We start from the raw sequence: 144,179 nt of genomic DNA on the forward strand, positions 1-144,179 counted from the left end.
AGACTGAGGACAGGTTGGCCTGAGACTGAGGACGGGTTTGATCTGGAGGAGGACGGGTTTGATCTGAGACTGAGGACGGGTTGGACCTGAAACTGAGGACGGGTTTGATCTAAGACTGAGGACGGGTTGGACCTGAGACTGAGGACGGGTTTGATCTGAGACTGAGGACGGGTTTGATCTGAGACTGAGGATGGGTTTGATCTGAGACTGAGGATGGGTTTGATCTGAGACTGAGGACGGATTTGATCTAAGACTGAGGACGGGTTGGACCTGAGACTGAGGACGGGTTTGATCTGAGACTGAGGACGGGTTTGATCTGAGGACGGGTTTGATCTGAGACTGAGGACAGGTTGGACCTGAGACTGAGGACGGGTTTGATCTAACTGAGGACGGGTTTGATCTGAGACTGAGGACGGGTTGGCCTTAGACTGAGGATGGGTTTGATCTGAGACTGAGGACGGGTTTGATCTGAGACTGAGGACGGGTTTGATCTGAGACTGAGGACGGGTTTGATCTGAGACTGAGGACGGGTTTGATCTGAGACTGAGGACGGGTTTGATCTGAGACTGAGGACGGGTTGGACCTGAAACTGAGGACGGGTTTGATCTAAGACTGAGGACGGGTTGGACCTGAGACTGAGGACGGGTTTGATCTGAGACTGAGGACGGGTTTGATCTGAGACTGAGGATTTGATCTGAGACTGAGGATGGGTTTGATCTGAGACTGAGGACGGATTTGATCTAAGACTGAGGACGGGTTGGACCTGAGACTGAGGACGGGTTTGATCTGAGACTGAGGACGGGTTTGATCTGAGGACGGGTTTGATCTGAGACTGAGGACAGGTTGGACCTGAGACTGAGGACGGGTTTGATCTAAGACTGAGGACGGGTTTGATCTGAGACTGAGGAGGGTTGGACCTGAGACTGAGGACGGGTTTGATCTGAGACTGAGGACGGGTTTGATCTGAGACTGAGGACGGGTTTGATCTGAGACTGAGGATGGGTTTGATCTGAGACTGAGGACGGGTTTGATCTGAGACTGAGGACGAGTTTGATCTGAGACTGAGGACGGGTTGATCTAAGACTGAGGATGGGTTGGACCTGAGACTGAGGACGGGTTTGATCTGAGACTGAGGACGGGTTGGACCAGAGACTGAGGACGGGTTTGATCTGAGACTGAGGACGGGTTTTGATCTGAGGGACGGGTTTGATCTGAGACTGAGGACGGGTTTGATCTGAGACTGAGGACGGGTTGGACCTGAGACTGAGGACGGGTTGATCTAAGACTGAGGACCGGGTTTGATCTGAGACTGAGGACGGGTTTGATCGAGACTGAGGAGGGTTGGACCTGAGACTGAGGACGGGTTGATCTGAGACTGAGGACGGGTTGATCTGAGGACGGGTTTGATCTGAGACTGAGGACGGGTTGATCTGAGACTGAGGACAGGTTGGACCTGAGACTGAGGACGGGTTTGATCTGAGATGAGGACGGGTTTGATCTGAGACTGAGGACGGGTTGGACCTGACAACTGAGGACGGGTTTGATCTAGACTGAGGACGGTTTGGACCTGAGACTGAGGACGGGTTTTGATCTGAGACTGAGGACGGGTTTGATCTGAGACTGAGGATGGGTTTGATCTGAGACTGAGGATGGGTTTGATCTGAGACTGAGGGGACGGATTTGATCTAAGATGAGGACGGGTTGGACCTGAGACTGAGGACGGGTTTGATCTGAGACTGAGGACGGGTTTGATCTGAGACTGAGGACGGGTTTGATCTAAGACTGAGGACGGGTTTGATCTAAGACTGAGGATGGATTTGATCTAAGACTGAGGACGGGTTTGATCTGAGACTGAGGACGGGTTGGCCTTAGACTGAGGACGGGTTGGACCTGAGACTGAGGACGGGTTTGATCTGAGACTGAGGACGGGTTTGATCTGAGGACGGGTTTGATCTGAGACTGAGGACAGGTTGGACCTGAGACTGAGGACGGGTTTGATCTGAGACTGAGGACGGGTTTGATCTGAGACTGACTTTCCACTGGGGACACAATGGACAACAGACACAGTTCAGCTGTTTTTACACAGGCACCAACATCCACTAATATGAACTACTACTAATTATACTACTACACATACTACTACTCCTAATACTCCTCCTCCTCCTCCTTCTCCTCTTCTTCCTTCTCCTCCTCCTCCTCCTTCTCCTCTTCTTCCTTCTCCTCTCCTCCTCGTCCTCCTTTCCTCTCCTCCTCCTCTTCCTCTTCCTCTCCTCCTCTCGTCCTCTTCCTCTTCCTCCTCTTCTTCTCTCCTCCTCCTCTCCTTCCTCCTCTTCTTCCTCCTCTTCCTCTCTTCCTCCTTCTCCTCTTCCTCCTCCTCCTCCTCCCTTCCTCTTCCTCCTTCTCCTCTTCCTCTCTCCCTCCTCCTCTTCCTCTTTCCTCCTCTCTCCTTCCTCCTCCTCCTCCTCTCTCCGCTCTCGCTTCTCCTCCTCTCCTCCCTCCTCCCTCTCTCTCTTCTCTCCTCTTCCTCCTCCTCCTCTCTCCTCCTCCTCCTCCTCTTCCTCTCCTCTTCCTCCTCCTTCTCCTCCTCTTCCTCCTCTCCTCCTCCTCTTCTTCCTCCTCCTCCTCCTCCTCTTCCTCCTCCTCTTCCTCCTCCTCCTTCTCTCCTCCTCCTCCTCCTCCACACGTCTTCTCACACATTCCATCACTTAGATTCTTTTATTTTTATTATTTTCCTTCAGTTGCAGATACAGTCATGTTTTAATGGACCTTTCATGTGTGTTTTTCTGCTCGTCCTGCTCATATTTGATCAGCTGTGTGTGTGTGTGTGTGTTTGTGTGTGGTGTGTGGTGTGTGTGTGTGTGTGTGTGTGTTGTGTGTGTGTGTGTGGTGTGTGTGTGTGTGTGTGACCTCCATCTGTTCACCTTCATGTCAGATCTATTAAACTGTTCATGGAACTGAAGTGAGTCTGAAGGTCTGGGTTGGTGGACTGGATAGGCTGTGGTCTGTGGGCCCACATGAGGGTCCGGTGGACTGGATCAGGCCGTGGTCTGTGGGCCCACATGAGGGTCGGTGGACTGGATCAGGCCGTGGTCTGTGGGCCCACATGAGGGTCGGTGGACTGGATCAGGCCGTGGTCTGTGGGCCCACATGAGGGTCGGTGGACTGGATCAGGCTGTGGTCTGTGGGCCCACATGAGGGTCGGTGGACTGGATAGGCTGTGGTCTGTGGGCCCACATGAGGGTCGGTGACTGGATCAGGCCCGTGGTCTGTGGGCCCACATGAGGGTCGGTGGACTGGATCAGGCCGTGGTCTGTGGGCCCACATGAGGGTTCGGTGGACTGGATCAGGCCGTGGTCTGTGGGCCCACATGAGGGTCGGTGGACTGGATCAGGCCGTGGTCTGTGGGCCCACATGAGGGTCGGTGGGACTGGATCAGGCCGTGGTCTGTGGGCCCACATGAGGGTCGGTGGACTGGATCAGGCCGTGGTCTGTGGGCCCCATGAGGCCTGTGTTTCTCATGTGTGTGAACATTCCTGCAGATACAAGGACACTGTGTCTAAAAAAAAAAAACACACCCTGGACTCAGCCAATGAGAAAACAGACCCATTTTAACCCTTTAACGCCCGTGTGTCCCAGATCTGGTTGGCAGGTGCATCCTGGGTAAATGACAGTGGGGATAACAGACACTGTCCTTATATGGACATCCTGGGCGTGTCTTTATTTGTCACATTTTCAATTTTACAAACTGCAGTTTTCATCTTCAACACTAAAAAATCAGGACTCAAACCCTTCAACCCAGTGTTCTTTTTACAGCTGGTGCACAGATGAACGGTCTGAAAACTCAGATCATAAAAGCACTTAACCCAGACTGAATCCAGGCAGTCGGTCACCATGGAACCACAGCCCCCAGGATGGGTTTATTGATCCGATATTAAAGTGAATATTTGGCCCTCGGGTCAACGTTGAATCTGTTTGTCCTCAAAGATAAAAGGATAAAAACAAACAAACCTAAACCACAGAACGGTGGAATGGAAAACAATCCTCCCGTTCAACAGTTCACATAAAAGCCTGTGTTAAAGGTCAGAGGTCACAGAGGTCACTGCATTCAGCAGCCAACAGGTCCAAATGATTATCAGGTCCAGTCCTTTAGAAGGAGACAGGGAACCAGAACCAGAACCAGAACCAGGACCAAGACCAGAACCAGAACCAAGACCAGAGCCAGAGCTAGTACCAGAACCAGGACTAGTACCAGAACCAGGACTAGAGCCAGGACTAGAACCAGAACTAGAACAAGAACCAGAACCAGGACCAGAACCAGGACCAGAACCTGACCTTTCTGTCGACTGTTTGATCTTTTCAGTTGTTTCTTCGTTTTGTTTCGTGTGTGATTTTTTTTTTTCTGATTGATTCAATGAGTCGTATTTTACACTTTTTCTTTTTTTTGCACCATGTTTAGTTGTTTTTGTTTTTTTTTTCGTTTTTGACTCATTTGTCTTTTCTGGTTTTTTTTTCTACATTTTGTGTCTTTCTCGATTGTTTTTTGCGTCTTTGAAATTTTGGGGTGTTTTTCGGTTTCTTTTTTTATTGTTCTTTTCTTGTTGCACTTTTTACATTGTTTTCCAGTTTTTTTGTGGTGGTTTTAATTTTGTTGCATTGTTTTTATTGTTTTTCTTTAGTTATTATTTTATTTTTGAGTATGTATTGCATCTTTTGTGTAACTTTCATTTTGTTGAATTGTTTTCCTCTTTGACCTCGTACACTTTTTTCGTCTTTCTCGTCGTTGTCGCGTCGTTGTGTGAAATCGTCTGATGTGTCGTCTTATTATTTCATCCACTTAACAATCTTTTCAAACTAATGGATCATTTCACTTCAGATACTTTCAGACTCCAAACACACAGAGGAAAAGAAAAAAAAAGTCCAGATCCTCAAGTTCTGGGTGTTTTTCAGTCTTTATTCCCGTTCTTCTTTCTTGTTCTCGTCCTCTGGTCTTTGATCTTTGATGAAGATGGATTTCCTGTTGTTTCATTTTCGCAGTCGCATAAATTAAGACGACGGGAGGTTAAAAGTTAGAGAAGACGAAGTGTGGTGGTTTCAGCTGCGACTCCCATCGGGAACTCATTCGTCTCTTTGTGTTTTTAGGGAAGACTTCAGCGTCCGTGTTTTGTCTGGAAATCCAATAAAAGCGTTGACGTTTGACGACTTCTGGCTCCTGTGCAGTTGGTTTGACCTATTTTCAGATGGAGAACCAGAGGAAAAGTGTCCACAACCTATTGATCACACAGCAGTCACTGTGTAATTAACAGATTTTTATCATAACATACGTTTATTCCAGCCTTTATGTCCATATTTTTGTCATGTTTGAATATAAATCAGGGGTGTCAAACTTTGCGTCCCGCCAAAGGATCCGGCCTGTGGGATGTTTTTGCAAAGTACAAAAATTCCACAGTCTTGAATTGAATTAAGCAAAAAAAAAAAAATTAGCTTGAATTAAGGAAAAATCTTGAATGAAGCAAAAAAAAAAAATCTTCACTTAAGTAAAAAAAAGCTTGAATTAAGCAAAATAATCTCAAATTTAGCAAAAAATCTTGATTTATGCTGCATTCCAGGCTGTTTTTTGAGCCCACAAGTCACAACTTCAAACCACGACTCACAACTTGTATCGTTCCAGGCAAGTCAGGCCAAACTGCCTGAGCGCAAGGAATTATGGGAGTTAAATGTAAACAAACCAGCATGGTGGAGCGTACGTTATGTTTGTTTATAGTCATTTCTATCCTAAAGGTGTTTGTTCTTTACTTATTTGAGGGAACAGAGGAGGAAAAACGGTGCTAAGGCCAGAGAAGCTGTTCTACCTTCGATGTTCTTTGTATGTTTGGATTCAGATTTGGTTTGAACCCTTTCATGCACAGTGGTCACTCCAGTGGTCACTCCAGTGGACAGTTGTTCTCCAGCTGTTCTCTTGTATATTCATGGGTTTGGTTGTTGTAGTTTCCAGATCAGCCAACACAGTGGACACTCATGCATCATCTACACTGACATTCAGACCATTCCTGTAACTCTGCTGTTCTGGATAAACCTGATCCGCACTAACAGGTTTGAGTGTACAGCAATTGCTCTTTTTTTTTTTAGACTAATTAACAACAAAAAAGGTTTGTTGTTGGGTTTTTTTTCTCTTTTTTTTTTTTGCATATTATCTCCATGAAGTGAGTAATGACTAGTATTAGAGTATGAGTATGCTAAAATGTGAGAAAACATCAGATTAGCAGCATAGTTTTCATACAGTAGATCAGTAATACACGTTTCTTTGCTTCAAAATTAAACCCATGGTGTCCAGCTGAGTGGACATTTATGCAACTCCATGAAAAATGGGTTCATAAAAATATTTTCAATTGCATTGTTATTTGAATGTCTAAAGAGGAATAAAAAAACTCGGGGAAAAAATGATGGATTGATTAAGGTTCTCATAATTCATGCATGAAAGAGTTAATTTATTCTTGTCCTCATTGGACTGAAAACTAGCGAACACTAGAGCAGCTGCTGATTATACAGAACATTTACAGAGAAATAATGTCAGAGCAATACCTTGTTTTAATAAACCGTCTGCATAAACACCACATCCCACGGGGAACGCCACTGCTACGTGACGTCAGAACTCAGAACTGGAGAGAACATGGATCTAGTCCAGGGGTCTCAAACATGCGTCCCAGGTTCCAAATGCGTCCCCCCCAAAGGTTCCAGTCCCACCCCTGGGATGAATTTCCAAAGTGTCCTAAACTCCACAGTCCAGGCTGTGGAACTCATGTTAGTGTGGGTTCCACATCCAGACCAATCTGATCTACAGTCCAATAAGAACAGCAGAAGAACCACACAGAAGAACCACTGCAGATTTACTACTGGGTTTGATGGGAAAAAAAAAAATTACATTATGTCTGTAAATAATGACAACTGCACATGTTTGTCTTTGTTTTAGTGCAAAAATCACATTAAACTATGAAACCCTTTCCATTTCCAAACTCTCCTGTACCAATAAAATGTGACTAACCTGAACAAATGTGTCCAACCTGAAATGTCTGTATTAAATTCAGTCCAGTTTGAACTCTTTTCTTCCTGTTCCTCAGTGTTTAGTGTCTTTGGAGATCTGATCCAGAATGCACATGGACTAATGAGAAGTGGAGAAAGAAGACTGAGAAAATTACACTGATTTTACTGAAGAAATGTCCGTTTTTTCAGGTTATTCACATCTTTTTGTTGGATAGTTTGTAAAAGTAAGTATTTTCATAATTTAATGTTTGTTTTTTTTCATTAAAACACGACACAATGTTAGTTGTCATTATTTCTGGGTTCTTCTGTTCTTATTTTACTGGTTGGGTCCACTGCAGATCAGATCTGACTGAATGTGGAACCTGAAAGAACAGGAGTTTGACAGACGTGGGCTAGTACGAGCTCACTGGTGGAAGTCCCAGGTTTGACTGAACATTCCAGTGCATTTTCACCAGTAGAAGGATGGAAAAACACCAGTTACAGGTGGACTGGAACGGCAGCATAAGTTCAGGTTTTGAATCATTTTCATTTTAAAAAAAATCTTTTTTGGGTCTGATTTTTTTTTTGTCATTATTTTTGTATTTTGCACCTTTCACGTCTTTTGATTTTGTTGAACTGTTTGTCTTTTTCCTCAGACACTGTTTTCAGTGTTCGTTTGCTTTCTTTCCTGGAAACCCGTCATGTGACCTAACGTTACCTGGACCTGGTCAAACGGTCAGCTCTCATGTTTTCGTGGCTGAGGTGTAAATGGGTCTGGGCGTCCACCAGTGGAAACATGAGCTTTCATTGTCTGTGTAAACACAGAGTGTCAGTGTGCGGACGTCCAGACGACAAGCGTTGTGTTGTCAGTGTGTGAACAGGCAGCGTGTGTCCAGTCCAGTCCAGTCAGCAGCCTTAAAGTCATTAGCCATCATTCACCCACATTCCACCGTCCTGACAAACACCAGGAGGAGGCGGAGTCAGGAGGGGCGGAGTCAGGGACGGCTCAGGTTCAGGTGTGTTTGATCTGTTCGTCTTCTTTCTGGAAGTTGTGAAAGCTCCGTATCTGCGCTCTGATTGGCCGACGCCGCTGCTGCGTTTATGTAAAAGAGTTGGAGTGAGTCCAGGGTGAGGTTTCAGTAAATGAACAGATTTCACCTCCAACAGTCGGAGGATTCAAGTTTGACGAGGGCAGGCGGAAATGTTCTTTTCACCGGTGACGAGTCAAACCAAACATCTGTGTTTGTAAAACCTTGACTTCGGTCACAACTGATAAGACGCTTCAGTCCAAACATGTTCCACGTCTGCCTCCGTTAGTTTTCATTTCCAACTCAAACCTTTTAAATACATGTATACGTGTGAAAAAAACACAGTGTCCTGTCGAGGAAGTTAAATAAAAGTAAGAGCTAATAAACTGAGGTTAACCTTGGTTTTACTGGATAAAATGAAATATAGAAAGCTAGCAGATCCAGTTTTTTCATCAAATCTGTTTTTTATCACACTATTCATTGAGCAGACAACAGCTACTGTTTATAGGAATATATAGGATTAGAACTATGACTAATTTATGTATTATTTGAACATTTACTCTAAACTCATTCAATTTCCCTAAGGTCTACAGTTATTAATATAATAATAATAATAATAATAATAATAATAAGTACACTCTAAAAAATGATTCATGGAGTTAGTAAGTTAAGCTTAAAATCAAGAGCTTTCTCTGCTCAAAAAATTAAGTTTTGTTACATGTACACATTTAAATCAGCTGATAAGTTATTTTATTAAGTTTGGTCTAAATGAAAAACAAGGAAAACAGTCTGAACTTAAGAACATGTTGATTTTGAACAGACATTTCTGCCTTAACCTTCACATATTAGTTTATTACGTTCAGTACAGCTTAAAGCTGCGTAAATGCCTAAAGCACTTTGTCTTACATGTAATATATATGAAAAATGCTATAGAGGGTCTGCATGTGACGTCAGCACTAGACGAAGTCACCGTGGCTCCGCCCACTTAGTGTCAGAAAGAGGGAGATGAGTGACAGCGTTGGCTTCAGTCCTGTCTAAACTGAAGAACAATACTGAATCCAAAATCGGACCAGTGGCCCTGTATCTTAGCGGCCAAATTCAAAGCTTAGGTAAATGTATCCTGATCCATTTCTTCTCCCCCAGTTCTGTGTATTCCTTCTATTACAGAAATAGTCCATGTTTGGCTCATCTCCCCATCAGGGCCTGGACTGGAAAAATTTACACTGGAGATCACTTTAGATTTACTGAGTTATTGCATCCATCCACTTTCCTATCGCTTATAATGGGGACATTTTTCAAAGTGGCACCAAATCCAGAATCAGATCCAGATCCAAATAATTTCACTAACTTTTGTTGACATCATCATAAAGAAGCTGTATACCAAGTCTGAAGTCAATCACAACGTGGAGTGTTGGGAGAAAAAGACGATTGGACAGTTTTGTAACGGACGACAGATGACAATAGTTTACGGCCTGTCGGCCGGTAAACTACCAGAGCTGCTGTTGTTGATTGTATTTCAGGTTCTTAAAGCAGTGGGAGCTATCGTTTTACAGACACCTAAAGACAAAGAAACAGAAGGAGATGGATCCACAATCCAAGAAACCAAACCTAGATCTGTGGATCCTGTTTGGTGTCAGCTCACATTCACTGATGCTGTATTTTTGGGTCCAATCAGACCTGAAATGACCTATTGTTTTTGGCTAACGGTCCTTCTTAGTGCAGCTCTTGGTTTCATGATCAGATCTTTCCTGGTTTTGTCTCATTTGTGATTGTGAACCTTGTGGCTCCTACATGATTAGTAAACTAACTGAAACTGAGGCCAACCTAGTTTTACAAATACGGAGGAAGCTGGAGAATAAAGATACGACGGAGTATTAGGACCACAGAAGAAAAGAAAAACACTGGGCACTACCAGAAGAAAGTCAGAAAAATATGGAGATAAACCTGGAATTTTATGAGAATAAAGTCAATACAAAAAGAATCACAATGTTCTGAGAATAAAGTCGTAGTTATAAAAAAAAACTCAAAAATGTCATTCGTTTATGAGATTAAAGTCGTCATATTCCGACACTAAAGCCCTAATATTACAAGAATAATGTTGTAATTAAAACCAGATGAGAAAAATATCCCTAATTTCCCAGAATGCAGTGGTGCCCTGCTGGTCCACAGCAGTAGTATCTGTGTTGGATAAGGACTGGATCTGAACTAGACTCAGTAAATCTGCTCAGTCCAAGTAGATCATGCCATAGATTCACTGGGGTCAGTCCACGGTCTACTGGAAATGACCTTTGGATCAGCTGGTTCTGGGCCCTAGTTTTAGACCCTTTGGATCAGCTGGTTCTGGTCCTAGTTTTAGACCCTTTGGATCAGCTGGTTATGGGCCCTAGTTTTGGAGCCTTTGGATCAGCTGGTTCTGGGCCCTAGTTTTGGACCCTCTGGATCAGCTGGTTCTGGGCCCTAGTTTTAGACCCTTTGGATCAGCTGGTTCTGGGCCCTAGTTTTGGAGCCTTTGGATCAGCTGGTTCTGGGCCCTAGTTTTGGACCCTCTGGATCAGCTGGTTCTGGGCCCTAGTTTTAGACCCTTTGGATCAGCTGGTTCTGGGCCCTAGTTTTAGACCCTTTGGATCAGCTGGTTCTGGGCCCTAGTTTTGGAGCCTTTGGATCAGCTGGTTCTGGGCCCTAGTTTTAGACCCTTTGGATCAGCTGGTTCTGGGCCCTAGTTTTAGACCCTTTGGATCAGCTGGTTCTGGGCCCTAGTTTTGGACCTCTGGATCAGCTGGTTTGGGCCCTAGTTTAGACCCTTTGGATCAGCTGGTTCTGGGCCCTAGTTTAGACCCTTTGGATCAGCTGGTTCTGGCCCTAGTTTTTGAGACCTTTGGATCAGCTGGTTCTGGGCCCTAGTTTTAGACCCTTTGGATCAGCTGGTTCTGGGCCCTAGTTTTAGACCCTTTGGATCAGCTGGTTCTGGGCCCTAGTTTTAGAGCCCTTTGGATCAGCTGGTTCTGGGCCCTAGTTTTGAGCCCCATTGGATCAGCTGTTCTGGGCCCTAGTTTTAGACCCTTTGGATCAGCTGGTTCTGGGCCCTAGTTTTAGAGCCTTTGGATCAGCTGGTTCTGGGCCCTAGTTTTAGGACCCTTTGGATCAGCTGGTTCTGGCCCTAGTTTTAGACCCTTTGGATCAGCTGGTTCTGGGCCCTAGTTTTAGACCCTTTGGATCACTGGTTTCGGGCCCTAGTTTTGGAGCCTTTGGATCAGCTGGTTCTGGCCCTAGTTTTAGACCCTTTGGATCAGCTGGTTCTGGGCCCTAGTTTTGGACCCTTTGGATCAGCTGGTTCTGGGCCCTAGTTTTGGACCCTTTGGATCAGCTGGTTCTGGGTCCTAGTTTTGGACCCTTTGGATCAGCTGGTTCTGGGCCCTAGTTTTGGAGCCTTTGGATCAGCTGGTTCTGGGTCCTAGTTTTAGACCCTTTGGATCAGCTGGTTCTGGGCCCTAGTTTTGGAGCCTTTGGATCAGCTGGTTCTGGGCCCTAGTTTTGGAGCCTTTGGATCAGCTGGTTCTGGTCCTAGTTTTAGCCTTTGGATCAGCTGGTTCTGGGCCCTAGTTTAGACCCTTTGGATCAGCTGGTTCTGGGCCCTATTTTTAGACCCTTTGGATCAGCTGGTCTTGGGTCCTAGTTTTAGACCCTTTGGATCAGCTGGTTCTGGGCCCTATTTTTAGACCATTTGGATCAGCTGGTTCTGGGTCCTAGTTTAGACCCTTTGGTCAGCTGGTTCTGGGCCCATATTTTAGACCCTTTGATCAGCTGGTTCCTGGTCCCAGTTCTGGACCACTTGTTCTTTGGTAGCTGGTACAGATCCATGTCCAGTCCAACTGTCCTTCATTTCATTTCAGATTTCCCATGCTCCTTTGCTCTGGCTGTGTTTACTGCTATACTCGTCATGTTGAGCAGGTGGTTTAAGACACTCAGTCTGACTGAGAGGGGCGTGGCCTAGGCTAAGAGGGGCGTGGCCTGGGGCAGTGGACGGATGTGCAGACCCTGTATACAAGTAAAGTTTGAATAATTGATGAACATTAGCTAGCAAGCAAAACATAAGTTAACATGGAAGACACTAGAACTGAAGACAACTGTGTTCTTCAGATTAAATGTGTTTGGTGACATGGTCCAGTTTCTCCAGTGATCCAAACACACCTGAACGTTATCCAGCCAGCTAATAGAAGCTAAAATTACTCAGTAAACTAGGAAGAGCTAACACAGTTCAGTGAGCTAACAACAGCTAATCTGATCCGGTTAGCTAAAAGTGGCTAACATTAACAAGGTAACTTCAACTAACATCAAAGATATTGAAAGTAAAGACAACTTTCTTTTTTTAATTTATAAGTTTAGCCAACATGGTCCAATGAGATAACAGCAACTAATATTAGCTAGCTACTTTTTAATTTCATTGTAACTGAGTACAATGACAATAAGTATATTCTGATTCTGATTAATGAGCCAACAGTGGCTAATATGATCCAGTTAGTAATGAGTAGCTCCACATAAGCTAGCACACGAACAGCATGTCCCATAATTCAGTGAGCTAATAACAGCTAACATTAGTTTTTGAGTTCAGTGTTTTTCCAGTTCTATTAGAATAAGACAAAATTGCAAAAAAAGTTGACATTCTTTGGAAATCTTACCAGATTTATAGCATTTTGATTAAAACATTTATAGTAAGTAATTAAGCAGAAAATAGGTGATCTTTTCCATTGTTAGCATCATGAATTACACACTTTACAAAACAAAAACATGTAATTATTTAATATGAAATCATATGAATTTCTATTTCACAAACAGCAAAACAAAATAAAAATAACTTCATCATCTATTTTACTTATTTATTTAGAAAGGCAGTGACAGGAAGTAGTGCTGGTTCTGTGTATTTGACCAGAACATTTGTCAAATAAAAAAATGTAAAACTCAGAATCACATAATCATTTAGATTATTCTGATTCCAATACTTATTTATGGGGTAGTTGTGTACGTTTGGATCAGTTGAGACTTAAAACGACTGAAGGGTCATGAGTAGAATAAAGCACTGATCTGCTGAATGAACAAATGGAACTGAATGCGTTTGGTCTCCATCAGACTCACATCTGGTGGATCCATGTGCTCATGTGAATACACTTCAGATGTGATTAATACTTTGGTTCATGTAAATACATGTTTAGTCCGATCCCTTTAGCTGCCGTTCATGTAAACAGACGAGCTGGAGGATGAGTTCAGTTCATTGAATACGTGTCATCTGTGTAAACAGAGCCAATGAACGCAAGAATCTACGGCGAGGATTTCACAGCCCGACTTACGCAACAGGTGTTTGTTCAAGAACAGGTTGGACGCGTCATTTGAAGTATGAGCATGTTTCCAGTGGATTACATCTACTCTGCAGACGCTTCACAAAGGACGACAGACGTTTAAAAAAAGACGACAGATGGTGAAATGTCACTCATCAATCTGTAAACTCTCCAAAAAAACCCCTAAGAACTGAAACCAAACCCAAACCACAGGTGTAGTAACGGTTTCAGACATGAATCTGTCCAAAGAGATGAAAAAAAAAAGGGCCTTTATGATAAAATTGTAAAGGCACAAAGCAGGTGGATAAGTCAACTAACTACAACTCCCAGGGGCATTTCACCTACTGCAGATACAAATCACAACACAGATAAAACTGAATGGTCAGTCTGAGATTAAACATCTGCCTGAGTTTGGGAGGAGTCTGTAACCATGGCGACGGCTTTGGTTCTGAGCTGCAACAATGTAAAAGTTCAGAACCACACTGTAAAAAAAAACAACAACTTGTAAACAAATGGTAATATTCTGGCAGCAGGGGCGCCGAAAAATACTGTAAAATAACAGAAAATAACCATCTCATAAAAATACAGTAATTTTCCATAATTCACATACAGTTTTTGCCCTAACTTTACATGAGATTTTGCTTTTTTTTTTTTTTTTTTTTTTTTTTTACATTTTAATGTTTAATAAAGAATATTTACATGTATAAAACAATCCAATTCCCTATAAATATATAAATAATTTTCAGTGAGACTCAGTTGTCCAATCCACTGATAAAAACTGTATTTGGACAGTTTATCAGTGCTTATACATGTTATACATTCACAAAAATACATTTATTCAATATTTGTGTTGTGAAACCTCCTGTAATTACACAAGATATTTGTCAATGAACAAACAAGTCTGGTTCAACTGACAGAACTAATACTTCTGTTACCGTTAATTGTCTGTAATTTTATCTGGTTTTATTTATTTATTTATTTTTTACAGTATTAAACTTTAAATTAACAGTTTAATCTCATGAATAGAAAATAAATATTTGTGAAATTATGATACATTTGCAAATGTATTTGAACTGTATTTTTCTGTGAAAAAAAAAAAAAAATTATTTTAAAAAATATAAATTTTCTGGTTCTTCACAGTTCCAGTTTTTTTCCTGTTCTTTTCCATTTGACATGTGAAATCACAGTCTGTTTTTGTCATTTCCATTGATATTTTCCTGTATCTGAAAAATACAGGAAAAATCTGTCAAATAAACAGTGAAAATTCTATTCAATTACAGATTTTTTTTACAGTGCAGTGCTGATTGGTTCTTCTGCCCGACAACAGCAGCTGATTGGCCGGAAACAAACCCAACAGAATGATTTTCTAGGAGTGTTTCTGAAGTTTTCCGTTAACTGTTTTCTTTAGTTTGATGTCATTCTGTGAAAGAGCAAATTGCACCAGGAACTATATTCTACGGCGGATTAATCCATGTGGTGCTAAATGAGCGCCGCCGCCCAACAGCTCAAACAAATAAATGAATCAGAGACAGAACGGACGTGAAGAAGCCGACCTGTTGAATCCGCAGTCGTCTTCCTGTGCTGACTCAGCTGACGGTGTTTGGACGAACTCGCTCTGCCACTTTTCTGGGTCGTCCTCTTTTTTTATCAGCCTGTCCTCGTTGCATCCACCCTGAAACCAGGAACCAAGAGGCCTTTTAGAACCACAAGTGACCAGATTTAGACCAAACAGGAGTTTATTGAAACAGTAAAGAAGTTAAAGTTCATCAGATGTTCATGTAAATTAACCACCACAGCTGTCAATCAAAGATTCCATTCACCACAAAATGAAAATAACACAAAGAATGAAACAACGCAAAAATAACACAAAGAATGAAATTACACAAAAATAACACAAAGAAGAGAACTACCACAATTAAAAAAACACAATTGAATGAAAACAACACAGATAAAGCAATCACACAAAAATAAAACATAAACACAAATGCACGAAAAAAAAAAACACCAAAAATTATTTATAAATTATATAAAGATTACACAATTACACAGCTCAGTGAAACACCACAAAGAAGGCACCTATACAAAAATAACACAAATATGTAATTACATGAGGATAACACAAAATACCTAACTGAACAAAGAAGAAATACACAAAGAATGCAACCAAATGAAAACAAAAAACACAATTAAATGGAAAAAAACAGAAAACACACAGCTGTGACACAAACAAATACAGAAAATAACACAAAATGCAACTGCACAAAAATAGCACAACTACATTGCATTAGTACAGTATAACAAAAAAGAAAACCATTTGAGAATGACTTAAAAATGAAAAAAAGAAACAAAAATTAAAGCCGCAGGCGGCATTGAAGGCCCTCACCACAGGCACGTCCAGTACAAGGATGTCCATCGTTCAGCAGGTGGCGCTCTAGCACCAAATTTCAATGTCTTCTGCTGCATGGGTGTAGGCCTGTGAGATGCACCGCTGAGTCAAAGTTGAGCCAAATCGGTGTTCGTTTGTCCAAACTGATGCAATTTTCATAAAGGTAAATCTGTAGGGGGCGCTATAGAGCAAAATGGCGATTTCTTTGATGAATGGGTGTAGGCCTGGGAGATAGACGTCTGATTCAAATTTGAGCCAAATTGGTGCTCGTATGTCCGAGATGAAGTAAGTTTTGTAATGGTACACGTCAGAAAAAACTTTGCAAAGTTTGCGACCTCATAGCACAAAAACGGTGACACCGATCCCAAAACTTTGGCTAAGTTTTAATGCCCCACTGTTCTAGATACTGTACACCAAGTTTGAGCTCATTTGGCCAAATGCCCAAGGAGGAGATAGTTAAAATACGACGACAGCGAAAACGCTGACTCAGCATGGCCATAATAATATTTTGTTTGTCTCCTCATGTTGAATCTGTGCACCGACTTTCATGGCTTTATGACAGACTTTACATTGGATGTGCTTCCATTGGCGTAATGTAGTTCCACTTTTCAAGGGGGCGCTGTTGCAGCATTTCTTTACTGACATCTACGAAACCTATATGTAAATTCAATTTTGCACATTTCTGAATTTTGGGCAAAATTTCTTGAGTTTTCGTAAATGTTCAGGGGGTCAAATTTGAGCTCAAAGAGCAGGAGAAGGAAACTAAGTAAATAAATAAAAATAAAAATAATAATAATCTGAGCAAGACCAATATAGCCGTTTCCGTGGCAAGCACGTATTTGGCCTTATTTGAAAGCTCTTCAGGGCCCCCACGTGTCTGTGGGGTCAGAGGTCACGTGTCGTGCACTTACACACACGTGACTGACCCCGAGTGGGCGTGGCCCATTGACTCCCATTCATTCAGAGCAGGTGTAAATATGTGGGCGTGTCCACGTCATGGACATGTTCGGAAAGGTCTGACTGATGTGAATGTGAATATGAGTGAGAGTGGAGACACACCCAACAGGCCCACCACAGACCCAACAGGCCCACTACAGACCCACCACAGACCCAACAGGCCCACTACAGACCCACTACAGACCCAACAGGCCCACCACAGACCCAACAGGCCCACTACAGACCCACTACAGACCCAACAGGCCTACCGCAGACCCAACAGGCCTACCGCAGACCCAACAGGCCCACCGCAGACCCAACAGGCCCACTACAGACCCACTACAGACCCAACAGGCCCACTGCAGACCCAACAGGCCCACTGCAGACCCAACAGGCCCACTGCAGACCCAACAGGCCCACTGCAGACCCAACAGGCCCACTGCAGACCCAACAGGCCCACTGCAGACCCAACAGGCCCACCGCAGACCCAACAGGCCCACTGCAGACCCACCGCAGACCCAACAGGCCCACCGCAGACCCAACAGGCCCACTGCAGACCCACCGCAGACCCAACAGGCCCACTGCAGACCCAACAGGCCCACTGCAGACCCAACAGGCCCACTGCAGACCCACCGCAGACCCAACAGGCCCAGTGCAGAACCAACAGGCCCACTACAGACCCAACAGGCCCACCACAGACCCAACAGGCCCACCGCAGACCCAACAGGCCCACTGCAGACCCACCGCAGACCCAACAGGCCCACTGCAGACCCAACAGGCCCAGTGCAGACCCAACAGGCCCACCACAGACCCAACAGGCCCACCGCAGACCCAACAGGCCCACTACAGACCCAACAGGCCCACCGCAGACCCAACAGGCCCACCACAGACCCAACAGGCCCACTGCAGACCCAACAGGCCCACTGCAGACCCAATAGTCCCACTGCAGACCCAACAGGCCCACTGCAGACCCAACAGGCCCACTGCAGACCCAATAGTCCCACTGCAGACCCAATAGGTCCACTGCAGACTCTACAGGCCCACTGCAGACCCAATAGGTCCACTGCAGACCCAATAGTCCCACTGCAGACCCACTAGGTCCACTGCAGACCCAACAGGCCCACTGCAGACCCAACAGGCCCACTGCAGACTCTACAGGTCCCACTGCAGACCCAACAGGCCCCTGCAGTACCCAAAGGCCACACTGCAGAACAACAGGCCCACTGCTGACACAATGTCCCACCGCAGACCCAATAGTCCCACTGCAGACTCTAAAGGCCCACTGCAGACCCACCAGGTCCCACTGCAGACCCAATAGTCCCACTGCAGACTATACAGGCCCACTGCAGACCCCAACAGGCCCATGCAGACCCCACAGGCCCACTGCAGACCCAATAGGTCCCACTGCAGACAACAGGTCCACTGCAGACCCAACAGGCCACTGCAGACCCCAGGCCCACCGCAGACCCAACAGGCCCACCACAGACCCAACAGGCCCACCGCAGACCCAACAGGCCCACTACAGACCCAACAGGCCCACCGCAGAACCAACAGGCCCACTACAGACCCAACAGGCCCACCGCAGACCCAACAGGCCCACCACAGACCCAACAGGCCCACCGCAGACCCAACAGGCCCACCGCAGACCCAACAGGCCCACTGCAGACCCACCGCAGACCCAACAGGCCCACCGCAGACCCAACAGGCCCACCACAGACCCAACAGGCCCACTGCAGACCCAACAGGCCCACTGCAGACCCACCGCAGACCCAACAGGCCCACTGCAGACCCAACAGGCCCACTGCAGACTCTACAGGCCCACTGCAGACCCACCGCAGACCCAACAGGCCCACTGCAGACCCAACAGGCCCACTGCAGACCCACCACAGACCCAACAGGCCCACCGCAGACCCAACAGGCCCACCGCAGACCCAACAGGCCCACCGCAGACCCAACAGGCCCACCGCAGACCCAACAGGCCCACTGCAGACCCACCGCAGACCCAACAGGCCCACCGCAGACCCAACAGGCCCACCGCAGACCCAACAGGCCCACTGCAGACCCAACAGGCCCACCGCAGACCCAACAGGCCCACCGCAGACCCAACAGGCCCACCGCAGACCCAACAGGCCCACTGCAGACCCAACAGGCCCACCGCAGACCCAACAGGCCACTACAGACCCAACAGGCCCACTGCAGACCCACCGCAGACCCAACAGGCCCACCGCAGACCCAACAGGCCCACTGCAGACCCACCGCAGACCCAACAGGCCCACCGCAGACCCAACAGGCCCACTGCAGACCCACCGCAGACCCAACAGGCCCACCGCAGACCCAACAGGCCCTGCGCTGTCTGTACTCGGCTCAGGCCTAATAATGCAAAAAACACAACTGAATGAAAACAACACACACAAAGAAACACAACTACATGGGACAAAAAGTTACAAAAAACACTAGTGGATGAAAACAACACACACAAATCAACAATATTAACACAAAAATGCTACTAAACAAAAATAACACAACCACATTATTACAGTCTAACAGAAAATAAAAGCATCTGAAAATGACTTCTCTGCATCTGCTCGACCTGATGGAAGTCGCTCAGCTGTTGAGTTTGAACCCTTTAGGACGACACAAGAGTGAAAGCAGAGAGGAAAGGAGGGAATAAAGGAGAGAGGAGGAAGGAAGGAGGAGAGCACAGGGAGGACGAGTGGGAGGATTCTGAGGGTCATTGAACTCACCACGGTTCTGAACGTCTGTCCACCTCCAGCCTCTGTCCACAACAGGAAGACCGGTCCAGATGTGACCCCCCAGAGGGTCTGACCAATGGGATGCTCTGATCCCATATGAGCCTTCAGCCAATCAGAGAGCAGCTGCAGACACAGTGGACAGGACACGGTTCTGGACAGGATCTGGACCGTCCCCCCAGTTCTAACAAGGCTTTTATTGTGAAACATGTGACAGGAAGGAGTCGGTTCCAGACTTGATCAGCTGGAGGTTGATTTAAGATGAGGAGGAGGAGGAGGAGGAGGAGGAGGAGGAGGAGGAGGAGGAGGAGTTTCAAACGTGACGAGGAACGATAACGAAACGCACCAAGACAACAATTTAAACCCAGAGTCCGAGGGAAAAACAGGAAGCAGAAGTAAATATTTAAGAGTTAAATGACATGAAGGAGGAAGGAGGAGGAGGAAAGAGGAGGAGAGAGGAGGAGAGAGGAGGAGGAAAGAGGAGGAGAGAGAGGAGGAGAGAGGAGGAAGAGAGAGGAGGAGGAGGAAGAGGATGAACAGGAGGAGGAGAGAGGAGGAGCAAGAGGAGGAGAGAGGAGGAGAGAGGAGGAGGAGGAGAGAGGAGGAGAGAGGAGGAAGAGCAGAGGAGGAGGGAGGAGGAGGAGAGGAGGAGGAGAGAGGAGAGAGGAGGAGAGAGGAGGAGGAGAGAGGAGGAAGAAAGAGGAGGAGAGAGGAGGAGAGAGGGGAGAGGAGGAGAGAGGAGGAGAGAGGGGAGAGGAGGAGAGAGGAGGAGAGAGAGGAGGAAGAAAGAGGAGGAGAGAGGAGGAGAGAGGAGGAGGAGAGAGGAAGAGGAGAGAGGAGGAAGAAAGAGGAGGAGAGAGGAGGAGGAGAAGAGAGGAGGAGAGAGGAGGATGAAGGTTCTTGGTTATTTTGACTGTTGCTTTGACTTCAACCAATGAGATTGTGTTCAAATCAGCTGTGGGTTTAGCTCCGCCCACAGACCTCTTTAACATTTCCACTGTAAAAAATGAACCCTGTTCATGTCGTGACTTTGACATTTTTCATGTTGTTCTGGATTCAACATTTTCAGACGGTTTTTGTCTGGTTTCATCGTTGGCTCTTTTTCTTCTTTTTCGTAGTTTAGTTGCGTCTTTTGCATCGTTTTTGTCGTGACCTGAAGTTTGTTACCTCCGCCAAGGAGGTTCTGTTTTGCCAGGGTCTGTCCGTCTGTCCGTTAGTGTGCAACATAACTCAAAAAGTTATGGACAGATTTGGATGAAATTTTCAGGGTTGTTGGAATGGGATAAGGAAGAAATGATTAACTTTTGGGGTGATCCTGAAGAAATCCTGGATTCTGGATCACTTTGAAATTTTCGTTAACATTGTGGTAAATGGGGCCAAAATTTTCGTTTTCCCAATATCTCGCTTAATTATTGGACCAAAACTCATGAAATTTAACTCAGGAATTGACAATGGGTCCTCTATCACATTTCACAGGCTGATCCGGAATCTGATCCAGAGGCGGATTTATCTCAATTATTATAAAAAGATGGGGGTGCCCTTACTTTTTGGCCTACTGTGCCTTTAATTTGATAAAAATTTCAGGAAAATGTTGATACTGGCACAAGGAACAAATTGATTAAATTTGGTGGTGATCGGGGGTGGGGGGGCCCACGGGGGGGGCCACGATCAGCTGGCGGAGGTCTGCGCTCGCTCGAGTGCTTCTAGTTGTTTGTTTTTTTCAATATTTTCAGACGTTTTTTTTCTGGTTTCATACTTTCGATGTTTTCATGTTTCGTTGTTCTAGTTGCGTTTCTTTGTTTTTTTCCTTATTTTTCGCTGTGTTTTTCTCAGATGATACTGCTTTAAAGGGTCATGTGACTCTACGTTACACCGGTCGGTTCAGTCTGGAGAACAGGCAGAACGTCAGCTGATCCGCAGCCATTGTCTGAACTCCTTTCGTGACGCGGTGGAGGCGTGGTCTGGTGAGCGCGGCCTAGGCGGCGTCCGGACCGGTGCGGTTTCATTCCATTTGCGGTGGAGCGGCCGAGGCTCCGTCAAACCCGTCCAGGAGGAAGTTCAGGCCAGGCCACGCCCCCCTCCTGTTCCCACACCTGAGCGTCTGGACTCCCGCCCACAGTTCACAGATTAACCCTTAAAGGGTTAAAGGGTGAACTTAAGTTCACCCTTTAACACCCAAACTTCTGCAAACATCTGAAAAACCAAAAGTCTGAAAAGTGAACACACTCAGAGCACCATTCACTCTGTGGGTTTACCGTCAACTCGTTTCACTTGGTGGAGTCGCTGTTTTACTTTCATTTGACTCATGAATATTTTCTATATTTGACATCTTTTTTTTTTTCATTAACTTTCTTTATTGGAAGCAATTCCACAGGCAACAACATGACAGTGTACACTGTAAAAAATCTAACTCTGACCAAGTGTATTTGTCTCATTTCTGTTCCAAATATCTGATCACATTTAAACTAGAAGCACTCGGAGAGCGGCAGACCTCCGCCAAGGCTGATCAGTGCCCCCCCCGTGGGCCCCCCCACGCAAGGAGATTATGTTTTGCCAGGGTTTGTTTGTTTGTTTGTTTGTCTGTCTGTCTGTTTGTCTGTCCGTTAGTGTGCAACATAACTCAAAAAGTTATGGACAGATTTTGATGAAATTTTCAGGGTTTGTTGGAAATGGGCCCCCCCGTGGGCCCCCCCACCCCACATCCCCACCAAAATTTTATCATTTCTTCCTTATTCCATTTCCACAAACCCTGAAAATTTCATCCAAATCTGTCCATAACTTTTTGAGTTAGTTGCACACTAACGGACAGACAAACAACAAACAACAAACAACAAACCCTGGCAAAAACATAACCTCCTTGGCGGAGTAATCAGACAGAATCCCCTACAGAGGAACTGTACACTCAGATAGAAGAAACAGATTTACAGACAACGATCTGCACAGTCTAGGTCAAATAATCTGACCAACAGCATTTTCACTTGTTCAACTGCAGATTTTTTTTCCTTAATTACCTCCGCCAAGGAGGTTCTGTTTTTGCCAGGGTTTGTTTGTTTGTTTGTTTGTCTGTCCGTTAGTTGTGCAACATACTCAAAAAGTTATGGACAGATTTGGATGAAATTTTCAGGGTTTGTTGGAAATGGGATAGAGGAAGAAATGATAAATTTTGGTGGTGATCGGGGGGGGGGGCCCACGGAGGGGGGGGCCACTGATCAGCCTTGGCGGAGGTCTGCGCTCCGAGTGCTTCTAGTTCAAGATGTTTTGCTTAAGTCAAGATTTTTTTTTCTTATATCAAGATTTTTTTTTTTTTTTTGCTTTATTCAACATTTTTTGCTTTATTCAAGATTTTTTTTTTTTTTTTTTTGCTTAGTTCAAGTCTTTTTTTCGCTTAATTGAAAATTTTTTTATTCAAGATTTTTTGTGTTATTCAAGAATTTTTTTAGCCTATTTCAAGATTTTTTTTTTGCTTAATTCAAGACTTTTTGCTTAAGTCAAGATTTTTGTTTTATTCAAGATTTTTTTGCTCAATTCAAGATATTTTGCTTAAGTCAGATTTTTTGCTTTATTCAAGATTTTTGGCTTAATTAAAAAAATTGCAAAAAAAAAAATCTGCCAGTGGAACAAGTGAAAGTGCTCTTGTTCAGATTAGTGGAACTCAGATTTTGCAGATCTGTTGTCTGTAAATCAGTTCTGTCTCAGTGTTCAGTTCCTCTGTAGGTGATTCTGTCGGATTTTCAGTGGATCAGATTTGAACTAGAAATGAGACAAATACACTTGGTCAGATTTCGATTTTTTACAGTGTAATGTAACAAAGAAGACTTCCATTCTTCATTTTTTCTTTTTGTTTCCTCCTACAATCCCACCATACCTGAAATAAGACAATTGCTGATGCAAATCCAGTATTAACATGGAACAGTACAGAGTACAAACAAACACATAATAATGAAAATATATAGATAAATAAGTAAATAAATAAACTGAATTTAAAATAAGAAATAAAAGAGAAGAAAAAAAAAAGGGGGAGGGGGGGCTCCAAGTTTTTTCGAATCACTTTAAGAGGCTGTTGAGGGAAAATCTGTTTATGGATTTATATATTTGATATTCGATCACAGTTTTGGATGTTACTCACTGAAATGTTCTGGAGGGTTTTTCATGTTCTCCTAAAATAAAATTTTTCAACACAAATAAATGTCTTTCACATCAGTTTATTCATTGAATGTTCAGCTGTGAAACCAGACATGACCGGTGGATTGAAACTTCATCCATTCACGTTTTCATTTGTCCTATTTTCATGTTGTTTCTTTTCTGTCATGTTTACGTCATTGTTTTCATTTCAGTTTTTCTTTTGTGTTGTTTTCATGTCATTGTGTTGGTTAATGATCGTCTGGTTTCTTCGGTTTTCACTCAGAACCAAAAATCAAGAAGTCATTTGAACGAAATTAACTTGATTATTTTTCCGCATGAGGAGGTTCGGACCACATGTTAAATAAAATGTGGTGAAAGTGTGAATGTGTTCTTGTTGTGTTTCAGTCTGCCAGGGGACCAGTAACCACCTGACGCTGCTGGGGACACGTGACCATCACTATGACAACATGATGCGGATGTATTCCAACTGTTCCGTGGTCCTGGAGAACCTGGAGGTCACCTACACCCAGGAGAACCACGACCTGTCCTTCCTCCGGGTCAGTCTAAACGCTGGGCGCGGATCTGTCTATTTACTGGACCTTATGCTTTTCTGGCCCCGAAATTTTCATTACATTTGATTTGAGAGCGATAATAATAATAATAATAATAAGAAGAAGGATTATAGTAATAATAATGACAATGATAATGATAACAATACTACTACTACTACTACTACTACTACTAATAATAATAGTAATAACAATGATGATGATGATGATGATAATAATAATAATACATTTTATTTATAGGCACCTTTCAGGAAACTAAAGGTCACCTTACAAGACTGTTAAAGAAAACATAATTAAAATAGGTGATGCCTCCTGGTGGTGAAACTCAGTATGTGTCCAGCCTCTGGTGAAACTGATTTGTGCAGTTTTACACCAAACACATGTATTATGTGGTTGTGGTCTTCAGTTCAAACCCCTTTGAGGCCGGTGTCAGGTCCTTAAACGCCTCATATGTGTTTGTGGTCTTCAGTTCAAACCCTTTGAGGCCGGTGTCAGGTCCTTAAACGCCTCATATGTGTTTGTGGTCTTCAGTTCAAACCCCTTTGAGGCCGGTGTCAGGTCCTTAAACGCCTCATATGTGTTTGTGGTCTTCAGTTCAAACCCCTTTGAGGCCGGTGTCAGGTCCTTAAACGCCTCATATGTGTTTGTACATGTTGGATCAGATGAAGCAGCTCCAGGCCGATGCAGTGAACAGATCAGGTTTTGACAAACGACAGCAGCGTTTAAGGTGGAATGTTTTCTTTGCTGTTACTCAACATGTGATTTCAACGTCAACGTGACAAATATGAGCCTTAAGTGTTTTCATTGGCTCCTACATGACGTGGACTTCAGGGATAATTGGACCTTAAAGCAGCTTCGTCTGCATCATGTGACCTGAGAATATTTAATTATACGACAAAGTGAGGAAGAAAAACATTAAACCATCCTTAAACAAGGAAAACATTTAAGGAAATGAACATTTTCTGAGGCAGGTTAAAGGTTTAGTCTGAGTGTTGAACATTCAGAGGTGGTAAGGTAAGATAAGATAAGATAAGCCTTTTTTCGTCCCATAAGGGGAAATTCCAGGTTTACAGCAGCAAAAGTACAAGAGCAAAAGAAGTGGAAAATCAACATCAACACAAATCAAGACAGTTCTACACTTGATTTCCAGCTGAGCACATGCTGATGATGTCACAGGCCGACGAAAGTCCACATCCACTTCCTTGGTCTTGCTGGCATTAATCAGGAGGTGGTTTCACTGGCACCAGTCCACAAAGTCCTGGATCAGTCCCCTGTGTGCTCTTCCATCTGTATGGGCTGGTTCCAAGGTTATTATCGTTAACGAAAAACTAACGAAATGACCAAAACTACAATTATAAAACATTTTCATTCACTGAAATAAATAAAACTAGAATTAAAAGAAAAAAACCATAACTAACTGAAACTGTATTGTGTGTTTACTAAACTAACTAAAACAGATACAAATTCTGGATCAAATTCCCTTGGTTTTGGTCTTTGTCAATGTCAGATTGATGTTCAATGGATTTCTTTGTCCTCTCAGTTTTCTGTGCTGTCTCCATACGACACTTTTTTGCTCCGTCACTTGTGTTCACTGTGGTTTCCAGTCGTCTTCTGGTCCCCACTCTACCTGGAAACATGGAATAAGGGGCCGTTTACACGGCGTAGGATTCAGTCGACTCTGGGAAGATTTCATGGCGGATTAGCCTTCTGTTACCATGGAAACGGTGCCTAGAGTGCCTGAATCCGGAAACTTTTGATACCAGGGTCCAGGGTGGAATGTTATCGATACGCTCCACATTCCAGCTCCGTGTTAACGCGAGTTGGAGCGTTCCGGGGTAAAATATGACGTCACCGCATGCGCGCGCAGAAAAGAACCGCCAGTTAACCCACTCCAGGCCAGTTGGTGGCGGTAATGCACCTCCAAGCTGGTTTGCCAGCCTCTATGACACAATAAAGCTGCAGAAAAAGAAGGAACAACCACAACAACAATGGCCGGTTTCAGAACAACATACGTGCTGCTAACTGTGCTCAGCTCGTCTGTCCAGACAGAAAGAGTCCTGCGTCTTTGTACGACCACTCGCCATTGTTGTTTGTAAATAGTGTTGTCCGCCTCTTCTTCTTCTCCTCATTTAGAGGCTGTCTAAACCGGAAATCGTTTGTGCGCAGGCGCGTGTTTTACCGCCACTGTTTCCCTACAGCTCTACATCTTCACCTACTGGTCTGGCATGGCCACTACAGCGTATTCAGCCGTCCTCGCGGACTCATGTTAACGCAGATCGTTAACATAGCGGCTTCGTCTTAACGCGGAATGATTTTATAACGCAAAGGAGAAATCTTTGCGGAGTGTTGCCGTGTAAACGTAGCCTAAAGCAGCAGAGTCCTGTCTGGGATTGATTGAATACGACCACAGAGAAGAAGAGAAAAGAGACCACTGAACTACAACTGAACTACAACTGAACTACTAAAACTGAACTACAACTGAACTAAAACTGAACTACAACTGAACTAAAACTGAACTACAACTGAACTACAACTGAACTACAACTGAACTACAACTGAACTAAAACTGAACTACAACTGAACTACAACTGAACTAAAACTGAACTACAACTGAACTAAAACTGAACTACAACTGAACTAAAACTGAACTACAACTGAACTAAAACTAAACTAAACTACAACTAAACTAAAACTAAACTACAACTAAAACTAAACTACAACCAAACTACAACTAAACTAAAACTAAACTACAACTAAAACTAAACTACAACTAAATCTAAACTACAACCAAACTACAACTAAACTAAAACTAAACTAAAACTAAACCAAACTAAAACTAAACTACAACTAAACTAAACTACAATTTAAACTAAACTACAACTAAACTATAACTAAACTACAACTAAAACTAAACTACAACTAAACTAAAACTAAACTACAACTAAACTAAACCACAACTAAAACTAAACTACAACTAAACTACACTACAACTAAACTACAATTTAAACTAAACTACAACTAAACTAAAACTAAACTACAACTAAAACTAAACTAAAACTAAACTACACTAAACTAAAACTAAACTACAACTAAACTAAACTAAAACTAAGCATTTAAAAAAAAAAAAAAAAGAAAACTAATTAAAACTCTCAAACCTGCTCTGAAAACAAATTAAAACAAACTGAATTAGAGAAAAAAAGTCCAAACTAAATAAAACTAAACTAGAATGAAAAATCCAAAACTATTAGAACCTTGGTCGTTCTGCTGGTTCTGCTCTTTGGTTCTGTTTATTTGTTTTATTCAAGCAAAAAATCTAAATTATTTTTAATTTGCACAACAAATTATTCACGGAAAAGCAAAAAGTATTTTTTACAATATTTCTGTTTCTTTCAGTAGAAGTTGTGACTGCACCGCTGTTATGATGGTGATGGGGTTTAAGGGGACTGGAGGTTTATGGTCCTCCAAGGGGGGCACAGAAAAAGACTGAGAACCAGTGCATTAGACCCCCAGTGTGCTGGTCCAGACCCGGGACCACATCCACATGACCCATTTGAACATCATTCTCTACATTAGTTCCATTAGAGGTGGACCTGACAGACCCTGGAGCCCACATTGGACCTCACAGACCCTGGAGACCACATTGGACCTGACAGACCCTGGAGACCACATTGGACCTGACAGACCCTGGAGACCACATTGGACCTGACAGACCCTGGAGACCACATTGGACCTCACAGACCCTGGAGACCACATTGGACCTGACAGACCCTGGAGACCACATTGGACCTGACAGACCCTGGAGACCACATTGGACCTGACAGACCCTGGAGACCACATTGGACCTGACAGACCCTGGAGACCACATTGGACCTCAGATTGTGGACTCTCTGTCCTCACTGGAACTGTTGATGTCACTGCCTTGCAATGTATGTAGAAATTACCAAAAATAGTCACTTGCCGATCAAGGGCTTAAAGGATGGACAGTGTGAGCGTGTTCGTGTGGGTTTCCTTCACCGCTGCTGCAGATGTGAGCGCAGGGCGTGTGTTGTGTTCAGGGACATTTGGACATGGGACATCTGTAGGTCAGAGGTCAGCAGCAGGAGTCCAACAGCTGTGAGATGGGAAATAAGACACACATACACACTTGTACACATGCACAAACAGTCGTCTAGAAAATGAGCAAAACCATTGGGAAATAAACAAAATACTCAGAAGACAAAAAATAAAATATTCAAGACATTGAGCAAATTAATGTAGAAAATGAGGAAAATTCAGAAAATCATCAAGAAAATGTACAACAGTTAAAACCAATCTGGTTTATACACTTTCCTGTTTTTATATTCATGTGTTCCACTACTTTTGTGAAGCTGAGACTCAAAAATGAACACATTAAAAATGAACAAAAAATGAACAATTATTATAAAAATGAACAAAAAAGGAACAAAATAATCCAGAAAACCAAACCCTTTCAGTTCAGTGTGTGCGGTTCTTTTAGGTTCAGGTTGATGACGTTCATGTGTCAGAACAGGAACAGACGTGAACCACAACAACAACCCAATATTTATTTAATATGGAGCCGAACAGAACAGACTGTCACAATGGGGGGGGGGGGACTCAAATGCTCGGTACTGAAGGGAAAAAAAAAGGTTTATTTAACAAAGTATGACAACTAGACAATGAAAAAAACCTAACACGAACTAAAGCAAAAAACAGAGTCCATAAAAAAAAATAAAAAACATACAAAACCTGAGTCAGAGTCCTTGGATAAGATGAGTGAATGTCCGGGTTATGGAATGGAAAGAGGAGAATGGACCAGCGCCGCATGGCTGCAAACCAAAGCCTTAAATAGGCTGAAGGTAATTGGCTGCAGCCATGCAGCGCCAGCAGGTGAGTCAGATGAACGTAATCAGGAGAAGGAGAAACTGAGGGTCATACAGACACAGGTCCATGACCAAAAGGGAGGAGCTGAAAATCACATAGGCACGATCCTGACAGGACCCCCCCCTCAAGGGACGGCATCCTGACGTCCCCAAAGATACGAAAAAGCCCCCATGGAGACCAGGGCATCCTGGATTGTGGAGGGGATCCTGGTGAAAGGGGCATGAAGAACCACAGGGGAGACCGGCTGAAGCACCTCCCAGTGGGACGGCGTGAAGAGCCTCCGGGCAGACTGGCTGAAGAACCTCAGGCCGAACAGGCTGACACACCCCCCGGTGAAACGGTGTGAAAAGCCTCCGGGCGAACAGGCTGAAGCGGCATGAAGAACCTCCGGAAGACGGCTGAAGCCCTCAGGACAGACCTCCGGACCAGGACGTGGAAAACCTCCAGACCAGGATGATGTAGCCCCTCCGGAACAGGACAGAAAAATCCCCTGGTTCGTGGACCTCCAGGGCTGTGGCAGACAGGACTCCAGCTGGACTTAGGACATTGACTGGAACTGAATATGGCTGGACTAGTGACTCTAACTGAGACAAGACAGACCGAACACTGACTGGACTACAGACATCGACTGGAATTGGACTATGGCTGGACCCATGACTGGCTGACTGAGACTGGACATACAGGACTACGGACTCTGAGACTGGACTGACAGGACTACGGACTCTGAGACTGGACAGACAGGGGAACGGAGAGGGAGACCGAGACGGGCAGACACAAAGAGCGAGGCCGAGACGGGAAACAGGAACGCTGCCGGATGGAACCGGACTTCAAGGAGGGGAAACTACCAGACGGTGTACTAGCCTCCAGGTAGTACTAAGGAAAGGGAACTGGGCCAAGCAGAGAGACACGGACAGACAGACACAGAGACACAGACAGGCAGAGGGACAACCTACAGAACTGAAGACAACGATAAAATGGAACTGAGAACATGAACTGCAAAGAAACAGAGCTAAAGGACAAACAGGGAAAGAACTGAACTAAGGAGAAACTGATGAAACTGCAGACAAACTGCAGACAGAATAAAGAGACTGAAGACAGACTGAAAAAAACACGGGGACCACATAACACACATGGACTGCAGTAACACACACTGACAAAAAAAAAAAAAAAAAAAAAACGCACCCACTGAGAAATACACACACAGAAACTAGGAAATTCACACATAGACTAAGAAACAGACTGAAAAATACACAGAAAGACAAATACACACAGAAATACACACAGAGAAATACACACAGAAATACACACACAGAAATACACACAGAAATACACACAGAGACAGAGAGAAACAGGGAGGAACGAATAAAACCGGCAGAACAGACAAACTAACATGATAGACAGATCAGAACTAATAAACTCACTGAAACCATTAGACACACGAAGGAAAAGACACAAGAGAAGAACCAGGTCCCCACATGGAACAGGACACCGGAAACACGAGGCAGGAAACAGAGGAGAGACAGAAACGCACCGGAAAACAACACGGGAGGAGAGCCCGGACTCAACATGGACCGGGGCCCCACATGACATGGAACGCCGGTAAAACAAGGCAGGAAACAGACAGGGGACAGATACACCGGGAGAACAAACCGGGGTGTGCACCCGACGGCTCCGGGACCTCCAGAACCAACCGGCACGGAGGAGACCGAACCGCCGGAGCTGAGGACAAGGGAAAGTGTCAGAAAAGCAGGATATGGGGCAGGGAGGCGCGGAGCGACGGGACAGAGAGAACTAAGGAAGACGAACGAAACCAGGAATGAAAACTAAAACACGGAGATACGAAAAAACGGGTCCCTTCAGTACCGGCTGAGTCAGGTGTGGCTGCTCCATTCTGTCACAACTGGGGAAAGAGAGGACTCAAATGCACGGAACTGAAGGGAAAAAAAAAAGGTTTATTTAACAAAGTATGACAACTAACAATGAAAAAAACCTAACACGAACTAAAGCAAAACAGAGTCCATAAAAAAAAAAAAAACATACAAAACCTGAGTCAGAGTCCTTGGATAAGATGAGTGAATGTCCGGGTTATGGAATGGAAGAGGAGAGTGGACCAGCGCCGCATGGCTGCAAACCAAAGCCTTAAATAGGCTGAAGGTAATTGGCTGCAGCCATGCAGCGCCAGCAGGTGAGTCATGATTTAATCAGGAGAAGGAGAAACTGAGGGTCATACAGACACAGGTCCATGACCAAAAGGGAGGAGCTGACAGTCACACAGGCACAGATCCTGACACAGACTGGAGCTCAGACACACACTGGTACAGCTGCTAACAGGAGGTCTGGTCTGAAGTTCTCCTCCACTGGACTTCTACTCTTATTTTACTGTTGGAAAATTTCATATTTTATCTTTACCTCTGCCAGGAGGTACTGGGATCAGTTTGCTTTGTGTGTTTGTTTGTGTGTTTGTTTGTGTGTTTGTTTGTTTGTGTGTTGTGTTGTTTGTGTGTGTTGTTTGTGTGTTGTGTTGTTTGTTGTGTGTTGTTTGTGTGTTGTTTGTTTGTTCTCATCTTTAGTGTAAAACTCTTCCACCCATCTTTCCCAGATCTTCCCCACAGATAGCCTAGGCCCTGGGACCAACCCAGTCCATTTTGGTCCCAGTAGGACAAAGTTCAAGGTCACAGCAAGGTCACAACACTTACAGTTTTCCATCTGTCATCATTGAAACATTTTCCAAATTCATCCAAAATTCCAAACAACTCCGATTCTCCTCCAGTTGGATCCACCTGTAGCTTAGAACAGTCCTCTTGTATGTGGAACTAAATTGTCCACATCCACTGTGGAATGATGGACTCTGTGGACATTTACACTGAACACTGAAAATCCCATTTCCCACACATTTAAAATTAGAACTCAATTAATATTGATGTGAATTGAATCTAATTGGACAGACACATGACTGGGACCAGATTTCAACTGTTTCTGCTGTATGGAACAACCTGGAAACTGTGGAATTACACAGAAACAGTGGATCCACCACATGCACAGCGTTCAGGGTGAAGGAGGAGCTGTGAGTTCTGAACACTGGTCTTCTATTTTTTTTCAGTTTTTGTAATTTTATATTTGCTTTATTCTTATTTTCTGGCGTATTGTTGCACTGAAACACACAGTGACAGAGATGATTTTATTTTATTCTAATTTGTGTGTCCTCCCTCAGTCCATTCAAGAAGTGGGCGGTTACGTCCTGATCGCCATGAATGATGCAGCGACCGTCCCATTGGTCAACCTGAGGCTGATCCGAGGCCACGCCCTCTACGAAGGCCAGTACGCTCTGCTGGTGATGTCCAACTACCACCGCAACAGCAGCTCAGCCAGCCTGGACTACAGCAGCGGACTGAGGAGCCTGCAGCTCAGCAACCTGACAGGTACACAACTACACACAAATACACAAACATACACACACACACACAAATACACCCTAACACACACACACACACACAGTGAACAGGAGTGGACTCACAGTTTTGCCGTTTTCTCAGAGTCTGTGGTTTCTCGTCTGTTTTTTAAAGTCTAAGGTTTCACGTCTTTTCCACATCCAACACCACCTCAGTGTGTTGACGTGTCACTAACGCTAACTCTGTGACCCAACACGAACACACAAAACCAGAACCAGAACCACAAACTGGACTGGTCCGACATGTGTGTGAAAATACCAGCGGTCATTTACAGCAGTTTGTGGATTCAAAGAAAATACAGTTAGCTAGTCGCATCGGTAGCATAGCATAGTTTCATAAGACTTTTGAATAAACATAGATAATACTATGTTGTAAGCTAACAGCAGATAATGTTAGTAAACTTAAAGGTACTAGCATTAACCTAGCAAGCTACCAACCACACCATATTAGCAGGCTAACAACAACTATCATTAGTGAGCTATCAACAGCTAATATTAGTCAATAACAACACATTAGTGAGCTAACAGCTAATATTAGTGAAATAACTACAACATTATCAAGCTAACAGCTGATATTAGTGAAATAACAACAACAGTGAATAACAACATTACTGAGCTAACAAGAGCTAATATTAGTGAAATAACAACAACATTATCAAGCTAACAAGAGCTAATATTAGTGAAATAACAACCATTAGTGAGCTAACAACAGCTAATATTAGGAAATAACAACAACATTATTGAGCTAACAAGAGCTAAGATTAGTGACATAACAACATTAGTGAGCTAACAAGAGCTAATATTAGTGAAATAACACAACATTACGTGAGCTAACAACAGCTAATGTAAATGAAATAACAACAACATTAGTGAGCTAACAACAGCTAAATTAAGTGAGCTAAGACAGCCAATATGAGTGAGTAAGCAGTTGCTAACATCACCCAGTATGCTAATATCACATATTGGTGAGCTAACAGCAGGTAAAAATGACTAGAAAACTAACAGTAGCTAACAGTGAGGTACAAACAGGTTACATTAGCGAATTAATAGCAGCTAACATCATGTAGTGAGGTAACAGTAGCTGTCATTTAGCAAAGCCTAGTAGCAGCTAACATCATTTAGTGAGGTAACAGTAGCTAACATTATCAAGTGGCATAACAGAAGCTAACTTTAGGTTTATCAGGTTTATGTTTAATTTCAGTCGTCATCCATAAAACTGAAAATACAAGCAATGAGGCTAATTTTTAGTCAAATGACTGTGAATCATTTTGAGACTGAATAGGTTTAGGTAGAAGCTAAAGGCTTATATATTCCTCGTCTACATTCAAATCAAAATCAGTTTTAGGCACCAGGTCAAAACAGCAAAAAGTCATCCCTGCTTGTGTCCCTCGAAAAATTTGCAAGTCAATAACAGCAGCTAACATCATGTAGCGAGCTAACAGTGGCTACCAATATCTTTGAGGTAACAGAAGCTAACATTAGCAAACGAAAACATCATCTGTCTGACTAGATATACTACAGATATACATGTAATACAGATGTAAATATAGATATGAGGTAATTATAGATATACATATAGATATAGGTGTAAATATAGATAGTGGACCACAGGTGTTTGTGTCAGACTGCAGGGGAAGCTCAGCTTCCCCTAAAATTATGAAAATTAAATGCTCAAATCTGTTCAGTTGTTTTCATTTCATTGACTCCAAATGTGTTGGAACACGTTCATCTCTCAGGCCAGTTGGTTCAGAATCAGTTTGATCCCAGATCAGTGGACTGGATGTTGTTCACTTCTCCTCCATTCCCGTGTCTGTGTTTGTTCATTCCATCTCTGCTCAGTGCATTTGTCCGTAGACAGCTCAGCGTCCATGCACTTCAATGGGACTGAGTGGAACTGGTTTAAACTGACTCTGAACTGGACGATCATTGGATAAATGACACCATGCTGTCCCGCCCCTCAGACGCTTAGTGTCTCCAGGGGCGAGCGGAGCTGTGGGCGGAGCTCGGCCAGGCTGGACGCTGAGATTCCACATTCTGATTGGAGGACGGGTCCAAAGGCTGAATCCCATTTGATTGACAGCTGTTTTCAGATCTGCTCCTTCACTGACACAGTTCAGTTAATACCGTCACACATTCTGCTGGGAAATCACAGAAACCAAATGAACTGTTCATTTACCTGACCTGAAAGAAAACACAACCACTGGACTAACTGGGTTCAATTAACAGAATTTCAATGTTTTCTTGTTTCAGTTCCATAACTGAATCAGTTCTTGTTTGAGTTGAATATCATTTTGTAGATAGTTAAATCAGTCATACCTTTGGTTAGGTCAGAGTTAAGGAGCTTCTGTAGTTTTAACGGCTCCAGTCCTACAGCCCTAAGGCCGTCTGAGCAGCCCAGCTCTGCTGGACACTCAGAGGACAACTGGTCCAGTCCTGGAAAGACGCCTACTGTGTACGATAAGGACACTGAGCATTTCTGAAAAAGGAACGGAGGGACCAATTTATGTTAAATAACTGGACAATTTTTTTGATGTTAGCGACAATGAGTGTCCCCTGTCTGAAAGACCACTGATATGGATGTAAATATAGATATAAATATAGATTATGGATGTAATTATAGATATAAGTATAGATATGGATATAAATATAATATATAGGTATATCAATCGATGAATTGACAAATGAAATGACCTGATCAGTTAAAGTCACAGTTAATTCATCAGTCCCTGTTTTTTGTGTTAGGGTTCGTTTTCCATTCCCTCCAGGTGTTCTTTACCAGGTGGATCCATGCTCTGGTTCCAGCTCATTCTGTACCAGGTGGATCCATGCTCTGTTTCCAGCTCATTCTGTACCAGGGTGGATCCATGCTCTGGTTCCAGCTCATTCTGTACCAGGTGGATCCATGCTTGTGGGTTCCAGCTCATTCTGTACCAGGTGGATCCATGCTCTGGTTCCAGCTCATTCTGTACCAGGTGGATCCATGATTGTGGTTCCAGCTCATTCTGTACCAGGTGGATCCATGCTCTGGGTTCCACCTCATTCTGTACAGGTGGATCCATGCTCTGGTTCCAGCTCATTCTGTACCAGGTGGATCCATGCTTGTGTTTCCAGCTCATTCTGTACCAGGTGGATCCATGCTCTGGTTCCACCTCATTCTGTACCAGGTGGATCCATGCTCTGGTTCCAGCTCATTCTGTACCAGGTGGATCCATGCTTGTGGTTCCAGCTCATTCTGTACCAGGTGGATCCATGCTCTGGTTCCAGCTCATTCTGTACAGGTGGATCCATGCTTGTGTTTCCAGCTCATTCTGTACCAGGTGGATCCATGCTCTGGTTCCAGCTCATTCTGTACCAGGTGGATCCATGCTTGTGGTTCCAGCTCATTCTGTACCAGGTGGATCCATGCTCTGGTTCCAGCTCATTCTGTACCAGGTGGATCCATGCTTGTGGTTCCAGCTCATTCTGTACCAGGTGGATCCATGCTCTGGTTCCAGCTCATTCTGTACCAGGTGGATCCATGCTCTGGTTCCAGCTCATTCTGTACCAGGTGGATCCATGCTCTGGTTCCAGCTCATTCTGTACCAGGTGGATCCATGCTTGTGTTTCCAGCTCATTCTGTACCAGGTGGATCCATGCTCTGGTTCCAGCTCATTCTGTACCAGGTGGATCCATGCTTGTGGTTCCAGCTCATTCTGTACCAGGTGGATCCATGCTCTGGTTCAGCTCATTCTGTACCAGGTGGATCCATGCTTGTGGTTCCAAGCTCATTCTGTACCAGGTGGATCCATGCTCTGGTTCCAGCTCATTCTGTACCAGGTGGATCCATGCTCTGGTTCCAGCTCATTCTGTACCAGGTGGATCATGCTCTGGTTCCAGCCTCATTCTGTACCAGGTGGATCCATGCTTGTGTTTCCAGCTCATTCTGTACCAGGTGGATCCATGCTCTGGTTTCCAGCTTATTCTGTACCAGGTGGATCCATGCTTTGTGTTTCCAGCTCATTCTGTACCGGGTGGATCCATGCTCTGGTTTCCAGCTCATTCTGTACCAGGTGGATCCATGCTCTGGTTCCAGCTCATTCTGTACCAGGTGGATCCATGCTTGTGTTTCCAGCTCATTCTGTACCAGGTGGATCCATGCTCTGGTTCCAGCTCATTCTGTACCAGGTGGATCCATGCTCTGGTTCCAGCTCATTCTGTACCAGGTGGATCCATGCTCTGGTTTCCAGCTCATTCTGTACCAGGTGGATCCATGCTCTGGTTCCAGCTCATTCTGTACCAGGTGGATCCATGCTTGTGGTTCCAGCTCATTCTGTACCAGGTGGATCCATGCTTGTGGTTCCAGCTCATTCTGTACCAGGTGGATCCATGCTCTGGTTCCAGCTCATTCTGTACCAGGTGGATCCATGCTCTGGTTCAGCTCATTCTGTACCAGGTGGATCCATGCTTGTGGTTCCAGCTCATTCTGTACCAGGTGGATCCATGCTCTGGTTCCAGCTCATTCTGTACCAGGTGGATCCATGCTTGTGGTTCCAGCTCATTCTGTACCAGGTGGATCCATGCTTGTGGTTCCAGCTCATTCTGTACCAGGTGGATCCATGCTTGTGGTTCCAGCTCATTCTGTACCAGGTGGATCCATGCTCTGGTCCAGATCATTCTGTACCAGGTGGATCCATGCTCTGGTTCCAGCTCATTCTGTACCAGGTGGATCCATGCTTGTGGTTCCAGCTCATTCTGTACCAGGTGGATCCATGCTTGTGGTTCCAGCTCATTCTGTACCAGTGGATCCATGCTTGTGGTTCCAGCTCATTCTGTACCAGGTGGATCCATGCTTGTGGTTCCAGCTCATTCTGTACCAGGTGGATCCATGCTTGTGGTTCCAGCTCATTCTGTACCAGGTGGATCCATGCTTGTGGTTCCAGCTCATTCTGTACCAGGTGGATCCATGCTCTGGTTCCAGCTCATTCTGTACCAGGTGGATCATGCTCTGGTTCCAGCTCATTCTGTACCAGGTGGATCCATGCTCTGGTTCCAGCTCATTCTGTACCAGGTGGATCCATGCTTGTGGTTCCAGCTCATTCTGTACCAGGTGGATCCATGCTTGTGGTTCCAGCTCATTCTGTACCAGGTGGATCCATGCTTGTGGTTCCAGCTCATTCTGTACCAGGTGGATCCATGCTCTGGTTCCAGCTCATTCTGTACCCGGTGGATCCATGCTCTGGTTCCAGCTCATTCTGTACCAGGTGGATCCATGCTTGTGGTTCCAGCTCATTCTGTACCAGGTGGATCCATGCTCTGGTTCCAGCTCATTCTGTACCAGGTGGATCCATGCTTGTGGTTCCAGCTCATTCTGTACCAGGTGGATCCATGCTCTGGTTCCAGCTCATTCTGTACCAAGGTGGATCCATGCTTGTGGTTCCAGCTCATTCTGTACCAGGTGGATCCATGCTTGTGGTTCCAGCTCATTCTGTACCAGGTGGATCCATGCTTGTGGTTCCAGCTCATTCTGTACCAGGTGATCCATGCTCTGGTTCCAGCTCATTCTGTACCAGGTGGATCCATGCTCTGGTTCCAGCTCATTCTGTACCAGGTGGATCCATGCTCTGGTTCCAGCTCATTCTGTACCAGGTGGATCCATGCTTGTGGTTCCAGCTCATTCTGTACCAGGTGGATCCATGCTTGTGGTTCCAGCTCATTCTGTACCAGGTGGATCCATGCTCTGGTTCCAGCTCATTCTGTACCAGGTGGATCCATGCTTGTGGTTCCAGCTCATTCTTTCTGCTCCACTGACTTCCCAGTCCGTCCATTAGTGCTGGGGTTTCCTCCTCCGCTGGCTGCCGTCCATCAGGGTGGAGTTGACACACTTTAACAGAACTCTGTCAACACTAGATCATCCTGGCACCAGGAAATAGACCGCACCATACGAGCCTTGGCCGCTGACGTACATGTCATTAACAGTCCACAGAACAGTTTGTGTGTCAGTTTGTGTTCCTGCTGCTATAAATGAGCCTGGAGTGGACTCTGTGCTGAAGCAGAGTCTACGTTTGGGGTTCATTCACTTCCTTTATTTTTGAGCTTTGTCTCTGGACTGTGATGAGAAACGTGTGTGTCAGATTGAGGACATGTTCACACAGGTTCATGAAATGATGACTGACATAAACAGAGATGACACAAACGTCCATTCATCATGTGTTCTGTGTTTGCAGAGATTCTGAAAGGGGGGGTAAAGGTGACCCACAATCCTTTGCTGTGCAACATCGAGACCATCCAGTGGTGGGACATCCTGGACAAAAACCACTGTTCCCAGCGTCGTCGTCAAACTGGAGAACTATCCACGCCAATGTACGAGTCAGTTCATTTACAACGCACATGTGCATTTGATTGGACTTTTATTTAGATGAAATGTGTGGTTTTATTTGGGTTTTTCTGTTAGTTTTTTCAGGCTTACTCTTGCTACTCCAGGGGTCATTATTAAGCCTCATTTATGTCACATTAGAGACATTTGGTGTGAAAATAGAATAACAGACAATATTTACCTTTTATTACCTGTTATTACTCTGAACTGTTATTATAATTCATGTGTTCCACTACTTTTGTCAAGCTGAGACTCAAAAATGAACACAATTATTGTAAAAATAACTAAAAAAATGAACAAAATAATCCAGAAAATGAACAAACGTGAACAAAATAACCAAGAAAACAATTGAAATCTTCTAGAAACTGAACCAAAAAGTTTGGGAAATAAACAATCACTGAAAAACAGAAACAAATAAAATATTCAAGACATTGAGCAAATTAATGTAGAAAATGAGGAAAAAAATAATAAATTATTAAGGAAAGTGAGCAAATATGAAGAACTCAGACATGTTTTTTACAAGTATCTATGATTATATTCATGTATTCCACTGCTTTTGTGAAACTCAGACTTTGTTAAACCTGGTTTAACCCCAAAACACTTCATCCACATGAGTGAAGTTTGTTTTCATAAAAGAGTCCAGCATTTTTACACATCTGACTCCAGACTCTCCATCATTTGGACTGAATTATCTCGTCTCTTCAGTGAACTTGGACACACATTTGAAACAGCTGAGGTTGTCCTGAATATTTGGGTTTTGTGTTATTTTCAAGTACTGTAAAAGGTGAATTTAAGAAAGTATGTATTAGTGGAAGAGAATACCCTTAGACCACTGAAGAAAAACACTCCCTCCACCGCAGGATTAAAAGTGCAGGTGATTGCGGTCCCTGCGCGGACCCTCGGAGCTCACACAGTTCATGAGGAAACGCTGGTTCAGGAACTGAAACCTGACTTTACAGAGCCACGCTTTGGTTCCAGGCTCATGTTGTGTGAATATGTTTGGTCGTGGCTGGATGGGAACCTTTACGTCGGAGTAAAGTGCATATTCTTTGTGTTTCCAGGTGAAAGCTGTGATCGTGGGTGTGTTAACGGCTCCTGTTGGGCTTCAGGACCAGATCACTGCCAAAAATGTAAGAGCTACGTACGTTAGCTTCACAGAGAACTCTGACACAATGGACAAAAGTATGTGGACACGTCAGGTCCAGGTGTTTGTGTTCTAACAGGGGTCTGGAGTACAAAAACTGTAAGGACTAATGTCAGAATAGAGTTTCTATTATGGGATAGATATCAATGCACTGATATGTATCCCATAATATAAAACTGTATTCTGGACATTAGTCCTTATAGTTTTGTTTGAACACAAACACCTGGATCTGAACGTGTCCACAGACTTTTGTCCATTTGTGGTCAGAGTTCTTCTGTGAAGACTAACGACATGTAGAAATCTATAATCAATACTTTAATGTAATCTAGTCCTGTGTAATGAGCTGCCTGAAATGGAGCTTAATGCTGTAAAACCCTGTTGTGTTGCAGTTACTAACTCCAGTGTGCAGATCAGTGCAGTCGAAGGTGTCGAGGGTCCCAAACCCATCGACTGCTGTAACGAACACTGTGCAGCCGGATGCACTGGACCAAGGCCACCGACTGCCTGGTCAGTGAACACAACATAAACTGGACAAACACCAACTGGACCAACACACACTGGACACACACACAACTGGACAAACACACACTGGACAAACACATACTGGACAAACACCAACTGGACCAACACACACTGGACAAACACACACTGGACAAACACACACTGGACACACACACACTGGACAAACACACACTGGACAAACACACACTGGACGAACACACACTGGACAAACACACACTGGACCAACACATACTAGACCAACACATACTGACCAACACACACTGGACCAACACATACTGGACCAACACAAACTGGACCAACACAAACTGGACCAACACATACTGTAGACCAACACAAACTGGACCAAACACACACTGGACCAACACAACTGGACCACACACACTGGACAACACATACTGGACAAACACACACTGGACAAACACATACTGGACACACACACACTGGACAAACACACACTGGACAAACACACACTGGAAACACACAAACTGGAAAAACACACACTGGACAAACACACACTGGACAAACACACACTGGACAAACACATACTGGACAAACACAAAACTGGACCAACACACACTGGACAAACACAAACTGGACCAACACACACTGGACGAACACCAAGTGGACAAACACACACTGGACAAACACACACTGGACACACACACACTGGACAAACACATACTGGACAAACACCAAGTGGACAAACACACACTGGACAAACACACACTGGACAAACACACACTGGACGAACACAAACTGGACAAACACAACTGGACCAACACAAACTGGACCAACACACACTGGACCAACACAAACTGGACCAACACAAACTGGACCACCACAAACTGGACCAACACAAACTGGCCAACACACACTGGACCAACACAACTGGACCAACACAAACTGGACCACCACAAACTGGACCAACACAAACTGGACCAACACACACTGGACCAACACAAACTGGACCAACACAAACTGGACCACCACAAACTGGACCAACACACACTGGACCAACACACACTGGACCAACACAAACTGGACCAACACAAACTGGACCAACACACACTGGACCAACACACACTGGACCAACACACCACTGGACCAACACAACCTGGACCAACACAAACTGGACCAACACAAACGGACCAACACAAACTGGACCAACACACAAACTGGACCAACACAAACTGGACCAACACAAACTGGAACCAACACACACTGACCAACACAAACTGGAGTTATGGGTGGATGTCATGAAACGTTCAGGATACTGGCACAAGGAAGAAATTTTAAATTTTGGTGATGATGGTGGGGGGGGGGCAGATCTGTCTTGGCAGAGATCTGCGCTCTCTGCTGTTCTTGTTCTTTTTCAGTTTATCGGCCGACAGGCCATAAGCTGTTGTCGTCATTGTGGCATCCAGGGTTACAAAAATTTCAAATCGTCTCTTTCCCAAACTACAATTCCAATTGCCTCACACTTGGTCTACAGCTGCTGTATGATGATGTCAACACAAGTAGTGAAATTATTTGGATCTGGATCTGATTTTGGATTTGGTGCCACTTGACAAATGTTCCCATTCTAACAGATAGGAAAGTGGATTGATCCAATAAATCAGTATCAATGATATCAAGTGTGAATTTGAATTTTTTACAGATCTGATTGAATATGACCAAAACAGGGGACTATTTCTGTAATAGAATAAATACACAGAACTGGGGGAGAAGAAATGGATCTGGATACATTTACCCAAAGCTTGAATTTGGACGCTAAGATACAGGACCATTAGTCCGATTTTTAAAATTCATTACGTTTTTTTTTGCTTATTTTTTATGGAATTACTGATTATTTTATACATTTTTTGTTAATTTTATTGTCTATTTAATATATATAATCATAAACCCAGTGTATCTGTCCACTGTCATTAATCCAACTCTATGGGTTTGTTATTTTTTTCTTCAATTTTCTTCAGTTTGTAGCTTATTTTGTTCTTGTTTCTCATTCTGTCAATTTTTTATTCATTTAGCTGTTTTTATTGATTACTTTGGCTGTTTATGCTCATTTTCTTTTTCATTTTATCTTTTTCATTTTATCTTTTTTCTTCATTTCAGTATTTTTTTTGCTTATTTCTTATGTTATTATTTATACATTTTAAAAAATTATTTACTATTTAATAACCAAGTGTATCCATCCACTGTCATTGATCCAACTCCATTGGTCTGTTATTTTTTCTTCAATTTTTTTCAGCTTGTGGCTGACTTTGTTCTTGTTGCTTATTATTTTTGTACATTTTTTTATTCATTTTGCTGTATATAATCATAACCCAGTGTGTCCATCCACTGTTATTGATCCAACTCCATGGGTTTTACAGGGGAATCAATGTTGTAGAAGATGACGGTGTTTCCATGGTAACTACGGAGCCTCTGAATGTCCAAATATGGTCATATCTGATAACCATGAAAAGATGAAGAACTGTATTTTACACCAACTATTGACATGGATTGATAGGATTAGTGGATCAGCAGGTCTTAGACAGTTCAGATCAGTAGATGGTTGTGGTGGGTCCCAGTTCAGATCAGTAGATGGCTGTGGTGGTCCCAGTTCAGATCAGTAGATGGTTGTGGTGGTCCCAGTTCAGATCATAGATGGCTGTGTTGGTCCCAGTTCAGAGTCAGTAGATGGCTGTGGTGGTCCCAGTTCAGATCAGTAGATGGTAGTGGTGGTCCCAGTTCAGATCAGTAGATGGCTGTGGTGGTCCCAGTTCAGATCAGTAGAAGGTTGTGGTGGTCCCAGTTCAGATCAGTAGATGGCTGTGTTGGTCCCAGTTCAGATCAGTAGATGGCTGTGGTGGTCCCAGTTCAGATCAGTAGAAGGTTGTGGTGGTCCCAGTTCAGATCAGTAGATGGCTGTGTTGGTCCCAAGTTCAGATCAGTAGATGGCTGTGGTGGTCCCAGTTCAGATTAGTAGATGGCTGTGGTGGTCCCAGTTCAGATCAGTAGATGGCTGTGGTGGTCCCAGTTCAGATCAGTAGATGGCTGTGGTGGTCCCAGTTCAGATCAGTAGAAGGTGTGGTGGTCCCGTTCAGATCAGTAGATGGCTGTGTTGGTCCCAGTTCAGATCAGTAGATGGCTGTGGTGGTCCCAGTTCAGATCAGTAGATGGCTGTGGTGGTCCCAGTTCAGATCAGTAGATGGCTGTGGTGGTCCCAGTTCAGATCAGTAGATGGCTGTGGTGGTCCCAGTTCAGATCAGTAGATGGCTGTGTTGGTCCCAGTTCAGATCAGTAGATGGCTGTGTTGGTCCCAGTTCAGATCAGTAGAAGGTTGTGGTGGTCCCAGTTCAGATCAGTAGATGGCTGTGTTGGTCCCAGTTCAGATCAGTAGATGGCTGTGGTGGTCCCAGTTCAGATCAGTAGATGGCTGTGGTGGTCCCAGTTCAGATCAGTAGATGGCTGTGGTGGTCCCAGTTCAGATCAGTAGAAGGTTGTGGTGGTCCCAGTTCAGATCAGTAGAAGGTTGTGGTGGTCCCAGTTCAGATCAGTAGATGGCTGTGGTGGTCCCAGTTCAGATCAGTAGATGGCTGTGGTGGTCCCAGTTCAGATCAGTAGATGGCTGTGGTGGTCCCAGTTCAGATCAGTAGATGGCTGTGGTGGTCCCAGTTCAGATCAGTAGAAGGTTGTGGTGGTCCCAGTTCAGATCAGTAGAAGGTTGTGGTGGTCCCAGTTCAGATCAGTAGATGGCTGTGGTGGTCCCAGTTCAGATCAGTAGAAGGTTGTGGTGGTCCCAGTTCAGATCAGTAGAAGGTTGTGGTGGTCCCAGTTCAGATCAGTAGATGGCTGTGTTGGTCCCAGTTCAGATCAGTAGATGGCTGTGGTGGTCCCCAGTTCAGATCAGTAGATGGCTGTGGTGGTCCCAGTTCAGATCAGTAGATGGCTGTGGTGGTCCCAGTTCAGATCAGTAGATGGCTGTGGTGGTCCCAGTTCAGATCAGTAGATGGCTGTGGTGGTCCCAGCCTGTTTGGGTCTTTAAGGGTTAAGTCCAGGCTCCGTTAACCTCCTGCCTCCATCTCCAGGCCTGCAGACTCTTTAACGATGATGGAACCTGTAAAGACGCTTGTCCTCCTCCGTTCCACTACGACGTCAACACCCACCAGGTCGTCTCCAACCCCAACGCCAAGTTCACCTTCGGGGCGACCTGCGTCAAAGCCTGCCCACGTACGTACTGAGGCCAACCGCCACGACCAGTGACCACACATGAACCCTTTACTGGAAACTCCACTGAAATACACTGTAAAAAAATCTGTAATTGAACTGAATTTTCACTGTTTATTTGACAGATTTTTCCTGTATTTTTCAGATACAGGAAAATATCAATGAAATGACAAAAACAGACTGTGAGTTTACATGTCAGATAGAAAAGAAACAGGAAAAAAACTGGAACTGAAAGAAACATAAAATTTCTATTTTTTAAAAGAATTTTTTTGTTTTTTCACAGAAAAATGCAGTTCAAATACATTGCAAATGTATTATAATTTCACAAATATTTCTTTTCTATTTATGAGATTAAACTGTTAATTTAAAGTTTAATACTCTAAAAAAAAAAAAAACAATAATAAAACCAGATAAAATCACTGACAGTTAACGGTAACAGAAGTATTAGTTCTGTCAGTTGAAACAGACTTGTTTGTTCATTGACAAATATCTTGTGTAATTACAGGAGGTTTTCCACAACAAAAATGTTGAATAAATGTATTTTTGTGAATGTATAACATGTATAAGCACTGATAAACTGTCCAAATACAGTTTTTTATCAGTGGATTGGACAACTGAGTCTCACTGAAAATTATTTCTGTGTATACATATATGGAACTGGATTGTTTTAATACATGTAAATATTTCTTTATTAAACATAAAAAAAGTAAAAAAAGAAAAAAAAAAAAAAAAAAAAAAAATATATATATATTATATATGCAAAATCTCGTGTAAAGTTAGGGCAAAAAACTGTATTTTAATTATGGAAAATTACCGTATTTTATGAGATGGTTATTTTCCGTTATTTAACTGTATTATTTTTGGCACGCCAGTTGCCAGAATAATACCATTTTTTTATGTTTTTTTTTTTTTTTTTTTTACGGTGTAAACTAAAACTAAGCATTTAGAAAAAATGAAAACTAAAAAAAACTATCAAACCTGCTCTAAAAACAAATTAAAACGAACTGAATTAGAGAAAAAAAGTCCAAACTAAATAAAACTAAACTAGAATGAAAAATCCTAAACTATTCGACCTTGCCTGTCGACCTGCTCAGATCAAAACTCCGACAAACCATGAGTTCATGGTGAAACTTCTTGTGTTGCGTTGGTTTTTCGTAGACAACCTACGTGGTGACTGACGCTCGTGTGCCGGACCTGCAGCATCGGGAAGTATGAGGTGATGGAAAACGGCGTCCAACGCTGCAAAGACTGTGACGGACCGTGTCCTAAAGGTAAAGGCCTGCAGATTCAGACCTGGACCTGGACCTGGACCAGACCTGGACCGTGCAGACCTTCAGGACCTAACCACTGTGTTTGTTCCTTCAGCCTGCGACGGCGTCGGCGTCGGCGCTCTGGTCAAAACCATCGCTGTCAACGCCTCCAACATCGAATCCTTCAGGAACTGCACCAAGATCAACGGGGACGTGTCCCTCATAGAGACCTCCTTCACAGGGTGAGGACCTGGACAAACCCATCTGGAGGCGGGTTTGGAGAACCAGCTCCAGACTCTGAGTTTATGGAAGTAAATCTGTGTCATCAGATTTTGAACTATAAAAGCCACGGAATTACTGGCACTGAATTTTTTTGCACTGAAATCAAGTGTCTGAATTTTTGCATCTGAATTTTTTTTAATTGTAAATTTATGAACAAAGTTGAATTCAGAGACAAATAATTCAGATACTTAATATCAGTGCAAAAAAAAAAATCAGTTACTTTAATTTAGTGCAAAAAAAATTCAGATACTTAATTTCAGTGGAAAAAAAAATCAGCGCTAGAAATTCAATGGCTTTTATAAGTAAAAATCTAATGACACAGATTTCCTTCCGTAAATCCTCATCAGGGATCTGGACTCGATCATTAAAGTCCAGAAAAAAAAACTCCGTAAATCTGTGGTTTATGTTTCAGAGACCGACACTACGGCATCCCGGCCATGGATCCGTCCAAGCTGGAGTACTTCAGGACCCTGAAGGAGATCACCGGTAGGTCTGATCCGGTTTGGGTTGAACCTTAACGGTCCATGGACACGCCCACAGGTCCAGCCCCTTTCACAGTCACTGTCTGGAACAGAGGTGGTTTTTCCTCAAACACACCGGAGGCCTTGACCACATGTTCATGGAAATACTTGTATAGAACTTCACTGACTCAGTTTGTAAAAATAAATAAATAAATAAAATTAAAGTTAGCGAATCATATGCTCATGCTAAGTTATAACATGGTTCAGTCAAGATGTTTTAGGTGAAAGTCAGTAAAGAATGGAAGTTTGTCCTCCTTGGATTTCATGTTTTTAGTGGGAATGTAGCTTCAGTGAAGTTAATCCAACATGTCGAATGAACAAAGTATCTGTGAAGTCCACAGATGAAGATGGGCCCACAACAAACAAACCAACAAACCAAACAAACAAACAAACAACACAAACAAACAAACAAACATGAAGTCAATGAGAAATATGAAGACAAAACCAAAAGGATTCAAACCACACTCCTGAGGACGGAAAAGGGTTTAGAGCAGGTTCTCCGCAGTTCTCTGTGGTTATCTGTGTTTCTCTGTGATTCTCTGAGGTTCTCTGCAGTTCTCTGCGGTTCTCTGTGGTTATCTGCGGTTCTCTGCGGTTCTCTGCAGTTCTCTGTGGTTCTCTGAGGTTCTCTGCAGTTCACTGAGGTTCTCTGTGGTTTCTCTATGGTTCTCTGAGGTTCTCTGTGGTTCTCTGTGGTTCACTGCGGTTCTCTGTGGTTCTCTGCAGTTCTTCTGCGGTTCTCTGTAGTTCACTGAGGTTCTCTGTGGTTCTCTATGGTTCTCTGTGGTTCTCTGCAGTTCTCTGTGGTTCTCTGCGGTTCTCCTGTGGTTCTTTGCGGTTCTCTGAGGTTCTCTGCAGTTCTCTGTGTTCTCTGAGGTTCTCTGAGGTTCTCTGTGTTTCTCTCCGGTTCTCTGTGGTTCTCTGAGGTCCTCTGCAGTTCTCTGCGGTTCTCTGCAGTTCTCTGAGGTTCTCTGCAGTTCTCTGTGGTTCTCTGCGGTTCTCTGCAGTTCTCTGCGGTTCTCTGCAGTTCACTGAGGTTCTCTGTGGTTCTCTGAGGTTCTCTGCAGTTCACTGAGGTTCTCTGTGGTTCTCTATGGTTCTCCTGAGGTTCTCTGTGGTTCTCTGTGGTTCACTGCGGTTCTCTGTGGTTCTCTGCAGTTCTCTGCGGTTCTCTGTAGTTCACTGAGGTTCTCTGTGGTTCTCTATGGTTCTCTGTGGTTCTCTGCAGTTCTCTGTGGTTCTCTGCGGTTCTCTGTGGTTCTTTGCGGTTCTCTGAGGTTCTCTGCAGTTCTCTGTGGTTCTCTGAGGTTCTCTGAGGTTCTCTGTGTTTCTCTCCGGTTCTCTGTGGTTCTCTGAGGTCTCTGCAGTTCTCTGCGGTTCTCTGCAGTTCTCTGAGGTTCTCTGCAGTTCTCTGTGGTTCTCTGCGGTTCTCTGCAGTTCTCTGCGGTTCTCTGCAGTTCACTGAGGTTCTCTGTGGTTCTCTGAGGTTCTCTGCAGTTCACTGAGGTTCTCTGTGGTTCTCTATGGTTCTCTGAGGTTCTCTGTGGTTCTCTGTGGTTCACTGCGGTTCTCTGTGGTTCTCTGCAGTTCTCTGCGGTTCTCTGTAGTTCACTGAGGTTCTCTGTGGTTCTCTATGGTTCTCTGTGGTTCTCTGCAGTTCTCTGTGGTTCTCTGCGGTTCTCTGTGGTTCTTTGCGGTTCTCTGAGGTTCTCTGCAGTTCTCTGTGGTTCTCTGAGGTTCTCTGAGGTTCTCTGTGTTTCTCTCCGGTTCTCTGTGTTCTCTGAGGTCCTCTGCAGTTTCCCTCTGCGTTCTCTGCAGTTCTCTGAGGTTCTCTGCAGTTCTCTTGGTTCTCTGCGGTTCTCTGCAGTTCTCTGCGGTTTCTCTGCAGTTCACTGAGGTTCTCTGTGGTTCTCTGAGGTCCTGTGCAGTTCTCTGCGGTTCTCTGAGGTTCTCTGCAGTTCACTGAGGTTCTCTGTGGTTCTCTGTGGTTCTCTGTTGTTCTCGAGGTTCTCTGAGGTTTTCTGGAGGTTCTCTGTTGTTCTCTGTGTTTCCTCTGAGGTTCTCTGAGGTTCTCTGTTGTTTTCTGAGGTTCTCTGAGATTCTCTGTTGTTCTCTGAGGTTCTCTGTGGTTCTCTGAGGTTCCTCTGTGGTTCTCTTGTTCTCTGAGGTTCTCTGTTGTTCGCTGAGGTTCTCCGTGGTTCTCTGAGGTTCTCTGTGGTTCTATGTTGTTCTCTGTGGTTCTCTGAAGTTCTCTGTTGTTCTCTGAGGTTCTCTGTGGTTCTCTGTGGTTCTCTGAGGTTCTCTGTGGTTCTCTGTTGTTCTCTGAGGTTCTCTGTGGTTCTCTGTTGTTCTCTGTTGTTCTCTGAGGTTCTCTGTGGTTCTATGTTGTTCTCTGAGGTTCTCTGAGGTTCTCTTGGTTTTATGTCCTCAGGTTTTCTGCTGATCCAGTATTGGCCGGAGAACATGACGTCGCTGTCGGTGTTCGAGAACCTGGAGATCATCAGAGGAAGAACAACTCGCAGGTCAGACTCAGTTTGGTTCAAACTCCACAAGATGTGAACAGGTTCATTATTGAACTGACCAGTGAAAACTGACCACCATGTTCAGAAGAAAAGGCCATTAAACGTCCAGATGTGTGTGTGTGTGTGTGTGTGTGTGTGTGTATGTGTGTGTCCAGGTGTGTATGACGTTGTATCCTGTTGTTCCAGTGGTCACAGTGTGTTGTTGTGTGTTGTTGTTCCAGCGGTCACAGTGTGTTGTTGTGTGTTGTTGTTCCAGCGGTCACCGTGTGTTGTTGTGTGTTGTTGTTCAGCGGTCACAGTGTGTTGTTGTGTGTTGTTGTTCCAGCGGTCACAGTGTGTTGTTGTGTGTTGTTGTTCCAGCGGTCACAGTGTGTTGTTGTGTGTGTTTTTGTGTTCCAGCGGTCACAGTGTGTTGTTTGTGTGTTTGTTGGTTCCAGCGGTCACAGTGTGTTGTTGTGTGTTTTTGTGTTCCAGCGGTCACAGTGTGTTGTTGTGTGTTTTTGTGTTCCAGCGGTCACAGTGTGTTGTTGTGTGTTTTTGTGTTCCAGTGGTCACAGTGTGTTGTTGTGTGTTTTTGTGTTCCAGTGGTCACAGTGTGTTGTTGTGTGTTGTTGTTCCAGCGGTCACAGTGTGTTGTTGTGTGTTGTGTGTTGTTTCCAGCGGTCACAGTGTGTGTTGTGTGTTGTGTGTTGTTGTGTGTTTTTGTGTTCCAGCGGTCACAGTGTGTTATGTGTTGTGTGTGTTGTTCCAGCGGTCACAGTGTGTTGTTGTGTGTTTTGTGTTCCAGCGGTCACAGTGTGTGTTTGTGTGTTGTTGTTCCAGCGGTCACAGTGTGTTGTTGTGTGTTGTCTGTGTTGTTCCAGCGGTCACAGTGTGTTGTTGTGTGTTTTTGTGTTCCAGCGGTCACAGTGTGTTGTTGTGTGTTTTTGTGTTCCAGCGGTCACAGTGTGTTGTTGTGTGTTGTTGTTCCAGCGGTCACAGTGTGTTGTTGTGTGTTGTTGTTCCAGCGGTCACAGTGTGTTGTTGTGTGTTGTTTGTTCCAGCGGTCACTGTGTGTTGTTGTGTTGTTGTTCCAGCGGTCACAGTGTGTTGTTGTGTGTTGTTTTTCCAGCGGTCACAGTGTGTTGTGTGTTGTTTGTTCCAGCGGTCACAGTGTGTTGTTGTGTGTTGTTGTTCCAGCGGTCACAGTGTGTTGTTGTGTGTTGTTGTTCCAGCGGTCACAGTGTGTTGTGTGTGTTGTTGTTCCAGCGGTCACAGTGTGTTGTTGTGTGTTTTTGTGTTCCAGCGGTCACAGTGTGTTGTTGTGTGTTGTTGTTCCAGCGGTCACAGTGTGTTGTTGTGTGTTTTTGTGTTCCAGCGGTCACAGTGTGTTGTTGTGTGTTGTTGTTCCAGCGGTCACAGTGTGTTGTTGTGTGTTGTTGTTCCAGCGGTCACAGTGTGTTGTTGTGTGTTGTTGTTCCAGCGGTCACAGTGTGTTGTTGTGTGTTGTTGTTCCAGCGGTCACAGTGTGTTTGTTGTGTGTTGTGTTCCAGCGGTCACAGTGTGTTGTTGTGTGTTGTTGTTCCAGCGGTCACAGTGTGTTGTTGTGTGTTGTTTGTTCCAGCGGTCACAGTGTGTTGTTGTGTGTTGTTGTTCCAGCGCACAGTGTGTTGTTGTGTGTTGTTGTTCCAGCGGTCACAGTGTGTTGTTGTGTGTTGTTGTTCCAGCGGTCACAGTGTGTTGTTGTGTGTTGTTGTTCCAGCGGTCACAGTGTTGTTGTGTGTTTTTGTGTTCCAGCGGTCACAGTGTGTTGTTGTGTGTTGTTGTTCCAGCGGTCACAGTGTGTTGTTGTGTGTTGTTGTTCCAGCGGTCACAGTGTGTTGTTGTGTGTTGTTGTTCCAGCGGTCACAGTGTGTTGTTGTGTGTTGTTGTTCCAGCGGTCACAGTGTGTTGTTGTGTGTTGTTGTTCCAGCGGTCACAGTGTGTTGTTGTGTGTTGTTGTTCCAGCGGTCACAGTGTGTTGTTGTGTGTTTTGTGTCCAGCGGTCACAGTGTGTTGTGTGTTGTGTGTTTTCCAGCGGTCACAGTGTGTTGTTGTGTGTTGTTGTTCCAGCGGTCACAGTGTGTTGTTGTGTGTTGTTGTTCCAGCGGTCACAGTGTGTTGTTGTGTGTTGTTGTTCCAGCGGTCACAGTGTGTTGTGTGTGTTGTTGTTCCAGCGGTCACAGTGTGTTTGTGTGTGTTGTTGTTCCAGCGGTCACAGTGTGTTGTTGTGTGTTGTTGTTCCAGCGGTCACAGTGTGTTGTTGTGTGTTTTTGTGTTCCAGCGGTCACAGTGTGTTGTTGTTTGTTTTGTTCCAGCGGTCACAGTGTGTTGTTGTGTGTTGTTGTTCCAGCGGTCACAGTGTGTTGTTGTGTGTTGTTTGTTCCAGCGGTCACAGTGTGTTTGTTGTGTGTTTTGTGTTCCAGCGGTCACAGTGTGTTGTGTGTGTTGTTTGTTCCAGCGGTCACAGTGTGTTGTTGTGTGTTTTGTGTTCCAGCGGTCACAGTGTGTTGTTGTGTGTTGTTGTTCCAGCGGTCACAGTGTGTTGTTGTGTGTTGTTGTTCCAGCGGTCACAGTGTGTTGTTGTGTGTTGTTGTTCCAGCGGTCACAGTGTGTTGTTGTGTGTGTTGTTGTTCCAGCGGTCACAGTGTGTTGTTGTGTGTTGTTGTTCCAGCGGTCACAGTGTGTTGTTGTGTGTTGTTGTTCCAGCGGTCACAGTGTGTTGTTGTGTGTTGTTGTTCCAGCGGTCACAGTGTGTTGTTGTGTGTTGTTTTGTGTCCAGCGGTCACAGTGTGTTGTTGTGTGTTGTTGTTCCAGCGGTCACAGTGTGTTGTTGTGTGTTGTTGTTCCAGCGGTCACAGTGTGTTGTTGTGTGTTTTTGTTTCCAGCGGTCACAGTGTGTTGTGTGTGTTGTTGTTCCAGCGTCACAGTGTGTTGTTGTTTGTTGTTCCAGCGCGTCACAGTGTGTTGTTGTGTGTTGTTGTTCCAGCGGTCACAGTGTGTTGTTGTGTGTTGTTGTTCCAGCGTCACAGTGTGTTGTTGTGTGTTGTTGTTCCAGCGGTCACAGTGTGTTGTTGTGTGTTGTTGTTCCAGCGGTCACAGTGTGTTGTGTTGTTTTTGTGTCCAGCGGGCACAGTGTGTTGTTGTGTGTTGTTGTTCCAGCGGTCACAGTGTGTTTTTGTGTGTTGTTGTTCCAGCGGTCACAGTGTGTTGTTGTGTGTTGTTGTTCCAGCGGTCACAGTGTGTTGTTGTGTGTTGTTGTTCCAGCGGTCACAGTGTGTTGTTGTGTTGTTGTTCCAGCGGTCACAGTGTGTTGTTGTGTGTTGTTGTTCCAGCGGTCACAGTGTGTTGTTGTGTGTTGTTGTTCCAGCGCGTCACAGTGTGTTGTTGTGTGTTTTGTGTTCCAGCGGTCACAGTGTGTTGTTGTGTGTTGTTGTTCCAGCGGTCACAGTGTTTGGGTGTGTGTTGTTGTTCCAGCGGTCACAGTGTGTTGTTGTGTGTTGTTGTTCCAGCGGTCACAGTGTGTTGTTGTGTGTTGTTGTTCCAGCGTCACAGTGTTTGTTGTGTGTTTGTTGTTCCAGCGGTCACAGTGTGTTGTTGTGTGTTGTTGTTCCAGCGGTCACAGTGTGTTGTTGTGTGTGTTGTTGTTCCAGCGGTCACAGTGTGTTGTTGTGTGTTGTTGTTCCAGCGGTCACAGTGTGTTGTTGTGTGTTGTTGTTCCAGCGGTCACAGTGTGTTGTTGTGTGTTGTTGTTCCAGCGGTCACAGTGTGTTGTTGTGTGTTTTTGTTCCAGCGGTCACAGTGTGTTGTTGTGTGTTGTTGTTCCAGCGGTCACAGTGTGTTGTTGTGTGTTGTTCCAGCGGTCACAGTGTGTTGTTGTGTGTTGTTGTTCCAGCGTCACAGTGTGTTGTTGTGTGTTGTTGTTCCAGCGGTCACAGTGTGTTGTTGTGTGTTGTTGTTCCAGCGGTCACAGTGTGTTGTTGTGTGTTTTTGTGTTCCAGCGGTCACAGTGTGTTGTTGTGTGTTGTTGTTCCAGCGGTCACAGTGTGTTGTTGTGTTGTTTGTTCCAGCGGTCACAGTGTGTTGTTGTGTTTTTTGTTCCAGCGGTCACAGTGTGTTTTGTGTGTTGTTGTTCCAGCGTCACAGTGTGTTGTGTGTGTTGTTGTTCCAGCGGTCACAGTGTGTTGTTGTGTGTTGTTGTTCCAGCGGTCACAGTGTGTTGTTGTGTGTTGTTGTTCCAGCGGTCACAGTGTGTTGTTGTGTGTTTGTTGTTCCAGCGGTCACAGTGTGTTGTTGTGTGTTGTTGTTCCAGCGGTCACAGTGTGTTGTTGTGTGTTGTTGTTCCAGCGGTCACAGTGTGTTGTTGTGTGTTTTTGTTCCAGCGGTCACAGTGTGTTGTTGTGTGTTGTTGTTCCAGCGGTCACAGTGTGTTGTTGTGTGTTTTTGTGTTCCAGCGGTCACAGTGTGTTGTTGTGTGTTGTTGTTCCAGCGGTCACAGTGTGTTGTTGTGTGTTTTGTGTCCAGCGGTCACAGTGTGTGTTGTGTGTTTTGTTGTTCCAGCGGTCACAGTGTGTTTGTGTGTTGTTGTTCCAGCGGTCACAGTGTGTTGTTGTGTGTTGTTGTTCCAGCGGTCACAGTGTGTTGTTGTGTGTTGTTGTTCCAGCGGTCACAGTGTGTTGGTTGGTGTTGTGTTCCAGCGGTCACAGTGTGTTGTTGTGTGTTGTTGTTCCAGCGGTCACAGTGTGTTGTTGTGTGTTGTTGTTCCAGCGGTCACAGTGTGTTGTTGTGTGTTGTTGTTCCAGCGGTCACAGTGTGTTGTTGTGTGTTGTTGTTCCAGCGGGTCACAGTGTGTTGTTGTGTGTTGTGTTCCAGCGGTCACAGTGTGTTGTTGTGTGTTGTTGTTCCAGCGGTCACAGTGTGTTGTTGTGTGTTGTTGTTCCAGCGGTCACAGTGTGTTGTTGTGTGTTGTTGTTCCAGCGGTCACAGTGTGTTGTTGTGTGTTGTTGTTCCAGCGGTCACAGTGTGTTGTTGTGTGTTGTTGTTCCAGCGGTCACAGTGTGGTTGTTGTGTGTTGTTGTTCCAGCGGTCACAGTGTGTTGTTGTGTGTTGTTGTTCCAGCGGTCACAGTGTGTTGTTGTGTGTTGTTGTTCCAGCGGTCACAGTGGTTGTTGTGTGTTGTTGTTCCAGCGGTCACAGTGTGTTGTTGTGTGTTGTTGTTCCAGCGGTCACAGTGTGTTGTTGTGTGTGTTGTTCCAGCGGTCACAGTGTGTTGTTGTGTTGTTGTTCCAGCGGTCACAGTGTGTTGTTGTGTGTTTTGTGTTCCAGCGGTCACAGTGTGTTGTTGTGTGTTGTTGTTCCAGCGGTCACAGTGTGTTGTTGTGTGTTGTTGTTCCAGCGGTCACAGTGTGTTGTTGTGTGTTGTTGTTCCAGCGGTCACAGTGTGTTGTTGTGTGTTGTTGTTCCAGCGGTCACAGTGTGTTGTTGTGTGTTGTTGTTCCAGCGGTCACAGTGTGTTGTTGTGTGTTGTTGTTCCAGCGGTCACAGTGTGTTGTTGTGTGTTGTTGTTCCAGCGGTCACAGTGTGTTGTTGTGTGTTTTTGTGTTCCAGCGGTCACAGTGTGTTGTTGTGTGTTGTTGTTCCAGCGGTCACAGTGTGTTGTTGTGTGTTGTTGTTCCAGCGGTCACAGTGTGTTGTTGTTGTTGTTGTTCCAGCGTCACAGTGTGTTGTTGTGTGTTGTTGTTCCAGCGGTCACAGTGTGTTGTTGTGTGTTTTTGTGTTCCAGCGGTCACAGTGTGTTGTTGTGTGTTTTTGTGTTCCAGCGGTCACAGTGTGTTGTTTGTGTTGTTGTTCCAGCGGTCACAGTGTGTTGTTGTGTTTTTGTGTTCCAGCGGTCACAGTGTGTTGTTGTGTGTTGTTGTTCCAGCGGTCACAGTGTGTTGTTGTGTGTTGTTGTTCCAGCGGTCACAGTGTGTTGTTGTGTGTTTTGTGTCCAGCGGTCACAGTGTTTGTTGTTCCAGCAGTCACAGTGTGTTGTTTGTGTGTTGTTCCAGCGGTCACAGTGTGTTGTTGTGTGTTGTTGTTCCAGCGGTCACAGTGTGTTGTTGTGTGTGTGTTGTTCCAGCGGTCACAGTGTGTTTGTGTGTTGTTCCAGCGGTCACAGTGTGTTGTTGTGTGTTGTTGTTCCCAGCGGTCACAGTGTGTTGTTGTGTGTTGTTGTTCCAGCGGTCACAGTGTGTTGTTGTGTGTTGTTGTTCCAGCGGTCACAGTGTGTTGTTGTGTGTTGTTGTTCCAGCGGTCACAGTGTGTTGTTGTGTGTTGTTGTTCCAGCGGTCACAGTGTGTTGTTGTGTGTTGTTGTTCCAGCGGTCACAGTGTGTTGTTGTGTGTTGTTGTTACAGCGGTCACAGTGTGTTGTTGTGTGTTGTTGTTCCAGCGGTCACAGTGTGTTGTTGTGTGTTGTTGTTCCAGCGGTCACAGTGTGGTGGTGGTGGGGGCGTCCCACCTGCGCTGGCTGGGTCTGCGTTCTCTGCAGGAGGTGAGTGCTGGGAAGGTTCTTCTGAAGAACAACGCCCAGCTGTGTTTCACCCAACCCGACAAATGGAGGCGCCTCTTCAAAACCAGCGCTCAGACCGTCTCCTTAAAAGACAACGCTCCGCCCGCACGCTGCCGTGAGTACCGCCCCCTTTGCTTGACCACGCCCACTTGGTTTATCGGAACAACGTCTACACAGTGAACCTTATGCGGGAATCCAAAACCGGACCGCCAAAGGGTCCGGTCGGCCCAGTGGGAGGAGTCTGTTCAATGAAAAATGTACACTAAAGCTGTCAAAGTCCTTTTCAGTCAGTTAGGTTTCATTTTCAGATGAGTCCAATAATAAGTCAAATATCAGCAGAATAAACTATACATTATTTTTTTGGTTTTAAAGTGGAAAAATAAACAAATAAATGTAAATAAAGAAATGTCTTTAGAAAAGTCAGTTTAACTGTACTAATATTCAGTCTGTTCTTAAATGTTCCGTGTGTTTGCAGATCCACTGTGATCTGTACGTTCTAATGCACATGTGGAAAGGATCAGCTGAGGCAGAACACTGTTCAAATGGCACTTTGACTTTTGGGGTTTTTGCACCAAAACAGAGCATTATGAAGTTATTATTTATAGGTTATTACGCAGATATTTGACTGGTCTGATCCACTTTAGATCAGATTAGATCATATACTGTATATCATATGGGCTTATATGTGTTTGGGGCGTACACATTATACCCTGGGTAGTTTAGTCTCTATTTGTTTCTGTTTATTTGTGGCTGAAGGGTGATACAATTAATATAAATGTGCTCTGACGAGTTATTCATTGTTATCTGTTTTAATGTGATAAGTAGCTGATGAAGGAAATTTATTTGGTTATTAATCTGACACTGAAAGTAAGGAAGGGGCGGGACTACATAAGCCTTTGGTTCTTTGTGTTCCTTCTCAAACTGTGTTTATGAGTTCATTCATGTGTGCATCTGTGTTAAATTTATTGTATTTTGTTATTTTTTCTGGGATTAATAACTACTGATGGGTGCAGATGTAACTGACTTCTTGATTTTATTGGGGGTTGTTAGTTTTTTTTTTGTTTCCTACTTCAAAGTTGGAGACAAATTAATTAATTTAAATAAATAAATAAATAAATAAATAAATAACTATTGGGCTGAATGTGGAGCCTGAACTAAAATAACTTTCCACATATTCTCATAGATTTGTGGGATTCACTAATGTTTTCTCACTGTCAAGATTCTCACCTTTTATCTGCTCTTATCCAGGTGTAATGAATGAATGAATGAATGAATGAAATCTTTATTTCAAACATGTAGACAGTGCAATCAAAACAAAAACCAACCAACAAAATATAAATACTGGTACAGAAATGATTGATGAGCAAACAAACAACAAAATTAAAAAAAAAAAAAAAATATAGTAAGTAAGTAAGTAAGTAAGTTAATTAATTAATTAATTAATTAATTAATTAAAATAATAATAATAATAAAACAAATGAAATGAAATTATATATGCTTGAAAAGGAGTAGGAAGAAGTAAAACTTCTGTACTCCTACCCCCAATTTCTATTCCTTATGATCACTATATAGAAATTATTATTTTGTCTGAATATCAATATACTACTACTACTACTACTACTACTAATAATAATAATAATAATAATAATAATAATAATAATAATAACAATAAAAACAATAATAATAATGATAGTATAACAATATCACACATCCTTTTTCCTATATACACTAATATGGTAATACACATTTACAACTTATCCTACTAGATTTTAATACCAGATATTTATTAAAACTAAAAAGAACAAAAAAAACCAAACAAAACAAAAAACAAATCAAAAAACAAACAAACAAAAACACATATACATATATGATATAAATACATGTAATATTCTATATTGTCCTTTATAGTAATAATATATTCATACTCTATCCATATTTAAACTAGATATTATCCGCACATGTGGCAAAACCCCACTATGAAAAATGTTAAATTTCAGTTGATTGTAAATGGGATGGGCGTGGCCAACTAGCATGTGACCACACCCACTAAACACCATGTAAGGGCAGTTGTTGTGTCATGAGCAAACAGTCAACTTTGGGTCAGAAATTTTACAGAATCACCAAAAAAGTGCAGAAAGAAAAACAACTTTATCAGCAGTGAAATGGACGACCAGTTCCAGAAATCAGAGGAAGTGGTTTGATATTTGTTTTCTCTTAATGGAAAAAAAAACTAAGATAAATTTAAGAGAATATTTGTGCATGAGGCCCTTTGTTTGTCCATATCTGCTCATATGGGGTGGTGTTGTTCAGTTTTACAGAACCAGACGTGTGACAGTGAATGCACCGCCGCCGGCTGCTGGGGTCCAGGTCCGTCCATGTGCGTTTCCTGTCGACACTTTGACCGTAGGGGGCGCTGTGTGCAGCTGTGTAACCTGCTGGAGGGGTGAGACTGATGCTGTGCTGTGTGACCTTTGACCTGTGGCTCTGCCCCCCCCCCCCCCCCCCCCCCCAGTGTCCAGGCTTTTGTCGGTCACATGCTGTGTTTGTGTTCAGTGAGCCCAGGGAGGTGGTGGTGAACAGCAGCTGTCAGGAGTGTCACCCTGAGTGTCGTCTGCAGAGTGGAGTGGAAACCTGCCACGGACCGGTCAGTCAGCTTAGTATTATTATAATTACTTACATACTTAGATTACTTACTTATTACAACTACTATTACTATTATTACAATAACTTTTATCATGTGATTATTATTTATTATTATTAGGACCTTATTATTTCCACTAATACTTTCTAATGTGAATGGATGGATGATTGGATGAATAAATGGATGGATGGATGGATGGACAGATGGGTGGAATGGGTGGGTGGATGGTTCAGAACGTTCAAAAGTGACGTTCTGTTTGCAGTCAGAACACCAGTGGGAGGCCTTTATTTGTTCATGTATTTGAGTTAAAGTCCGCTGACCCCCCCCCCCATGTGTCCTTGGTGTCCCTCAGGGTCCAGACCAGTGTTCCCAGTGCGCCCACTTTAAGGACGGCCCCCACTGCGTCCACAGCTGTCCTCAGGGTGTCCTGGGAGACGGAGACCAGCGGGTGTGGAAGTACGCTGACCGGACGGGCCGCTGTCGGTCCTGTCACCAGAACTGCACCCACGGGTGAGGAACCCGGTCCACAGAAGGCCCGGCTTTTATTCAGACCCGCTTTAGATGGTCTGTCCTAACCCTGTCCGTGGTTTGGTTGGTGTTCGGTAGATGGTCTGTCCTAACCCTGTCCGTGGTTTGGTTGGTGTTCGGTAGATGGTCTGTCCTAACCCTGTCCGTGGTTTGGTTGGTGTTCGGTAGATGGTCTGTCCTAACCCTGTCCGTGGTTTGGTTGGTGTTCGGTAGATGGTCTGTCCTAACCCTGTCCGTGGTTTGGTTGGTGTTCGGTAGATGGTCTGTCCTAACCCGGTCCTGTCTTGCGTCCTCAGGTGTTCTGGTCCTGGACCGTCCGGATGCAGGTAAAACTCATTCACGTCACCTTTTAAAGCTCAAACTGGACCCAGTCCAAACCTCCACCTGCTCTGCCTGTTCTCGCAGCTCTACCCATCAGTCCATGCTGGCGGCGGGCGTGGTCGGCGGGCTCCTGGTCGCCGTCATCGTATCGCTGGTGGTGTTTGTGTTGCTACGGCGACGGCGGATCACGAGGAGGAGGACGATGCGACGGCTGCTGCAGGAGAGAGAGGCGAGAGTGGATTCTGATCCATAAATAGGATGACTGAAGTCATTTCTGTTCATATGACTGATTATTTTATTCATGTCATCAGTTATTTTGTTCATTTATTGATTTATTTGTTCATTTTATTGTTTATTTTGTTCATTTGTATTCATTTAACTGATTATTTTGTAAATTTTTTCATTATTTTTTTATTTCATTGTTTTGTTCGTTTGTGTTCATTTAATTGATTATGTTCCATTTATTGATTATTTAGTTTATTTATTGTTTATTTTGTTCATTTTATTGAGTAGTTTGTTCATTTCTTTTCAATTAAATACTTACTTTGTCATTTCATCAATTATTTTGTCCATTTTATTGGTTTAGTTGTTCCTTTTATTGATTATTTTATTTATTTCACTCATTATAACTGATTATTTTGTTCAGTTTATTGAATATTTTATGGTTGATTTTGTTAATTTGATTGATTATTTTGTTCATTATATTATCAGTTTTCTTTATTTTATTGATAATTTTGTGTATATGTGTTCATTTAACTGATTATTTTGTTCCATTTATTGATTATTTTATTTATTCTCTGGTTTATTTTGTTCATTTGATTGATTATTTTGTTCATTTCTGTTCATTTAAGTGATTATTTTGTTCACTTCATTAATTATTTTGTCCATCCTATTGTTGTTTTCTAGTGGTGAATATACTAGAATAAACAGAATATTATGAGATTACGAAGATACAAATTTTAGAGAAATAATCAGTGGGGGTCAGAAGGGACATTCATGGCTTAATCCTAAATATTCGAGTATATAAATGTTTTCTCTTATTAGTCTTTGTTTGCTGTGGTAAGTGCTAGGCATTCTGGGATATCCTCATGTGTTTCCATGTCTGTGATGCAGCTGGTGGAGCCGCTGACCCCTAGTGGCCAGGCCCCGAACCAGGCCCTGCTCCGGATCCTGAAGGAGACCGAGATTAAGAAGATCCGGGTCCTGGGATCCGGGGCCTTCGGGACCGTCTTCAAGGTACAAACAGCAGACGCAAACGCCACGGGCCGTCTGTCAGTAAAATGCACCTGCACCCCGACAGAAACCCCTGCAGATCCACAGGTTGATCTGGTCCAAACCACGTCCAGCCACACATGAACCAGAGCCCAACCTGAAAGGACAAACATGTCATCATATAAATACACAACTGTCAAAAGACTGAAAAAACCTGACATTATGAAGTTTCACCAGAATTAAGTCACAGGAGGGGGAGCTTGGGTTGCACTTCTCAGGGCTCCATGCTCCGCACGGCTACGTGAAGGCAGGTTTATTAACTTCCATTACCAACCACACGTGTGTGATACAGCACATCCTCTAGTGCAGCAGCACAGAGCCTTCAGTCATGGTGTCAAACTCAAACGTTCCCTCCATCCAGTCAACTCAGCTGCCCTCCCCCCAGAGGCACAACATGAGTCACATGACTGCACAACGCATAACAGGAACCAGCTTTTAACGCATATTTCAACATGCAAAGTAGCACACCATCACATGACTCAGCAACACTGCAAACTACGCCAGTCACATGACTCAGCACAAACTGTCGGACAGTGCAGTCAGTGTGGCTCACTACAACACGAATAAAACAAGTGGAGACAGAAGTTTGGAGTCTAAGCTCATACACCAATAACCCTACTATATAATGCACCTTTTAGCCCCGCCCTGTGTCCGCTGTCCGTCCCATTGATGTCCGATCCATGTTGCAAACGCGGGACACGGGAGGGCGTTTGGGAACAATGCTGCTGTTGCACCACGGGAGGGCACTAGCGTACAAGGAACCACGGGTACAGTGCCACTAGTACAAACAGCACACTGTTAGAATCAGTGTTGTCCGCTGACTTTTAGTCTGCGTGCAGGGATGTTTTTTGAGCCCGTAAGTCACAACTTCAAACCACGACTCATGACTTTGTGACGTTCCAGGCTAGTCACACCAAACTGCCTGAGTGCAAGGAAGTGGTAGCTAGATGTAAACAAACCAACATGGTGGAGCGTACCTTATGTTCATTTATAGTCATTTCTATCACCAAAGGTGTTTGATCGTTGCTTATTTGAGGGAAACAGAGGAGGAAAAACGGCGCATAAGGACAGAGAAGCTGATCTACCTTCGATGTTCTTTGTGTATTTGGATTCAGATTTGGTTTTAATTTCTTCTGTCACTCATTGGACTGAAAACTAGCTAACACGAGTGCAGCTGCTGATTATACAGAACATTTACAGATAAATAATGTCAGAGAAATACCTTATTTTAATTAACTGTCTGCATAAACACCACATCCATGGGGGGGCGCCACTGCTGCGTGACGTCAGAACTCAGAACTGGGAGAACATGGATCTAGTACCAGTTCGGGTGGAAGTCCCAGGTTTGACTGAACATTCCAGTGCATTTACACCAGTAGAAGGACGGAAGAACACCAGTAGAAGGACGGAAAAACAGCAGTTACAGGTGGACTGGAACGCAGCATGACTACTCATTACAGTCCTTAAATATTTAAAAAACGATATTATATAAGTAGTCGTACACGTACACTACATGACGAGTTTGACCTCAAAGTCCAGTTCAAGCTCAGAAACAAAAATTCACAACTAGATGAGCTGAAAATGCTAACCAATGTTACCTAGCATCGCATCTGTTAGTAAATAAAGATAGTTAACTATTAGTTATAATTTAGTCCATCTTATGCCATTTAAGACCAGTTAAATCCTGTATTACTACATAAAGGAAACACCAGTAACATCGGCTGCAGGTCACAGTTTTCTTTTTTCTGTAACTTTGTAACTGTGAGCTAACTTAGCTAACTTTAGCTTGGCATGAGCTAGTTTTTATTAATCAAGCTGAGGCTACATTGTGAATATTGTACCTAAATACATTTTATAATCCTCTCTGTCTCTATTTACTTATAGCTTCCTTTTTCCAGATGTATTAGTCGGTTTTATCTTTAGTTGGTCCCTGTCATGTTTTAAATGCTAGCTAATGTTTTCTAACATCGGTTTGCTAAGCTAGCTAATGTTAGCTTTGCACAAAGTAGATTTATTGATCTGTTAAAGGCTATCTTATATTGTGATTAAGACTCCTAAATACATATTGTTGTCTTTTTTCTACTTTTCTTATGATATTTTGGAGCTATTTTCACAAAAATTTCATATTTCCTTTTTACACTCAATACCAGTTATCCATGGTTTTTCCCTTAACACTTATGCTCATTAGCTTAGCACATGGTTGTTAGTAAACAGACAGCGGGCTAATTACAGTGAGTTGATCAATTTTCTACCCTTTGAGATTTAGAAAATACTGAATCATTATATAAAAGAAACATGAGTAAAAGGTTAGAGTCATTTTCTCTGTTTGCTAACATCTGTATGCTAACTTAGCTAACATTAGCTCAGCATGAAGTTGTTTTCATGATCAAGTAAAGGCTATTTTGTGAATATTGTTCCAACAAATATATTATAATCCCCTCTGTCAATATTTTTCTGAAAGTTAATGTTTCCTTTTTCCAGATTCATTAGACAGTTTCTTCTTAAAATTGGTCCCTGTCATGTTTTAAATGCTGACTAATGTTTTCTAACATCTGTATGCTAAGCTAGCTAATGTTACTTTTGTACACGGCTGTATTGTAATTAAAGATCCTAAATACATATTGTCTTTTTCTTCTTACTTCTCATATGATCCTTTAGAGCTATTTTCACCAAAAAAAATTATATAATTTCCTTTTTACACTCAAAACCATTTGTTCATTGTTTTTCCCTGAACACTAATGCTTATTAGCTTAGCATGCAGTCGTTAGCAAACAAAGCCAGTTCAGCTGATCAATTTTCTACCCTCTTAAACTGAGACAATACTTCATTATTAAATAAAAGAAACATCAATAAAAGGTCAGAGTTATTTTCTGTTTGCTAACATCTTCATGCTAAGCTAGCTAACGTTAGCCAGGCATGTGGTAGTTTTTATTGATAAATGAAGAATATATTGTGAACGTAGCTCTGAAATATATAATGTAGACCTTTCTTTTTACATGTCTATGAACTTTTCCATCATTTTACTGGTGGCGCTGATTAAACAGAACCTGCAAATTTAGCAAAAACCTTCACGTCAACGAAAGGATGAAGTGGTGAAAGGTCAAAGTCCCTGATGTTCCAGATTTCAGATTATGAGGCGAGGGTAGTGGGTGTATTGGACGTACAGTATGTGATTTTTACACTGAAGGTCTGATCAGTGAACCTTTAGTTACTTTCATGTCTAAAACAGTAACGGTACGTGACCCTGGAGATTTTACACATTTGTCAACATGTTCATTCATGATGTTTTTCAGGGTCTGTGGGTTCCAGACGGAGAAAATGTGAAAATCCCAGTCGCCATAAAAGTTCTCAGAGAAGCAACGTCGCCCAAAGCGAACCAAGAAATCCTCGACGTAAGGCGTTCATTTTCTAAACTTTTAACTGTCAACTTATCATGTGATTCATAACGTGTAGAATAAAGACTGTAACCATAGTAACCGACCGAAACCGATATTCAACTTTAACTTCAGACAAATCATCATTACTCAATTAATCGTTGTTCATTTTATGGCTTACTTTGTTCATTTCTGTTAATTTAACAGATCATTTTGTTCATTTTATTGATTATTTTGTGCATTTTATGGTTTATTTTGTTTGTTCCTGTTCATTTTATGGTTTATTTTGTTCATTTCTATACATTTTATGGTTTATTTTGTTCATCTCTGTCCATTTAACTGATTATTTTCTTCATTTTATTGATTATTTTGTGCATTTTATGGTTTATTTTGTTTGTTCCTGTTCATTTTGTGGTTTATTTTGTTCATTTCTGTACATTTTATGGTTTATTTTGTTGGTTTCTATACATTTTATGGTTTATTTTGTTCATCTCTGTCCATTTAACAGATTATTTTGTGTTGTCTCTCGTGTAATCAGTTCAGTCTTTCTTCTTATTCTTTTTATTTCCAGCAGCAGGAGGAGAAAACACCAGCTGTTGTGAAATCCTTCTAAGGAGATGAAACACTGTCTTTTATATATTGTTGATGTGTGTTGTTTTTTGCAGTTAATTTACAGAGATTAATGACGTATTGATTATTTAATTCCTCAGAGCCACTTAGAGCCAACCAACATCACACAGATATTGATCCGTTCACATAAGAGACTGAAAAGCAGCACATTTCAATAATAATAATAATACTCATAATAATAATATATTTTATTTGTATAGCGCTTGTCACAGAACTCAAAGACACTTTACATGCAGCAGATCAAAACAGAAACCATATAAACCAAATAAAGTAACTGTAATAGTTTTTACAACATAATAACTGTGGCAGCTCTGCTTTTTTCAGTCGTTTCTTGTGCTTTTGTCTGTTGTTTTCTATTTTTATCCATCTGTTGTTTTCATGTTGCACCTTCTTATCTTTTTTATTGTATTATATACATTGATTTTTTGGTGAATCTTTTGTGTTTTGTATTTTATGTTTGAATTGTGTTGTGTCTTTTATGTTGTTTTTTGTATGTTTAATGTTGTTTTTGTTGTGTTGCCTCTTTTCTTCTGTTTATCGTTGTGTCTTTTATGTGGTTTTTCATTGTATCTTTTATGTTATTTACGTTGTTGTCATAGTTCTGTCGGTTGTCATCGTTCTTTCTGCTGTCATTGGTTTGTCTGTTGTTGTCATGGTTACGTCTACTGTTGTTGTTCCGTCTGTTGTTGTCGTGGTTACGTCTGTTGTTGTTGTCCTTTCTGTTGTGTTGTTCCGTCAGTTGTTGCCGTCGTACTTTCTGTTGCTGTCATGGTTACATCTGTTTTTGTTGTTCTTTCTGCTGTCATTGTTCCGTCTGTTGTTGTCATGGTTACATCAGTTGTGGTCATTCTTTCTACTCTCATCGTTCTGTTTGTTGTCATGGTTACATCTGTTATCATCGTTCTTTCTCCTGTCGTCGTTCCCGCTGTTGTCATGATTATGTCTGTTGTCATGGTTACATCTGTTGCCATTGTTCTTTCTGCTGTCGTCATTCTGTCTGTTGTCATGGTTACGTCTGTTTTCGTCGTTCCTTCTGCTGTCACAGTCTTTTGATGGCCAGCCTGGTTTTCCTGATGCCTTGTCTTGGGACTTCCTGTTTGTGCAGGAGGCCTACGTGATGGCGAGCGTGGACCACCCTCACGTCTGTCGTCTTCTGGGGATCTGCCTGACGTCGTCGGTGCAGCTGGTCACTCAGCTGATGCCGTTCGGTTGCCTCCTGGACTACGTTCGCCACCACCGCCAGCGCATGGGCGCCCAGTGGCTGCTCAACTGGTGCGTCCAGATCGCCAAGGTGAGAATCAAACGCCCCAGGCACGGCGCGGTCGGCGGCTCCGCCCTTAATCCCACCGACGCTTATTAGTGTGTGAAACGGCACCAGTTTAGTCTGAACTAATCTGCTGACATTCCCATCTGGGTTTGAAAGAGGTGGGAAAACCACAGCCGCCAAGGTCAAGCAGATCAGCGGAAAGTCCTCCTGTTGTTCTGCGGCTGTAAAGGAGGAAAACAAACGCCTCCGTCTTCATTTTCCCAAAACAAAAAGACACGTTTGACCCAAAGCTGAACACAAACTCTGGACTCATTAAACCCACAATGAACACCAGCGAAAAAGAATACAACTAAACGGAAATAAAATAACTAAACGGAAATAAAATCATTCATTCATTTTTCACCCAGAAAAGGGATTTTAGATTAGATTAGACATAGATTTAATGTTTTTATTGATGAATGCTTTCTTTTTTTGCACCATGTGGAGCAGTACCATGTACTTAGTATGTCTGTGCAATGATAATGAAAATATACTGAACAAAAATATAAATGCACGACTTTTGTTTTTGCTCCCATTTTTCATGAGCTGAACTCAAAGATCTAAAACTTTTTCTGTGTACACACAAGGTTTATTTCTCTCAAATATTGTTCACAAATCTGTCTACATTTGTGTTAGTGAACACTTCTTCTTTGCTGAGATAATCCATCCACCTCACAGCTGTGGCATATTAAGATGCTGATTAGACAGCAGGATTTTTGCACAGGTGTGACTTAGGCTGGCCACAATAAAAGGCCACTCCAAAATGTGCAGTTTTATCACACAGCACAATACCACAGATGTCACAAGTTTGGAGGGAATATGCACTGGTCATGCTGACTTCAGGAATCTCCAGCAGAGCTTTTGCCTGTGAATTGAATGTTCATTTCTCTACCATAAGCCATCTCCAAAGCTGTTTCAGAGAATTCATGAAGAAGACTGTGTGAGGAAAATGGTGGTCACACCAAATACTGACTGGTTTTCTGACCCCCCTGGACCACCCAATACAGTAAAAGTGCACATTTTAGAGTGGCCTTTTATTGTGGCCAGCCTAAATCACACCTGTGCAATAATCCTGCTGTCTAATCAGCATCTGGATCTGCCACACCTGTGAGGTGGATGGATTATCTCAGCAAAGGACAAAGGAGAAGTGCTCACTAACACAGATTTAGACAAATTTATGAACAATATTTGAGAGAAATAGGCCTTTTGTGTACAGAGAAAAAGTTTTAGATCTTTGCGTTTAGCTCATGAAAAATGGGAGCAAAAACAAAAGTCGTGCATTTATATTTTTGTTCAGTGTATATCTTATCTTAGATAGATCTTTATGGATCCCTCAGGACATAAAGGATCTAGTAGCAGCACAACACCAAATGTATAAGAAATATGACAACAAAAAGAGGAAAAAAATGTTAACAATGGCTCTAAAAATCGTAGTGGAGAAACAGGCAATTGCACATTTGAAAGTACTAATGGAAATAAGTAATAAAGTAGTAATAATAATAGCAAGTAATTATGTTCTATTACAATAGGCATAGTATGTGTTTATTATTATTATTATTATTATTATTATTATTATTAATAATAATAATAATAATAATGGATTGGATTTATATAGTGCCTTTCTAGACACCCAAAGCACTTTACATTATTGACCCATTATTCATTCGCACTCACATTCTCCCTCTGGTGGTGGTAAACTACATCTGTAGCCACAGCTGCCCTGATAATAATAATAATAATAATAATAATAATAATAATAATAATAATAATAATAATGATAATGATAATAATAATAGTGTGATGGAATGAGCTCATCTCCATCTGGTCAGTTCTTCTAAATAACGCTCAAACTCACTGTGGTCAATGTGTAGGGGATGAGTTACCTGGAAGAGCGCCACCTGGTGCATCGGGATCTGGCTGCGAGGAATGTCCTGGTGAAAACTCCACACCACGTGAAGATCACAGACTTCGGCCTGGCCAAGCTGCTGACGGCCAACGAGAGCGAGTACCACGCTGACGGAGGGAAGGTGAGACCCCGGTCAGACAGACGTAAGACCACACCGGAGCGTCCAGGGGTTGGACAGGTCTGAGCTCCTCTGGACGCTCCGGTGTCCAGGGGTTGGACAGGTCTGAGCTCCTCTGGACGCTCCGGTGTCCAGGGGTTGGACAGGTCTGAGCTCCTCTGGACGCTCCGGTGTCCAGGGGTTGGACAGGTCTGAAGCTCCTCTGGACGCTCCGGTGTCCAGGGGTTGGACAGGTCTGAGCTCCTCTGGACGCTCCGGTGGTCCAGGGGTTGGAACAGGTCTGAGCTCCTCTGGACGCTCCGGTGTCCAGGGGTTGGACAGGTCTGAGCTCCTCTGGACGCTCCGGTGTCCAGGGGTTGGACAGGTCTGAGCTCCCTCTGGACGCTTCGGTGTCCAGGGGTTGGACAGGTCTGAGCTCCTCTGGACCGCTCCGGTGTCCAGGGGTTGGACAGGTCTGAGCTCCTCTGGACGCTTCGGTTGTCCAGGGTTGGACAGGTCTGAGCTCCTCTGGACGCTCCGGTGTCCAGGGGTTGGACAGGTCTGAGCTCCTCTGGACGCTCCGGTGTCCAGGGGTTGGACAGGTCTGAGCTCCTCTGGACGCTCCGGTGTCCAGGGGTTGGACAGGTCTGAGCTCCTCTGGACGCTTCGGTGTCCAGGGGTTGGACAGGTCTGAGCTCCTCTGGTGTCTCCGCAGGTTCCCATCAAGTGGATGGCGTTGGAGTCCATCCTCCAGTGGACGTACACCCACCAGAGCGACGTCTGGAGCTATGGTCTGTCCTCCGTCCTGTGTCTTTTATGTTGTTTTTGTGTCTTTTATATTGTGTTTGTTGCATGTTTTATATTATTTTTGTGTCTTTTGCATTATTTTTTTTGTGTCTTTTACGTTGGTTTGGTTGCATCTTTTATGTCGTTTTTGTTTTGAGTCTTTTACATTCTTTTTTGTCTTTTATGTTGTTTTTGTGTCTTTTATGTTTTTGTCGTGTCTTTTTTCTTGTTTTTGTATTGTCTTTTGCATTGTTTTTGTGTCTTTTATGTTGTTTTTGTGTCTTTTATGTTTTTGTCGTGTCTTTTTTCTTGTTTTTGTTTTGTCTTTTGCATTGTTTTTGTGTCTTTTATGTTGTTTTTGTGTCTTTTATGTTTTTGTCGTGTCTTTTTTCTTGTTTTTGTTTTGTCTTTTGCATTGTTTTTGTGTCTTTTATGTTGTTTTTGTGTCTTTTATGTTTTTGTCGTGTCTTTTTTCTTGTTTTGTCTTTTGCATTGTTTTTGTGTCTTTTATGTTGTTTTTGTGTCTTTTATGTTTTTGTCGTGTCTTTTTTCTTGTTTTGTCTTTTGCATTGTTTTTGTGTCTTTTATGTTGTTTTTGTGTCTTTTACACTGTTTTTCTATCTTTTAGGTTGTTTTTGTGTCTTTTATATTGTTTTTGTGTCTTTTACATTTTTGTGTTGTGTTATGTTGTTTTTGTTACATCTTTTACACTGTTTTTCTATCTTTTAGGTTGTTTTTGTGTCTTTTATGTTTTTGTCGTGTCTTTTTTGTGGTTTTTGTTTTGTCTTTTGCATTGTTTTTGTCTTTTACATATTTGTTGTCTTATGTTGTTTTTGTTACATCTTTTACATTGTTTTTGTGTCTTTTATGTTGTTTTTGTGTCTTTTATGTTTTTGTCGTGTCTTTTTTCTTGTTTTTGTTTTGTCTTTTGCATTGTTTTTGTGTCTTTTATGTTGTTTTTGTGTCTTTTATGTTTTTGTCGTGTCTTTTTTCTTGTTTTGTCTTTCGCATTGTTTTTGTGTCTTTTATGTTGTTTTTGTGTCTTTTACACTGTTTTTCTATCTTTTAGGTTGTTTTTGTGTCTTTTATATTGTTTTTGTGTCTTTTACATTTTTGTGTTGTGTTATGTTGTTTTTGTTACATCTTTTACACTGTTTTTCTATCTTTTAGGTTGTTTTTGTGTCTTTTATGTTTTTGTCGTGTCTTTTTTGTGGTTTTTGTTTTGTCTTTTGCATTGTTTTTGTCTTTTACATATTTGTTGTCTTATGTTGTTTTTGTTACATCTTTTACATTGTTTTTGTGTCTTTTAGGTTGTTTGTGTGTCTTTTACACTGTTTTTCTATCTTTTAGGTTGTTTTTGTGTTTTTAATGTTTTTGTTGTGTCTTTTTTGTTGTTTTTGTTACATCTTTTACTTGTTTTTGTTGCATCTTTTTTTGTTTTGTTGTGTCTTTTGTTGTTCACGTTGTGTTGCGATTATTTGGTTTGTTTTATGGATGAATAATATAAAGAACGAAATCAATAAAATAAACAAAATAAGAAACAAACTAGAAAAGAAACAAATAATAATAAAATAACACATTGTAAACGAGTGTCAAATTGAGTCCAGTGATGATCGATCAGCGTCTCGTGTCTGATGTTTGAAATAACTTGAGAACAGTTCAGACTGTGAGCGGTGGCTTTTCCGGTTCATTTTCTGAGCATTGGATCTTATTCGTTTGTGTGTTTGTACTTTGCCTCGTCTTCGGCCGCAGGCGTCACCGTGTGGGAGCTGATGACGTTCGGGTCGAAGCCGTACGACGGCATCTCTGCCACCGACATCGCCTCGGTCCTGGAGCGAGGAGACCGCCTCCCTCAGCCTCCCATCTGCACCATCGACGTCTACATGATCATGGTCAAATGTAAGAGGGCGGAGTCAGGGCCGCATGCTAACGCCCACCAAGGGCCCACAGGAAGTACTGAGCCAGGTGTGTGTGTGTGTGTGTGTGCGTGCGTGCGTGCGTGCGTGTGTGTGTGTATGTGTGTGTCCATCCACAGGTTGGATGATCGACCCGTCCAGTCGGCCCAGGTTCAGAGAACTGGTCCGGGACTTCTCCAGGATGGCCAGCGACCCACAACGATACCTGGTCATACAGGTACGGAGGTGTTGCATCATGAGAAAGGAAAAAAAAAAAACACACCTTTAATTATGTCTATTGAAGAAATGCTGATTTTACCTTAAAAATACTGATGGAAAATAGAAGACGAAATAAAATCCAATGGAATTAGATTCAGTTAGCAACAAAACAGATGAACTGGAGACGGAACAAAACCAAAAATATGCAATTAGATGAAAAAAGACAAAAAAGACGCAAAAAATATACAATTAGACAGAAAAGACACAGTAAGACGAAAAATATGCAATTAGACAGAAAAGATGCAGTAAGAAAAAATATGCAAAGTTATGACAAAGACATAAAAGACGCAAAAAAAAAAAAAATATATATACAATTAGACAAAAAACACTGAAAATATGCGAAAAATAAAAAATACACAATTAGATGAAAAAGACAAAAAAGACGCAAAAAATATACAATTACGCAAAAAAGACAGAAAAGCCGCAGTAAGATGAAAATATGCAATTAGACAAAAAAGACAGAAAAGATGCAAAAATGAAAAATACACAGACGAAAAAGACAGAAAAGACGCAGTAAGACGAAAAATATGCAATTTTACAACAACGACATAAAAGACATAAAAAATAAAAAGTATACAATCGGATGAAAAAGATAAAAGATGCAGTTAGACGAAACAAACAGAAAAGATGCAAAAAATAAAAAATACACAACTAGACGAAAAAGACAAAATATGCAAAAAATAAAAAAAATACAATTAGACGAAAAAGACAGACAACATGCAAAGACACAGTCAGACAAGAAGGACACAGATAGCTGCATTAAAGTCAGTAAAAGTCCACATAAAACACGATAAAACAGATGCAATTAAAGAAAGACGAAAAGACAAAAATGTCAGAAAAGACAAAAGAAGACAGGAGAGACAAACAGCTGTTCAGTTCTGTCTGCTTCTGTCTGTGTCCCTCTGTGGACCCTGTGGACCCTGTGTCCCTCTGTGGACCCTGTGGACCCTGTGTCCCTCTGTGGACCCTGTGTCCCTCTGTGTCCCTCTGTGGACCCTGTGTCCCTCTGTGGACCCTGTGGACCCTGTGGACCCTGTGTCCCTCTGTGGACCCTGTGGACCCTGTGTCCCTCTGTGGACCCTGTGTCCCTCTGTGTCCCTCTGTGGACCCTGTGGACCCTGTGTCCCTCTGTGGACCCTGTGGACCCTGTGTCCCTCTGTGGACCCTGTGGACCGTGTGTCCCTCTGTGGACCCTGTGGACCGTGTGTCCCTCTGTGGACCCTGTGTCCCCCTGTGTCCCTCTGTGGACCCTGTGGACCGTGTGTCCCTCTGTGGACCCTGTGTCCCCCTGTGTCCCTCTGTGTCCCTCTGTGGACCCTGTGTCCCTCTGTGGACCCTGTGTCCCCCTGTGGACCCCGTGTCCCCCTGTGGACCCTGCTGGACCCTGTGTCCCCCTGTGGACCCTGTGTCCCCCTGTGGACCCTGCTGGACCCTGTGTCCCCCTGTGGACCCTGTGTCCCCCTGTGGACCCCGTGTCCCCCTGTGGACCCTGCTGGACCCTGTGTCCCCCTGTGGACCCTGCTGGACCCTGTGGACCCTGTGTCCCCCTGTGGACCCTGTGTCCCCCTGTGGACCCTGTGTCCCCCTGTGGACCCTGCTGGACCCCGTGTCCCCCTGCTGGACCCCGTGTCCCCCTGCTGTCTTCATGGATGTGTTTGTTTGTCTCGTTGCCAGGGCGACCTCCCCTCTCCCACCGACAGCAGGTTTTACTCCCGCCTCCTGAGCGCTGACGACATGGACGACGTGGTGGACGCCGAGGAGTACCTGCTGCCTTACAAAGGCGCCAGTAACCATGACGACCGGCCCTGCGGCGCTACGGTGAGCTCGCACACACAGCCCTGGTCCGTGTGTGTGTGTTTTCAGTGTGTGTTTTCCAAACAGGGGTGTATTCTTCTTCTGTGGTTTCAGAACGGACACGCCGTCAGAGGAAACAGCGTCGTCCTGCGTTACATCACAGACCCCACGCTCAACCCGCTGGACAAAGACGACGTCAGCGGACACGGTACGCTAACGCTTCATCTGCAGGTCCACATATAGACCAGCACGTCTGCACCTTTACCCATGATCCTCTAGGGCAGGGGTCTCAAACATGCGTCCCGGGGGACAAAGGTTCCAATCTGGCCTGTGGGATGAATTAGCAAAGTCAAAAATTCCACAGTCTTAAATTGAATTAAGCCAAAAAAATAAATTACCTTGAATTAAGGAAAAAATGTTGAATTAAGCAAAAAAAAAAAAAAAATCTTAAATTTAGCAAAAAATCTTGAATTAACTTCAAATTTTTGTCTTTGTTTTAGTGCAAAAAATAACATTTAATTATGAAAATATTAACATTTACAAACAAGAAAAGCCAGTATCAACATTTCCTGAAAATGTCATGAAAATCTCTCCACAACGTTTTGAGTTATCTTGCTAACACACACACGCACACACACACACACACACACACACACACAAAGCACAGTGATCACAGAAGCTCCTGGTGGAGGAAACTCTCCTGTACCAATAAAATGTGAAGAACCTGAAGAATTATGACCAACCTGAAATGTCTGTATTAAATTCAGTCCAGTTTGAACTCTTTTCTTCCTGGTCCTCAGTGTTTAGTGTCTTTGGAGATCTGATCCAGAATGCACATGGACTAATGAGAAGTGGAGGAAGAAGACTGAGAAAATTACACTGATTTTACTGAAGAAATGTCAGTTTTTTCAGGTTCTTCACATCATTTTGTTTGGATAGTTTATAAAAGTAAGTATTTTCATAATTTAGTAAGTTTTTTTTTTTTTTGCTGCACTAAAACATAGACAAAAATTTGGAGTTGTCATTATTGCTGTTTTTCTGTTCGTACTTGACTGGTCTGCTCCACTGCAGATCAGATCAGATGGGGCTGAATGTGGAACCTGAAAGAACAGGAGTTTAGAACCCTGGTGCAGGGTTTAGGACACTGCAGCTGGGACTCTAAACTTCACATCCTACAGTTCAAACCTTTTCATGTCTTTGAGCCATGTGTCACAGATCTGGGCTGCAGGTGCATTGTGGGTAAACTGCCATGGGAACCATTTACAGCTCCTTATATGGGCATCCTGGGGGGGGGGGGGGGGGGGGTGAGGTCACATGTTCACATTTTACAGAAGAAACCTGAGATATGATAGTTTTAAAAAGTGTTTTCACTGTTCCACTGTGTTTTATTAATATTTGAGTCATTTTCCACCAGAGAAAAGTGGTTCAATTAGATTAAATTAAATTAAATTAAACTAGATTAAATTAAATTAACTTAACTTAAATTAGATTAGATTAGATTCGATTCGATTCGATTCAGTTTGATAGAATGTATTGATCCTTTGGGCAGAACCATCAGGAAATCGAGGTTCCAATATGAACACAGTGAAAATACACATAAGAAAATAGCAAAACAATAAGTACAAAAAACAGTCATGAAAAATTACAATTGAATATTGGAAAGTACTGGTAGAAACAAGTGGTAAAGTAGTAAATAATAATAATAATAATAATAATAACATGTAATAAGCAATAGTAATAATGATTACTATGATATAAAACTAATAATATGGAAAAAGTACCTTTCTATTTGTAAAAGTGTGGGTTGTAGATGTGTTAGTTTGGATGCTGTGGAGAGCTGACTGTTAGAACCAGATGTGACTGTATCTTCTCTTCGTCCTGCTTGAACCCTTTCCAGCTGTAGAATGTAGTCCAGACCTGCGGCTCAGACTAATCCCTGGTGTTTTCCAGAGTACATGAACCAGAGTATGAGTGAGACCAGCCGCAGCAGCAGGATGTCAGACGTTCTGAACCCCAACTATGAGGACCTGAGTCAGGCCTGGGGGGCCACGTGCCTGCCCCCCCCTCTGGAGGACCTGAACACGTCCGGACCCGAATACCTGAACACGATGCAGAGCTCGCTGGCTCTGGCCCCGCCCCCTAGCGACAGTCTCGACAACCTGGACTACCAGGCCCACTTCCTGCCGCAGACCGGATCGGCTTTAACCCCCAACGGACAGTTCCTCCCGGCCGCAGAAAACCTGGAATACCTGGGTCTGGGGGCTGCGCATCATGCCCCCGCCCGCTAGGGGGCAGCAGCACCCAGACCCAGACCCAGAACCGGCACTGACCGGACCTGGCTTTAAGCTGCTGACTGTATTTAAGAGTTGATTTGACACGTTTCCAGTGGATGACGTGTTTTTGACCTTTGACCTGCTGCACTGAGGCCCTGAACCAATGAAGAATTCCCCTTACACCTCCAGAACACAATTACCCATGATTCTCTTGTGGCAGAAGTGAAACTCTTTTTATTTGTGTCAAACTTACCTTTGGAAATGAACGGGGGAAAGTCCTGACTATGTAAATAACAAGTGGAGTTTGAAAGTGAGAACTGACGACGACGCAGACACTGGAAACATGAACAGCCTTTTTATTTGGAATCACAGGTGAATTTGAGAAAAATGATTCAGTGTTGGAGCAAAATTCCCACCAAAACCTGTTTTACCAACAGGAAATTTTTTAAAACCTCATTCAAATACTAAACAGATGTGGGTCAGTGATGAGTAAGAGTTGGGACGTTTGGAAGCGATTTAATCTAAAAAGTGGATTATTTTCCTTGAGGTGTTAGTTGATCCAGTTCAGAGGAGGCAGGTTTTCTGCTGTTATGAGTTCTGAAAACAGACGATTCAAAACTAAAGGACGATTATCACCTAAAAGTGTCTGGTTCAAACCCCAGGCCCCGGCCACACCAAGACGGCTTCAGTCGTATCTGCAGAAGTTTTGTTTCGCAGTGTTTCTTCAACTTTTTGAACAAACGCCCCTTTCCGTCATCATGAGCGCATAAGCCCCCCCCCCCCCACAGAAAAATAAAAGTGCAATCGGGGTATACATTGCATAGATAAGGGGGGGAAACTACAGCCATTACCACCAAAGACTGGGGCGTGGTACCATGATGTACCTTATTGTGGAGGACCGGGGGGGGCATATGGAACACCCCCCATCCCCCTCTCAGCTTCAAAGCCCCCCGACGGCATCCCAACAATAGAAACACTGTTTTATCGGACAGGCCCTTCGTCCACATGAAACCACCGTTTTCAGTCACTGAAACCACAACTTTTTAAACCAGGTCCCAGACTGGATCCATCTGAAAACGCTGGTTTCACGTCTTCGTCTGTACGACCAAACCAGACCAAACCAAACCAAACCAAACCACAACTTTTCTAAAACCAGGATGTCAGAGAGCAGCAGCCAGGAGGAGCTATAGGATCAGACCGGTAGAACCATGCTAGCTTTGTGCACACGCTCCACGTCTTCTACTCTGTTTTTTGCAAGAGCGTTCCAACGCCACCTACAGGCCTAGCATTTGTACAACATCGTATTCAGCGGTTTCCAGTGGTTTCGTGCGGACGCAGATACTTCCTGGTGGAACCGGTGGTGTCGGACTCTGCGTTGTGTTTTTTTAAGGACGAGACCTGCACGGATAACTCTGAAGGCAGTCTCCGTTTATTGTTTTTCGGCTCCTGACAAAAGTGACAAAGATACAAAAACCTCTGGTCAGCGACCCCCTTAAAACATGCCCCTCTCCCATAGAGATCCGGAACAAAAGGCTAATCCTACTGTAATGGACGTTTCTGTGTCCAGTGCGTGTTTGTCCGATCGATGTCCTGATGTTCCATCACAGGACGGCGTTTGTTCGGCTTTTCCTCAGCCTTCACAGGCCCCATCACCGCCAAACTCACCAAATGAATACAAACACGACCTGACTATCGACCAGGCACAATTTGATGTCCGTATTCAAATGTTGTGAGGCATGCTGGGAGATTTGAGCCCCTCATGCTGTCGTACAATGACACCGCGGGTACATGAACCCTTTCATGCATACTGATCACCACAGTGGACACTTGTGCATCATCCCAGTCACTGACATTCAGACCATTACTACAGCTTTGCTGTTCTTGATAAACCTGATCTGCACTAACATGTTTGAAATAAATCAATAACTAGTTATTTTTAGACTGTAATTAACAGTTTTCTTAACCTAAAAGGGTTTTTTTTTTACATATTATCTCCATGATTTGAGTAATAACTAGTATTAGAGTATGTTCAAATGTGAGAAAACATCAGATTAGCTGCATTTTATTTCATCGCTTTCATACAGTTTATCACTTTCTGATGATGGGTTTTAAATACATGTTTCTTTGCTTCAAAAATTAAATGCATGGTGTCCAGCTGAGTGGACATTTTTGTAACACCACGACAAATAGGTTCATAAAAAAATTCCAATCGCATTGTTTTTGTCATGCCTGAAGAGGAATAAAAACACTCAGGAAAAAAATCTTGACTAAGGTTCTCATAATTCATGCATGAAAGGGTTAAATTATTCAAACTAAATACAGCATACCTGACAAAAGTGGCATAAAACACAAAAACCTCCGGTCAGCGACCCCCATAGAACAGACTCCTGCACAAATCAAATGATCCACAAATGTGTTTGAGCATCAGAAGCACCTGACACACTTTGAACTAAGCCGTTCATCTACAGATTCAATCACCAGAGGATGAACCACAAATGTTCTGTGACTGCACAGCTGCGTTCCTCTGCTTACCACAGAGAACTGGAACAAAAGAGAAGAGGTGAAGGCACCAAAACTCCAGTCATACTGGGCAGTGTCACACTGTAAGTGACTCACTGGGAAACAGAGTCTAATTCAAAGTTCCACCCACTGACTGAGGCCCATCATGTCAGGTACGAACCAAAAGAAATGAGAAGAAAACATTATAACCAACATTCCACAACATCATCTACAAACCCACACTGCTGCCAAATAATCGACCCTGTTACACCGGAACGACTCCGTCTACGAAAACGACAAAGAAAAAGATCGGACAGGAACAGATGCGGTTTGGTGTGGGCGTGGCCTAAATGTTGGACTTCCTGTTGAGTTGGTGGTTTGGTTCCAAAAGTCTGTGATCTGAACCAGGTCTTCAACCCAGTCCAAACACACGGAACGTCAGGATTCCATTTCCCCCAATCAGAAAAAATCTGACAAATGACAGTTGACGTCTGCAGTTTATTAGGTTTTAGTTTGAACTTCCATCAAACAGTTAAAGTTTTTTGGTTCTTAGTTAATACCTCGTTAGTTAAAACAGTTGTTAGTTGTTAGGAGAGGATTTTGCCGTCCCGTTTGTTAAATGTACATTTGTATTTATGTTGGTTTGGTGTCAACAGAAAGGACATTTGTACCATTTTAGCAGAAAAGTCGGATGGAATCCCCTGAAAACGTAGACTGTCACCGCTCATTGTGTCGTCGTCCTCTGACTTGAAAAAGCCTCTGTTCGTTTTAGACGTTTTTTCAGCGTCATGTCGTTCCACTGAGGCGTCCAAACACGAACAGACTGTTTTCACTGGACAGAAAATGAGCCAAACTGATTCCATGACTGTAGAAGGAAGAGCAGGTGACGGAACAGAGGAGAACACACGTGTGTTCTGTAGAAACAACAGGTGGACAAAAGTCTGGGGACACGTCCAATCCAGGTGTTTGTTTTCTAACAGGGCTCTGGAATACACAACTATCAGGACTAATGTCAGAGTAGAGTTTGATATTATGGGATAGATATCAGTGCACTGGTTGGTTTGGGTTCAGTTCTTCTCTTTGTTTCTAAAATGACTCAGATGGTTTGGACTGAATTTCTCTCAACCTTGATTTTGTTTTTTTGTTTTTTGTTTTTTTTTCTCCATGGCTCTGATTTTAAATGTTCTTCTTCTAAATGTCTCTGATATTTGTCCTGCTCTGACATTAAATAATAATTTCCATCTACTGTCATCACATCTGAGGAGGAAAAATCTACCATTAAACTAATCAAACAAACACAGATGTTTTTAGGTCAAATCCTCATGAACAGAACATCTGACATGTGCAACTACAATGTTAATGTTCATATGGAAATAATAATTAACTGGAATTCTGCATTTATATAAAAATTTATATCAATACCAAATTTCTTATTTTTCTCTTACATTTAATTTTTCACTTGTTTTTCTGTTTTTTTCTCTGCATTTCTCTGCCGAAATTTACCCACGATTATCTTACCTTATCGTACCTTAAATGATCTAATCTTATCTTATTTTACCTTATCTTAGCTTACTTTACCTTATCTTATCTTATCTTATTTTATCTTATCTTACTTTATCTTATCTTACCTTACCTTAAATGATCTTATCTTATCTTACCTTAGCTTAGCTAACTTTATCTTACCTTACCTTATCCTCCTGAGGCCCAGGAAAGTACAAGTTCTTATTTTTTTTTTTTTTTTTAATGAAATAATTGTTTATATTGGAAACATCAGGATGCAACAGTTTTTCAGATGCATTTTTTTTTTTTTCCATTTGTTTTGTTTTGGGCGGGGGGGTTGTATAAAGCTGTGAAACTCCTGTTTTAGGAGGTTAACTTGTATTATCTTAAATTACTTTATCTTATTTTAAATGATCTTATCTTAAACTATATGGACATAAATATTGGGACACATCTTGTCTACAGCTGTCAGCTGTCCTGTTCATGAGGATTTGACATAAAAACATAAATATTTCCTTATAGTTTAGTGGCACATTTTTTTTCCTTCAGTCAGATGTGATGAAAGTAGATGGGTTGATGAGGAAGAAAATTATTATTTCAGTCAGAGCAGGAAAAATATTAAAGACATTTAGAAGAAGAACGTTTAAAATCAGTCATGGAGGAAAAAAAAATAAATCAATGTTGAGAGAAATTCAGTCCGGAGGAGAAATAATAATTGAACCCAAACGAACCAATGCACTGATATGTATCCCATAATATCAAACTCTATTCTAACATTAGTCCTTATAGTTTTGGATCCCAGAGCCCTGTTAGAAAACAAACACCTGGATTCAAAGTGTCCACATACTTTTGTCCACATGCGGGTCTGGTGTAAATATTAATGAGGCGACACTGGAGTCGGTACCTGTTGAATGTGTCTTAAAGTGTTTGAAAGTGTTTTCATGTGTTTTCATGTGTAGCATTTGAACTTAAATGTTGTGAACTGTGAACGTCTGCTCTTGTTTACAGCTCATCTGCTCTGAACGCCACCACTGTCCTGTAAAAAAGTGAACGTTTTGACTTCTCTCTTTGACACTGGATGAATATTAACGCATGATCATGTGACTGTATTGTACGTTCTTAAAAACATGTTGGCTCTTGACCTGCTTTTTATTTTTACTTTTCAGGAAAAACAGACTGTAGCGACAAAACGAACAGCGCAAATTCAGGAAACAATGAAAAGTGACTTTGAATCTGGAAATAAAAGGTCAAATGTGTGAAACAATGAACTTGAAGGATTTATTCAGAAGGAGAAGTTTTCATTTCCCTCATTTTAGTTTTAACGCTGTTATTATTTAGAACTTAGACTTAGTCATGAATGTCTTTTTTTTTCCACAATATGTTTATTTGGAATTTTAAAAGTAATATATAATGATCAGACATACAAAGACAATCATAATGATGCTCTCATATTTAAATAGTGCTTTGTATAAAATGAAAATAAAATCTCAAAATTCCCTTAAATAAATAATTTTAACAAAACCACGCAGTAAAAAGAAAGAAAGAAAGAATCCCACGCATGGGCGGTACATGGTCCGCACACACCATTCACCTTCTGTAGATGTTCTGTTTAAATTTGGAACAGAAACAGTGAAAAGTGTCCAGATATTCTCAAACTCACACTTATTCTGTTTCATTTCAGCCTTTTTTAATCAGCGAAACATCAGAAACAGAACAGGCCTTTTTCATGAATTATTCATGAACACAGATTTAGTCATAAACCATACATTGGTACTTTTCTACAACTTTTACTTATTAATTTATTCATTTGAAACGTTTGCATTTATTAGATATTACAAAGTTTAACTGAAATGACAGAGAATTAGAGCAGAAGGCCTGCATATACATCTGTGAGTTGATAATAACGGTACATAAATGCACCGTTTGTATAAAACCCCCTCAGACCAGAGGAATTCAACAGTTCCATTTGGATTCATAGATAAAACACATGAGAGCAGCTACAGCGGAAACAGTCTGATGGTATTTATGTGTTTATGAGTCAGTGTTTATTGATCATGTACATATGGTTGAATTTACTGTGAAACTTCATTTTGATCAGTTCGCATTTGATGTTCATGAATGAATGTTTTGTTGGATATAGAAAACACAATAAAAGCACCAACAAAGCAAATGCCTAAAGGACATTATCAGCATAAGATGATAAAAAAAAGACATTTACACTATTATATCATAGTACCTTTTGTTTTATTTTTGTTTTAGTATTTATCTTCTTAACAAAGAAATGTTCATTATAAAAATAAAATAGTTCCTATTTCAAGTCTTTTAGTCCTTCATTACATTATCTGTTAATGAAAAGATTAAAATAAATACATTTATGTAATGAATAAATAAGTAGATGTTTTATTTCAGACATTTAAAAAAAACACACAACACAGCAAATTATCAACGTAAGACAATCAGAAAAAGTAATTTATACTATTATACAAAAGAAATACTAGTGATATTTACTCATGTGAAAGGAGTGTGAAGAATGAAGCATATGTTTAATCCCACAAGTTTGACCTGAATCATACATGACAATATTGAAATATTCTAATACACACTGTATTATTGTAATATTGTAATACCTGACATCACTCTACGATGCAAGTGCATAATTAATCACAGCTTCACCAAAACTATGACCATCCCACCACAGGAAGAACCCCCCCCCAATAATAATGAAATAAATAAAAAATTACCTAAAAATAAAATAACCATATAACCAATTTTGAGCAGTTTTACTTTTTTACTTTTTTAAACCGCAGCAAATCCACTGATACTCTAACATTTTGGTCCCATATCTTGACAAAATCTTCTCTTTACACATCTATTTCCAACGCATCATACATCTAAATCGAACTCTCTCTCTCTCTCATATATACACACACACACACACACACACACACACACACACACTACTGGTCTACAGTTTTAGACCAGCCCAGTTTGTTCCAGTTGTGTCTGTAAATTCCATCAGTTCCAGTTTAATGAACAGATGTGAACGGTCCAAATGTCAGAGTGAACTGACAGAGGAAAAAAACAAGGTAAGGTTAAAAAAAACTGAAAAATAATGTCCATTTCAGAATTCTACATAAAGACAAACAAGAAATGGGTTCAAACTGAAAGCAGATCTGCAGCCTTTGGATGCTGAAGGAAACTGGACTTCCTGACACCTGGACTTTCTTGGACATTTCTCTGGAGGACACACCTCCATTTTTCCCTCTTCTGATGCTCTGTCTCTCTTCTCTGGTTCATTCCTTTTCCTCTTTTCCATTTTTACAGTACCACACTCCTTTCTTCAGTCCAGTCCTGTTCCAGTCCTGCTCCATGGGTCTGGTACCACAGTGTGTTCCACACTCCTGTTCTGCAGACACAGGGGGTGGAAGGAATTCACAAACGTTGGGACACCTGCAGGAACTGAACCACCAACTTTCCAGACTGGATCCACCTCCACTGCTGCAGAACTGCTTTCAGTTTGAACCCATTTCTTGTTCTCCTTTTTGTAGAATTCTGAAATGGACATTATTTTTCAGTTTTCTTTAACCTTACCTTGTTTTTTTCCTCTGTCAGTTCACTCTGACCTTTGGACCATTTACAGCTGTTCATTAAACTGGAACTGATGGAATTTACAGACACAACTGGAACAAACTGGGTGTTTGAAAACTTTGGACTGGTATATAAATACATATATATATATATATATATATATATATATATATATATATATATATATATATATATATATATATATATATATATATATAATAAAATTGAGATTTCCTTCAATATTAATAAATATTTTTTGAATATTCTTTGGTAGTTGATTATTTTTGGCTTTAAACATAATTTGTGCTGTTTGTAAATTGATCTGATTATTGACTTTTAATATTTTTAACTGGGTGAATAATCAGCTGCTGTTGTCTGGAACTCAATTTGTATAATCTGCACTTTTCTATCAAGACTTCCTTAATCCCTACAAAATAAAAGCCCTCCAGGGTATCAGTGGGCACTGATCATTCAGTGCTTAACAGAGCTTTTGTTGTGTAAATATTTTTTCCCTTTTGCTCTTGTACGTTTGGCTGAGAACATGACGCACACACCTGCAGTGACCGTTCACTTCAGCTGAGTGACCTGGAACGAGAGTTGAAAATATGTGGATTATATTGTTGAATGTATTAAATCAGACATTAGAATTTTAGTCACATTCTTTTTTTAAAGAACCAAAGGAGAAAAAGAAGAAGAGTCGGACATTTTGACATTTGACATTAAAAGTTCTGAATGCCGTTTACTTATTAATAACCACTTACTGATCCCCATTTTGGCTGAGACTGACCAACACTGAGCCCGTTTACATGACCATAAAAAGCTGATAACTGTTACAGTCAGATAGTCGTCATCAGACCTGATGCATCTACATGCACTTCAGAAACACAGTCATCCATAAACCCTGGTGCAGATGTTCCAGTCCATTATGTGTGCGTAGTGATGATACAATCAAACTTCCTGTTATTGTCTTCAACTCCTGTTGGACTACACAACTTGTCTTTTCTACAGTTTCTTTCTGTTTTTTCTTTCCCCGTGCACAGATGTATGTGGTATCTGGGTAACTTTACTCTCCTAACACTGCTGATTTCTTTTTCATCATTGCTATGAATTAGAAAAAACGATATAAGTTAGGCAGTTATGCTGTGAGGCTAACAAAATGTGAGTTTTTCTTTTGTATTAGAGAATGCCTGTTGTTTTTTTCTGAATGAGGTTTGCACATTTTAACTGGTTCCTTCGGAGTCTGTAAATGCACGAGTCATGTGATGTAAAGGGGGAGGAGCTTCATTATTTTAGTCAAACACACAAAGGTTAATGTGTGACTTCTGTAAAAGTAGAAGGAAGAGGACGTTCTGTTGGAGTCAGTCAGGAAGAGTTCAGACATCTGGTTCATGGTGAGTACATTCAGAGGATTTCTTTCTTGTTTTAAATATCCTTATTGAGGACGATAATCTGCACAGAGAAAAATGAAACACATCGCAGTTTTGTTGAGTCAAATGTGCAGATGTGATGTAGACTCACTGTGTCCCTGAGGTCAAAGGTCATGACTGATGTTGATGAGGCTGAATTCTTTGTCATTAACCCGTAAAAACCCAGTGTTACTTTGGTGGCACTTCCAAAATATTTTTTCCTCTATATTTAACTTTTCTTAAGTGATGTATCACAATTTCTTATGACATAGTCCTGTGTATTTGTGTTTTTCCAGTGAACATCATGTACTTTCCTGTGTTTCATTCAATGATCATGTAGATGTTCATAAAAGCTCAGAGTAAAGTTGAGAGTTCTTCTATCAGAAACAGAGAAAACTGAAGAAAAAGGGACTTTTTCTGCAAAATCTGTCATTATCTGAACATAAACCCAGTGTGTCCATCCACTGTCACTGATCCAACTCCATGGGTTTTACAGGGGAATCAATGTTGGAGAAGATGACGGTGTTTCCATGGTAACTATGAGCCTCTGAATGTCCAAATATGGTCATATCTGATGACCATGATGATGAACTGTATTTGACTCCAGTTACTGACATGGACTGACAGGATTAAACAGTTTAGATCAGTAGATGGTTTTGTTCGTCTGCGGCTGTTCGGGTCTTTATGGGTTCAATATTTCTGTTCTATGATCAAATCTACAAATCATGTCAGTTTATCATCAGTGTCAATCAAAGTGTTAACACAGTGCAGAGGGGCGGGGCTGGTCTGCGCAGGTTACACAGGTGAATTCCATGGGTCAGGTGGTTCAGACTGTGTTCACTGTGGATGGAACAGACCATGTCTGGTTCAGGGGGAGTTCATTCAGCCTGTTTTGTGTTCAGAGTATCTGAGTATGGACTGAAATATGTGCCACCAGAAACTGAATTTGAAAAAACTGAATCTGGTGGCACATGTTTCAGCCCATTGAAATGTCATAATCTTACATTCAGTTTCAAGTTTATTGGATTTCAGTTCCGAAATAATAAATTCAGTTTCAAATTATTCTATTCAGATTCAGTTTTCATGATTCACATTCAGTTTCTGGTGGCACATATTCCAGCCCACAGTCTGAGTGTCTTCTGTTGTTTAGTTATTTGTTGTGACTGGAACAGAAAACTTGATGGATGGCCTTCAGCTGGAGTGTGGACCAGGTGTACTGGACTCTGAGTTCACTGTGTTTCTCCTGCTGTGAACACAGTGTTTCTGTGACGTAAACTCACAGTAGTTTTACTGGTTCTCCTTTCAGACCGACTGAAGTTCACAATATGGATGGAGAGGAGGACGGAGCAGAGTTAACCTGTGGTGGAAACAGGGGTTTGTCCACAGAGGATCCTCCAGGAGGCACTGATGAACCAGGACCTTCAGAGCCACAGTGAGTCCACTGAAACCCACTTTGACTGGTGGACTTGTAGAATATTTTGGACTTGATGTGGTGAAGGACAGTAGACAGATAACAGGAGGACTGGAACGGACGGGAGCGAATTCTATGTGGTTTGAGAAACAGTGTTGATGTTTATCATTTATTCATTTCTATTCAATATTCACAATTCAACCAACAGATACAAACAGAAAGACATTTGCATTAATGCAAACAAAAGCATAAAAAAAAGGAAGAACATCAGTCAATGAACCGACAGACTGCTCTGTGCACCTGGATTTGACCCCAGTACTCTGATTTATTTCATTCTTTTACATCTGCACAGGTGTAAAAAAAAAAAACAAAAAAACAAGAGAGAAAGAAATCCTAGACAATAGAAGTGACAAATGAGAGCCGAAGACCTGCCTGTCCGTCCATGGGAGTGGATCTGTCCTTCACTGTGGTTCTCCCCGAGGTTTCTCCCTTTTCCCACTGGGTTTTGAGTTTTTCCTTGCCGAGAAGGAGGGTCTAAGGACGGGGGATGCCCTGGACATGACTCATTTTCTTGCTGTTTATTTGACTGTTGTTTACTCCAACTGACTCTGTAAAGCCCTTTGAGATAACCTGGTTGTGATATTGGGCTGTACAAATAAAATTGAATTGAATTGAATTGAAATTGAAGACAATGACAGAAGTTTTATTCTACTGTCACATACATAGGTACATACTCCAAAAGGAATCTGACAAACCAAGGTTTTCTGATTGTCCCATTTCTGAAGAGCATGTAAATGCATCAGATTTCAGACAAGTATCAGATTACTCCCAGAAAACAATCTTTCAATGTCATATAAACAGATGCAGTGTAGTTGGATGTTTTTACTGCATTTTTTTCATCATTTCATATCATATATATATATATATATATAATATATATATATATATATATACATATATATATATATATACATATATATATATATATATATATATATATATATATATATATATATATGTATGTATGTGTGTGTGTGTGTGTGTGTGTGTCTGTGTGTGTGTGTTTTGAGTGAGGACAGGTTTAGTCCAGTGCGTTAACAAATCTTTGGAAAGATAAGATGGTTTTTGGCTTTTTTTTTTTTTTTTTTCATCCCAACAGCCTACTATAACTATGTCTTTTTTTATAGTTCACACTACACTGAGTCATTCTTTTTGGTAAAGGTTAAAAAACTGTAAGAATGCTGCAGTTTAATTAAGAGTTGTAAGATGGAAGTGGCCAATCTGCATGGAATCCTACTATATAATGCACATTCTGTGTCCGTCCAGTCGCTGTTCCACCACAGGAGGACGTTTGTACAGGTTTTCCTCAGCCTTCACAGGCCTGATCGCTGCCAAATGAATACAAACGTTATCTGACTATCTACTAGGCACAATTTTATGTCCGTATTCAAATGTTGTGAGGTATGCTGGGAGATCTGAGCCTCTCATGTGATCGAACAATGGCACCACGGGTACAATGTCGCTAGTGTATATAAATAGTTATTTTCACTAAGTAGTTGTTGTAGTGATGCAAATTACTTTACAGTTCTGTATTTTACATTTGAGAGTGATATTGGATAAGATTCATTGAGCAGGAATGTATGTATTTCTAAAGCATAATTAATACATTTCAGTGGAAATTTTGGGAAAAAATAATACATGTGCAGGAAAACTCAGTTAAATGACAGTCTCATAATGAGGTTTTTACAGAAAAACGATGTTGTTTGTTGTGAATTTTTCAGTTAAGTTGAATGGGATTTGATGTAAAATATACAGCTGAATGTTAATATTACTGAAAGGAATAGTTTAATAACAGTTTTATCATGCTAATTCAACAGAAAATGGCTGTAACTTTTACAGGTTTCAGATTTATTTTTTTGGAAATTACAACAGGTTTTGACTGTAGAATTTACAGTTTATCCAGTAAAGATGTTTACATTTCTACTGAGTTTTTAACACAATTCTACTGGCAACCACAGCTGCCAGAATAATTCTGAAAAACAGCAGGATTTTTTTTTTTTTTTTTTTTTTTTTACAGTGTATCTATTTTATCTTAACTTATCTTAATGCACATGAAACACAAACTGCTGAGTAAGAATCTGCTCAGAAGCAGAAAACATCAAACAAGTTTAGTTCTGTTCAACATCTGATGTGAAAGTGAATGTAAAGAGATTCAGAACGTGAACAGGACGAACCGTCGTTAAGTCACTGCTGATGTTGTTGTTAATTAAAGAATGTGTTAATGTCCACAAAGACTGGAAGACAAGTCCTGGTCCTGAAGTGGACCCAGTGTCCTGTTCTTTGTGCCAGAAGGTCCTGAGTGATCCAGTCTGGACCAGCTGTGGACACTGGTTCTGCAGACAGTGCATCAGGTCATACTGGGACCAGTCTGGTTCATCAGGAGACTCATCCTGTCCCCAGTGTGAATTCCAGATGTCAGATCAGGTCAGAAGTATTTGGACAGTGGAACACACTGAACATCTCAATGGATTTGAAATGGAATGTTCAACGTGTGCTTGGAGGGTCCTGGGTTGGAATCCACCAGCCAGTTTGCTTGGTCTCTGTGTGACCAAGTGGAATGAAGTTCATGCTGTTGTATATAAAGTGTTTGTATTTTGTGTTGTCAGATGAACATAAGCTCAGTCTGAGGAGCAGATGTGAATGTGTGACTGAAGGAACTGATGAAGCAGGAGGTAGAACCCGTCTAAACCGGATCTACACTGAGCTGTACATCACAGAGGGACAGAGTGAAGACGTTAATACCCAACATGAGGTAAGGACGCTGGAGACAGTTTACAAGAAGAAGAAGATCATCCATGACACACCCATCAGGTGTCAGGACATCTTCAAAGCCCTTCCAGACCAGCAGAACCCCATCAGAGTGGTTCTGACCAACGGCGTGGCTGGAGTTGGAAAAACCTTCTCGGTGCTGAAGTTCACTCTGGACTGGGCCGAGGGTTTAGAAAACCAGGACGTCAGTCTGGTGGTTCTGCTGTCCTTCAGAGAGCTGAACCTGGTCTCGATGAGCAGTACAGTCTGCTGACGCTGCTCCATGTTTTCCATCCAACATTACAGAAGGTCACAGCAGAGCAGATCAACGTCTGCAAACTTCTGTTCATCTTCGACGGACTGGATGAAAGCAGACTTTCACTGGATTTCAACAACTGTGAAGTGGTTTCAGACGTCACACAGAAGAAACCAGTCAACGTCCTGTTGACCAACCTCATCAAGGGGAACCTGCTTCCATCAGCTCTCATCTGGATAACTTCCAGACCTGCAGCAGCCAATCAGATCCCTCCTTCATGTGTGGACAGGATAACAGAAGTCCGAGGATTCACCACTGATGACCAGAAGGAGGAGTACTTCAGAAGGAGATCCAGTGATGAAGATCTGTCCAAGACAATCATCTCACACATCAAGAAATCCAGGAGTCTCCACATCATGTGTCAAACCCCAGTCTTCTGCTGGATCAGTTCTATGGTTCTGGAGCACATGTTGACTTCAGACCAGAGAGGAGATCTGCCCAAGACCCTGACCCACCTGTACTCACACTTCATCATGGTCCAGACAAAGAGGAAGAAGAAGAAGTATGAAAAAGGACATGAGACCAGTCCAGAAGAGCTGACAGAGGCTGACCGGGAAGTTCTTCTGAAGTTGGGTAGATTGGCATTTGAACAACTGGAGAAAGGAAACATCATGTTCTTTGAAGAAGACCTGGAGCAGTGTGGTCTGGATGTCACAGAGGCCTTGGTTCACTCTGGGGTTTGTACAGAGATCTTCAAAACAGAGAGAGTGATCTTGAAGAAAACAGTCTACACCTTTGTTCATCTGAGTGTTCAGGAGTTTCTGGCAGCAGTCTACATCTACCACTGTTACAACACCAACAACACAGAGGTACTGAGGAGTTTTCTGGGACAATGGGACCATAATTCAACCCTCAATGTCTTCCTGAGAGAAGTCATGAAAAAATCCCTCAAAAGTAAAAATGGTCACCTGGACCTTTTGGTTCGTTTCCTTCATGGTCTTTGTCTGGAGTCCAACCAGAGAGTTTTAGGAGATCTGCTGGGTCCAACAAAGATCAGTCCAGAAACAATACAGACAGTCATCAACATCCTGAAGAAAATAAACACATGGAGTATCTCTCCTGACAGAAGCATCAACATCTTCCACTGTTTGACGGAAATGAACGACCAAACGATCCATCAGGAGATCCAAGAGTTCCTGAAGTCAGAGAACAGATCAGAGAAGGAACTCTCTGAGATCCAGTGTTCAGCTCTGGCCTACATGCTGCAGATGTCTGAGGAGGTTCTGGATGAGTTGGACTTGTGGAAGTACAACACATCAGATGAAGGACGATGGAGACTGATTCCAGCTGTGAGGAACTGCCGAAAGGCTGAGTAAGAACTGACGTGGATGTTATTACTATTAATGCTACTAATACTGTTCAGCTGTGGTTGTGTCTTTTCTTACACATTAGAAATGTTCTACAACTGTTCTTCACTTTACATGGAATCTGTGTTTACAGACTTGCTGACTGTGCACTTTCAGAGCTTCACAGTGAAGTCGTTGCCTCAGCCCTGATGTCAAATCCTTCCCATTTAACAGCGCTGGACTTGAGCAGAAATGACCTGATGGATTCAGGAGTGAAGTTGCTGTCTTCTGGACTTCAGGGTCCACACTGCAGACTGGAGATTCTGAAGTCAGTTTACTCTATTGATATTTTAAGATTGTGTGTCTTTTTCTTTCACATTAACTCTTTTCTGTGTTTGCCTGAGCTCATGTTTGACATTATAAATAGTGAAAACTGGTCGTTTTTGTTATTATATCAGATTTCTCTACCCACTGTTAGCTAAGTGGTTTAAGTAGCAACCAATTTCGTTTACTTAGTTTGTAATAAATGACATCAGGAATGTCACTGAAGATGTACCAAAGTGTATTCTAGGATGTATCTTTGATCCATACATATGTACTGGCTATTCCAGATACCCCGGAAAAGACAGAACAAGTGACTGCTGAGAACGGACCGATTACAACTACAGACACATTCAACAGTTTGAAAACAGCAGCTAATGCAGGAAGAGGTAACAACTCATCCTGTATCTTCTGAGAGGAGCAACCCATGAAAGGGTCCAGCTCAGCCCACATCAATGTATTTCACCCAATAAGACCAAGACCTTTATCCTGAAGTAGCGTCTGGTTCTTTTTCAGATGTTATTGTTTGTGTTGAAGTGGCTGAATGGGCTTGGTCTAGCTCAGTGGTTCCCAACCTTTTTTGAACAAACACCCCCTTATGTCATCATGAGTCCCCAGCCACCCACCCTACCCAGGGCTGGACCGGTTTACAGAAAAACTACTGACACGCTTAGGACAACTACCCAGGGCTGGACCGGTTTACAGAAAAACTACTGACACGCTTAGGACAACTACCCAGGGCTGGACCGGTTTACAGAAAAACTACTGACACGCTTAGGACAACTACCCAGGGCTGGACCGGTTTACAGAAAAACTACTGACACGCTTAGGACAACTACCCAGGGCTGGACCGGTTTACAGAAAAACTACTGACACGCTTAGGACAACTACCCAGGGCTGGACCGGTTGCAGAAAAACTACTGACACGCTTAGGACAACTACCCAGGGCTGGACCGGTTTACAGAAAAACTACTGACACACTTAGGACAACTACCCAGGGCTGGACCGGTTTACAGAAAAACTACTGACACGCTTAGGACAACTACCCAGGGCTGGACCGGTTTACAGAAAAACTACTGACACGCTTAGGACAACTACCCAGGGCTGGACCGGTTTACAGAAAAACTACTGACACGCTTAGGACAACTACCCAGGGCTGGACCGGTTTACAGAAAACTACTGACACGCTTAGGACAACTACCCAGGGCTGGACCGGTTTACAGAAAAACTACTGACACGCTTAGGACAACTACCCAGGGCTGGACCGGTTACAGAAAAACTACTGACACGCTTAGGACAACTACCCAGGGCTGGAACCGGTTTACAGAAAAACTACTGACACGCTTAGGACAACTACCCAGGGCTGGACCGGTTTACAGAAAAACTACTGACACGCTTAGGACACTTACCCAGGGCTGGACCGTTTACAGAAAAACTACTGACACGCTTAGGACAACTACCAGGGCTGGACTGGTGTACAGAAAAACTACTGACCACTTAGGACAACTACCCAGGGCTGGACCGGTTTACAGAAAAAACTACTGACAGACGCTTAGGACAAACTACCCAGGGCTGGACCGGTTTACAGAAAAACTACTGACACGCTTAGGACAACTACCCAGGGCTGGACCGGTTTACAGAAAAACTACTGACACGCTTAGGACAACTACCCAGGGCTGGACCGGTTTCCATCCTACTGATAACACTATGGAGGTACGGAGCGGTGCGGACCGCCGCCAGTGGAAGTGCAAACCAAACCTGTCACTCATTTGTCTTTTCTCTTCCTGCTGAAGCTAAACTTTTAAACCTTACCAGAGAAAACACTAACATTAGTATCACAGTAGTGTTCCTCTGTCGTCTACAGGTTTGTTATTACTGACTTTCTTCTTCTTCTTCTTCATTAAACTTTCCTCTTCTTCGTGGTATTTGTCCAGTATGGTTAATTCAGAGCGGCGCCCCCTGGTGGATTAATTGCCAAACGCTCATTCCAACACATTAAATGTCAGTAGCAGCACTTTGTTCCAGTCAGACTAATGACAACGACAGTAAAGCACATTTACAAAAGGAACTAACAACTGGAATGGGATTATCACCTCCACCAGGAGGTACTGTGATGCTTTGTTTTATGTGCATGCATGCTTGTATGTTTGTTTGTTAGCAGGATAACTCAAAAAGTTATGGACAAATTTTCAGGAAATTTTCAGGAAATGTTGATACTGGCACAAGGAAGAAACGATAAAATTTTGGTGGTGATGGGGGGGGGGGGGGGGTCTGTTTTGGCAGAGGTCTGTGCTCTCCGAGTGCTTTTCTTGTTAAGGACTTGCACTCGTACACGGTCTGGGATAAAGTGGTACTGGTGCATCCCTACTAGTCTGTTCATTGACCAAAAATACATATGTATGACAAACTACAGCAGTCAGCTGTGTACAGTGTGATACCTGACACACACACACACACACACACACACACACACACAGAGTCCACTTCCCTTTTAATATATAGATTTGTGTTATTTCTTTGGTTCAGCTCATTTTACTACATTCAAACAGGTGAGGAGAAACTTTGCTAGATATGTTTGGAGATTTGATCGTTTTATTCTCCTGTGTTTATTCATGTGTGACCATTTGAACAACAAAACTTCAGTAACATCGGACACTAAAAACAAGTCACAATGACATTTTGTTTTTTTCAGTGGTTTTCAATCAGGTTCCAAACACAGAAAGAAAAATAGCGTTAAACATGAGTAATTGTGATATTTATGAGGTTGAATTTATGATGATCCATAATAACTCCATGTTGGAGTTAAATTCTGATATTTACTCTTTTATTCAGATTGAACTGGTGCAGTTTGTCATGGATCAGCTGTTCTTCTCTGGCCTCGGCTCTGGAGTCCAGTCCTTCCCATCTGATAGAACTTGACCTGAGCAAAAACTACCTGCAGGATTCAGGAGCGATGCATCTGTGTGGTTTTCTGCAGAATCTGTCGACTTAGAAGTCTGAGGTCAGTTTTCTGTCATAGAATTTACATCATCATTCATTAAAAGTCATTGGTAAAATATTTTTTAAATCTTATCTAAGGTTTTACTGAGACCTGTTGAATTTGATCAGCTCATGTCCCTTTTAAAACTTTTCAAGACCGCTTCACCTCAAGCCTGTAATGTAATATAGCGCACCTGAGGCTTTTGGATGCACATTTGCCTTCTGTAAAACCAACACTGAATATCTCCTTGACAAAGATAGATCTGGGTAGATTATCAAGGGACACTGACAACTTATAATTCCTGTTGTTATTTTACCTTGTACTTGTACTTTTGTATCTGAGAGGATCTTGGCATGTATTCTGTAAAATACACGGTTTTTAAGGTTAAAAGAGACAGTAAATAATGTAAATTTATTTGTATAAATGGCCGGCACCGCTCCTCTTAAATTCATGTGAATTATAAAACTGCTGCAGTCATTTCCACTCATACTGTTTCAGTTTATACCCTGTTAAATGGATGTATCTGTGTTTTGTGTTAATAGTTAATGTTTAAGCCTCTGATTTACATGGTTGCAGACTGTACTATAAAGAAGTCACATTCAAAACTAGAAGCACTCGGAGAGCGCAGACCTCCGCCAAGGCTGATCAGTGGCCCCCCCCCCATGGGCCCCCCCATGCCAAGGAGGTTATGTTTTTGCCAGGGTTTGTTTGTCTGTCTGTCTGTCCGTTAGTGTGCAACATAACTCAAAAAGTTATGGACAGATTTTGATGAAATTTTCTGGTCGGCGCCCCCCCTGTGGCCCCCCCCACCCCTGATCACCGCCAAAATTTTATCATTTCTTCCTTATCCCATTTCCAACAAACCCTGAAAATTTCATCAAAATCTGTCCATAACTTTTTGAGTTATGTTGCACACTAACGGACAGACAAACAGACAGACAAACAAACAAACCCTGGCAAAAACAGAACCTCCTTGGCGGAGGTAAATATCAAATGTCATAAGACTGACTACAAACACACAAAAGGTTATCGTTACAGATCAGTGGCATGGTACATAATAACGTGGACGATGTCTGTTTATTCCTGACATTATGTTGATCTACAATAATAGTAATTTTAGGTAAAGCTTGATGATTAAGAGTTAATAAAGTTGAGCTGAACATTAAAAACATGAACACATCTAACAGTCATTAATATATTTTTAATCTGCATCATTTATTCTTTCATCAGATTGTTGAGCTGCAGTTTATCATGGATCAGCTGTTCTTCTCTGGCCTTGGCTCTGAAGTCCAATTCTTCTCATCTGATACAACTGGATGTGAGTGGGAACGAGCGTCAGGATTCAGGGGTGGAGCAGCTGTGTCCTTTTCTGCAGAGTCCACATTGTAAACTCCAGACTCTGGGGTCAGTTCACACATTCTATTGTAGAATTTATAACTTTAATTAACTATAAAATCTAATTTATTTAGATCTAAAAGTTACTGTTAGTAAAATCAGAATCCCATCTCTCATGCAAAATTGAAGAGAAAGAAAAGTCTGCCTGAATTTTATTTTACTGACAGTATTTGGGGTGCAGTGTTTCCCCTGGTCTTGCATTCTTGGGAAGGGGGTCTGGGAGGGATTTGCTTGGTTATGGTGTGGTGTGTCCAGGTGGGTGGGGGTGGGGGTGGTCGTACATTAATTCTTTATTGATTCTGTTATAATAATAAGGTGCTTTTCACTCAATTTACTTCTTTGTTATTAATTCAAAACCTTCTCTCTCTCTCTCTCTAGCTATCTATCTATCTCTATAAATACACTCTATATCCAACAGTATTCCCTCTCCTGCTTTGACTCTCATATGAATGTCAGGTCCATCCCATTCCTAGTCTATGGGTTCAGTCTGACGTGGCTCCACCCTTTGCAGCTCTAACAGCTTCAACTCTTCTGGGAAGGCTGTCCACAAGGTTTAGGAGTGTGTTCATGGGAATTTTGGACCATTCTTCTAGAAGCGCATTTGTGAGGTCCCACACTGATGTTGGACAGAAGGCCTGGCTCTCAGTCTGCGCTCTAATTCATCCAAAGGTGTTCTATGGGGTTGAGGTCAGGACTGTGTGCAGGCCAGTCCAGTTCATCCACACCAGACTCTGTCCTCCATGTCCAAATGGACCTTGCTTTGTGCACTGGTGCACAGTCATGTTGGAAGAGGAAGGGGCCGGCTCCAAACTGTTCCCACAAAGTTGGGAGCGTGGAATTGTCCCAAATGTCTTGTTCTGCTGAAGCATTCCCAGTTCCTTTCACTGGAACTAAGGGGCCCAGCCCAGCTCCTGAAAAACAACCCCACACCATAACCCCCCCTCCACCAAACTTTACACTCGGCACAATGCGCTCCCACAAGTATCGTTCTCCTGGAGACCGCCAAACCCAGACCCGTCCGCCAGATCGCCAGATGGAGAAGTGTGATTGGTCAGTCCAGAGAAGGCTCCTCCCCTGCTCTACAGTCCAGTGGTGGCGTGCTTTACACCACTGCATCCACCGCTGTGCATTGCACTTGCTGATGTATGGCTCGGATGCGGCCGCTCGGCCACGGAAACCCATTCCATGAAGCTCTGTGCGCACTGTTCTGGAGCTAATCTGAAGGACACATGAAGTTTGGAGGTCTGTACCATCGACTCTGCAGACAGTCGTCCACCTCTTCACACTCTGCGCCTCAGCATCCGCTGACCCCGCTCCGTCAGTTTCCGTGGCCTACCACTGCGTGGCTGAGTCGCCGTCGTTCCCAAACACTTCCACTTTCTTATAATCCAGCTGACAGCTGACTGTGGAATATTTAGGAGCCAGGAAAGTTCACCACTGGATTTGTGTCACAGGTGGCATCCTATCACAGTTCCACGCTGGAATTCACTGAGCTCCTGAGAGAGACCCATTCTGTCCCAAATGTTTGTAAAAGCAGTCTGCATGCCTAGGGCTGGATTTAATCCACCTGTGGACATGGAAGGGACTGGAACAGCTGAGTCTGATGACTGGGATGGAGGAGACAAGACTTTTGGAAATATAGTGTAGATATATAAAATGTGGGTAACACTTTAGAATAAGTCCACACTATCAAGCATTAGTTAATCATTAACAAATACTGAATTCATCATTTATAAAGCATATTTCTGACATGAATGTGTAATAGGCTGAGTACAAAGGCTGAACCCAAAAGCAAGACCACGAGAAACCAATAAGGTTTAGTGTTTTTATTAAACACTTTAACAGGGAAAATGGAACAACACAGAGAATATATAATTCCTGTGGAGCCTCTGGTTCCGGGGATAAACGTCTGGGCTGCGGGTGGTAACGATAGGCAGTCGGCTTGGCCGAGCCGGGAAAACCCCAACGGAATCCCCACTAGGGACAGACAGAGGGAGGTCAATAAACAAGCCAGGTCATATACGGAAAGACAATCATACAGGCAACGGTACATGGGGGACAGGCTAACTCACGGTAGTAATCCAGGCGGAGGTCGAAGCACAGATGATCGTTGGAGGCTGAGGTAACAAAAGGAGCAGGCAGAGACAGAGTCGGGTAAACGAACCAGGTCGGGAACAAACAGGCAGGACAGGAACAGGCTGAATCAGTGGTCGAGGGACGAAAACAGGTCAAACACGGCAGACAAACGAACAGGATCCAAGAAACGCTGGTAAGTGAACACAAACTAGTTGTAGAACACAAACTGGCAACTGAACAGGGGAAGACTGAGGGTTTAAATACACAGGAGGGCGGGAAGACAATGAGACACAGGTGGAGACAATCAGGGAGGAGTCAGGTAATCAGGGAAAAGGTGAACACGGTCAGGGAGAGGAAGTAAAGACAACAGACAAGACACATGAGGGAAACTTAACAAAATAAAACAGGAAACGACAAACAAAACAGAAAAGACAAAGTCCAACAGCCGACATGACAGTACCCCCCCCCTCTAGGGGACGGCACCGGACGGCCCAGGAACCTCTGGGTGGCGCTGATGGAAATCCCGAATCAGGTCCAGGTCCAATATGTAGGAGGCGGGCACCCAGGAACGCTCTTCAGGGCCGTATCCTTCCCAGTCCACCAAATACTGGAAGCCCCTCCCTCGACGGCGGGCTGCCATGAGCCGGCGCACCGTGTAAGCTGGGTCCCCATCGATGATCCGGGGCGGTGGCGGTGGCTGGGTGGGAGGGACCAGTGGACTCTCCTTTGCAGGCTTGACTTGACTGACGTGGAATGTCGGATGAATTCTCATAGTCCTGGGTAATTTAAGGCGCACAGAGACAGGATTAATAACCTTTGAGATCGGGAAAGGGCCCACGAACCTGGGTGCCAGTTTACGGCTCTCCACCCTCAGAGGAAGATGACGGGTAGACAGCCACACACGCTGGTCACGCTGGTAGACCGGAGCCGGGGTCCTGTGCCGGTCCGCCGCTGCCTTATAGGTTCCAGACGCCTTAAGCAGAGCCCGTCTGGCACGAATCCAGGTCCTCTTGCACCTCCTTATTAATGCCAGGGCCGACGGGACGCTGACGTCCTTTTCCAGATTTGAAAACAGAGGAGGTTGATAGCCAAAAACTACATGAAATGAAGACAGACCAGAGGAAGCACAGGGTAACGAATTGTGGGCATACTCTACCCAAATCAGCTGACGGCTCCACGATGCCGGGTTATGAGAGGCCAAAACTCTCAGACCGGCCTCCAACACCTGGTTGAGCCGCTCAGTCTGACCATTAGACTGGGGATGATAACCTGAGGACAGACTGACAGAAACCCCGATGAGGGAGCAAAAAGCACGCCAGAAACATGCACCGAACTGAGGGCTCCTATCAGAAACTATGTCCCTAGGGAACCCATGTAGACGGCAGACATGATATAACACAGCCTCTGCCGTCTCTTTGGCCGAGGGGAGCTTAGGTAGCGGAACAAAGCGAACCATCTTAGAAAATCGGTCCACAATGGTTAACACAGTGGTATTACCATCTGACGGGGGAAGTCCTGTCACAAAGTCTAATGTCACGTCAGACCAGGGTCTACTAGGAACAGGTAATGGATGCAATTGACCAACCGGGGGTTTATTAGAAGTCTTACATGCCGCACAGACAGGACAGGCTGCGACGTACTCCGCCACCTCTTTCTCCATGGCGGGCCACCAGAAGCGCTGTTTTATTACAAACATGGTCCGCTGGACTCCTGGGTGACAAAACAGCCTGGATGTGTGAGCCCAGTGAATAACCTGCGGGCGGAGGTTAGCGGGGACAAACAGACGGTCTGACTGAATGCCAGCCGGAATATCACAGTCCTTTAAAGCATTATTAACAGTCTCTTCAATCTCCCATTGAACAGCCCCCACCACACAACACTCAGGCAGAATAGTTTCAGGCTCAGGATCAGCTTTATCAGGCATGAACAGTCTGGATAGGGCATCAGGTTTTACATTCTTGGAGCCAGGCCGATATGAGAGAGAAAAATTGAAACGAGTAAAAAATAATGCCCACCTGGCCTGACGGGAATTGAGTCTTTTGGCGGTCCATAGATATTCAAGATTTTTGTGATCCGTCCAGATCAAGAACGGAACCTCCATTCCCTCCAGCCAATGACGCCATTCTTCTAGAGCCACTTTGATGGCTAGTAGCTCCCTGTTGCCGATGTCGTAGTTTCTTTCTGCCTTAGATAGTTTCTTAGACAGGAAGGCGCACGGGTGGAGCCTATTATCCTTCAGGGAGCGCTGTGAAATAACAGCTCCAACCCCCAAATCAGAGGCGTCCACTTCCACCACGAACTGAAGAGCCAGATCCGGGACTGACAGAATGGGGGCCGACGTGAAGGCTTCCTTAAGCTTTTTAAAAGCCGCCTCAGCTTCGGTGCTCCATCTAAACACAGACTTAGAAGAGGTTAAGGCATGCAAAGGGGCAGCCACACTGCTGAACCCCCTAACAAACTTTCTATAAAAGTTAGCAAATCCAAGGAATCTCTGGACATCCTTACGATTGGTAGGAGTAGGCCAATCCCTGACCGCACTGACCTTATCTGGATCCATCTGCACACTCCCCTCAGCAATGATGAACCCCAGAAATGACACAGACGGGCGGTGAAATTCACACTTCTCCGCTTTCACAAAAAGCTGATTCTGGAGAAGCCTCTGGAGCACCTGGCGGACATGCTGGACATGTGACCTCTCATCCGGGGAAAAAAATCAGAATATCGTCTAAATAGACGAACACAAAAACATTAAGCATGTCACGCAAAACATCATTCACCAGGGCTTGGAAGACAGCGGGGGCGTTGGTGAGACCAAATGGCATAACCAAATACTCATAGTGTCCACTGGGGGTGTTAAATGCCGTCTTCCACTCGTCCCCCTCTCTAATTCTAATTAAGTGATAGGCATTGCGGAGATCTAACTTAGTGAACACTTTAGCTCCGTGCAACAGTTCAAAAGCTGACGACATGAGTGGCAAAGGGTATCTGTTGCGGACAGTTATATCATTTAAGCCACGGTAGTCAATACAGGGACGGAGACTCTTATCCTTTTTGTCTACGAAGAAAAAAACAGCTCCTGCTGGGGACGATGAGGGTCGAATCAAACCAGCTGCTAAGGACTCATCAATGTACTTCTTCATGGCGTCCGTCTCCGGGCCCGACAGGGAATACAACCTTCCCTTAGGGGGACAGGTCCCGGGGCGCAGGTCTATGGCACAGTCATAAGGTCTGTGGGGAGGCAAAGAGGTGGCATGGGCTTTATTGAAAACTTCCTTAAGGTCATGATAGCATTCAGGTACCTTATTTAGTGCAGGAAAATCCGTCTCTTGTTCCCTCAGGGCCTCCACAGAAGCCACAACAGGCTGGACAGGAGCGGATGGGAGACCCCGGGACCGGTCCTTTACTCCATGATCCACACAAGCCTCCCCCCAAGACAGGACCTCTCCTGTCTTCCAATCTACCCGAGGGTTATGAAGTATAAGCCACGGGTGACCTAAAATGAGGGGTTGAGTATCAGAGTGGAAGATATGAAAGCTAAGCTCTTCTGAATGGCCATCCTGGAACTGAAGAGTAACTGGTTGAGTGCGCAGCACCACACGACAGATGATGTGATCGTCCAAAGCCCGTGCCTCCAGGGGGTGCTGCACCGGTATCAGTTCCAGTTTTAGCTGTTTAGCCAGTCTCTCATCCATGAGGTTAGCGTCTGAGCCGGAGTCTATCAGGGCGGAGTGCTGTAGCGAGACAGAGTCAGAAGACAAGCAAACCATAGGCTGCACCCGAGACGTGTTGAGCATACACACTGTACGGCTCAAGAGAGCGCCCTCACCTGTCGGAGTCTTGGGCTTCAGCAGACAGCTGGCGACCCAATGTCCATCTTGTCCACAGTATAGACACAGTCCGGTCGTCAGACGACGGTGATGCTCCTCTGCGGATAGACGTGTGCGGCCCAACTGCATTGGCTCCTCCCTCGAGGCTTGGCCAGATTCCGGTACTGGTAACGGAGGATCTACAACCTTCCTGTCACGATCAGCTGGACGAATCCCAGACGGTTCAGTCTGCCAGATGCCCCATTGATCCGAGACCAGGATGGCAGCTGAGATGACGTCATCCAGAGTGTGTAGTTCCTGACAGAGCGCCATCTCACGCCCAATGGTGCGGTTCAGTCCTGACTGAAAAGCAGTAATTAATCCTGCCTCATTCCAACCCGACTCAACTGCCAAAGAGCGAAACTCACTCACATATTGTCTGATCGATCGGTCTCCCTGCCTCAGCCTCATAAGCCTCAGTGCAGCCTGCTGGCCACGAACAGGATGATCATATATTCTTTTAAGTTCGGCCAACAGGCAAGACGCAGACTGAGCTAGGGGGGAATTCTGCTCCATGAGGGAATTGAAAAAACTTAATGGAGGTCCTTCCAACAAACTTGCTACATAAGCAATTTTAGCTGACTCACAAGAAAAGCATCTGGGTTGGGAATCAAAAATTAAGCGTATCTGGGTACAAAAACTTTGACATGTGTCCGGATTACCAGAGTACTTTGAGGGAGGAGGGATGTTAGGTTCCTCCGAGGCCCTCACAGGTGGATCTGAGGGTTCAGGTTCGCTCGGGGGACCCTGGGCGGACGCCTGATTACCGGTGAGCTGGGAAATCTGGGAGGACAGCTGAGACATCTGGTCCATAAGGGACTGCAGGAGCTGCTCATGTCGCCCCATGTGTTGCCCCTGTAGGCGGATAGCTTCCCGGACCTGGTCTAGGTCTGCTGGGTTCATAATGTTGGCCAGTTTGTACTGTAATGGGCTGAGTACAAAGGCTGAACCCAAAAGCAAGACCACGAGAAACCAATAAGGTTTAGTGTTTTTATTAAACACTTTAACAGGGAAAATGGAACAACACAGAGAATATATAATTCCTGTGGAGCCTCTGGTTCCGGGGATAAACGTCTGGGCTGCGGGTGGTAACGATAGGCAGTCGGCTTGGCCGAGCCGGGAAAACCCCAACGGAATCCCCACTAGGGACAGACAGAGGGAGGTCAATAAACAAGCCAGGTCATACACAGAAAGACAATCATACAGGCAACGGTACATGGGGGACAGGCTAACTCACGGTAGTAATCCAGGCGGAGGTCGAAGCACAGGTGATCGTTGGAGGCTGAGGTAACAAAAGGAGCAGGCAGAGACAGAGTCGGGTAAACGAACCAGGTCGGGAACAAACAGGCAGGACAGGAACAGGCTGAATCGGTGGTCGAGGGACGAAAACAGGTCAAACACGGCAGACAAACGAACAGGATCCAAGAAACGCTGGTTAGTGAACACAAACTAGTTGTAGAACACAAACTGGCAACTGAACAGGGGAAGACTGAGGGTTTAAATACACAGGAGGGCGGGAAGACAATGAGACACAGGTGGAGACAATCAGGGAGGAGTCAGGTAATCAGGGAAAAGGTGAACACGATCAGGGAGAGGAAGTAAAGACAACAGACAAGACACATGAGGGAAACTTAACAAAATAAAACAGGAAACGACAAACAAAACAGAAAAGACAAAGTCCAACAGCCGACATGACAGAATGCTCATTAGTATATGGTTTATAAACACAGTGATGAATGTTTTACTCATCATTAATAAGCTCATCTACAATGTGCTTAATGATTGTATTTTCATACTTTATAAATTAGGGATTCAGCATTTAAATGTTTAGTATTGCATCACACACAAGGTTCAGACCAGTTCTGATGTGCATTTCTGCTCACACATACAGTATTCAGACATGTACTAATATGTTAGTGTGTATTATATACTAACACACATTTATTTTCCAATAGATGTCCCATAAACAGTTATTAACACAGGAATTCATTCTTTCAGGTAGTTCTAAAGCACTTCCTACTCATTGATTCAGTCTCTGGTGTGAGCTCATCTAAAGTGTGCACTATCTGTGACATCTAAAGCATTTACAAATGAGATTTAAAGGATGGCAACGCCTAAAGACTCACAAAAGTCTGTTATTCTAACAAAGGAAAGACACAGCACAGGGGATTATTAAACAAACTGCATGACTGAATGATGAAGGATTATGATTATGAATGATGAGTAAAACATTTATAACTGTGTTTATAAACCATATACTAATGAGTATTCATGTCAGAAATATGCTTTGCAAACAATGAATACAGTATTTGTTAATGCTTAACTAATGCTTCATAGTGTGGACTTATTATAAAGTGTTACCCACATTTGTTAATTAGGGACTGAGCCGAAAGGTAAGGCCCTCTCACACAGTGAGAGGCCTTGCCTGCAAGCAAGGCCCTATTGTTTTTCGTTCGTTTTTATATTATTATTATTCACACACCACTTTGACCTGGATTTTGACCCCCTGAACATGCACGAAAACTCACCAAATTTGGCACACATGTCAGGCCTGGCGAAAAATTTGATAAAATGAAAAAATTAACCCCATAGGTGCCAAAATGGGCTCTCTAGCGCCACCTATGTGAAAAAAAAACGGCAATTGCCCTAGTGGCCAGTAGGAATGTTGTACAGACATGAAACCAGTGCTAAAATTTTTGATGAATCATGCTCTACAAATCATCCACTGACACTCATGACCTATCTGCAACAGGAACTTCGCAATATGCCTTTCAAAATAAAATTTCTAAAACTAACTCTGATGACACGGTTTGTGGTATTGACTTCTAAATAGTGCCAAAAGATACAGTGAACTCTCCTTAATATAACGATTTCACACCTTTTCCATAACTGTCTTAGTTTTTTTTTTACAAGCCCGCAAAGTTGCCATGTTTGGAACTCATTTTTCATTTTGGAGTTTTTCCCCACATGTGACATATCTACGCGTTCACGGGACTCAGCACAACTCTCACATCCAAAACTTTTTGAGATAGGATGTACGGTTATTGATTTATAACAGTTTGTTTATTTTCATACTTTTTCGGCTTTAGACTGCCATTTGACTCCCTTAACATGCTCCAAAACTCACCAAATTTGCCATGTATGTCATGGCTGGTGAACACTTTCATTCAATATCAAAATTAACCCCTTGTGTGCCAAAATGGACTCTGTAGCGCCACCTATGTACTGAAAAACACACAAAATCTGCCCTAGTGGCCAGTAGGAATGTCACAGAAACATGAAACAAATGCCAAAATGTTGGTCTGATTGAGCCGACAAATCCTACACTGACACTCATGAGCTAACTCCAACAGGAAGTTGGCAATCTGCCTTTGAAAGTTACTCTACGTTTCTGCAATTACTGCTTATTCATTTCAGACCTTTGAATAAAAAGTTATACCTCATTAAATTCCCACAAGTCTGCAGAATCCAAAAGTGAAAGAATTTTTCAGATCCGACCTACGGTTATGGAATAATGGCGATTTTTTGAAGACTATGTTTACTTTCACTTTTAACAATGACAAAGTCCCTATAAAACTCTTCCTGGTGCACAGCTGTATGTGTCTGTCCTTAGTGCAGTGGTTCATGTAGCTGCCTATGAAACAAGAGGACCCAAGTTCAAATCCCAGACAATCCAATTTTTTTTTTTTTTTTTTTTTTCTTCTTTCTCCATTTTAAAACAGGTTTTACTGAATTGTATTTTGGATATTGGAAATTTTGCACACATTCAAAAGTACACGGAGTACATTTTTTCTAAATAAAACCCCAATTACCAATAATACAAAATTTCTATTACATAACTTCTTTTCATTTTTATGACCAAACACTCAACTGTTTGTGCAATGTTTCTTCATTCAAAAGTACTCTTTCTCACAGACACACATGCTCACACAATAGGGTTTTTTCAAAATAAAAGCCTTAAATGTGAGAAATCATCACTTTAATGCTCAATTATTTATACAATTTCAATTCATTTTTCAAACTGATTCTTTCTCTCACAAACAAAACAAATGCACATACACACAGTAGGGTTTCCAAAATAAAAGTCTCATTTTAAAGGTGATGGTGGTTTCAGCAGAGGGTCGCTGGTGTTCTGTACAGATGTAAGGAGGATAGACACTAAAGGGTGGGAACTGGTATGGGGACGGAGAGGTGTGAGTGGAGCTGAGGTGTGGACATTCCCGGGACGCAGATCGCGGGGGAGGCGGAACGCCCGGTGCGAGGTCCCGCCCAATGCTGCTTGCAGCTTTAATTATTAGGGACCGAGCCGAAAGGTAAGGCCCTCTCACACAGTGAGAGGCCTTGCCTGCAAGCAAGGCCCTATTGTTATTCGTTCGTTTTTTATTATTATTAGGGACCGAGCCGAAAGGTAAGGCCCTCTCACACAGTGAGAGGCCTTGCCTGCAAGCAAGGCCCTATTGTTATTCGTTCGTTTTTATATTATTATTATTATTATTATTATTATACTTCCGTCTCTTTCAACTGGATTTTGACCCCCTAAACATGCTCCAAAACTCACCAAATTTGGCACACATGTCAGGCCTGGTGAAAAATTTGATAAAATGAAAAAAGAAACCCCATAGGTGCCAAAATGGGCTCTCTAGCGCCACCTATGTGAAAAAAAACGGTAACTGCCCTAGTTGCCAGTAGGAATGTCGTAGAGACATGGAACTAGTGCCAAAATATTTGTTGGATGAAGCACTAAAAATGATATACTGACAGTGATGACCTAACTCAAACAGGAAGTTCGCAATATGCCTTTCAAAATAAAATTTTCAAAACTAACTCCGATGACACCGTTTGTCCTATTGACTTCTAAATAGCACCAAAAGATAGAGTGAACCCTCTGCACAAAAGTGGTCTCGTAGCTTAGTCTTAACTGTCTTAGTTTTTTTTTTACAAGCCTGCAAAGTTGCGATGTTTGGAAGTCATTTTTCACTTTGCAGTTTTTCCCCACATGTGACATATCTACGCGTTCATGGGACTCACCACAATGTTCACATACAAAAATTTTTGAGATGGGATTTACGGTTATTGATTTATAACAATTTGTTTATTTTCATACTTTTTCCTCTTTAGACTGCCATTTGACCCCCTTAACATGCTGCAAAACTCACCAAATTTGCCATGTATGTCATGGCTGGTGAACACTTTCATTCAATATCAAAATTAACCCCTTGGGTACCAAAATGGACTCTGTAGCGCCACCTATGTACTAAAAAACACACAAAATGTGCCCTAGCGGCCAGTAGGAATGTCACAGAAACATGAAACAAATGCCAAAATGTTGGTCTGATTGAGCCGACAAATCATACACTGACACTAATGAGCTAACTCCAACAGGAAGTTGGCAATCTGCCTTTGAAAGTTACTCTATGATTCTGCAATTACTGCTTATTCATTTCACACTTTTAAAAAAAAAATTATACCTCATTAAATTCCCACAAGTCTGCAGAATCCAAAAGTGAAAGAATTTTTCAGATCCGACCTACGGTTATGGAATTATGGCGATTTTTTAAAGACTAAGTTTAGTTTCACTTTTCACAATGGTAAAATCCCTATAAAAGTCTTGCAGGTGCATTTTTAACATGTCTCTCTGTAGTGCAGTGGTTCATGTAGCTGACTGTGGAGCAGAAAGACCCTAGTTCAAGTCCCAGACAATCCAAAATTTTTTTTTTTTTTTTTAAACAGGTTTTATTGCATTGTATTGTGGATATTGGAAATTTTGCACACATTCAAAAGTACACGGAGTACATTTTTTCAAAATAAAATCCCAATTAAGAATAATACAAAATGTCTATTGCATAACTTCTTTTTATTTTTATGACCAAACACTCAACTGTTTGTACAATGTTTCTTCATTCAAAAGTACTCTTTCTCACAGACACACATGCTCACACAATAGGGTTTTTCCAAAATAAAAGCCTTAAATGTGATAAATCATCACTTTTATACTCACTTATTCATACAACTTCAATTCATTTTTCAAACTGATTCTTTCTCTCACATACAAAACAAATGCACATACACACAGTAGGGTTTCCAAAATAAAAGTCTCATTTTAAAGGTGATGGTGGCTTCAGCAGAGGGTCGCTGGTGTTCTGTACAGATGTAAGGAGGACGGACACTAAAGGATGGGAACTGGTATGGGGACGGAGAGGTGTGAGTGGAGCTGAGGTGTGGAGGGTCACGGGAGGCGGATCGCAGGGGAGGCGGATCACGCGGGGGGGGCGGATCACGCAGGGGGGCGGATCGCGTGGGAGGCGGATCGCCCGGTGCGAGGTCCCGCCCAATGCTGCTTGCAGCTTTAATTATTATTATTATTATTATACTTCTGTCTCTTTCAACTGGATTTTGACCCCCTAAACATGCTCCAAAACTCACCAAATTTGGCACACATGTCAGGCCTGGCGAAAAATTTCATAAAATGTAAAAATTAACCCCACAGGTGCCAAAATGGCCTCTCTAGCGCCACCTATGTAAAAAAAATGGGAAAAGCCCTAGTGGCCACTAGGAATGTCGTACAGACATGAAACCAGTGCCAAAATTCTTGTTGGATGAAGCACTACAAATCATCCACTGACACTTATGACCTAACTCCAACAGGAAGTTTGCAATATGCCTTTCAAAATAAAATTTCTAAAACTAACTCCGATGACACCGTTTGTCATATTGACTTCTAAATAGCATCAAAAGATAGAGTGAAACCTCCTCAAAAAAGTGATCTCTCACTTTTTCCGGAACTGTCTTAATTTTTTTTTTTACAAGCCCGCAAAGTTGTGATGTTTGGAACTCATTTTTCACTTTGCAGTTTTTCCTGACATGTAACATATCTACACGTTCACGGGACTCAGCACAATGCTCACATGCAAAAAATTTTGAGATAGGATGTACGGTTGTTGATTTATAACAATTCTTTTATTTTCATACTTTTTCCACTTTAGACTGCCATTTGACCCCCTTAACATGCTCCAAAACTCACCAAATTTGCCATGTATGTCATGGCTGGTGAACACTTTCATACAATATCAAAAATTAACCCCTTGGGTGCCAAAATGGACTCTGTAGCGCCACCTATGTACTAAAAAACACACAAAATCTGCCCTAGCAGCCAGTAGGAATGTCACAGAAACATGAAACAAATGGCAAAATGTTGGTCTGATTGAGCCGACAAATCATACACTGACACTCATGAGCTAACTCCAACAGGAAGTTGGCAATCTGCCTTTGAAAGTTACTCTACGTTTCTTCAATTACTGCTTATTCATTTCAGAGTTTTGACATAAAAGTTACCTCATTGATACCTCATTGAATTCCCACGAGTCTGCAGAATCCAAAAGTGAAAGAATTTTTCAGATACGACCTACGGTTATGGAATTATGGCTATTTTTTTGAAGACTATGTTTAGTTTCACTTTTCCAAATGGCAAAATCCCTATAAAAGTCTTGCAGGTGCACATTTTCACATGTCTCTCTGTAGTTCAGTGGTTCATGTAGCTGACTGTGGAGCAGAAGGACCCTGGTTCAAGTCCCAGATAATCCAAAAGTTTTTTTTTTTTTATTATTTTATTTTAAAACAGGTTTTACTGCATTGTATTGTGGATATTGGAAATTTTGCACACATTCAAAAGTACACGGAGTACATTTTTTCAAAATAAAACCAAAATTAAGAATAATACAAAATGTCTAGTAAATAACTTCTTTTCATTTTTATGACCAAACACTCAACTGTTTGTACAATGTTTCTTCATTCAAAAGTACTCTTTCTCACAGACACACATGCTCACACAATAGGGTTTTTCCAAAATAAAAGCCTTAAATGTGGTAAATCATCACTTTTATACTCACTTATTCATACAATTTCAATTCATTTTTCAAACTGATTCTTTCTCTCACATTAAAAACAAATGCACATACACACAGTAGGGTTTCCAAAATAAAAGTCTCATTTAAAGGTGATGGTGGTTTCAGCAGAGGGTCACTGGTGTTCTGTACAGATGTAAGGAGGACAGACACTAAAGGATGGGAACTGGTATGGGGACGGAGAGGTGTGAGTGGAGCTGAGGTGTGGACGGTCACGGGAGGCGGATCGCGGGGGAGGCGGATCGCCCAGTGCGAGGTCCTGCCCAATGCTGCTTGCAGCTTTAATTTTGTTTATTATTATTATTTAGCAGCTGGATAGCTACACTGTAATAAATTTGACTGTTAAATAACAGTCAAATACTGTCAGCTAGAGTGTCCAGCATGTTACTGTTATTCTACAGTACCTCTACTGTAATCTACAACTACAGTTACTTACTGTAAAAAGTATTACGGTACTGGGCTGTATATAATGTTCCTTTTACAGTAAAATAGTGTTAGCCACAGTTGCTGCATTTTACAGTAACTACCGTATTCCAAGAAACAATATATTACTGTAAAACATATTTAATGTAAAAAAAAAAAAAAAGGTGGTTTGCCATCTCTGGGTTGGTGGGGAGTCTTTGCTAGTATCTCGGGGTCTTGTTCACGAGTGAGGGAAGGATGGAGCGTGAGATTGACAGACGGATCGGTGCAGCGTCTGCAGTGATGCAGTTGCTGTACCGGTCGGTTGTGGTGAAGAAGGAGCTGAGCCGAGAGGAGAAGCTCTGGATTTACCGGTCAGTCTACATTCCTACCCTCACCTATGGTCATGAGCTTTGGGTCAGGACCGAAAGGACCAGATCCCGGATACAAGCGGCCGAAATGAGTTTCCTCTGTCGGGTGGCTGGGCGCACCCTTAGGGATAGGGGGAGGAGCTCAGTCACCAGGGAGGAGCTCGGAGTAGAGCTGCTGCTCCTCCGCGTCGAGAGGGGCCAGCTGAGGTGGATCGGGCGTCTGTTTCAGATCCTCCTGGACTCCTCCCTGGGGAGGTGTTCTGGGCATGTCCCACCGGGAGGAGACCTCGGGGAAGACCCAGGACACGTTGGAGAGACTATGTCTGTGGGCTGGACTGGGAACGCCTCGGGGTCCCCCCGGAAGAACTGGAGGAGGAGTCTGAGGAGAGGGAAGTCTGGGCATCCCTGCTTAGACTGTTACCCCCGTGACCCGGCCCCGGATAAGCGGAAGAGAATGGATGGATGGATGGATGGATATTTAATGTAATATTTACAGTATAACAGCAAAAAGCTAGGATTGTAACATTTCAAATTACATTTGAAAATACAAAATCATGAACATTGGTAGAAAAAGCTCAAACAAGAGCTGACCTTATAACATGAGCTTTTCTTAAATCCACTGCGACAGCAGCAGCGTTGTGATGAAGCTTGGTTGGAGGCCTTCACAGACTACATGGCTTTGAATGCTCATCATCCAACTTCCAGATGTGACTTCATCACCTGCAACTGATGGAGACAAGAACTGAGGTTCATGTCCCAAAACAGGATCAGATATAATGTTTACCCAGAACCTCTGGAGTCACTGTAAGGTCTGAAAACTGGTTATGATGAACCCAAAATTCTGAGTCATACATTTATTCTGTACTTTTTTTGTACTTTATTTAAATTTGGTATCATTAGTTCTACTGCTACCACTTATGGCTGTTGTCTTACAGTGGTAGACACTGTCATGGAAGGACAAAAGCAGGTCTTTTATTCCTCAGATACAGACAGACAGCTAACAGACAGACTGAATGACAGACAGACACACACTGACACACACACACACACACACACATACACACACACACACACAGACACACACACATCCACACACACACACACACACTTCCAGCAGTATTAGTGTGGGACTGGCTGGAGGGTCAGGGTGAGCTCAGGATCAGCTGCAGTGGAACACATTTGGACAATGGGAGATCACTGATGAATGACACTGTGTTTACAGAGCTGTAAAGCATACACACATTCAATAATGTTACACATCCTATACAAACTGACCACACAGAGGGAAACATTAGCCTGAGTCACTTCCTTTATGAAAACAGTGGTTCATTATCTGTTAACATGGATGTCCGAGTTAGTAAATTCCACTTTACAGATTTAAAGTCTTTTAAATGTAACCTGGGGCAGTGAAAACCACACAAACTGACACTGTTTAGTTGAACTGTGTCCACTTCACAGCTAGCATGTATGCTTCAGCTTACATTAGCTGCATGTTAGCTACATAAGGCTAACACCCCAAATATGAAGCAGTGTTACACCACCTGTTACACCGCCTGTTACCACCTGTTACACCACTGTTACACCGCCTGTTACACCGCCTGTTACACCTGGTGTGAACGTGGTTTATGGAGGCAGTGTAATGTTTAATGAACTCCAGATGCCACAGCATGGGGACAGTTCCACTGATAAAATCCCATTTATGTGATAAATGACCAACTGGAGCAGAATGGAGCGATGGCAGTGGAGGTAGAAGGATGGGAGCATCAGGTGGCCTCTGTTCCACTGCTGGATGGTCCGGGGAAAACAGTGGTTTTTCTGTATTTATTTGTTCCTTCTGTTTGGTAAAAGAACCACTAACCTTTGATGCAGCCAGTCTATAGTTAACACTGGTTAGACTGAATGTTCTTCTACAGGAGCTGGTGGGACTTGATGCCAGATGACTTTGTTCATTCCAGTTCTGGGTGGACAGCAGTGGAGGAGCTGAAGAAAAGACCGGAGAATACTGTCACATGTAGCAGGAGCTGACTGTTTTAAATGTCCTCCTGAAAGACCTCAGTATTTACAGCATTATATTGGATTTACAAAGAACAGCAGGATACCGTACAAAATTTACCGTTTTTTTTTACAGTCATTTGTTACAGTGCAGTTATTTTATCCATCCAGCTATCTGCTATCTCTCTGACTATGCTTGCTTGTGTCTAAGTTATGTATTTATTTTCTAACTAACTCACTGCTTACCCAGATCAGTCTTGTACACCCAGGGCCAGTATTTTGCGTCTGTCAGTCAAGCTGGATCACAGCGGTCATCGTGGGGTGACATGACGGTGCAGTAGAACTGTCATCTTACAGCAGAAGGTCCAGGGTTGGAGTCCAACCAGGGGCCTTTCTGTGTGCAGTTTGCATGTTCTCCTGTGTCTGCGTGGGTTCTCTCCGGTCCTCTGGCTCCTCCCACCATCCAAACACATGCTCTGATAGGTTCATGGGTTCATCTAAACTGCCCATAGGTGTGAATGTGACAGTGGTTGTTTGTCTCTGTATGTTAGCTCTGCAGTGAACTGCTCACATGTCCAGGCTGAACCCCACCTTCACCCATATGTAGCTGGGATAGGGTCCCAGCGACCCCCGTGACCCTAGTGAGGATAAAGCAGGTTCAGAAAATGAATGAATGAATGAAAGTATGTGTTCAGCACCATGTTATGTGTATGAAGTGGTTGCTGATCCGTCGGGCAAAGGAATCATAATAATATCTTATGTTTTGCCAAGATTATCAAATCTTGTAGTGTGTGCAAACCTGAAATTAGAGAGAACATCTGGGGGAAGGCAACCATTCCATCAAAGGACCAGTGAACATCCAAAACTGAAGAAATAATTCTAATGGAGAAATAAACACACAGACTGAGACTGCAAGAACCACAACTGGATAAAGTGGAATAAATGGACTATATTTACACTCAGTCACTAGACTGACTGTTGCTACCTGGACACATTGTTTTCTCATGTTGTACTCACTTGTTCTCTTGTTTGTGTGTTCTTTTTGTTGGCCTTTTTTAAATTGTTATAATTGTCCATAAAATTCAATAAACATTTAAGTTACCAAAAAAAAAAAAAAAAGAAAGAAATTAGAGAGAACATCTGTGATATTAATCTATGTCATTGATTTTATTCAGACTGAACAACTGCAGCTTGTCAGAGATCAGCTGTTCTTCACTGGCCTCAGCTCTGAAGTCCAACCCCTGCCATCTGACTGAACTGTACCTCAGAAACAACCAGAAGATTTCAGGAGTGAATCGGCTGTGTCACTTTCTGCAGAGTCCAAAATGTAGTCTGCAAACTCTTTGGTTTGTTCTGTTTGTTATTATAGTTTATGGTTAGACTTGGAATCTGAATCCATAGTTGATTGTGACAAAGTAAAAAAAACAAACAAAACAAAACTGAAGTTATGCATAATTTCTTTATTGTCATAACGCTATAGAAATGAGCTGAAAATCATCAGTGCATTCATCCATTATTTAATTAAAATATTAAATGAAAGCTTCACATTAACCCATAAAGACCCAAACATGCACTGGTGACCATTATCACTTACTGATCTAAAAAGTTAAATGCTTGTTGATCCACTAATACTATGAATATGTTAAAATAACTGGTGTCAAATACAGTTCTTCATCTTTTCATGGTCATCAGATATGACCATATTTGGACGTTCAGAGGCTCCGTAGTTACCGTGGAAACACCGTCATCTTCTACAACATTGATTCCCCAGTAAAATCCATGGAGTTGGATCAATGACAGTGGATGGACACACTGGGTTTATGTTCAGTTAATGAGAGATTTTACTGATAAAGTCCCTTTTTGCTTCAGTTTTCTGTTTGATATAATAAACATCAACTTTAATTTGTACTTTTATGCACATCTACATGATCGGCAAATTAAATATTGAAAAATACCTGATTTTTAGTGAAAAACTCAAAATACAGGGTTTAATATTACAATAAAAGGGGAAAAAAATCATTTTGGAAAGGTTAAATAGAGAGAAAAATTCATTTGGAAACTGCCCTAAAAGTAGCACTGGGTCTTTATGGGTTAAACACTGAGCTTTAAATAAATCCATGAACTAGGTTAGGGTGTCAGAGAGACTAAAGATGGAGCTAATGTGGATCATGTGTAAAGAATATTTTCATTGGAGGATAGTCAACAGCAAGAGAGGACCCAATACAGACCTGCCCAGAAACATGACAGTGTTTACTTCCAGGTTCCATCATGCTGAAGGTTGGCCATCACATTCACTGGAATCCCAAAGAGTGATGATGAAGAGACAGAGGACACATCAGAGTCTACAGAGTCCAGCCGCTGGTCTGTGAAGAGTGACCGGTCCAAAGATCCTCCTCTACGTTCTGATAGTGAACCTGGACCCTCAGAGAAAAGGTACCATCAACACTAAGACCTTTTGTAACTGGGTTCTTGTGTGAAACTGGTCTTAAAAACAGGACACGGGGCTGAAAATTCAACCCAGATGTAGACGAATGTTCTGAAGCAGGTTTGGAAACACTCCTATTTGAAAAAGAAAAACTTTCTGAGATAAAAGAGAAATTATTTTTCAGATAAAACACATTTTTATATTATTTAACATTATATTTAATACATAAATCCGCATGTAACACGTCAAAAGGACACGAAAATTACATACTACCATTTTTTGGAATATCTCTTTATTCTATCACAGATGCATTTTGGGAATTGAACTAATTATTCAAAGCAGAGTGGCACATCGGGGCACATTGTCACGGAGCGTTTAGAACAAGAAAGGTGAGAGCGGTTCGTCAGCTACCCCTCAGAGGAACCCCCGGATTGAAGTCCGATGTGTAACAGTATGGGAGGCATATCCCCCTGCCCCAGCCTGATGCCTGGGGTTTGGGGGTTACTCGCTAATCCACACTAGTCCGTCCGTCACTAGTGAGGGGGGGCTTTATCAGCAGATCGCACCGCATGGGGGCTGGTTCACTTTCACTTTTATTTTTATTTTTGCAAAGGCAAACAGGAGACTGTTGTGGTTGAGTGGATCATTAGTGCGTACAGTCGTGTGGTTCTATATCCCGCTGTTCTTCCGGTACCAGTCAGGTCACATTGGATCATCTTCCACGGCACACCTGATGACTTTTTACGGCACACTAATGTGCTGCGGCACACTGGTTGGGAAACACTGGCATAGAGGATAGTTCCCAGATGTCATGATATTTGCCTTCACAGTGGCTATCATCCATCCTAGCTGCTGCTAAAATGGAATTTGTGAAACACATTCCAGAAACTGTCAGAGAAAGTGATCCTGCAGCAAACCCCTCATCCTGCACTGATGCAGACAAGCTGAGCTAGTTACCTCCGCCAAGGAGGTTATGTTTTTGCCAGGGTTTGTTTGTTTGTTTGTTTGTCTGTCTGTTTGTTTGTTTGTTTGTTTGTCTGTCCGTTAGTGTGCAACATAACTCAAAAAGTTATGGACAGATTTGGATGAAATTTTCAGGGTTTGTTGGAAATGGGATAAGGAAGAAATGATTACATTTTGGTGGTGATCGGGGGTGGGGGGGCCCACGGGGGGGGCCACTGATCAGCCTTGGCGGAGGTCTGCGCTCTCCGAGTGCTTCTATTTCTTCATGTTCCCAGTGTGGTTCAATATGGACAGGGTAGATTAAGTAAAAACTAGAAGCACTCGGAGAGCGCAGACCTCCGCCAAGGCTGATCAGTGGCCCCCCCCGTGGGCCCCCCCACCCCCGATCACCACCAAAATGTAATCATTTCTTCCGTATCCCATTTCCAACAAACCCTGAAAATTTCATCCAAATCTGTCCATAACTTTTTGAGTTATGTTGCACACTAACGGACAGACAAACAAACAAACAAACAAACAAACAGACAAACAAACAAACCCTGGCAAAAACATAACCTCCTTGGCGGAGGTAAAAATCTACACGCATTTGATTTTTTGAAACTGTATGCGACAACATATGTATATATATATATATATATATATATATATATATATATATATATATATATATATAATATATAAATAAATATATAAATATATAAATATATAAATATATAAAAATATCTAAAAAATATAAATATATATAAAATGTGTGTGTGTGTGTGTGTCAGATTGAAAATGTTGTATTTAGGCTCACAGAAATTCTAATCATAAAAACTAAGGGAAAAAACTACTACTGGGTGTGGTCAAGGGCATCACAGATGGACAGCTCACTACTTTCATTCATAACTTTTGAACCAGACAAGTTTAAGACAAATATTTCACATAATTGGAAAGGTCTAAATGCCATCTTAAACATACTCAAAGGGCCAAATTTAGTTTCAAATATTTCTAAATGAAAAATATCCAAAACTACTGCGTCACAGATGGACAAAAAATGTATGTCTATTTTTTGCAAGAATAACAAAGTTCTCAAAAGTAAAGTTTCTACGACATTATCATCCTAAAATGTATTCAGTGTATACTTTTATACCCTCTATTTTACAACCTAATAATCGGTTAGAGGAAAAAAATATTTTATCATACCTAATAAGCAAGAGTTTTGACAAATATCAACTGGCAAATGGCAGCAAATGGCAACGTCACAGATGGACAACAAAAGTAAATATCTAATTAAATAAATATTTAATAAAAATTAAATATCAAATAATTTTTTACATTTCAATTATCAATATCATACACTTTTTTTTTACAATATATACAACATACAAATACACATAAACATTATATTAAAATGTATTTTGCATAGATATTATTGATTGATTGATTGATTGATTTGATGGAGAAAACTTTACACAATAGTATGGCTCTCCCAGTCTGGTTAAATCATGACGTTAGCCCTGTGATATAGCCACTGGGTTGGTGGGTAAGGCCCTTGGCAGATGTCACATTACATTGGTGCAGGGGTATAGGGAGAATTTAAGAAGGGGGGGGGGCAAGGTGTAAATACTGACTGAATGAAATGATACTGAATTAGGCTCATACTGCCACCTAGTGGTCCCGCATGGTAACTTGGTTATTTTTTGTCCGATCAGCACCAAACTTGACCTGGTTGATGTTGTTCCTGCCTCGAACAAAATGACACAGCGATATTGAATCCGATTCATAGCGCCATCTAGCGGTCCCGGAAATTTGCCTCGGCTGTGCGCCGCTTGGGCCTGGACATGGACGTGACCTTGCGATCACGAGCGGGACCTGTTGTCGTGAATGACCTCAGAATAGAACCGACGGCGGGACACCCCCACCCCCCCGACCCCCGAGCGCCTCTCACGATTTCCACGTGTGGAAATTGTCTAGTTTTGTTTACAGCTGTGATGATATATCATTCCCTGATGGCTCTTGTTTAAATTATATGCATTTACAAGTGAATCACATGTAATATTTGATGATTTAATTACACTATTTAATTACACTACTAATACTTAGCAATATCTGTTACATATCTCTTTATTCATAGCTGAACTACACCAGAAAAACATCTAAATCTTACCAAGTGTATTTGTCTCATTTCTGGTCCAAATATCTCATCACAGTTAAAATCAGACAGAATCACCTGAAGAGGAACTTTTCAGTGAGATAGAAGAACTGATTTACAGACAATAGATCTGGAAAATCTGAGTTCAAGAAATCTTACCAAGATAATTTTCACCTGTTCCATTGGCAGATTTGTTTGCTTAATTCAAGCAAAAAAATCTGCCAATGGAACAAGTGAAAATTATCTTGGTAAGATTTAGATTTTGTCCAGTGTACAAAGTCCAGGTTGACACAGTGAGATGTGTATAATACAGATGACTCAGAATGCTAATTGTATGCATCTTTCTAAGCCTGTAACTGTTGTGTTTGTTTCTACAGAGATGGACAGAACAGACCTACAAATGAGCGACAATGTGGGTAAAGGATGAAGTTCTAATACAGTTTTTAAAAGTACCAACACAAAGGTTTTGTTCCAGTGTGAACCAGAGTAAAAACTTTGGTTGAACTTGTTTTGATGAGATGATGTGTGACTGATCATTTACATATATGGTTTATTTATCTATTCAGTCGCAGTGGCAGGTAGATTACAATTCTTATTGCTCAGTTTTGGTCCTAGAATATGCAAAAAGATCACTTTATTGTGTGAAATCATACATTTTTTTATTCAGAACAGATTAAATGAACACATTTGTGAGTCAATCATTGTCTTGTGGCTGAATTGCTTCATGAAGAGAATGTATTGAATCTGAGTCTGTTTTGTGTAACATTTTTTGATTAAGTGACATTTTATTACATGACAGTTTTCTTAAAGGTGTGGGAGACTTTCGTCACCAGTTTTTCATCAAATGTGTCAAACCTCAGTCATATCGTCAGTATCATGAATCTGTTTGTCTGTCTGTCATTACTCACCTGACTCTCTTCCTCACAGTGAACATAGTCCATGGGCCAATAGGGGTCACCGTGCACCCCCCCCATAACAGTACTAGACCATGATTTTTTATTCCCTTGGACCTTCCTGAAGAAGAAAATATGATGCCAACATCAAAATTTTGGGATGGACTACCCATCAGCAGACATTTTCAAAATGGTCGCCGACGCGACTCGAAAAATCCTGTTCGGGCTCATAACTTTGCAAATATGACAGATAGAGACATGATTTTGGTGTCTATACCTATGTTTTTGAGTACCAGCAATCCAATAAACCACATTATAACAACCTATGACCATCTCTTCAACTTTAGAATTGAAAAATATCAGTTTCAGACAATAATTTTGAGTGGTGCCTCAAGAACTGATTCCCTGTTTCATGTTTTTTTTCGGTGATTCACCTGCGCATTATCAATCGAAGAACAGTATTTTCTCAAATTCTGTTTTGTCATAAAAATGTACTTACATCTTCTTTTTTCTTTTAAGGTGTCCATTCTGAATGAAAATGGCACACAAGAAACGTAAGAGGGATGTGAGTGTCACCGACACTGGTCACGAATCTGAACTCTGCATCATTCATTACACGGACACGTCATCATTAGCTTTCACAGCACTGACAGAGGAGAGGCTGGCAAAGCTGAAAGAAATAAAACAGCAAAGACTTTCTGAGCCTGTAGATTCTGTTCATCGGATGACCCATATCTGTTCGCAAATTCCAGATACAGTTGGGGAGCACCAGGGATATCATCGCGAATGCTACAAGCGGTTCACATCAAATTTGAGAAGACTTTCGTCCTCGTCAACCTCTTCATCGGTAACTGAAACCAATACTGGTCGTCCATCAAGGTGCCCCTCTAATGAAAGCAAGAGATTCATCTTAATCCAGACTGCATTTTCTGCAACAAAGTTGGCAGGAAAAAAGTCAAAAAAGGAGGCGCCTGGACAACTGAACCGACATCTAGATTCGAATATGCTGGAGGTGACACTGTTCTCAAAATTGCAGAAGACCGGAAAGATTTTGAGATGCTTCGAAGGATCAAATGCTATGACCTTTACGCGTGTGAGGCTCAATACCATAGAAGTTGCAGAGCTATGTATGTTGGAGACCCTTCATCATGGCGTAGCAGCGACCCGCAAGTTACGTCTCACCAGGCCATGATGGAAGAGCCTTTGACATCCTGATGGAGGCCGACTCCGGGAAATCCACGGTCTTGGTCCTGCTAGATCTCTCCTCGGCCTTTGACACAGTGGACCATCCCATAATGATTGAGAGACTGAGGGACCTGGTAGGGATGTCAGGTCCTGTGCTAGACTGGTTCTCCTCTTACCTGACCGGCAGAAGCTTCACTGTGTCAATAAACAACTTCCGATCTGACTCAGCGGATCTACTGTGTGGTGTGCCCCAAGGCTCTGTCCTGGGACCAGTCCTATTCTTACTCTATGTCCTCCCACTTGGCCACATTATCCGACAGTACAGTGATGTCTCCTATCATCTATTCACAGATGACATCCAGATATACTGCTCCTTTAACTCCTCTGAGCCCCACAAACTGAGTTCCTTAATCAACTGCTTGTCAGAGCTGAAGCAGTGGCTAAATGAGAACAGCCTCCAGCTGAACTCCAGCAAAACACAGACCCTCATCATTGCCCCGGATAGTGCAATCCCAGGGATCAAACATCACCTTGGAGACCTGAGTTCCTCGGTAAAGACAAAACTGAGGAATCTGGGTGTCATCTTTGACCAGGACATGTCTTTAGAATTCTACTCCAAACACCTAGTCAAAAACTGTTTCTTCCAACTACGCAACATCTCCAAACTCAGATCTATGGTGTCCACAAATGAGCTCGAGATGATCGTTCACGCTTTCGTATGTTGCTTAGACTACTGCAACAGCCTGTTTACATGTTTAAACAGAAGGAGCTGGCCCGTCTACAGTTTGTCCAGAACTCTGCTGCCAGGCTCCTGACCCGCACAAACAGGAGAACCCACATCACTCCCATCCTTAAATCTCTCCACTGGCTCCTGTTCTATATCGTCTTCATTTCAAAATTCTTCTGCTACCTTTCCGGGCCCTACATGGCCAGGCCCCTGCATACATTGCTTCCCTGATCCAGCCCTACAGCTCGACTCGTAGCTTGAGGTCTTCAGGACAGCACCTGCTGATGGTTCCACACACCTGCTGATGGTTCCACACACCTGCTGATGGTTCCACACACCTGCTGATGGTTCCACACACCTGTTTTAGCACACGCGGTGACAGGTCTTTTAAAGCTGTGGACCACGTCTATGGAATGACCTGCCTCTACACCTACGGTCCATGGACTCTGTACAGAGCTTTAAGAAACACCTCCAAACCCTCCTGTTCAAAAAGGCTTTTTAGTCTCCCACCTGACCCAGGACCACCACAGACTGATTACACTCTATGTATTCATCATAACGTACTCCATGTGTCATCCCCCCCCCCAGTCTCTCTATATCTCTATCGCTCTCTCTTTTCTCCTCCTTTACTCTCTCTCTCTCTCTTTAACCCCAACTGGTCCAGGCAGACGTCCATCCTTCAGGAGTCTGGGTCTGCTCCAGGTTTCTGCTGTTAAAGGGAAGTTTTTCCTTCCACTGTCACCAATCACAAGTGTTTGCTCCTGAAGGATTCTGTTGGGTCTCTGTAAACTGGATTTGATTCTGATTTGAATTGATAAAGCACTTTGTGACTCTGTCTGTGAAAAGTGCTCTAGAAATAAAATTTACTTTACTTTACTTACTTTACTTACTGTCCAGTGTTAAACTGAGGACAACGATGTGTCATTTTATTGGGTTAAAAGAAGGTCCACATGTGAGTTTGATGTCTGCTGACTCTCTTCACCCCCCAGGTCCGTCCACATCAGACTCAGACCTGAAGGAGGTGGAGGACGGCGGACAGGACTGTGTGGACCGAGACCCTCACCTGAATCCTGCAGATCCAGAGAAGCAGCAGCTTGTCTGCACAGAGGTTCAGGCTAGAGCGTCCACCTGGGAGGTACGGCCGTAGAACGGACAACCATTTGGACAAACGACGGTAAAGTCATGAACCAGGACATGGACTGAACTAAAACTGGACCTTTGTCATTTCTAGGAGTTCACACCTGAAGTATCAGCTGAGTCTGGACTCACTTCATACAGGTAACCAAACGTCCAAATACACAACACCCATCATATGTCAGGGCTTTAAGGAGAACTGTTCAGATTCTGTCTTCAACGATTCACAGTTTTCATGTGATTTCCTTGATGAAAACCCAAGACATGGACTGGTATGGAGTTGTGATGAAATGAGTCAGTTGTGTCCCTTTCAGTGTTTATGCTTTCAACACTCGTTCTTCAGTTTCTAGTGTTCATCCTGTCGCAGCTGTTCCATTCACATTTAGTCCAGAAATACAGTTTGTTCCTCTGACTTTAAAAACACCACACAAAGTCCAGTTTAATCACCAAATTGTTCAGTAAGTCAAAGGCCTGATGAAGACTGGGTTTGTCATGATTTCAGAAGAACTAGAAGCTAAAACCATAGTTACTGATCAGCGAAGGTTTAAAGGTGGGTTAGGAGACGTTTTCCTGGAGCATTTTTTACTATATTGCTTAAAATCCCCTTCACACCAATTAATTAAATACTTTAACTCAAAAATAAAAAATGTTCATCACCTGTGGAATGGACAGGACTGAAAAAACACCATCCAATCATTTTAACCGACCCATCGAAATAATTGAATTGTGATATGTCTATCAAACTCAACTGCCGTTTGTCCCTCCCCCCTCTGTGTGTACCCCTCTCTGTGCACGAATTGCACATTCTGAGTCTGGGAACACTTGTACAGGAAACAGTCAGAGCTTGGCTATATTAGTTATATTAGGATGGAAAATTCATTGGTACGCTGTTTTATCACTAACATAAATCACTAGGAAATGTAACGGTAGTTAGATAGGTTTGAACTGGAGCTGTTCTGCCAACAAACATTATAGTGAAATGAACAGATTACAGCGTTCAAAGCAAACTGTCATGGGCTGTTAGTCTGACATCAGTTGTACTGCAATTAGCTGTTCTTACCAGATTGAGATTACTTAGAACACGTAGCAAAATAACAAGTCCAACTTCTGATCTAATATACTGATGAAAAGACGCACCTGCAGACCTGAATTCAGACGCATAGATCTGCGGACTGGGGGGGGTTGATGCTGTTCAGCGCTTGTGAACCCTCGGGAACAAGCATTGCGCGTTTCGGTACTCTGGAGGCATTTGGACTTTTGAATTGTGTATTGTCAAAATGTAGCTTCCTTGAACTGTTTTTCCAGGATCTTGGACTCTACCTTTAATGCAGAGTCTTGTTTTCAGACGTTGAATGTTGAGACAAAGACAGCGTCGATGACTGACTGAGGACGTTAAACCTGCAGCCTCCACGTGGACAGAGGACAGTAATAGGACCGCTCTGTGTCTCCCAGGTTCAGGTGTCCTCATTCAGGTGCCTTCCGTTGTACTTGGACTGGATTGGTGTTCGTTGTGACTCGGGAGGCGGGGCTGAAGTACAGGACCGTCCAATGGGATGAGCCCCTCCTCCGGTCAGCCGGCAGGACGCCTGCAGGGCCGCTGTTCAGTATCGACAGTCCTGAGAACGCCGTTTGTCAGCTCCACCTCCCACACTGTGAGACAAAACCCGGTAAGGAAGTTCAACAGCTGAACCGCGGTCCTGCCGACGTCTGCCAGAGGACGAAGAGCTCCTCACAGACACAACATGAACCCACTCCATCCTCAGGTTCATCTGTTCACACACTGTGGTGAGGTGGTTGTGAATGAAAACTGAAGGCTGTGTGTTTTTGCAGGTCAACGCTCTAAAAGCCTGCTGTCTGTCGTCCACATCACTGATGATGGAATGGAGTTCATTGAACCTCTGGAGATCACAGACACTCATGTGGTCATCGACGTCCCACATCTGTGTCTGTTTGGCCTCGTCTGGGGGGCTTTAAGATGGATGTACCAATACATCAGATCCAGTAGTGATTTCTCTCAGACTGCAGTGGAAGCTTCCCCTAAAATTATGAAAATTAAATGGTTAAATCTGTTCGGTTGTGTTGACGTTTTATTGACTACAAATGTGTTAGAACACGTTCATCTCTCAGACCAGTTGGTTCAGAATCAGCTTTATCCCAGATCAGTGGACTGGCTGTTGTTCACTTCTCCTCCGTTCCCGTGTCTGTTTTCTCCTCCATCTCTGCTCAGTGCATGTGTCCACAGACTGTGTCCGTCTGTGGGCTTCAGTGGGACTGAGTGGAACTGGTTTAAACTGACTCTAAACTGGACGCTAATTGGATAAATGCCACGATGTTGTCCCGCCCCCGGACACCGGGTGTCTCTGGGGGTGAATGGAGCTGTGGGCGGAGCTCGGCCAGGCCGGATGCCAAAATCCCACGTGCTGATTGGAGGATCGGTCGAAAGGCTGAATCCTGTTTGATTGACAGCTGTTTTCAGATCTGCTCCTTCACTGACACAGTTCAGTTTAATACCGTCACACATTCTGCTGGGAAATCACACAAACCACTACCAAAGTACTGGTTCATTTCTTACACTGTAAATAAAACACACTCATTGGACTTCCTTGTTTCAGTTTAACATAATTTCAGCGTTTTCTTGTTTCATTTTCATAATTTAATCATTTCTTGTTCAGTTTCATCTGGTTTTGTAGATAGTTCAATCAGTCAGACTGTCGGCTCGGTCACAGTGAAAGGAGCATCTGTAGTTTAAAAAGGGTGAAGTCTGACACCCACAATGCACTGGGCCAAGGCCGTCTGAGCAGACCAGCTCTGCTGGACATTCAGAGGACACTGGTCCAGTCCTGGAAAAGACGCCTACTGTGTACGATAAGGACACTGAGCATTTTCTGAAAAAGGAACGGAGGGACCAATGTATGTTTAAATAACCTGACAATTTTTTTTATCTTTTTTTTTTTTTTTTTTTTGATGTAAGCCGACAATGAGCTTCCCCTGTCTGAAAGACCAGCAGCCGCCACTGGTCAGATCAGTCAGTGGCCAAGTTCTGCTGTTCCTCAAACCACCAAACCCAAGAACACAAAGACAAAAACTAGACATGTTACTACTGCCAGTCAACATCCCTGTGGAAGATGTAAAGACTTTTGTAAGTTTTTAGTCCAAAATTCATTGTTAAAGCTGCAAATATAAATAAAAACCCACAAATAAACCTTTTCAGCTGCACTTTCCACAACCAATAAACATATCTGGAATAGGTACATGTTAATACTGTTGTAATATGTCAAATTTAGCTTAAAATGGTTGTCAGTACCTCTGTCTCTCATTAAGTAGTTGAATTAATGTAAAGGAACCGGTCTGAACTTTGACTTCATCTTTATGTGATTTTATAGAAGTGAAAAATCTGGTCGTGGTGTTGACAGCTGAAATAAAAAGACAGTTTTGATTTGAGACTGTCAGTCATCTCAGGTTTGAAACAAATGAAGACACTGTGATGGCATTAAATTAATTTGTTGTTTAATCTAATAAAACTATTTCAATATATCCTGAGGTGAAAGAAGATGAAGATGGAGCTGTGTGCATCGAGGTTCCCTCCAAATGTATACTCATCATAAACCCACGTTACACTGTTGATTGTCCTGAAGCCTGTTTGATACAGCCTGAGGTGAGTAGAATGACAAATGACCCCTGTCAGAACTTGAGTCATTAAACTACTGTAATACTTCTACTGTTTAAAACTATGAATTTGCTGCTGGTTACAGGATGCAGATTTTGACTTCAATTTTGGACCAAATTATCACCCAATGTTTGAGATCCGCCTGCCAACAAACACTAAAGAAGTGACTTTAACGATCCGAGACCAAGAAAATACAGATGTGTGGAGGCATAAAGTGGATCTGACTGGTAAGACTTTATCATCCTGTAGAACTGTTTCATAGCTGTTAAGGTCCAAGCATCAACTGCACTGGGAAACAACTGTTTCTGCTGAGATTTTTTAGCCTTCTGTATTGTTCTTCCGATACTTTATGTTGTGGAGCCTAAACTGTAGACAGTGGAAAAGGGAAGTCCAAACAGAAGAAGATAACAGATGCTGAAAACTTTGGAGAAAAATTAACCACAAGGGGGCAATTGAATAAACTGAAATGTTCATACTGTATATGGAGCTGTCGAATACTTAATATCTGCATGTTCTGTGGATGGAGCTCATACTTCTGATCAGCCATAACATCATGACCACTGACAGGTGAAATGGTGAGAATGCTGATTATCTCATTACAGCAGCAGGGGATTACTGCACCAACATTTAGTCCTCAAAGTTGATATGTTGGAGGCAGAAAAATGGGCAACATGAGGATCCAAGTGACTTTTACTGTGCCCTCCTGAAGGGGAGGCAAGGGCTATTGTTTTTGGTTCAGTTTGTTTCTTTGTTTGTTTACATTTTAGCAGCAAAACTGTTGATTGAATTCATACCAAACTGGGTTTATAGATTACCAATGACCAAGAACAGATGTGGCTACATTTTGGGAAAAGTAGGCCAGAATTCAAATGTATGAATTTTTAGAAAATGTTTTCTTCCCCCCTTTACTTATAATGGGCCAAATTTCAAATGTCTGTAAAAACATCCATTTTGTTTGAAGTTACTTCAAACTTTGCACATATATAGAGGCAGTCGATATGCTGACATCAGCACATGCATAGACATGATGACATCAGCTGGATCAATGCCTAAATAAGCTACAATACATGCGAGGGGCGGGGTTTGTTGCGCCTTGAACCACTTGTTCAAGAAGGAACAAATTGTCTAAAAAATGATCAAGTCAGACCTTCTTCAAAACTGCAGATCTGGTCAGGTGTTCCTGGTCTGCAGCGGTTAATACCTACCAAGAAGGGACTAAGGAAGGACATCCCAACTTCAGTCAGTCAGTCAGTCAGTCAGTCAAATTTTATTTAAATAGCATCAAATCCTAATAAAAGTTATCTCATGGGACTTTACATTCAGAGCTGGTGTAGACCAGACTCTTAACCTCACTTCATTTGAGCTTCTATGGGATGTGGTGAGCAAACAAGTCCAGTCCCTTGTAACCTCTAGGACTTAAAGGATCTGCTAATGTATTGGTGGCAGATACCACAGCGCACCTTCAAAGCTCTTGTGGAGTCCCTACACCACATTAGGCAGGTGGTAAGAATATTATGCTCCCACAGACACTCGATCGGGTTCAGACGTAGTTGTCCTGCAGACAACTTTTTGAACCTCTGCAGACCAGGAACACCCAACAGGAGCTTGTGTTTGAAGATGCTGTAACTCAGTGATTTGGTCATCACACTTTGTCTCAAGCCTTCTATGGACATAAACATTAGTTCCACTTCACCTGTCAGTGGTGATTGGTGTTCATCTGGAGAAACAGGATATATGGAGGATATTTAATGAAAACTTACCAAATGGTGTTGTCATTCTTTTAGATCTATCTGGAGGGTTTGTGTCACTAATGTGTTGTTGACTTTCAATCTATAAATCACAGATTGATGAATTTATTACTGATGTTTGTTGGTTCAAGTATGGGTAAGGATGCTATGTTTATTACTTGATGGGATTTGTATTAGTTAGATTTACTGAAGAAAAATTGAATGTAGACCAGACTCTTAACTCCACTTCATCTGAGCATGCATTAAAATCAGAGTGAGAGGTTATATAACTTTATATATGAAGTGTAGGAGTACAGTTGTCAACACTTCACCTTCAGAAATCATGTTTTGTTGACTTTTATGCAATAACAACACCTTCCACGTTTCCTCTGTTTCGTCTGAACCCACTGAGGTCATGTTTGAGGTAACCAGGTGTGAAATGCTGCCACTTACAGATCCTGCTGTCGGTGCAGATACTCAACGCAGATGTCAGCAGAACATCTCACCAGAGGAGAAGTTGTCTTCAGTTCGGCCTCAGTTTGTTGAACGTGTCACCCTTGTTCTGAAGCAGCTGCTGGACAGACTTTTGACAGAAAAGATCATCAATGATGAAGAAAGAGAATCATTTGCAACAAAATCCAGAGCTGACAAGGTTCGACACATGATGAATATGATGCGAAACAAAGGCCCAAGGGCCTGTTCATTTCTGATCTCAGCCTTCTGTGAACTGGACCCGCACCTTTCCCAAACCCTGAACCTCTATCCACACTAACTCATTTCCATTTCAGTTTTCTCTGACTGCTTTGCCCGTTGTCACAATGTCAAAATGTTTTACATACAATATATCGCCAAAAGTATCAGGACACTTCCAAATGACTGAATAAAGGTGTTCTGATTACTTCCATGTCCTCTGGTGTACAAACTGAATCACCTAGACATGCAGACCAATTCTACAAACGTTAGTGAAAGAATGACTCTCAGGAGCTCAGTGAATTTCAGCGTGGTACCACGATAGGATGCCACCTCCAACCATGAAAAGTCCTTACTACTATATATTCCATGGTCGGGCATTTGTGGCTTTATAACAAAATGGAAGCGGTTTGGACCAATAGTAACTCAGCCGCATGGTGGTCATCTGTGTTAAATCACAGTGGGGTCAGTGCAAGCAGAGTCCACTCTGTGCAGAAGTCCAGAAGTTTCTGCAGTTGTATCTACAGACATCCAAACTCCAAAACAGTGCATAGAGAGGTTCACGGAATGGGTTTTTATGGCTGAGCAGCTGCATCCAAGCCTTCCATCACCAAGGTCAGTGCAAAGCGTGGGACGCAGTGGTGTAAAGCCAGTCCAGAGCAGTGGACACTGTCCTCTGGACTGACCGATCACACCTCTGTCTGCCTGTCCTGTGGACCAGTCTTGGTTTGGTTCCAGGTCAACAGTACTAAACTGACTGTACTGTGCCAAATGTAAAGTTTGGTGGAGGGGGGTTTATGAGGTGGGGGTGTTTTCCAGGGGTTGGACTTGCCCGTTTGCTCCAGTCAGAGGAACTCTTAAGGCTTCAGCAGAACATGACATTGGGAACAGTTTGGGGACGACCCCTTCATGTTCAACATGACTGACACCAGTGCATCAAACTATTATTACTTATTATTTGCAATCATTACTGTAACCACTGTTATTATTGATATTATTATTAGTAGTAGTAATAATTACTACTTGTACTTTTAATGTGAAATTTCCAGTTTTACTACTGTTTCAATAGTTATTATTATTTTCTTATTTTCTTTCTTCTTATAACTGTACATATGAACCAACCTGGAGGCTCTGCCCAAGGGATCAGTGAAGTTATACCAAATTTAACCCAATTTAATCTCATCTAATTTCATCTAATCTAGTCTAATTTAATTTAATATCATCTAATTTAACTTAATCTCATCTAATGTAATCTAAAACCATGCCTGTAATTCAGCAAATCTACTGTATGTATCTGCTTTTTCTTGTAATGGAGTATTTATTTATTTATTCATTTATTTATTTATATTTTGTCCTCTGTGTTGTTCCGTTTACTTCCTTTCTGCCTGTGTATTTGTTCATGTGCTGTTGTGTGCGTGTGCAGAGGCGTGTGTTCTCGTGTCAAACAAACGGATCAGATTGTGATTTTAAAGGTCGACGCGTCGTCCTTCACTGTTTACACATGAAGCAGAGTCAGACCTGCAGCTGCGTGGGTTCAACACGTCCACGTCCTGGAAGTGGACGAAGCGTCTGGGTCTGGTTCAGGGTCTGCTTCTGGGTCTGGTTCAGGGTCTGCTTCTGGGTCTGGTTCAGGGTCTGCTTCTGGACCGTCTTCACTCCAGTCTCCTCCTCTGCTGTTTACTCTGTCCTCCTGGGGGTTTGTGGAGCGGGTTGTGGTTTGTCTGAGCTTTCCCGGGGTCTTTGAACACACCGTGGTGGTGCCAGTGCCAACAGGATGTGGTGCTCCTGCTGCTGTTGTGTGTCTGCCAGGGTCCAGCTGTTGGACGGTAAAAACACACACCACATGACTACACTATCAGCTTCTGGAAACACTTTATGGACGGTTCATGTCACACAGGTGAAAGCATTTGGGGAGGGACAGGATTTATGTCACTTTCCTGTTTTTTGTTGATGTTTTTCAGCTCAACTCAGTGAAATCAGTCCCAAACATCCAATTCAATCCAACTTTATCTGTAAAACACTTTAAAACCACCTCAGTGGACCAAAGTAATGTACAGAAACATAAATAAACAAAATAACAGAGTAAAATACAAGAGTAGATTAACAGACACAGAACAACTGTAAAAATAAAATTAAAAACCAAAAAATAAATGGATGAATAGAACTACAGAAGGATCCTAGATGACAGAGTGTGTAGATGAACCTGCTGCTGTTTGTCTGGATGAAAGGATTTAGTGAGAACACGTCTGTGTCAACAGTCCAGAAATGAAAAGACACAAGACAACCACACTGACACACGACAGATCATGTGCAAAAGCTGTTCAGAGTCTGAAAGTAAATATGAGTGGACACAAGGATGCACATTTATGTTAAAAGAACATGTATTGGTTTTAAAGGGCTTCAGCTGTAAAATAGTGATCATTTAAAACTTAAGCAACGGTACAGAAAAGGATTAGGGCCACTAGAAAATGTAAAAAAATTAATTAAGGTCCAATAGAAGTTTTTTTTTAATTATTGTTCTGAGAAAAAACTCAGAATTCTGACTTTTTTCTCAGAATAATAATTTTAAAAATATATTTGACCTTGATTTTTTTTTTCCCCAGTGGCCCTAATCCTCCTCTGTTCAACGGACTTCCTTTGTTACAGTATGTTAAAAAAAAAAACCCAAACAAACAAACATTATATGCATCTATATTTGAGAATTATAGCAGTAATTGAAAAAAAATCTATCTCTCTATCTCTCTATCTATCTATCTATCTATCTATCTATCTCTCTATCTCTCTATCTATCTATCTATCTATCTATCTATCTATCTATCTATCTATCTATCTATCTATCTATCTATCTATCTATCTATCTATCTCTCTATCTATCTATCTATCTATCTATCTATCTATCTATCTATCTATCTATCTATCTATCTATCTATCTATCTATCTATCTATCTATCTATCTTTATCCTTCTACTTGACATCATGTCTTGTGTAGCTGAAGCTGTAAAGTGGCAGCATTAACAGGCTTTGCTTCTTTGCTTCTGCCTCAGCCTTTTTCAGTCCAGTTGTTTTACATTTCTCTCTTCTTCTGTTGTTCTGAAACGCAAATATGACTGAAAATAAACTTAACTAACTTTTATTATCATATATACAGCTCACAAATACAAAACTTAATTCAGAATTAAAATTCAAATGTTTGGAATAAAATAATAAAATCCAGAGTCTCCAGTTAAATAAAAGCTTTCTGTTTATACAGTCTAAAGAATGATGACTGAATAAAAGTATGTCAGTTAATTTATGCAGTTTTCATGTCTATAAAAGTTCACAACACACACACACACACACACACACACACACACACACACACACACACACACACACACACACACATATTTTGGAAATATACACTATAAAGCATACCAATGAAAACCAGAAAGAAAATAACTGGACATATTAGAGGAAAACACAAGACAAAATAAAAAATATATACATAAATTATGAATATTGTTGCTTTTCTGCCAGTTTTATTCATTATTTTTTCAACCCCTGTTAAATTTGTTTCTTTTATTGATTTTTGTGGAACATTAAATCAACCCCTGGTATTTGTTTTAGTGCTAAACTTAACTCTTTCTTGTGTTTGACACATATTTGCTGTATTTTTATCACCTTCCTGTTTGTTCATCAAACATCCAGGATTATTTTTTATTCCTAGACTTCTTTTTTCCTGATTTGTATTTGAATTTAATATTTGTCAGCTGTTATTGATATTCTGTTCCCTCAGGCAGCGTATGGCACACTGACACACAGGATGGGAAACTGAAGGAAAGAAACACACATTAACCCTTTCATGTACAGTGGTCAGTCCAGTGGTCAGTCCAGTGGTCAGTTCTTCTCCAGCTGTTCTCTTGTATATTCATGGGTTTGGTTGTTTCAGTTCCAGATCGGCCAACACAGTGGACACTGATGCACCATCCCATAATAATCCACTGCAGTTCAGACCAGTACTGGAACTGTGCTGTTCTTGTCTGAGTGTAAATCAGTTGCTTGTTATTGTTATTAGACTGTAGTTTTTTGGGTTGTTTTTTGTTTTTGTTTTTTTTGTTTTTTTTGGAGGGGGGGTTGCGCATATTATCTCCATAGAATTAGTAAAAACTAATATTACAGTGTGTTAAAATGTGACAAAACATCCGATTAGCAGCATTAAAAACTGTATTTCATAGTTTTCACACAGTGTATCAGTAAATCCATGTTTCTCTGCTTCAAAACTTCAACCCCTGGTGTCCAGTGGGGTGTCCAGTGGAGTGTCCAGTGGAGTGGACATGTTTTTGCGACTCCATGAAAAACAGGTTCATAAAAAAATTCTTCAATCACATTGTTTTTTTTTCAGGCCTAAAGAGGAACAAAAACACTCAGGAAAAAACTCTTTGTAAGGGTCAAAACAGGGTATTCCACATGTGTGTGTGGGGCCATGTCAGAGCCAGCTGCAGCCACAGCTGGACTGGTCAGTTCAGTGTGGTCAGCTCAGTCTGGTCAGTTCAGTGTGGTCAGTTCAGTGTGGTCAGCTCAGTCTGGTCAGTTCAGTGTGGTCAGCTCAGTCTGGTCAGTTCAGTGTGGTCAGTTCAGTGTGGTCAGCTCAGTCTGGTCAGTTCAGTGTGGTCAGCTCAGTGTGGTCAGCTCAGTGTGGTCAGTTCAGTGTGGTCAGTTCAGTGTGGTCAGTTCAGTCTGGTCAGCTCAGTGTGGTCAGTTCAGTCTGGTCAGTTCAGTGTGGTCAGCTCAGTGTGGTCAGTTCAGTGTGGTCAGTTCAGTCTGGTCAGTTCAGTCTGGTCAGTACAGTGTGGTCAGTTCAGTGTGGTCAGCTCAGTCTGGTCAGTTCAGTGTGGTCAGTTCAGTGTGGTCAGTTCAGTGTGGTCAGCTCAGTGTGGTCAGTTCAGTGTGGTCAGTTCAGTGTGGTCAGCTCAGTGTGGTCAGCTCAGTGTGGTCAGTTCAGTCTGGTCAGCTCAGTGTGGTCAGTTCAGTCTGGTCAGTTCAGTGTGGTCAGTTCAGTGTGGTCAGCTCAGTGTGGTCAGTTCAGTGTGGTCAGCTCAGTGTGGTCAGTTCAGTGTGGTCAGCTCAGTGTGGTCAGCTCAGTGTGGTCAGTTCAGTGTGGTCAGCTCAGTGTGGTCAGTTCAGTGTGGTCAGTTCAGTGTGGTCAGCTCAGTGTGGTCAGCTCAGTGTGGTCAGTTCAGTGTGGTCAGCTCAGTGTGGTCAGCTCAGTGTGGTCAGCTCAGTGTGGTCAGTTCAGTCTGGTCAGCTCAGTGTGGTCAGTTCAGTCTGGTCAGTTCAGTGTGGTCAGTTCAGTGTGGTCAGCTCAGTGTGGTCAGTTCAGTGTGGTCAGCTCAGTGTGGTCAGTTCAGTGTGGTCAGCTCAGTGTGGTCAGCTCAGTGTGGTCAGTTCAGTGTGGTCAGCTCAGTGTGGTCAGTTCAGTGTGGTCAGTTCAGTGTGGTCAGCTCAGTGTGGTCAGCTCAGTGTGGTCAGTTCAGTGTGGTCAGCTCAGTGTGGTCAGTTCAGTGTGGTCAGCTCAGTGTGGTCAGCTCAGTGTGGTCAGCTCAGTGTGGTCAGTTCAGTGTGGTCAGCTCAGTGTGGTCAGCTCAGTGTGGTCAGCTCAGTGTGGTCAGCTCAGTGTGGCTCCAGCTGGACCTGCAGGGTCCTCCAGAACAGGGGAAGCACATGTGGGAATGGCAGCAGCTCCAGCTCACTGTCTGAGGGGACACGGCTGGGTTCGGACCGGTCAGAGCCTCAGCATCCAGGCATGAAAGGGAAAAACACCCAGGTGTGCGCACGTGAAGGTCACGTGTGTGTGTCACGCAGGGGAAAGGAGGCGGAGTCAGCTGGAGGAGGAGGAGGAGGAGGCGGCAGGAGCAGAGGAGCAGCAGAGCCGCAGGAGCATGGACATCTGCGTCCTCACAGACCAGTACCGCTGGAGCCGGGACACGCAGCGGACCCGGACCCGGGTGTGTCTGTTCAGGAAAGGTGAGCGGAACCGGAACCGGAAACGGAACCTTATGTGTCTGCGCGTGGTTTTCCGCGAGTCAAACAACACTTCCGGGTTTATGTGAAGGAGAAGGGGATTCCAACACACACAAGTAAAAAAATAAACTCAAAGAATCTAGAACCTGCGACAAAACTGTCCTTGTCGGAACCAAATGTTCTTTTTCATCTGCTTTCTTTGTTCAGGATGCTGATCAGGATGCTGATACTGATCAGCCTTGGCGGAGGTCTGCGCTCTCCGAGTGCTTCTAGTTGTTCAGGATTTTATTCATTAGACCTTTAGTTTTGGACCCCAACAGACATTTGAGGCTGTTGAGGATGATACTGTGTTCAGTTTGAAAGACTTTAAATCATTTCCCACCGTTTTATAGATGGGACAATCGCAATAATCAGATCGAGTGACAATGAAAATAATAATTTGTTGCAGCTTTAGTCATTAAAAGTCTAACAGTTTATTTATTCATGCTGTTTTTACTGGAGAAGAAAAGTATTTGACATTAAACACTCGAACACAAACATTTCATTGTTGGTGACTGATTACGCTTCAGGAATAAGGACAGATTTGACCTAAATAACTTAAAATGACATTAATCAAGTGACAGAAATATGATGTTTGGGTTTGATCCAGTTGTGGTCGTACACATGAATAGACACGATTATCAATATGAAGAAAACTAATAGAATTATCTCAAATGAAATTGCAGTTTGGTTATTATGTCATAATAGATAAAGACTATTGGGTGAACGTAGAGAAGCATCAGTTGAGTTAATTTTGGAAAGAAAATCTTCACCAGTTTTCTCAGAACAAAATGGTTCCATTAGTCCAGTGGTTTTCTAACTTTTTACAGTGGAGTACCCCCTGAAATATACTTTTTTAGCCAAGTACCCCCAACTCTTGTTTCAGTGTTTTTGATTGGGGAAAAAAAAAAAAAAAGTCCAAATGTGTACCTGTGAAAAAGGTGTTTGTTTATATTGTCAAAACTTTGTAAACAAACAGCATATACTATATTAAATATGTAAAAAATACATTTTTAAAGTAAATATTGTGCAAAATATAAACTGAACAGCGCCCTCTTTCATTGATAAGAAATAATAAATGAATTAGTCATTAATTAATAAATGAACCTTTCATCAATAAAAAATAAAAAATAATTCCTTATCTACTCAGATAAACTCATGTTGAATCATATAAAATATAAATGTTCTTCAAATGTTACCAAAGCTTCAACAAAATGATAAACAATAAAACTAGGATGTGAATGTATTTATTGTGTTTTATATTTCAGCATTAATTCTATTTATTTATTTTATATTCAGTACATGATGACTTATTTAATGTATTTGACAGAAACATTTGCAGTACCCCCTGGGCTTCTTCCCAGTACCCCTGGGGGGTACGGGTACCCCACTGTGGGAGCCCCTGCATTAGTCCATTTATAGTTTAGTTCAAAACCAAACTACCTGAAATCACCACGTTCAGCTGCACTTTACATGTTTTTCAGTTAGTATGGTAAAGTTTTATGACAGTTAATTTTGTTCTTTTACTTGTTAAATGTGTGTTTTTTTATAGTTCAGTACTTTTCAAGTTGTTTTTATCGATAAATTATTGATAACTAGGGGTGTAAGAAAATATCAGTTCTGCAATATATAATGATATTTCATTTTGCAATAATATATTGATATTAAAAAGTACTGTATCGATATTTTTTAGGTATTTATTCAAATGCAGATATTGTGGAGGTTTAATTTTGTTTTTCTTTTTTGTTTATATTTTGTTTATTATTATTTAACACTCTTTTATTAAATCGTGTTTATTTTTTGTTGGTATCGCACAAAAATCCTGTTCTGATGTTAGTTGTGAACTAATAGAATCTGAACATTTGAACAGGATCTGAAACTGGAATGTCTGTAAAACAGAATTTCAGTTTGAACACAGGAATATTTTGTGATACAGCTTTAGATCCTGTTGGGATCAAATAAACGTGTTCAGTATTTGTGCAGATTTCTGCTGTAACTCAATTCTTCAAGGAAATAATCATTGAAAAAGAAGAAACAAAACCAAAAAAGGGCTTTTTTAACAGTATCATGATATATCATGATACATGGTCTGGTGATCCTAGTGTTGTCGTTTGTGTGGTATCTCCAGGTTCTTGCCGGTACACAGCCCTACTGATAACATCACTGTTCATGGTTTTCCTTCAGTCTCACAGGAACTGACCGACACCATCAGCATCATCGCTGTCAATCAGGGTTTGTCGTCGTCATGGGAACCAAACAGCTCCTCGCCGCTTGCCTGTTCGCCACCGGCTGCGGTCGTCGACCCCGGCTCGCTGACCTATGACCCCTGGCATGTGCACCTGGACCTTCACCGCAGGTCCCGCCCATCTTGCCCCCCTGTCAGCAGGTCTGTGGCGTTTACTGTCGACTGTTTTTTTTTTTACACAGTTAAAATTTGAGCTCATCAGCAGTGTTTCCAAACCCTTAAAATAACTCACTTCACTTACAAAAACATAACACAATTTAAAAGACACATTTCTCTTTTTTGTGTCAGTGTTTAATTGTATTGGGGGTAGGGATGGAACCAGATGAAAATGTCATATCACAGTTATTGTGACCAAAATTATCACAGTTCTCATTATTATCACGGTATTGTTGAAATTGTGCTCAAAATGTTCAAAGAGTACTAATACACACTGAAAGAACTGAACCAAGTTATATTTAAATAAACAAATAAAATAATCATCCCAATGTCCCTTCTGTGTCAGAAACATTCCAATATTAACCCTTAGTGGTCTGAGTCTATTCTGTCTGTTTTTCAGTCCTTTTGATTTGGCCTTTATATACTATAGAAACAAATGTTTACTATACCCATGTTTGGATCTGTTTTTTCATCTGTATCATCTGTCTATTATTTTTTCACTTTAACCTACTATAAAAACATAATAGGATAGAAAACACACAAAAAAAAATAAAATCCGATTTGAAAAATGTATATAATTTATTGCATAAATAACACCCAGATGCTTAGTGAACCTTTTCACAGACTTTAAAAGTGAATATTGGTTCAAATATTAGGTGTAAAAAATTAAAACTGTAATAAATTCAAACTATACTCAAATATTTGACATAAAAGCAGATCTTTCCATCGGGTTTTTTCCCCTAAAAGTGTGCTAATCAAACATGGTTATCATGAGAATTAGAATTTAAACGCTAATGCTAACCATCTGTAATTTTACTGCAGTTTATCGTTATACTGGTTACTGTTCCATCCCTAATTGGGGGTTATAGTTACAAAAGGAACGTGGTTTGAGTTAAAATTATAAGGTTATGTGATGATTATTTTCGTAGTTCCAGTAACAAACACATGGTTATGGTTGTTTTCAGGCATAAACTTGGTTAGCGTTGGTTAGCAGTCAGACCATATTTAAGGCCAAAACCAGAAACATAAACAATAAATATTACAAAAATAAACAAAGGCTTTACCTTCTGTTTGGGTTTGAAGTCCACCCAGGTTTTTTATTTCTCCAGAAACACTTCCTTCTAAGATGTGACTATATTACACGTCACTTGCTTTTTTTTTTTTTTTCTACAACCACAAGAGGTCACTGTACAGCCAGCAGAGGCACATGACCAGTGTTATTAGATATGTTTCCCACTGTTTTTATCTCCAGTTTCAAAGGTTTTCAAACCAGTGAGAAACGTAGAAGCTGTTGAATTGGTAAACGCAATTCAATATCATATGTTCAAGTTTCTTTGGTTAAGACCTGCAGTTTGTGGGGGCTCGTCCGGGATCAGTCACAGGTTCTCTACTTCTTTGGAGGAAATGAACTGGGGAAATTGGCTACGATGAAACCTTCACACCTCCGAAGACAAGAGGTTTTTTTAAGTTTCTTAAATTAACACTGGGGGCTCATCCAGGATCACTTGCCTATACTGACTAAATCTTTAAACCTCTTTGAACATGAGGGTTTTATCTGGGCAAGGCAAGGCTAATTTATTAGTCTAGCACAATTCATACACAGGGCAATGCACAGTACTTTACAAAAAGGAAAAGAGACAGATTAAAAACACACAATTACAATTAAAACATCATCAATAAAACAGAAATAATAATCAAATAAAATAAAGTAAAAGGTCAGAGGTCAGATCAAACCCTTTCAGTTGTTCTATGCACAGTTGAACAGAACTGTTCTCAGCCTGGACTGAAACACACAGAACTGAAACACACAGAACTGAAACACTGTCACAGTTCAGGTCTGTCTGAAGACTGTTCCAGAGTTTAACTGCATAGAACTGAAACACATAGAACTGAAACACAGCTTCAGCCTGTTTAGTCCTGATTCTGAGAACCAGCAAAAAACCAGTCCATGAGGTTCTCAGGGTCCCAGATGGTTCATATGGGACCAACATGTCCCAGATGGACTTTGGTTCTAGACCATGGACAGACTTGTAGACCAGCAGAGCTGTTTTAAAGTCTATTCTCTGAGCCACAGGAAGCCAGTGCACAGATCTGAGCACAGGACTAATATGGTGGTCCTTCCTGGTTCTAGTCTGGACCACAGGACTAATATGGTGGTCCTTCCTGGTTCTAGTCTGGACCCCAGTGCACAGACCTGGACCAGAACTGATATGGTGGTCCTTCCTGGTTCTAGTCTGGACCCCAGCAGCAGTGTTCTGGATGTTCTGCAGCTGTCTTCAGCTGGTTTACAGTCCAGTCAGAAGGCCGGTCCAGTAGTCTAACCTGGTCCAGATAAATGTATGGATCAGTCTGGTTCAGACCGGTTTAAACCTGTGACTGTACCAGTGTTTCTGAGATGGTCAGAGGCTGAGGATGGAACTGATGTGATGTGTCTGTTACAGTTCCGGTCTGAGTCCAGTATTAGCCCCAGATTTCCAACCTGGTGTTTAGCTTTTGCAGGAACAGATCCCAGATGACTGATGAGACTGGATCTGGGTTTTTGTGGGTCAAAGACAAGGACTTCAGTCTGGTCTGAGTTTAGCTGGAGTTAGTTGTTTCTAGGAGGCTTCAGGCTCTGAACGTCCATGAAACAGAAAGAAGAGTCAGTTAATCAATCAAAGGGCTGTATTTGTAGAGGGTGAAGGTGTGTGATGGCTGGAACTGTGGATAAATGACAGATTTTCTGCTCATACATGTGGAAGGGTGTAGTTTTTCTCTGGGTTACTCTAGGTTTTCTGAGCGGGGTTTGTTCTTTATCTGTTGGTCGTCTTTTCTAAACAGGTGTTCGTCTCTGTCGTCCGAGTCCAGAGGCCGAAACCTGTCAGAGTCGGACTCAGCGAGCAGCTCCGTGGAAAGGTGGCCCTGCAGCTCGTTCAGCAGCACCAAAGAAGAAGACATTCCCACAGGAGATGAAGACCCCCAGGCCCCCCACAGATCCAGACCGGAGGAGTCCTTCACAGTGGATCCCCTCACCGGATCCCCGCAGGATCCTCCGGACAGCAGCTCCGAGTCCCAGGAAGGTCCCGGAGGCGGGTCTGATGGGAGCTCCACCCCCGTGGCGTCCACCGGCGGCTCCACCTCCGACCTCCACCAGGACGTCGGTAACGCCGCCCCGCCGCAGGGCTACAGGAAGCCCCCGGGCCTAGGGTTCACCCGACACCTGAGTGTAGGGGGGGTGGGATACAACCAGAACCAGAACCACTACCCGTTCCCCAGCAGGAGGAGCCCCAGGATCTCCGAGGCGGCTCGGAGGCTCGGCATGTACTCATCCTTCTGATGGAACCAATCACAATAAAGAGTTCAGTCTATTTTTTTTTTTTATTTGAACAATTGAACAGTATATATGCATAATAGTATACATCAAAAACAGGATAGAAAATTTACAATTCACAAAATATTTTACATTTCAAATATATAGAAACACATGTAAGTAAAAACATATTTTAAATAAAAGGAAGAATGGTCTTTGTATAAATGGAAATTATACAAAATAAATAAGATTATACACTTGACAGTTTTTTTTAATTTTATTTGCTTTAGAATTTATGATGTTCTTTAAATTGTCTAAATAATTGGAGAAAAGGGCTTTAAAAACAATAATGTTCGGACACTGGTGTGCAAAGTTAGTGCAATGAATGTGAAATTTGGCAAAAATAACTAAAAGGTTGATAATATTTTTTTTTTCTGGAGTTATTTTATCAATTTGTGAAAGGCCAAATAAAATATGTTAAAAGTTCAATTTACATGAAAGGTCAATTTTGGTGTTTATAAAATTATTTAAATCAATCCAAAATATATGTGCGTAGGTGCAATCCCAAAATAAATGACATATTGTTTCCTCTGCGTTGCTGCAAAAAGAATAAAGAGTATCAATATTTTTCTTATATTTTAGCAGATAGGTCTTTACTGGATAACTTCTATGGATCAGTTTCAAAGTAACTTCTCATACCTTATTAGTAATAATACATTTCTTTGACAGAATCTAAGCGTTCTTCCATCTATGTCATTGTAAATATTATTCCAATAAAATACAGCTGCAGGTTTGGAAACAATATCTCTTTGAGTTCAGTCTATTTCATGCGGCGTTTTGGAGGTTCATGACGTCACATTTCACCAGTTAAACCAGGGGGGTTCAGCCGCTGGCTCCGGGGCCACGTTGGGCTCTAGGGCCCTTTGTAAGTGGCTTCGTCAAAAAACAAACAAATGAAAAGCACATGGTTTTATACATTTTGTTGTTATTGTCACAACCATAAAGTCATTCTGATGTTGCACAGCTGTAAAAATGTAGACTACGCTCCAAATAAATCAAAAATAGAAGTATTCATATTAAACGTAGATTTCTTTTTTTTTTTTTTTTATTGTTATTATTTCAAATTATACATTTACACAAACATGCACCCATACAGAGGGAACCACACAGACACAACATATACAAACTAATTCTACAACAAACCTACCAAACCCCCAAAAAAGAAGAAAAAAACAACGAAAAAACAAGAAGATAAATAACGTTATCAGCTCCTCTGTCCAATACTCAGGGCTGATTCAGAGTCAGGCCACTGCAAACCAACCACACATGTCTGCGTCCAGAGGACAGAGGAGACAGCAGGACACCGGAGTGGACAGAGGAGACAGCAGGACACCGGAGTGGACAGAGGAGACAGCAGGACACTGGAGTGGACAGAGGAGACAGCAGGACACCGGAGTGGACAGAGGAGACAGCAGGACACCGGAGTGGACAGAGGAGACAGCAGGACACCGGAGTGGACAGAGGAGACAGCAGGACACTGGAGTGGACAGAGGAGACAGCAGGACACTGTTATGGACAGAGGAGACAGCAGGACACTGTTATGGACAGAGGAGACAGCAGGACACCGGAGTGGACAGAGGAGACAGCAGGACACTGTTATGGACAGAGGAGACAGCAGGACACTGGAGTGGACAGAGGAGACAGCAGGACACCGTAGTGGACAGAGGAGACAGCAGGACACTGCAGTGGACAGAGGAGACAGCAGGACACCGGAGTGGACAGAGGAGACAGCAGGACACCGGAGTGGACAGAGGAGACAGCAGGACACCGGAGTGGACAGAGGAGACAGCAGGACACTGTTATGGACAGAGGAGACAGCAGGACACCGGAGTGGACAGAGGAGACAGCAGGACACCGGAGTGAACAGAGGAGACTGAAGGACACTGTTGTGGACAGAGGAGACTGAAGGATTCCACTGTTGAGAAAACTAATGAATTTGTCCACAAACAGAAAACTGAATCTTTTCCAACTTTACAAAGAAATCATGCACCCGTTGCACAAAGCGGGTGTCAGAGGATCCTTCCCCTTAAACAGAATCCTATGACGGGACAACAGTGACACAAAGCTGTGGATAATCCCAGCGCAGGAGAGGAAACTCCAAAAACAGCCAGTAGGGGGCGTGTTTGCACTGATTTACCCAAAGCAGTGCTAATCAAAGCAAAAATATGATTCCAAAGAGTATTAAGTTTTGAGCAAGACCAAAACATGTGAACATGATTAGCAGGAGCAGCACCACAGCGGTTACAGTTTGAGTTTACATCTAAGAAAATCTGTTCCATCTTTTGATTGGTCCAAAAACAGCGACACTGCATCAGTGAGGGTTTAGCGCAGACGGTCTGTCAAAGGCTAAAGCCGTAGACTGTCACAAACTGTTCAGTTTAACTCTGTTTCCCTTTCTCCTTTTAAAACTGAGGAAAATGAATTTTAATTCTTTAAAAATGTATTATATAGAGTTGAAATGATTCCCTTCAGTGCTTGAGTACGTTCTAAAATTGAGTCACATGGAGTTATTCCTGGAGCATTAGGAAACTGAGGTGTTATTTTGGACATAAAGTCACAGATCTGTGAATAGTGGAAACAGTCTCTGTTTTGGATCTGATATTCACCCATTGTCATTAAAAGTAGATTTCTGTTTCTTTTGACACTGAAGGTGTGTTTACTCCACTGCACAGACATCTGTCACATTCCAGTGGAGAATCTGCAAAACATCATCATGACAAACGTCAGTGTTTTCTTCAGTGGAGTTCTGTCATTTCTTTGTACTTCTGTAAACGCACAGAAATGTTGATTTATTCATGACACATTCTGTACAAACTAATCCTAAATTCTTAAACGTTCACCGTTTTCAGTAAAACATTTGACTCCAGACAGTGTTTTTTTTTTTACATTTCTGTCCTAAAATGGTGGTTTTGATGGTAATGAATGCCAACCCACCAGTTCAACTGGTGAAAATGTCTGGTGAAACTGGTGAAATGAGAGAGAGAGAGACTTGATTTTGGAGATTAGTCGTTTAGATTAGTCGACTAATCAAAAAATTAGTCAAAACATTAACAGAAGAAAATTAGTAGTTAGTGACAGCACTAATGAGCAATGACACTATTTCAGCAACTTCACAATGAAACAGAAGCTTTAGATGATTTTTGTTCCAGATGTTTCAGGTCATGTCGGCAGCAATCCCAACATTCACAGAAACAAACCACACCCACTATTCAGAAGGAGGTTTTCATCAGTGAAGGAGAACTGGATTCTACAGACGCTCAGAACACACTCTTCTCCTCCTCCTCCTCCATCTTCTTCTTCTCTTCCTCCTCCTCCTCCACCTCCTTCTTCTCCTCCTTCTTCTCCTCCTCCTCCGTCGTCTTCTTCTTCTCTTCCTCCTCCTCCATCTTCTTCTCTTCCTCCTCCTCCTCCTCCGTCATCTTCTTCTTCTTCTCTTCCTCCTCCTCCTCCTCCTTCTTCTTCTCTTCCTCCTCCTCCTCCGTCGTCTTCTTCTTCTCTTCCTCCTCCTCCTTCTTGTTCTTCTACTCCTGCTTCTCCTCCTGCTCCTCTTCCTCCTTCTCCTCCTCCTCCTTCTTCTTCTCCTCCTCCTTCTTCTCCTCCTCTTCCTTCTTCTCCTCCTCCTCCTTCTCCTCCTCCTCCTCCTCCTCCTTCTTCTTCTTCTTCTCCTCCTCCTTCTTCTCCTCTTCCTTCTTCTTCTCCTCCTCCTCCTCCTTCTCCTCCTCCTCCTCCTCCTACTTCTCCTCCTTGTCCTCCTCCTCCTCCTTCTTCTTCTCCTCCTCCTTCTTCTTCTCCTCCTCCTCCTACTTCTCCTCCTTCTCCTCCTCCTCCTCCTCCTCCTTCTTCTTCTCCTCCTCCTTCTTCTTCTCCTCCTCCTCCTTCTTCTCCTCCTCCTCCTTCTTCTCCTCCTCCTCCTCCTCCTCCTTCTTCTTCTCCTCCTCCTCCTTCTTCTCCTCCTCCTCCTCCTACTTCTCCTCCTCGTCCTCCTCCTTCTTCTTCTCCTCCTCCTCCTACTTCTCCTCCTCCTTCTCCTCCTCCTCCTCCTCCTCCTTCTTCTTCTTCTTCTCCTCCTCCTTCTTCTTCTCCTCCTCCTCCTACTTCTCCTCCTTCTTCTCCTCCTCCTCCTTCTCCTCCTCCTCCTCCTACTTCTCCTCCTCCTCCTCGTCCTCCTTCTTCTTCTCCTCCTCCTCCTCCTCCTCCTGACCAGGTGTCGTCTGGTCTTATGGTTCATTACTGTCTCTATGACGAATGTGGATCAGAGTTATTTCCTTCTGAATTACAAAGACAGAACAAACTGACTGATCCTGTCCAGTTTCATCTACAACCTCACCACTAGATGTCACTAAATATCAACGCACGTCAACCTCCTTTGATTTAAGGACCAAACACCTTGTCCAACATGTCTTTCTTATGGTTGAGGTTTAATCTGCAGCTCTAACCCAGTGGAATCACCAACATGTAGATTAGAAACCATCACTTAATTACAGGTTTTTTCTCAGTGAATGGATATTTTATTGCAGTCCCAGTTGGAAATTCAACATCGAATGTAAACTAAACCCTCCTCTGTTCATCTGGACCTGGTTTTCAACTAAAATAGGATGAATACTGATGTCTGTTTTTGTGTTTTATTCTAATGTTAAATTCTAGTTTGGTTTAAAACTAAAATCGAATGTTTGTGATTTTGTAGCAGCTTATCATGAGTGAAGATCCCTTAAAATTTGCTTTAAAAAAACTGTAAAATGAATCAATTTTTTAATTATAAAAATCAGTTTATAATTAAAATACTGTTATGAGATTAAATAATGTGTATTTGTATTTTTTAATCAAACAGTTCTATTAAAACTTTCAACAAACATCTACAAACTTCCTCATCAAATTAAATTATAACGCATCAAGTTGAAAAGGCTTGTGCTTTTGTCAGTTATTGTTGATGTTGTTAATATATATTAAATATTTTATTAAATAATTGTTTATTTGAATTAATATATAAAGTTGAATGTAATATAATACATTTTTGTTTCATTTATTATCCAGCTATTCTCCTGTAACATTTTGGAGGATAAGCTGTTTGATTAAAAGTGATTTGATAGGGTTTTTTTAAACATTAAATTCAATTGAATTTTTTATGAATATGCAAATACTTAAAAAGTATTTAACTTAATTCGTTATATTTAGATAAGTAATTTAATATTTATGATTGTTCTATAAATATTTTATTTTATTTTATTTTATTTGTCGTGTCGTTTCTATTAAAATTGACCCTCTTACGGCGCTGTAGTTCAGAGATAATCTATGAGGTGAAGACGTCTTCCTGTTGAACAACAGACCGGACCTGGCGTATGACGTAGATTGCTAGTTTAACCTCCATTAACGGGATCGTAAAATTTGGTCCGAGTGTGACCTCTGTCCACCTTTAACCACCTCCTTCCCCGAAGTGACAAAACAAAAACAACAAACGGAGACGAAGAAGCGGACATTTAACAGGAATTTAACAGGATTATAGACCACGGAGGTGTTTGACATCGCACTCTATCATCCAGGTAATATTAACTCTCACATTCCGTGGAATTTAGAGACAATTAACACCGAAGAAGTGATAATTTAATGATGGTAACGTTAGCTAGTAGCTTAGCATGTTTTGAGCTAAAGATACATTTAGCATCTGAAGACACTGTATGTCAGTGCTGATTGTTTTAGTAAAATGTTAAAAAAATAAATAAATGGCATTAAGACTTTACTGTTAGAGTAGGAATTTACCTGTTGGTCGTAATTATTTAGTGCCCAGTTTC

At 42.5% G+C, this 144,179-nt stretch overlaps 5 protein-coding genes across 5 annotated transcripts in view; all 5 read left to right on the top strand.

The window, feature by feature from the left end:
- Positions 1–23,978: 23,978 nt before the first annotated feature.
- Positions 23,979–76,836, top strand: LOC115411679 (melanoma receptor tyrosine-protein kinase-like). The gene is given in 29 exon segments (XM_030123890.1): positions 23,979–24,126; positions 32,231–32,438; positions 38,671–38,753; positions 38,755–38,806; positions 39,881–39,960; positions 40,366–40,395; positions 40,397–40,454; positions 40,457–40,470; positions 44,556–44,697; positions 45,870–45,965; positions 46,060–46,186; positions 46,639–46,712; positions 49,179–49,269; positions 55,755–55,954; positions 58,150–58,282; positions 58,393–58,483; positions 58,833–58,990; positions 59,305–59,334; positions 59,414–59,558; positions 60,443–60,565; positions 63,895–63,993; positions 65,711–65,896; positions 67,783–67,938; positions 68,630–68,705; positions 70,453–70,599; positions 70,736–70,833; positions 72,549–72,692; positions 72,783–72,876; positions 74,619–76,836. Coding segments are annotated over 29 exon segments (3,363 nt in total). The 5' UTR covers positions 23,979–24,036; the 3' UTR covers positions 74,957–76,836.
- Positions 76,837–77,606: 770 nt separating this feature from the next.
- On the top strand, positions 77,607–113,628 carry LOC115411680 (NLR family CARD domain-containing protein 3-like). The gene is given in 9 exon segments (XM_030123891.1): positions 77,607–77,613; positions 88,012–88,401; positions 88,404–89,781; positions 89,910–90,083; positions 92,909–93,052; positions 93,054–93,077; positions 94,287–94,460; positions 112,235–112,405; positions 113,320–113,628. Coding segments are annotated over 9 exon segments (2,571 nt in total). The 3' UTR covers positions 113,429–113,628.
- A 6,672-nt stretch (positions 113,629–120,300) lies between these two features.
- On the top strand, positions 120,301–127,248 carry LOC115411491 (NACHT, LRR and PYD domains-containing protein 1b allele 2-like). Its single transcript, XM_030123657.1, has 8 exons — positions 120,301–120,521; positions 120,618–120,664; positions 121,973–122,187; positions 122,351–122,516; positions 123,542–123,659; positions 124,062–124,175; positions 124,273–124,414; positions 126,370–127,248. Exons 1-8 carry the CDS (start codon positions 120,303–120,305, stop codon positions 126,684–126,686), a joined length of 1,338 nt encoding a protein of 445 aa, XP_029979517.1. The 5' UTR covers positions 120,301–120,302; the 3' UTR covers positions 126,687–127,248.
- A 5,064-nt stretch (positions 127,249–132,312) lies between these two features.
- Positions 132,313–138,595, top strand: LOC115411681 (uncharacterized). The gene is made up of 4 exons (XM_030123892.1): positions 132,313–132,364; positions 132,446–132,607; positions 134,828–135,029; positions 137,865–138,595. Exons 1-4 carry the CDS (start codon positions 132,313–132,315, stop codon positions 138,358–138,360), a joined length of 912 nt encoding a protein of 303 aa, XP_029979752.1. The 3' UTR covers positions 138,361–138,595.
- Positions 138,596–143,810: 5,215 nt separating this feature from the next.
- nub1 (negative regulator of ubiquitin-like proteins 1) overlaps positions 143,811–144,179 on the top strand; it is a 17,680-nt gene continuing 17,311 nt past the window's right edge. Inside the window, exon 1 of the mRNA XM_030123648.1 lies at positions 143,811–143,930. The gene's annotated coding sequence lies outside the window, so the exon portion shown is untranslated. The remainder of the gene's footprint in view (positions 143,931–144,179) is intronic.

Source organism: Sphaeramia orbicularis, chromosome 20 (genome assembly GCF_902148855.1).
Source record: "Sphaeramia orbicularis chromosome 20, fSphaOr1.1, whole genome shotgun sequence".
NCBI classification, from domain to species: domain Eukaryota; kingdom Metazoa; phylum Chordata; class Actinopteri; order Kurtiformes; family Apogonidae; genus Sphaeramia; species Sphaeramia orbicularis.

What these genes read in the sequence shown, in the direction of transcription:
- LOC115411491 (XM_030123657.1), top strand. Translation starts at nt 120,303, where the DNA reads ATGTGTCATTTTATTGGGTTAAAAGAAGGTCCACATGTGAGTTTGATG. An exon ending in TGGATGTACCAATACATCAG is followed by an intron (nt 122,517 to 123,541) that starts ATCCAGTAGTGA and finishes GCCACTGGTCAG; the next exon opens with ATCAGTCAGTGGCCAAGTTC. An exon ending in TGGAAGATGTAAAGACTTTT is followed by an intron (nt 123,660 to 124,061) that starts GTAAGTTTTTAG and finishes ATATATCCTGAG; the next exon opens with GTGAAAGAAGATGAAGATGG.
- LOC115411681 (XM_030123892.1), top strand. Translation starts at nt 132,313, where the DNA reads ATGGCAGCAGCTCCAGCTCACTGTCTGAGGGGACACGGCTGGGTTCGG. An exon ending in GGTGTGTCTGTTCAGGAAAG is followed by an intron (nt 132,608 to 134,827) that starts GTGAGCGGAACC and finishes GTTTTCCTTCAG; the next exon opens with TCTCACAGGAACTGACCGAC. An exon ending in TCTTGCCCCCCTGTCAGCAG is followed by an intron (nt 135,030 to 137,864) that starts GTCTGTGGCGTT and finishes TTTTCTAAACAG; the next exon opens with GTGTTCGTCTCTGTCGTCCG.